At 38.9% G+C, this 117,465-nt stretch overlaps 2 protein-coding genes across 5 annotated transcripts; one reads left to right on the top strand and one right to left on the bottom strand.

The window, feature by feature from the left end:
• Nucleotides 1-4,205: 4,205 nt before the first annotated feature.
• Nucleotides 4,206-107,591, top strand: pitpnm3 (PITPNM family member 3). Of its 4 annotated transcripts, none has more exons than XM_066664370.1 (20): nucleotides 4,206-4,499; nucleotides 26,748-26,843; nucleotides 40,288-40,395; nucleotides 55,270-55,340; nucleotides 55,723-55,943; nucleotides 68,792-68,981; nucleotides 70,609-70,731; nucleotides 71,127-71,311; nucleotides 83,396-83,547; nucleotides 83,891-84,061; nucleotides 91,352-91,558; nucleotides 91,994-92,142; nucleotides 93,320-93,436; nucleotides 100,391-100,507; nucleotides 100,678-100,826; nucleotides 101,137-101,286; nucleotides 103,004-103,187; nucleotides 103,438-103,566; nucleotides 104,583-104,950; nucleotides 106,389-107,591. In XM_066664370.1, the coding sequence occupies exons 1-19, from the start codon at nucleotides 4,475-4,477 to the stop codon at nucleotides 104,901-104,903; spliced, it is 2,865 nt and encodes a 954-aa protein (XP_066520467.1). In that variant the 5' UTR covers nucleotides 4,206-4,474; the 3' UTR covers nucleotides 104,904-104,950; nucleotides 106,389-107,591. The 4 variants fall into 4 exon arrangements, with proteins under 4 accessions (XP_066520467.1, XP_066520457.1, XP_066520482.1 ...); XM_066664360.1 differs by having other exon boundaries at nucleotides 105,891-107,591; XM_066664377.1 differs by lacking the exon at nucleotides 4,206-4,499 and adding an exon at nucleotides 22,915-22,951 and having other exon boundaries at nucleotides 105,891-107,591.
• Nucleotides 107,592-110,475: 2,884 nt separating this feature from the next.
• LOC136667259 (transmembrane and immunoglobulin domain-containing protein 1-like) lies at nucleotides 110,476-114,430 on the bottom strand. The gene is made up of 5 exons (XM_066645011.1): nucleotides 114,361-114,430; nucleotides 113,317-113,586; nucleotides 112,133-112,417; nucleotides 110,686-110,789; nucleotides 110,476-110,595 (listed from the first exon to the last, which is right to left on the bottom strand). Exons 1-5 carry the CDS (start codon nucleotides 114,428-114,430, stop codon nucleotides 110,584-110,586), a joined length of 741 nt encoding a protein of 246 aa, XP_066501108.1. The 3' UTR covers nucleotides 110,476-110,583.
• Nucleotides 114,431-117,465: the final 3,035 nt, after the last annotated feature.

Below are 117,465 nucleotides of genomic sequence, written 5' to 3'. Positions count from 1 at the left end.
GGCACTCCAAAAAAGAATGGCATTTCTGTTGGTGTCTGATATTTTTTAATACCCAATTGGACATTTCCATATCCCAACACCCCTCAGTGCAGAGGAGATTGCTTCTAAAGGAGGGGCAAAAAGTTTAAATTAATTGAATTATCTTTTTCAAGGCACTGTAATCAATGTTATCTGTCTTGCTGTCTGTGTGGCTCCGAGGGGGGTTTCTCTGTTGCTGCCCTTACAAGAATCTCAGCCTCCTTACTGCAGAGGGAAGTGTTTTGTCATTGAACTTCCTGACTGCTACAAATATTCCTACTCCTAGATGGAGTGCACTAAAGCAGCTTCCAGTTCACCGAGACTGCTGGATGAGAGACGGATTTCAGCACATTCTCCTATCACTGTTCATTTACTGCTAATGATCCGCATGGAATCTCATGCTTGGCGTTTTTAGGCTTTTACTGCATGCATCTGTTAACTAATGGAACAGATAATCTGGGCCAGTGTTCTCCAAGTATGTTAAGCTGTCGACTAATGTGTTCGTAGCCACTTGATAAGGGGTGGTGTCTAGCTTGCTTCACGTCTCAGAGGAAGCATTTACTAACCCTCCCCTTCTCAGCTTAATAGCGCTGTGTCACCGCTGCAGTGTGTAGAAATGCCTTGTATGCTGTCATTTCTACTCTTTCGTGAAATTATGATGACGATTTGTTATGATGCAGCCTCAAAGGCAGGTGCTGCTATGATTAATTCTGAATCACAAACACCACTCCAGCTTAGTGCTTCATCAGTCCAGAGAAGGTCACTTCACTGATCCACAAGTCTATACTGGTCGAGTTAATACCATTTTAGATGCTTGGTATTCAGCATAGTGCCCTTAGGCTCGTGCAGCTGCTCCTTTCTGCTTTTCCTTGGAGATTAAATAGAAAATAATCTATTGTCTCACATAGAAAAAATTGCGGATGCACTTTGGACAGTTGTTGACTCCTCATAAATCATGGGGATCATCAGGGACATGGCGGGATATTAGGTGCAAAGCAAGAACATACCCTGGACAGTGTGCCATTCCATCACAGGGAAACACACACACACACACACACACACACCCTGTCACACACAACTGTGGACAATTTTACACATGCATTAATGGAATATGAATTTGGCATTATGCCAGACTCTTTGTACTGTGACATAAACCATCAGTTAGGAAATCATTCTGTGCTTTACTTACAGATTTAGAGGTCCTTATCAACCTTGTAATTTATGAAGACACGTTTACTTTATTCCACCGACAATTTATTTTTGTGTTTCTTGTTGTATATAATACACACTCCATTTCTGGTTAAATTCAGTTAAATTCTTTCATATTTTATGGGCAAGGAGTTGGAGGCTTCCTTGCTGTGATTTATGACATGGTCAGTGAATGTTGATTACAGAGGAGCCACAGATGCCACCATTTGGATGCAAGTGACTGCTGTAAGATTCTTCAGCTTGGCCCATTCCCTCTGGCTCTGGTAAAAGGAGGACACAATCAGCAGTTAGTATTGGTTTCAAATCCTCTTTTGTGAATGCTCACTTTACTATTAGCCCATTTAATCATTGCCCATAGGCTGACATATATTTTCATGAGATAACTCTTAAAGGTTCTGCAGAAATCGCAGTAACATGCTAACAGCTTAGCAACCAAAGAAAAGCCCTGTTGATATACAGTATACAGTACTGGGGTACAGTGCAGCATATTACTCTAATATTATTGGAGTTCTATAGCATTAAAATCTGTGTAAGTGTCCCCAGTGCACTTCTATAATGGGTGGAGCACCAGTTGTCCTCAGCAACACTGGCCCGACATCACCTTCACTCTATAGTAAAGTATACTGGAGTTGTAGATCCACCCTCAACAACAACAACAACAACCTAAGAACCAGTGACACATTAATCCACTCTATAGATACTGTAGCTATAGCTCCACCCATCATAATATTAGAGTCAGTGACTTCACCCCTTACACACCCACCACCAGAGACACACTCATCTAATTTATGGTTACTCTTTATATATATATATATATATATATATATATATATATATATATATATATATATATATATATATAACAATTTATTTTTAACTCATTCATCATTTTCTTTTCATAAAATCAGACGTGCTGTGCTCATGTTGTGGAATTAGAAACAATGTTTTTCCAGCTAGGTTTCAGAGAATTATGGGGATAATTATTATTTTTTAATATGAAAATGTACTATAGATTATGAAGTAAACTCCTGTGAGTAGGAAAATATATGCCTGATAATCAGAAACAGCCAAGCTGCGTAGCTGGAGTCTGATGCATCTGCACATTTCTTATAGACAGATAACACCAGGATGATGGGAACTGAAGTGTGAAGAAGGAAGAAAGAGCAGATGGTTCTAAAACACTACTTTAATGAGCGTAGTGTGATGGTGGAGGCAAGCCTAACTGACTGGAACGGACTCCTTCAAGATTTCTGTTGTTTACCGTAGTGATTTCAAATGAGTACAGAACCATATGTTTTACATTCCAAATACATCCAGACTTTGGAATGGTGTTTTAGTACACAGTAAAATCAACACAAATATGCTTCCACCATGTTGTGGCCTCCACATTTTTATCCAAAGTAAAACAGTACACAGTTTCAAAGTCAGGTTGCTGATTACTGTCTGAAACAACACACATTTCAGACACTGAGAAGGTGACTACAGTCTCAAATCCCTCAACCACAACCAGACCAAATGAAAAAGCAGCTTAAAGACAATAAAGCCTGCTCTAGCTGTTGAATGTAAGACAAATAGCACAGATTACAATGTTTCACACCAGTTTCTGAAATCAGTTAAGCGCTGAATGCATGATTCTTTAAAGAACTCAGTTGAAACCCATACATTGAAAAGATTGTTGGGTGAAAACCGTTCTTGAATGGCACTGCTCTAGAGTGGATTTAGGCCAATATATATTTATTTGCATATTCCTTCTGTACTTCTGTCTTGCTTTCATTCAAAAATTCATTCCTTTTTTTTTACTTTCTTCCAGGTAGGCTCTTTCTGCTAGTTAACCATCAGGCTGGGAGAGTGAGGGCAATCCATGCTTTCTCTGATGCCAGAGTTAGCCAGACTTTGACACAATTCTGTCATTAACACATTACCTTAAATACTCTTTGAAAGATAGGCAGCTGAAACTGTCCTCAAACATGTAATTGTTGCCAGTCTCATGACCAAATGGCATGGGTGTATGGAACAGTCATTGCTTAATTAGACATACTGCACACAGTGTCTCTGGACAACTTAACACTCTTGGAGAAGAGCATTAACTGTTCGGCTCTGTCACAGCTGACACATCACCATGCTGGAGAGCATTGTACTTCTGGAGAGTGGAGAAGGAGGGCCATCCCACCCACTTGGTCTCAAGGACTCCCAGCTTGTCCAGTTTGTAGTCACTGCCAATCATTGTCATTTTAATCATTTCCCCTAGTTGCTAGATGCACATGGAAAGTGAGCAGGTAGAAGACTTGTCTATGGTCTATGTCTCAGGAGAGCAGTGGAAGCTCTAAATCACATCGAGTTAGATATTCTGCAAACACAACCTTGTCCCCCGTTTAATAAACTAATATCTCCACCCTTCGTCCGCTCGTGACCCATATACTTTCTGCCGATTGATCAAACTATCGCACACGTCACTGCTGGAAAACTGCACCCGGGCTTTTGCATTTTGGCGCGTGGCGCGGTCAAAAGCACGGGGCTCGCGCCCAGCCGGTTGCACGGAAGCCACTGGAGGCAGTAAAACATCAGCTCCACACACACACACACACATACACAGCTCCAAGCGCCTCTCTCTCTTTCTCTCTTACACACACACAAACAGCTCCAGCGTTTCTCTCTCTCTCTCTCTCTCTCACACACACACACACACACTCTCTCTCACACACACAGACAGCTCCAGCGTCTCTCTCTCTCACACACACAGAAACAGCTCCAGTATCTCTCTCTCTCTCACACACACACACTCTCTCTCTCACACACACACAGACAGCTCCAGCGTCTCTCTCTCTCTCTCACACACACACACACAGACAGCTCCAGCGTCTCTCTCTCTCACACACACACAGCTTCAACGTCTCTCTCTCTCTCTCACACACACACACACACACACACACAGCTCCAGTGTCTCTTTCTTTCTCTCTCTCTCTCTTTCTCTCCCTCACTCACTCACACAGCTCCAGCATCTCCCTTTCTCTCTCTCACACACACCGGAGTTCAGAGAGAGAGAGAGAGAGAGGGCTGCAGTTCACACACGGCGCATCTACATCACGCGCAGCAATGCTGAAGGCTGGGGCGCCGCGTGCAGGGTTAAACTCTCCCCATTCTCCACTGCACTGAGAAAGAGAACGAGCTCGCGCGTGCTGCCCGAACTCCACTGCCCGCACGCGCTCGCGGCGCTCTGTCGGACTGCGTTTACAGCACGAGCGTCGGCATGGCTAAAGAGGCTCGAGGCAAAGGTAAGTTGACAATGGCAGCGTCCAGTGTCGCTTAATGTTGTAAACAGCGGGAGAGAGAGAGAGCGGAGTGGGCTTGACCTCGCGCCAGTTAGGCGCACGCGACTTTTCTCGCCAGTCTGTTGGAATGCGTGCACGCTGTGGGCAAGAGCGTGCGCGGCGCATCACGCCCACCCGCTCTATTGATTTGTTTATAGCGCCGAGGAGCGTGTTATAGCAACGTGTTCTGTTTACTGAGTGAGCTACTGAGAGTGCTTTAAGCGCAGTTAGTGTTCAACAGGCAAATGTACAAGGTCAGTTTATAGTGGCACACAGACCCTGCGCGTGCAAGGCAAAATGTGTGTTCTCTCTATGTCCAGAACTTCTAACGAGTCTGTTCGTCTACTTTATGGTGCAACCATTAAGGACACAGATGGTGTGCTATTTAGTGTCCACAGCTTTTATGACCTTTATAAAAATCCGAGAAATGAAGTAGCTGCATATAAGCCTGACGTCACCATGCCCAGTGCCAGGAGTGGGCTAGACTGGAGCAGAGGATCTGTTTTCTCTGGAGGGATGGGGCTCTCTGTGTCTGACGTGTCTGGGATGTGATTTTTGTGCAGTTTGATCCAACATCTGTACCATGACTTACTAATATTCTCAAGGCTGAATGCCATTAGGGCCTTGCAGAAATGTTCAAAATCTTGGAAACCTTCCCAGAACTTGAAGTTGCCAATGCAGCAAAGTGTGGCAAACTATCTATAAGGAAATGCTGGATGAGATGTCCAGGTACCTTTGGCCACATTGTGTATATTGCTTGATATATGAATTAACAGTAGGTCTATTTCTGAAATTTCCAGTGTGCTTTCAATATGTTCTGAATGTGGCGTTGTGTGCACAGCAGAGTATTCACTGCACCCTGAAACAGAAAGGTTCCTGAACTGCTTTTGGCCTTTGTGCACTTTTCTAAGAGAAACGCTTTCATCTGGAATGAAACTTTTCCATTATGTGGAGGTGTAACTTTACACGCATGCGTCTCAGCCGCAGAAACAAAATCTGAGGAAGCATTCACAGAGAGGCGCTTTAGGGAAACAACAATGGTCCTACAATCGCATTAGTCCAACATACGCTTTCTGGCATCTTTACTTTGAGGAGTATAGTATCATTTACACTGACAAAGCTGAGCACTCTGCATCATAACCTTCTCATGTTTCTCCAATGGGTGGCACAGTGGTGCTGCAGGCAGTGCCACTGTTACACAGCTCCAGGGTCCTGTGGTTTGGGTCTGGTCTCTGTCTCAGGGCACTTCATGAGAAGAGTTTGGTGTGTTCTCTCTGTGTCTGTGTGGGTTTCGTCCGAGTGCCCTAGTTTCCTGCCACAGTCCAAAGCACATATTCATAGGTGGATTGGCTGTGTGAAAATGTCCATAAGTGTGAGGGTGTGAGTGACTGGGTGAGTGTGTGATGCCCAGAGATGGACTTGCGCCCAATGTTTCAAGGGGGGCTTTGGTACCTGTGCAAATCTGATCAGAATGAAGCCTTTAGAGATGTCACAACAACACAAACCATAGTTGATGATGTAGGTTACAATAAGAATTATAGCTCTTGCATTAACAAGATAGCAATTTGCAAATATTTTATAAAAATTATTCATTGTTCCTCATTACTGTGATATTTCACCAAAGTAATTCAGCAGTGATTTTATGTGTCTGCATCCCACTGATGGTGAAGGTCATTTACTCATTAATGGCTGACATAAAGCATGATAGTAGTACTGTATGTTGGATGGTGTTGTGTAAGTGAGATGACATTCTACAATAAAGTAAACTGTAGCTGAGCTGCTGTGATTAAAGATAAAGTTGCTGTTAACTCATATACTGTTATATACAGTGCATTATCTTTAGTTGTTCACACAGGAAACTGCAAATAGCCTGATCTAGGCATCCAGACTAGAGGTTAATCCTTTCTCACATCCGTGCTATTTAATTATCAGAGCACTCCTCATTTCTCTCTCACATGGACAGCAGAGCAATATTGCTGCTTTTAACAGGGGGACGTGGTATCTTCTAAATTACAGTAGACATGGGGAGAGAAGGGTGAGGAGGGGGCTTTTGTTTTTCATTTACCAGAGTAGTAATGAGATCCTCAGTCACTGATTCCAGGGCCTTGTTTCTGGGCCAATTATGCTTTATTGTTTTTGTCATAATAGGGTCAAGTATGTCACATCACCCACACATCAAAGAGCACGTCAGATTACTGAAAAACTGGAGAGTGTGCACATTTATTGTTTCTTCAACTTATAACGAGAATTCCCATTGGCTTTCAAAGAAATGTATTATTGCTATGACACCTGTTACACCATCCAAGTATAAGGATGCACAAACAGCATGCTCTGAAAAAGCTGCACATGAGCCTAAAGCCATAATTCTGCAGTGGACCGCATTCTCTGGAATGATGACGCATGATGCAGTGGCATCCTCACAGCAATGTTCTAAGATCTAGTGTAATGCCTTCCTGAAGAAGATGAGATGTTACTGTAGGAAAGGGGGACAAACTACCTCTTAAGAGCCTTAATTTCAAAGGATTTTCACACACACTTGGTCATACAGTGTAGATTAATCTTATTATCAGTGAGATTACTGAATGCTGCAGGACTCCAGTGAATGTGGAGTGATTATAAACTGATTAAGCTGTTTTATTTGAGCATAGTTAACATGGGATGAATAGCATGGAATGATTGCTGTAGTGAAATAATTATGCACAAGGAGTATATGGAATGCAAATGACATGACTTCGGGTATCACTAATTTGCAATTCCATATGCACTCCTGGAGAACAGTTCTAAATAACAGTAGCAGCACAGTAGGTTCCTTTTTGTAAATTCATTCATTCATTCATTCATTCTCTGTAACTGCTTATCTAGTTTAGTGTCACGGTGGATGGCCTACACGAAATCACTGGGCGCAAGGCAGGACCACACCCTGGTTTAAAAAATTAAAAAAATGAATAATAATTTGGAGATGAATAATATAATATTAGCTCCGGTTTCATCCCCGGTCCAAAAACACATGTTGTTAGGTGGATTGGTGACTCCAAAGTGTCAATAAGTGTGAGTGAATGTGTGAGTGTGTGTTGCCCTGTGAAGGACTGGTGCCCGCGCTGGGGTGTGTTCCTGTCTTTCAATGGAAGTCGTTGTAAAAAGATTTTATTCCCTGTCATTTTAGAGCATTTCTATTGCTCCATTCAGCATGAAAATTTCACACAATGTCTTCAAATGATGATCCACAAAAATGGAGATACATGTTTGTAATTGGACAGTATTGAGATAATTCTTATGTAATGCGTTCTTGATTTTTAACTCATGCATTCATTCACTAAACTTCACCCTTTAACATTCTGAAGGACATATCATTCATTTAAAAGAGGTTATTTCTTTGCTTTTGACGATCTTCTTTTGATTAGTAGCAGAACATTTCAACAAATTCATTTTATAAATGAATTAAAGCTCTTGCAGATGGTACGATTTAAGGTTATATCTTAAACATTATTGTACGAATTAGAAAAAAAACATGGTTACATATATTGCATAAGCATGCTTCTATATATGTACATTGTTTGAATCGCATGGTCTCTTGAATTACCTTCCAGCCATGGCACTTCAACTTTATCTTCTTGATCTTGGACTGGAACTGAGGAATTATTCATATCTTATCTGACATCCTGAATGGCCTTGAACGGAAGAATGGAGTCCGGATTTTCAGCTCCCTCCAAAATGTTTGTGCTCTGCCTAATTTGCACAGTGATTTGGATAGAGCACAGAGCTAAAAATAGAGCCATACAAGAGGCAATGACAGACAGCCGGTCCAGGCTCACTGCTACTCTGCAGTCCTCCGAGAGATTGAGGAGGAGCCACAGAGAGAGCAAATAATCGCAGTCTTTCATGACTGCTTGGTGCTCTGCAGCTTGGTTTGTGTCCCCCAGAACATAAAGAATCAGTTTGTTTGAGCTCCAACAGCAGCAGAGGCAGAGAGGTGCAAAGATCTGACTTCTGACCAGTGAAAGAGAAATATTCTTGTACAAAATACCGTATGGAGACCCAGTTATGGAAATCAGCAATGTTTCTTCTTAAATTGACAATGTTAATCGAGAGTCCTTCACCCTTTTCTCACCCAGAAGCTTTTACAAAAGATGTTGGAATATTGCTTTGAGAATTTGATGACATTAAACCATGAGAGCTTTAGTGAATTCCGGTACTGATTTTGGACGATTAGGAATTCCAACTCATTCCTGAAGTACAAAATGCAGCACCATCACCAGAGATCAAATTTTGACTGCTAATGTTGAAAAAGTGCGGTTCTATATGAAATGGTTTGTTCTACAGGAATATGCCAGTGTAGGAACATGCGGCATAGTGTGAGGCAGAAATAATCTCCAATGAAAACATATGTTTAACTCTTTTAACGTTACAATTAATTGCTGTCAGAACTAAAACTTGCATCTCTATTTCTGGCTTTTTTCAAAAAGTTGTCATAATCTGAATGTCTGCTCTTTACTTTGTTTTCAAGTTTCATGATGAAATGCCTAGAAGTGTCATTTGCAATTTGAACCTGATTGAGTAAGTGATCGAGTGAGTTACGTTGTTGAAATAGTCGTCCAGTAGGGGTTATCACACCAGGGTTAGCCCGCATCGCAGGCATAGTGAAGTGTATTTGCTCACTTGAACTCATGTAGTGGGCAAGAAAAACTCACTGAATCAAACTTTCTGTGATATTTTAGCTGTGTTCTTGTCCTTTCTGTGTTAACTATTCACCTAATTGTAAATAACAGTGCTTCACCTTTTGAACAGCGTAAATCCAATTAGAAAATGTTATGAATTACCTCATCTAATTATTGAATATAGGTTCCCCCTGTGAATTAAAATCTTTGGTATACATTTTTAGGTCTTTCATTTATTAGGCAGAGTCTTATTATATGTTACATGAAATCCAATAGATGTCACATTGTATGCTTTATTTGCAACGCAGAAAACTACACACAAGAAGGATATATGCTTTGAACTCACATAAACATCTGCCTTCCCATTACCAAAATATCAATGACCATTTTATGTTTTGCAGCCAATGGTAGTCTGGTAAAACTATACTTGCTTTGTCTTGTTCACATTGACTTCCAGTATATGTTAATAATTCATTCATTCATTATCTGTAATGATATCTGTAATCTGTATCCAATTCAGGGTCGCGGGGGGTCCAGAGCCTACCTGGAATCATTGGGCGCTAGGCACCCCTGGAGGGGGCGCCAGTCCTTCACAGGGCAACACAGACACACACACTTTTGAGTCGCCAATCCACCTACCAACGTGTGTTTTTGGACTGTGGGAGGAAACCGGAGCACCCGGAGGAAACCCACGCGGACACAGGGAGAACACACCAACTCCTCACAGACAGTCACCCGAAAGAAACCCACGCGAACACGGGGAGAACACACCAACTCCTCACAGACAGTCACCCGGAGCGGGAATCGAACCCACAACCTCCAGGTCCCTGGAGCTCTGTGACTGCGCCACCGTGCCGCCCTATGTTAATAATGTTCAAATTAATTTATGATTTCTGAGATAAATGCTCTTGCACAGCTGCAATATGAACACTCACAAGTTCAACAGTTAACTGTTTAGACAGTAAATAAAACAGCTGTGTTTGCCTTCTATTCCTCATGACTCAAAGATCCAATCATCACATACAGTATATAAAGATGTGAGCTGGTTTCTTTACCATGAACCATTTTACATCAGACCACTCTGAATGATTTACATCTCTATGACTGAATTATTTAGATTTTACTGGAAAATCAGTGGCATTCCATTTGAAATCTTCTGGTAGAAGGACTGTGATTAGGAGTCATCATTATGACTGGAATGTGGTAAACATAACCTGCAGAGCTTTCAAAGCCTTGTCCAGCCTTGCCAGTAGCTGAGCTCCTTTCAGACACAGAAAGGTGAATCAGAGTAGAATGCTGTCTTCTTAGCCAACTGAAGAGTGAGATGTAAAAGCAGCTAAAGCTGTCAGAAACTGGAGGATGTTTATTTGCCCCAAAATTACACTGAAGAAGATAATGTAAAAAGGAAATTAGGTTATTATATCTCACACGAATTGCATGATTCATAGAAAAGCAGGTTCTTAAAAGATCATGTATAAAGATTATCAGTGCCCTTCCTTAAGCTTTATTGGACATTGCAATAACCCCTTTCAAGGTAATGAAAATATGTGGAAAAACTTCTCTCTCTTAATGAGCTGATGGCCCCTTCCGTGTCCCCCATTACTCCATAGTGGTAGCCAAAATGCATGTCTGTTAGCTGATGTAACAAAATAAGCAGTCGGTGTACTCCTTATAGCATGCCGAGCTGTCCAGTGAAGTAGTGTTAGCAGATATTAGCAGTTTGAAGATATGGTGTCTTGGAAAAACGTCTTGAAAATCTCTTTACATGACACTGAGGAATCGGGCTGATGATGAAAAAGAAAAAAAAAATATAAAGTATACATTTGTCAGTGTAATATATAAGGGGCACTGCAGTCAGAATCAAATCAGAACAGGCCTTAAGGTGTTAAATTTCTCCTTGTGTTGTACCAAGGGATGCTCACAAATTCCTCCTGTGCACACTTAGGTCATCCTTTGGCTAAACCCCAATCAAAGTAGACAAAACACCAGTCTTATATGGAAAATGCAAACTAGCAATCAAAACAAAACCAACAGGCTACATCTTGGGATAGCCAAGACACTATATGAGTTTCCATATTTTATCAAAGTGAAGAATAGGAGTACCACCGGCTTTAGGGATTGGTGGCCTAGAGCATGAATAATTGTGAATTTCAGATTGCCTTTGCACCTAATGGCACCAAAACATCAGCTATTTCTGAAATGAATTCAGCAACATTTTGTTAAGCATGCCATCAAAGTACCACAACAAATGCTCATCTACTACAACACTCTCCCCCTGAGTCCTCCAGCTCTTTTGGTGCAATCATGTTTAGAACTTTGCTGATTTTTCTCCCACAGGTGGAATCTAATCAATTCACTAGTGGATCATTTAAACAAGCCATACATTTTATTGTTTGATTACATTTGTAGAACACTTGTTTGACAGCATTTGTAGTACTGCATACATTCATGTTGTCCTGATACATTTTCAGCAAAATGAACATGACTTTTTGACCACTGATTTCTCATTTTATGCTGCTCACGCTCATTCTGTTTACAGCTAAAGATAATGGAATCAGATTTTCTTGCGCAAAATGATTTATATAATTACCATTTAGGCATGTAATTTCCAGCCCATGTCAGAATGGATGATACTAAAACAAGAAACCTTTTCATATGCAGTGTGGAGATGCATTTTTATGAGCTGTAATTTGTTTCCTAAAATGTTACAGATGCATGTTACAGATGGTTTTGACTTTGGGTAGTTTTATGGAGAATCAAATGGTAAAATGAGAGGGGATATGACAACTATTACAATAGGGACAATGTCAACAAAAAATAGTGCATTAGAATTGTATTGTAATTGGTATAGCATACAGCCTTCCATAAAACAGTCTGGATTTCGCTTCCCTGCTTTGAAAAGAACACCATGCACTATGGATAAAAGTCTTTGGGCAAGAATCCTAATACTAAAATAGCTATTGTTTGTAATGTGATTAAAAGTTGCTCTAGATTGCATCATCTGCCAGTTGGAATCAAATAATATTTTAAGTGGTTCATTTAAATAAGCTTATATTTAAGCTTTTTATTTTTTTTTATTTAACTCAAAGTGTTTCCTTAATTCTTTGATATAAAGGGGTTGGACAGTGAAACTGAAACACCTGTCATTTTAGTGTGGGAGGTTTCATGGCTAAATTGGACCAGCCTGGTGGTCTTCATTAATTGCACATTGCACCAGTAAGAGCAGAGTGTGAAGGTTCAATTAGCAGAGGGTAAGAGCACAGTTTTGCTCAAAATATTGCAATGCACACAACATTATGGGTGACATAGCAGAGTTCAAAAGAGGACAAATTGTTGGTGCACGTCTTGCTGCATCTGTGACTAAGACAGCAAGTCTTTGTGATGTATCAAGAGCCACGGTGTCCTGGGTAATGTCAGCATACCACCAAGAAGGACGAAACACATCCAACAAGATTAACTGTGGACGCAAGAGGAAGCTGTCTGAAAGGGATGTTCGAGTGCTAACCCGGATTGTATCCAAAAAACATAAAACCACGGCTGCCCAAATCACGGCAGAATTAAATGTGCACCTCAACTCTCCTGTTTCCACCAGAACTGTCCGTCAGGAGCTACACAGGGGCAATATACACGGCCGGGCTGCTATAGCCAAACCTTTGGTCAATCATGCCAATACCAAATGTTGGTTTCAATGGTGCAAGGAGTGCAAATCTTGGGCTGTGGACAATGTGAAACATGTATTGTTCTCTGATGAGTCCACCTTTACTGTTTTCTCCACATCCGGGAGAGTTACGGTGTGGAGAAGCACCAAAGAAGCGTACCACCCAGACTGTTGCATGTCCAGAGTGAAGCATGGGGGTGGATCAGTGATGGTTTGGCCATATCATGGCATTCCCTTGGCCCAATACTTGTGCTAGATGGGCGTGTCACTGCCAAGGACTACTGAACCATTCTGCAGGACCATGTGCATCCAATGGTACAAACATTGTATCCTGAAGGCGGTGCCGTGTATCAGGACGACAATGCACCGATACACACAGCAAGACTGGTGAAAGATTGGTTTGATGAACATGAAAGTGAAGTGAACATCTCCCATGGTCTGCACAGTCACCAGATCTAAATATTATTGAGCCACTTTGGGGTGTTTTGGAGGAGAAAGTCAGGAAACGTTTTCCTCCACCAGCATCACGTAGTGACCTGACCACTATCCTGCAAGAAGAATGGCTTAAAATCCCTCTGACCACTGTGCAGGACTTGTAAATGTCATTCCCAAATCGAATTGATGCTGTATTGGCTGCAAACGGAGGCCCTACACTATACTAATAAATTATTGAGGTCTAAAACCAGGTGTTTCAATTTCATTGTCCAACCCCTGTATGTAATAGCAATAATCGAATTATAACTTATATACTCAGTGGTTTAATATAAATGCTGAGTAGTAAAATATTGGATCTGTAATATCCGATAACACTCAAAAGTTTCATAGCGGAAAAATAGACAATGTAATAATCTATAAAGTCACATTTTCACAGCAGATTCACCGCTCTTGAATCAAAACTGATGTAAAATTATCAATGATTGTTTTAAAGGTATTCAGTTTTAATACTCAAAGTTGTAATTTACTGATAAGTGAGCCAGGGTTTGCGGCTGACATCGATTCTGGTAATAAATGCTTTTTCATAGTTTGCATTGTGGTTGTAATGGCCAGAATTACACTTTGTGTCGGTGGAACCCAAGCTTTGTTGATGACAAATAGTTAATTAGGTTTTTGAGATTTACGGATGAACAAGGCGAATAAAGGTAGCGTCTGCTAACTTTAGCCTGTTTAGCTCACTTTTTATCTTTGAACACTTATTCTGGTACTAGGTGCTTTTCTATCCATTACTGTGTGGTTGTAATGGCTAGAGTACCACCAAAGTTACATTTTGTGCTTGTCCAGTGTATATTATGAGCAATATAGCTTTTATCCTCTGTTTTATCCTGTATAGCTTTTATACTCAGCAACAAGTAGTGGGAGCCCAGGAGACAAAAAAAATATAAATTAAAAAAAAAAATAAATAAAAAGCCAGTTCTTACATAGTATTCTTTAAAGGACAATTCCAAAGTAGAGTTTGAAAGTGGACTGACATGGATTTCAGTGATGCAAGTGTACAGTTCATGGCTGTCTGTGGATGTTTTTCGAGTTTGTCTTTGTGCATTTGCTAGCAGTCAGGTTATGACAAAAGTGGTTGTGATAGCACCTGAGGTATTCTGTTAAGTGCGGATACCCCTGTGAAGCAGCTACATCTGAATTCCTTCAGTGCTGTGACCTTGTTCTCTGCTTTTTGTAGCCCTGGCCATGGCCCTGGCTGTGGTGTTTCTTAGTTAAACATTTCCTTGTAAGCTTTGTCTTCAGCGCACTGTGGTCTGTATAGATTGGCCTAGCTCCTGGGCCTGCAATCATCAAAAGTGCAGAACAGCATTGTTTTAGTCTTTTCCATTGAAGTGTGCTTTAACTGTAATGCAAAGTTGTTTATCACATGGGTGTTTTCAGTGTAGCAGGGGCATATGTGCTGTTTCACAGTAGAGAGTGCCGCTCCAAGCAGAGAGCTGCCAAACGGAGGTGTTTACCAGCCGAACAGCACATATGCTGTGGGAACACTCGCTCACCATGGTGACACGATCAGAGGGGCATGCAAGTATTCCACTGAGAGCCTGGCAGTTTAGAGCAATAGCTGATTGAGAGATGGATCTCTCATTTTTTAAAATTTATTTATTTTTTGAAGCATGGTATTCTGGTTCACTGTTATTGTGCTATTTGACTGGGATTTGGCAGAATCTGTGAATGTAAGTGTGAGCCAGAATCAATCCTAATTCTGCTTTATTTAGGGAGAGGATTTTGCTAAAATTTTCTCTCCAATTTTACAAAATACCAGTCTCCATCAGGGGGTTTTTATATCTGAAAGTCCATTGTATACATTTGATACAATAAGTTTGGGTGTCACACTGCAATTAAACATGTAAAAAATTAAGCCAATATTACTAAGAGTAGCACCAACTTCAAGCAGCAAATACATTGTTTAAATATGCAATGTTTACTTATTTATCCACTCCTTATTCACATTTTCATTTCTAACTTATATGTACTTCAACTGGGCTGCCACAGTGGGGCAGCAGGTAGTGTTGCTGTCACACAGCTCCAGGGACCTGGAGGTTGTGGGTTCAAATCCCACTCCAGGTGATTGTCTGTGAGGAGTTTGGTGTTTTCTCCCTGTGTCCGCATGTGTTTCCTCCGGGTGCTCCGGTTGACTGGCCACTCAAAAGTGTCCATAGGGGTGTGTGTGTGTGTATCACCCTGGGGAAGGACTGGCACCCCCTCCAGGGTGTGATCCCGCCTTTCACCCAACAAGGCTCTGGACCTACAGCAACCCTGAATTGGATAAGCAGTTACAGACAATGAATTAATTAATTCCAACTGAACTCATTGCACAAACTGTTTAATGCTGTTTCCAAAACCACACCTGACTGCACTTTAATATTAATACTACTGAGTGCCCTACTAAAAATAATGCAGTACTTTTTAATACCCTATGTATTGTGCTAGTGTGTGGTTTGGGATAAAGCAGAAGTAACACACTGGGATTTGCTGTTGTTTAAATTAGCTATTATTTATGATTCCTACAGTAACAACATGAAAACCAAGATAGTTGATGTGCGAGACAGGAGAAAGGTGTTTTTGTGTTATTTTTATTTCATGTGTACAGTTTTGATCTTTAAAACCTGCTGAACCATTGAAAACACAATGGGAAAGGCACTGTGGTTTGTTTGGTCTATACTTGCAACATATAGTGTTGGCATGCTCACAGATACTTTATTGTCTGCGCTTTTTTTGTTTCACAGTGTTATGCATACTGAGCAAGATCTAATATTCCAAGTGATATCACACCTGTGCTAGAGAAGTGCTGTATCTTCCTTTTTACTCTGCATAAGTAGTGATCCTCAATCTTCCTGGTAGAACTGTGAAATGGCTCCAAAATGCTGACATTTGCTGCTTACTCACACTGTTTTGAGGCATTTGTGTTAGGGGAGCGGAATGAAAAAACACATGAAAAAAAGCTTTTGTAAAATCTGTTTATATTAATATGTATATTATTCCACTATGGATGTTGTAATATTTATATGTGGCTTTAATTGGATTTGCATTGCTTTTTAAAGAGTAATCCAGTGATTTTCAGAGTTTTTCTGTCAACTATACAATGAAGACAAATAAAAAGTAAAAGAAAAAGCATATTTCCTAAGGGTAAAATAAGTACGAAGGCTGGTTTACAATACTGTTTACTTAACCATAAATATGTTTTACCTTGGTGAAGTTAGTTTGTCTGATATCTTAGTGTCCTTGGAGGAAAGGGCCTACTTTTAATTTCTGTCCTTGTTCAATCTCAGATGGCCTCAGTTTGCCAGCACTGTTATTAGACATGAAGCCATATAAAACCTTCAGTATTATCACAGTATTGTTAACTTTTGATGAAAAGTTAAAGAAAAATGACTAATACATAAACCCAAATAAATTCACCAATTTTTGTATTGAACCACACCTGAAAATTAGCAGCACTATATAATAATTTAAATAAAGTTTAAGTATAAATAGCCCCAAATGAACAATAAATGTCATGTCATTTTAATGATTTAATGTTTAACTGTTATGAATTTACTTTCCACCTAACTGAAATATGGCTACTGCTAGATTACGTTATAGAAGCTTTATCTCATGTTAATGCAACATCCAATATGATCAGAAGGTTACATAAAACCAACTTCTAACTAATATATAAAAAACATTAGCATTTAAAAAAACATGTTCAATATATAGTGCATTTCCAAAGGTGGCCCTAACTTATGGACATCTGACATGGACATCATGTTTTGGAAGGTTTCTGAGCTGCTTAGCAACTTAGAATTGATAATCATGCAACAGAGGTAGGCTAATGCTGAGTTAGGAGTCTAGCCCCAAGAACTCTTGGTCAAATGTGATGGTGAGCTGGAAATTGAACCCTAGTCTGCTGTATAAAGGTCACTGGAATTAACCTTCACATACAGATATATTTTACAATGAATGTCCAATATAGCCCCCTCCAGGGTGTATTCCCGCCTTGCGCCCAATGATTCCAGGTAGGCTCTGGACCCACCGCGACCCTGAACTAGATAAGCAGTTACAGATAATGAATGGAAGAATGAATGAATGTCCAATATATTTAAATTACAAGAGTAAGTCAATGCAGTGCCATGGTCAAACACTATACTGCATCACTGTAACCAAATATATATATTAATTTCTGGATCTTGTAGATAACTCCATTTTTCATACCTGTCCCTCTAATATGGGACATGTGCGGTTGATAAGAAACTTATCGACACCTAATAAGACATTTAGCAACTGGTCAGAAGACTCATGTATATATTTCATCCTTATGTCATACTATTTGTATTCTACAACCCCAGTGGACATCTGCCCAATCAATACATCATGCAAAGAATGAGAGAGGTTGACCTAACTCTGCAGCCCCTGCTGAGCTACTTCACTCAGTGTGTCCCTGAATCATATTCTAGCGTAAACCCACACAGATTCCACTGCAATTTCCTGCCCAACTCTCCATGCTATTAGCAGGCAAGAGGTGGCCTTCATAAGCTGCTGGCCCTCAGGGTGCTCTAATGCTCTTTAACTCAGCGCCTCTCTCCACAGGGAGATTTAACATATGGCTGATGTGCTGATGAGGGATGTGGCAGTGCAGCCACCTGCACTGCTTGGATAACCAGCAGCTTGAGAGAGAGAATGGGAATAATGGGGGGAAAAGCAAGAGAAAAAGTGTTAGAGGGTGAGAGAGAGAGAGGGAGAGCAGAAGTGGGACGGAGAAAGTATGAGCGATGGAGGATAAAATATAGGACGATGGAAGGGGCAAAGAAGCAAGTGTCAGATAGTGAGAGCAGGGAGATTGCTGAAGGAAAGCGGCTCCTATCTGGAGGAGATAATGTTTTTGATTAAGCTGCAACCTGTCAGAGTGCTCTAGTGAAGATGCTGACACTCAGCCTGTGGTGAATGGCAGCATCACAGAAGAAAGCATTCCCACACCTCAGAGAAAGCCTAAGAAAGCCAGTGCAGATATACACAAATTTAATTTAAAAGAGCATTTTACAAGCATCAATTAGCAAATCATATTTATGAAAAAGATTTTTTTCATGAAGTGCAATGCACATGCAATCCAGTTGCTTTATCCTTAAATGAGGAAGTTAATGATCAATAGAGTGGGTCTTCCACATGGGTGTGGCCATGTTAAAATGTGTTTAGCATAGAATCACTCATCCAGGTCACTAGGTGTAGGTATAATGCCTAATTCATTACATGAAGAAAAATCATTTTAAATTATTATAATTATATATATTATAAATTACTGATTGCTCATTTTATTTGGTAGTAGGACATTTGAGGTGGAGCAACATACACCAAATTCAGAGTATTTTAATCACATTAATTTTAGAGTTAAATGCATATGATATTCTGTACATTTGCCTTTTTATCCCCTTTTTTTTAGATTGTGGATTCATTTCATTTTTGAGAATCCTTCACTCCTGGTGACATTCCATTCCACCAGACATGCAATGCTTACAAATGAGGACATCTGTCTGTTTTGTATGCACTGAATACTATTAGTTCCCCTCTAGTAGATAAAGATAAAGCAGTTGTATTGAAATGAAACACACATATAGCTCTGCTAAGGGATTCTTTATTAAAAAGTAATGGCCTAAACATATGTGTGCCTTTAGCATAAACATATCCTTCATGTGACAGTGCTAATTTCATGGTTGAGGTAAGCCCACCATCTGGGAAAGCTGTAGCTCTATTGCTGTTATGTGGCAAATATATCATCTGTTTGCTGCCACACCTTTGAGCAAATGAGGGCCATCATATTTCACATAACTTTCACCTTGGCCCAAATAACTCATGCATAAATCCATCAGCCATAACCTATAGGCCATCTCCTTATTTCTACACTCACTGTCCATTCTCTCAGCTTCATTGACTGTACACAACTAATTCATAGTTCTACAATTACAGACTATATTTTGCCTGTTGCCCTGCATGCTGTATTTGCATCCTTTTCTACTTCTTCTTTCATGGTCTGGGCCCCTAAAAGACCACAACAGAGCAGTGGTGATTTGATGGTGTATAATGTTCTGCGCTGCAGTAACACTGACATGTCACAGCAGTGGTGTGTTAGTGTATCTTGCTCTGACACAATTTGATCAGACACAGCAGTGCTGCTGGATTAATATATTTTTTTAACACTCTCAACTCACTGTTCACACTATTAGAGACACACACTTTGTGGGCTTACTTTGTAGATGTAAAGTCAGAGAAAGTATCTCATCTGTTGCAGTTTGTTTTTGTCATCCCCTAGTCCTTCATTAGTGGTCAGTGGATGCTGTTATGTTGGCTGGATGTTTATTGATTTTTGGTCTAGTCTCAGTCTAACAGTGACACTGTATTTAGTGATGCATGCATTTCCCTTTGCTCAAATGAAAATGCTTTATTAGTATTTTAAATCACTAAATAACTTCCTTCATTAGTAGATTTATATCAAACTTCACATTCAGTGACAAAATGCTTCTGTGTCTGGCTTTATCTGATGCCCTAGAGTGTCCCCCTTAAATCTTTCTGGCCTATTCTTTTCCTCTTCACCTCTGCATTTATTCTGGGCTGCATTATGCAGGAATATGATTAAGAGTGTGAGAGATGAATGGACTCGATCAGAAGCGCTTTGCTCTGAGGGGCGGCTAGGAGAAGCTTCTCTGGCCTCAAACACTTTGACACTCCTGATCTGCATCTATCTGCATCTAGTCCATCTTTAATTCTGTTTACAAGGCTTTCAGAGCCTAGCCCAACATTTAAAAACAGCTTGTACTCATTAAACCGTGACATTTTTGAAGTGGAAACACTTTTAAGCAAAATATCTGGTAATATTTCTTATCAATTCTGTATTCATAATGCATTATAAATGCATTTATAGGCTTACATAATACTTTATAATGACTGCTATAGGTCTGTATAAATACTCATAAATAGATAGAGCTACATACATAACTCTTTACCGTGACCCTGAATTGGATAAGCGGTTACAGATAATGAATGAATGAATGAATGAATGAACATAACTCTTTATTAGGGCAGTTGATATAATGCTCTAAAACATTCATTTATAAGAACATAGTACATACTGTAACAGCTCCGGAATCTGGGCAGGGCTGGGGTCTTACCAGGAAACTCCCAGCATGCACTGTGCCCCCCACCCATGTTTGTTGTTTTGGGGTTTTGTGTCATTGTTGCATTAGGAGGGTGGGGGATGTGATACCTGACAAGGCAGATAATATCATATATTAGGAGCCTTTTTGACAGATTTATTAAAAATAATGTTGATGTTAGGGCTTAGAGTTGGGATGGGGGAATCATTTTAATTATTTATTTTATTTACATTTCTAATGAGTTGCAGAGGGTGGCACAGTGGCACAACAGTGTTGCTGTCGCACAGCTCCAGGGTCCTGAGGTTGTGTGTTTAAGCCATGCTTCGGGTGACAAATACATTAGGTATGTGTATTGGCTGCTCAAAAGAGTCCATAAATGTGAGTGAGTGTCGCCCCGGAGAAGAACTGGTGCCCCCTCCAGTGTGTGTCCCCCACCTTCTGCATAGTGATTCTGGGTAGGCTTTGGACCCTGAACTGGATAAGCGGTTACAGATAGTGAATGAATTAATGATTTGTGGCCCCGCACTTTAGCAAAACTATGTCAGAATTCATATTTTTGCACCTTTACAGCACTAAGTCACCCCCAACAAATGCCTACTACCACCCCCGGGACAACTGCATGTGGAAGGATAGAAAGCCAGCATAGAAATCACTGAATGTGAAAGGATCATGCTGATTGATAAGTGTAGGGATTGTACCAGATTTTAGACAAATATGATGCTTCAGTTTTATAATAGCAACGTAACAATATGAATGAGCATAACATAATGACAAATTATTTATATTAATACTGATTCTGTTTTCAATCATTTAGGAGTCATTGTGGAACATGGAGAATTGGTGGGGATGAACAATCTGCTGTCAGATTTTCTTTATTTGCAAACATTGCATCAAGGTGTCTGGCTAGTGGCTACAGATCTGTTGAAGTGGGCCTAAGATAACTTTAGCAAAGCAAAACATCAAGCAAGTGCAACAAAGTAATTTATTACTTATTTGTCTAACAAGAAGAAGGCCAAATTGGCACCTGTCTTACATCTTTTTATCTTTTTAAACTTGTGCAGATGAGTAAAACCAATCCATTGTAGGTCATAAAAATGTCTGCCCTCAAGTTGTACAGTGTATGTCGGAGTACAAAACAATTTATATTCAGCTATAATCTTCTCATTTCCCATCTTCACATGCTTCTTATGCTACTGCTGAAACCTATTGAACCAAAAAAAGGTACAAGACATAATATCAGTGCTATGTTTTCTGTATTGGCTGATCTTTTTTGAGAGACTGGTTCCTGCTGCTGTCTGAAGCCTGTGGCTGTGTTTCGTCTTGATTAAGGCTTGGGGAAGGTAAATGCTACCGCGGATGCTGCTGTCAAGCACATCATGATTTTATTGGAAAAGTGTAAAAGGTTGAGGCAAGCAGCCATCTCAGTAGGGGAGCATTAATAGAGGCGATGTTTGACCTGGCGTGGTGGTGAGGGAGAGATGAAAAGCTCATTAAAAGTCATGTAGTGATGCGGATCAGAGTGACGCCCGAGCAGGGGGTGCAATAATGGAAGGTGTGACCTCATTGTTTCAGCAGACTGCATGCTGCTGTGTACATGGCTGCTTTGGGAGATGAGTGAGAGAGAGAGGTGAGACCAGAGATCACACACATCACATCTGGTGTTCTGGTAACTGTGGAAAATGCTTGAAAATCTGGCAGAATGTGCAAAAACCTGGAACAGGTTGTGTCAGCCTTAGTGTAATAATTGTTCTTTAGTTTTGAAGTTATGGATATCTACTAACAGTAGTAGCAGCCTCTTTGAAACTATAGGGTAGGTGATGTCAAAAATCTAGTATATTTCATAAAATGTATTTTTCCTTGACTCCTGAAAAACACACACACTAATTTATGAATTATCATTGCCTTTAGTTCCTGTCAGAAATATCATAAACGATGAGAGCACATGAATGCCACTGAAATGTCATATTTAGAGGGAGCCCTGACTTTCCCATTTGGGGGCAGGTCAATAATGAATCCAGACTGACCAAAAGAAACCATGTGGCTGTGAGGAAATTGTAAAGAAATTATATGCATTTATTTTAGTGTTTGGTCAGGGGAAAATGGACACCACAGTTTACTTCTATTTTTATGTCATCAGATAAAGGAAGTTGATCATGCCTCATTGAAAGAAAATGAAGTGAATAGGACATTAATATTTTGAGTAATGTTTTGATCCCATTAGAATGATTGAATCATGAGTAATTTGGAGCTTATAAATGGACTTGGATCAGTAAAACTCTCAGAGATTGAGGGGATTGAAATGCAGTACATTATGTGCTTAAATAGTTAAATAACGTTTGCATTAAAAAAAGTACCCTAGAGTCAGGTTTACATTCCTAATATATTTCTAACCTTTATGATTTTTACTGTCCTCCACAAGTTACCTAGTGAAGTTTCTGCAAAGCTGAACTGAGGATAGCATTGACAGAGGCTCCTTTCTCCCTATTACAGGTCAGTGAAGCCTCACCATTGTTTTTGAAGCTGTAATTTTAAAGTAGTGTTGTACTATATAATACATAATTCAAAGGGACACTGTGAAGTGTTTTGTCCCCTAAAATTACAGCTTCAATATAACCTTTGACGTGTAAAGGGGAGAATAGCGCCCCTCTTACTGCTCTGCAGGGCTCCTACCCTCAAAACTAGACTGTGCAACTTGAGAATCGTGGAGCAGAGAATTGTGTAATACTTTATGGCTTATATCTCATGGGTGTTTAGCTCGCTACAAGAAGAGTCTATCTCAGTTTTCCCAATACGTACATTATGGCAGAGGCAGCAAAGAGAGAGAGAGAGAGAGAGAGAGAGAGAGAGAGAGAGAGAGAGAGAGAGACCATACAAGAGTTAATGTTGGACTGACTTTACTAAGTGGAGGGAGCTGAGAGAGTAATGACACCCGACAGATGCATTTTTCTTGGTTGGACTATTAAGTAATAACATTTTCTTGCATTTTCTTGATGTGTTGCTGTGTTAGTTAGTGATACATTTTGTTGATTAAAGTGTTATAATCAGAGTTATGAGGTTTAGTGATAAGTGAGCCAGGGTCAGAGAAAGAGAGAGAGATGGGTGTGTATGACCTGTCTTCACGACAGTATTATAAAGGTGAATTTCACTCAGCAACAGGTAGTGGGGAGGTCATGAGACAAAAAAGCCACTTCTTACGTAGTATTCCTTTAAGGTGGAATGTAAACTTGAATAAGAGTCATTTTTAAGAAACTTTCTTATTCTGATCAAACTTTGCTATTTAATTTGGGACAGAAAACTTGAAAATGATGGATACTTGGAAAACAACACAAACTTTGTACGTTTTCTATTTAAAGGGAACATCTATGATTGAGGAGAACTGCAGTACACTCTGGTTTGTTTACATTTAGAAGCTCTGTGTCTTTTAAGGTGGAATGGTATGATTGAGGAAATAAATGGTTGAAGTTTAACTTTTCTGTTTTTATTCATTGCTTGAATTACTACAGAAGGTCGTTTGTAACTCGATTTGTTAAGTTTTATATCAATTTCAGTCTTTGCTTTTATGTAATTAGCAGTCTCCCAAATTTATGGTAGGTTCTTACCTAATAAATCAGAAACAGCAAAATAAGTCTGTATTTCACTTCTGTGGAGCAAGGATAAAGCAATATTCTCATCACTTTTCATGATTTTAAACATTTGAAAGGCTCTTTGCTGTTTTTCTGCCGAGAGGAAGCTTTGCATGTCTGACAGGATCACTTTTTTTTTCTTTTTTTCTTTTTTTTTTTTTAATACTCGTTTACTCGAAACATCATCTGGAATTTATAAAAAGTGTTTTTTGATTGCAATAGTAAATGTTTCCTTTAAGGTGAAACCGAAAAACTAAATGTAGAGTTAAAAAAGAAGCTTCAGATGAGTAATTTGTGACCCTAATTTAAACTCTATTGTTAAAACTAAAGTAAATGGTTTATTTTAAAAGCATTTTTAAAAATATTTGAAAAAATTATATTCTTCATAAGCCACCCACGTGCATGCTCTGTAGTTTGCATGTATCCTCATTTCTACCTTTGTGTGCTTCCTCATAATACTCAATACACATTGATGAAAGCTACTGAGCAAAAATGAGTGTTACACTCACCTAAAACAGCTTGAACAGCTAAACTAATAAAGAAAACCAAGACAGAATTAGAGAATGACACACTGTGCTTATTTCTCTTACACTTTTTCTTGAGGTCTCCTCCTGTTGTGTTCAGGCACTGCATGTTATTTGATGAAGAGGTTTTAAAATGAGGGCTGAAAATTACCTATTTAAATTTTTTAATGTGCTCTGTTGTTTTGTTTACACACAAACACTTTTAGTAGTTTTTTAGATAAACATATTACCTAAAAGTATTTGTATTTTACAGTTTATTGCAGCATATTAGCGGCATGTTGGCGCAGCAGGTAGTGTTGCAGTCACACAGCTCCAGGGACCTGGAGGTTGTGGGTTCAATTCCCGCTCCGGGTGACTGTCTGTGAGGAGTTGGTGTGTTCTCCCCGTGTCTGCGTGGGTTTCCTCCGGGTGCTCCGGTTTCCTCCCACAGTCCAAAATCACACGTTGGTAGGTGGATTGGCGACTCAAAAGTGTCCGTGTGTGTGCTGCCCTGTGAAGGACTGGCGCCCCCTCCAGGGTGTATTCCCGCCTTGTGCCCAATGATTCCAAGTAAGCTCTGGACCCACCGCGACCCTGAACTGGATAAGCGCTTACAGATAATGAATGAATGAATGCAGCATATTATGTTTTTTATTACATAAATAATTAAAGCAATATCTGATTATACTGGCATTAATTTACAGGGATGCTAATATTTAATAATAATTGAGCATTAAATATCTGTACATTTTCAGGCCCCTTTTAACAATTTCTGTATGACATGTGAATAGGAGTCTTGAAAAAATGAACACAGACAACAATGAATGTAGCTCTCCAATAGCCCACATTTGGCCTTGAATGGCAGCGCTGACTCAGGGTGAGTCTAGTTGCCTCAACTCTTATGCATACGCATCACCTTATATGGGCCACATGTCAGGTGTGTTGTGGAACAAATCTGGGCCAAGTAGATATTTGGTCCACATCTGGACCATGCAACACGTGCTGGTAACACAAGTCAAACCTGGCTCATGGCATTTGGTCCATGTCTGGTCCACATTAGACTTGCCAGTGCTGTAACTGAGTTGTTAGTGCCTAATGTGAGACAGATTCGGCCCAAATGTGTCTGCTGTCTTGGAAAGATTTTAAACTGCGGAAGCTATGGGCTGTCAAACTAATTTCCGCTTTCTATATAGATGTCCTTAGTGACTCAAATCAAATTATAGGATAGCAAAGAGATGATTGTGGTGTGACTTATAGTCATTTTTTAATTAACATTATTGCCGCTATCTGTCATTATATTATAAAGCTATTAACATTGATTTGAGTGGGCTAGAACACCAGGAATCTCTGATGTGTGTTGTTCAGAGATTTCTAACACCAATGTTAAGCTTGAGGCTTGGCTGGTACTTGAAGGAACATGAATTGACTGGAATTAATCTGGTGTCCTATTGACTTTATGCTCAGTGAAAAGTCATGTGATGTGCATTGCCTAAATATACTTTACTTGGATGTGTGGTTCTAGGAAAAAACTTATTTAGAGTAGAACCATGTCAAAGGCAGCAATATTATCCACTATAATTGTTTAACTAAGGGTAAACAATATGTGAGTATTAATTATTACTCAACTAAATTGTTACATTACCCCACAATGTGTTTTTCAATAATGTCATGGATGTTATACATAATTAAACCACACTATAACTACATTCTTAATGTACGGAGTGCCTAATTTACCCTGTTTAATTTATTTGGCACACCTCATTTTGTGAAGTCTTGAATAAATGTCATTGCGCTGTTATAGCATTTGATAGAATATCTTAATGATAGTGTTTCTGATCCAATAATGTGAGCTGTTATTTCTAATTTTGTGTGGCATTTTTTTGAGTTTAAAATTTCAATAAATATTTTTGCTATATTACTCAAATATGCTTTCATTTTACAGCTCAAGTGTTAGCCTGCCCTACGTCTCACCTTTTTTATAGAAAAATTTTTTCAATAAGTAAATAATAGCCAGATGACATTTTTGTATTGTGTTGAATAATAGTACACAGGATAACGTCATCATGCCATGTCAAATCAGTTAGTCATACAATGTTGATTAATTGCAGGGACACATTTGATATGAGGCTTTAATCACTTCTCTCTGTCTCTCCCCTGTAGTGACTTTACGCAAGCACGGCCCTTCCCAATGGCGCATGCAGAACATCGCCCAAGAATCTGTGGACAGCTCAGATGATGAGTTTTTTGATGCTCGAGGTTAGTGCCACACTCTTTTTCTTTTGTAGTAACCCGGTGTCCTCAGTACCTCTCTTCAGTGTCTGTGTCTGTCCCTTCAAACCCCCCTGCCTTGCTCTCTTTTTGCCTTCTATTTTATTAGGTGCCACTCAATAACCCTGACACATCAGAGTCAGTCTGGTGTACACAGACACTGCTGAAAGAATGTCACACAGAATGAATATGTTAGTTTTTCTCAGCAATGCAATGGAAACTTGCCTTTTATTCTGCAGTACATATTGTGCCATGATAAGAATAATGCCATAATCACAGTGGTCAACTATAATTAAGAGAATGTTCTTGATGTATTCTGTGATTATGTTCATGAATCATCCATGCTGCAGACACACTGTGTAACTGTCAGAGAGTTTTGCTTTGTTTTGTCGCACGGCATGGCCAACTACTGCCTATTCTGACTGGAAGGGGACACTGAGGTGCATTGTGACCAACCACAAACTGTTATTTTAGCATAACAAGCAGTGGGTCACTGTTTCCCACCGGCCTTTTTTTGCTGTAGCACCAAACCTATACATAAATATATGTATATATTTTCTCATTTGCTAACTTCTGACTGCTTCAAGCAAATCTTTCTGATATATTTTTAGAAAAAAAGATTTTTGCTGTAGATTGCTGCTGAGGCATTAGTTTGCCACTGGAAAGTAGTAAGTACTTAGGTTCTAATAAAAAAAAAATATCTTGGTTTGGTAAAACACAGGTAAGAGAAATGAGTACACATGGCACTGCAGATCACCGTTCCTGAGACTAAATCTAATCTGCTGCTGTCCAAGAACATCCTTTGTTCACTTGGGCAACTGTGGGCATATTTTTTGCCACTGAAGCTTCCCTAAATTGTGCCCACTTTAGCTAAAACACTGCAGCCTGTGCAAAAAAAAACACTTTTACTTGCTGTTGCCAGTGAGAATATGCTCTGAAAAATAAGGTTTAACTGATGAAAGCTGTGCTCAGAAGGCCATAAAGAAGGCCATACTGAATTGTTCAATATTTGAGGTGCAATGTTAAAATCGTGTGAAACATTCCAACTCATCTTCATTCAGCTGCGCTCACTGATGCAAGTCTCCAGCCATTGTTACATCTGCAGTGACTTCCTGAAATGGCACATTTACTCCGGAAATCCCTCAAATTCAGATGAAACATAATAGCTATTGTGTAGGTGATTATAGGAAACCATTTGTGTTACAGCAGTTTTATTCTGTTGCTTTTAAAATGTATTTGTTGTTATTGGATGTTCATAAACCTTGTTTGATGGTTCAATGAACTGAACAATGTTACCATATAATGTTGCATGGGCAGAATATAATATTACAGTTATGTTGCAAAGATATTTTATGACTGCAGTATGTGTACAAGCAAATTTGTGCTGTGGTGAAATATATATTTTGCAGTCCTATTTCATTCAGCTAATAAGAAAAGAGGAATCATTAATAAAGCGTATAAGTCATGGACCATCATTTTATCTATGAGCCGCTTAATATAAAGATGAACTGCACATCTGCTCATTTAACCACATTTAAAGAAATATATGTATGGTGATATGAAATTAGCGGATTAGTGATAAGAGAGTTTGAAATGTATGTAAATGTTGGGCCTCAAGTGTACTGTTGTGTAAAGTTAAACACAGATATGATGTTAGATTGATTTCATTACTATTTTTTTTAATATGCATTAGGCCTATGGCCCTACATGTGCCCTGCAGATCTTTAGTTACTTAGTTACTTGGGTGGTTAAATTACATTAATTTACACATAAATTACATGTGTTTGAGTATTGCTAGATGTGCAGTAGATGTTGACTGGTCATGCACTAATGTGTGGTGCACAGATTCAGAGTAGAATAAAAAAAGAACAGAGACTCAGAGGAAGTCCCAGAGAATGCCACTGCTTAGCTAGCTGTGTGTGTGTAGTGGTGTAATTAAAAAGGCAATTCTTCATTAGAGGTGAAAGCAGCTCCGCAAGCCTCTCTTGAGGTTTCCAGGGAAATCAGCAAGTCACGTATTTTTATAAATGCATGCACACACTTTTAATTATGGACTTTGTGAAGCTGTCTGTTTTTCTAAAATTAGCCATTAGCCATGACCTTATTATTGTTTATTAAGGTTCTGTGTTTTTTTTTGGTGCTCTAGAGCTTTAGTAATTAATATTAGCTTAGAGTGTAAGTATCCTTTTTTGAACCAAATTTATGCATGCAACAATAAATTAAGGCTCCATTTTTTAATTGTGGTTGTCTACTCACAGGCTCCTCTAAGCATTGGCATAAAGTTATGGTGGGTGAATGTTTTATTGGCAAGAATGTCTAGTAGCATGATTTCCACATTCATTCTATGAATTTCTTATTCATACTTCAAGAGAATCCCCTGGCCTGTCATGTAACACAGCTGTTTAATTACAGTCCAGATGTTACCTGCAGATAAAAACCAAGGCTCTTTTCAAATCTCCACTGTTTTCATGCATTTTTATTAATTTTTATTCTCAGTTAAGTTCCTTGAAAAAAAAATGCATGAACAGACAGAGATGATTGTCTTATCTTGTTTCTTAAATGTGGGAACCGTAATCAGAAACAAAATTGAGAAACACATTGTTAAAAAACATCACTGCATAATGTACTGTTCATTAATCATTATTGCAGTGTTGACCTTCACACGGTTATAATAGAAGTGTGCAATATACCAGTGAGGCTCTATCTAGTCACATAGATGATGCTCTATCCAAATGAATGTTTTTCTTGTGTTCTGAAGATGCTGACTTCATATTCACTTATGATTTTGGGTTTTTGAATCGCCTTCACCAAATATATATAAGCATTTGACAATGTAAATATTGATCAGAAATAAAGCAGCTCAGTCCTATAATACTATATTATAGCTTGTAATGAAATTATATAGCATTTGTAATTTTTTACAATGGCTGAAATCTTTAAGTCATCTAATCATAGGGGGATTTTGTGCTTTTAAAATCTGGAAAATCTCACCGTAGATTGCCAATATACATATGGAAAACAGATATAGCAATGGTTAAATCAAATAATTTTTTTCTTTTATTTCCCCTTCTAAACTACTTTTTTGTTACATAATAATTAGCTTTGTGTGAGAATAGTTTGTCTGGGTTGATCTCTCCAGTTTATGTTTTGATTATTGCATTGTTTTTTCTCCAAATCAGTCAGTGCAAATTATTCAAGAGAATGAACAAAACACATTTGGTAAATTGGGTTTAAAGATCATGGCAAAATATGGTAATTGAATTAGTATTTTCCTCTTCAACAATATTTGCATAACTGCACCGACTGTTCCCACTGGCAGAGATATGCTTAAGGAAAGAGATATGGAAGTGTTCTGAGGAAAAGATACTGAAAGAGAGAGTGAGAGACATAGTCAGGGTGTGATTTCTCTGGGCCAATGACAATGAACCTCGAGGATATTTATTTATTTCCCTTTGACTAGTGCCATCATCCCCCCATCCCCCCATTGCTATACGGCAGCTGCAGGAATAAAGCCGTGAGAAATGTATTACACTGTCAGAATTTATTACCAGGAAATACTAAAGACATAAGCTGCAGTAGCTACAGCCAAGGCACAGAGGAGCTCCCTATACATTACACTGCTGGATACCGAATAAGTACTTTGCCTGCTTTCCATGGTGCTGTGACACAGAGTAGATATTTGTACATTTTTGAAAAGCAGAGGTAAAAGCTGTAAAATGTTCAAATGTTAAAAAGCTTTGAAAGTGCTGCAGTATTTAGAATAAAGATATCTGTCATCTTGTCACGTGCCCTGGTTTCCTAGAAATGTGCCTAGTCTTTTTTAATGAAGCTCACAGGTGCTCCCTGTTTATATGTGTATATAAACCATGTTCTGTTGTCTCAGTTTGTCTGTCATTGGTTTAACTGCTCTGCTAGATCAGTGGTGTCTTGTGTGAATCTAATCTTTATATTGCTCATATACACCGATCAACCATAACGTTATGACGACCTCCTTGTTTCTACGCTCACTGTCTGACTCCACGTTTCTCACGCGCCCCCCTGTGAGAAAGTCCAAACCAAGAACCATTATACATCATTTGTATTTACAGTTTTATACAATTGCTAACAAGCATTTACCAATACCTAAGACACTTTTTCTAAATTCTTATCACAGCAACACAGCTACATCACATGAGCATAATACATAATCATCACATGCCATGGTGTGATAAGTTAATTGAACAACAATGTTAGCATTAGCGTTCATTGTTTAGTTCTATGAATGAAATGGTTCTTTTTTTTCCCCCACAGAGTTCTAGATATTCTGACAATTTATCTGAACTGAAGGCTTTGTAACTCTGACCACTTCCTGCAGAGAGTGGATGTTTCACTAAAGCTGTTTGTAACATGTTGAACCGTAGGAGACGTGATGACGTGGGAAACAGTTTAACCACATTATGTTGTTTTTCTCTCGCTGTCCATGTGTTTTGGACATGAGCTTAGATGAAATAAAATGTGTGTGCGCGTGTATATGTGGAGGTGGAGATGTGTGTGTGTGTGTGCGTGCATGCATGCAAGTGTGTTTAGAGGGGATTCACGGATGTGAGTCAGCAGAGGCAACAGCAGGAATTTTAAACCCTTCTTTATTTCACAGATACCTTTCATCATTTCATTTAATTTAGCAGAACCTGTCAAAACATTCAAATATAAACACAAATAAATGCTAATATCCCAACTAATTTTGTCTAGTACGAACATATTTACTCTCTACTCTTATTGTGAATAAATAAGGAACCTGCATATACTCTATGCAACTATCCAAATCTATACTTTTTACAATTGCTATATAGTATCGAGTACAATAATAGTATCGAGCAGGTAGTGTCACAGTCACACAGCTCCAGGGACCTGGAGGTTGTGGGTTCAAATCCTGCTCCTGGTGACTGTCTGTGAGGAGTTTGGTGTGTTCTCCCTGTGTCTGCATGGGTTTCCTCCCACAGTCCAAAGATGCATGTTGATAGGTGGATTGGTGACTCAAACGTGTCAATAGGTGTGAATGTGTGAGTTTGTGTCACCCTGTGAAAGACTGGCACCCCCTTCAGGGTGTGGACCCACCACCACCCTGATTTGGAAAAGTGATTACAGGCATTAAATGAATGAAATATTAATAATAGTATCACATCTTCATCATTTAAAACCAATTCATTCTTCAGTTTATTTCACTACATTTACTTATCAAGCAGATCATTAATTTCAGTCGCAGGAAACCAGAGGTAAACCTTACTAAATGGGTTAAACAGAGGGCATGCTGTCCTACTGATTTAAAAATACTTTTAAACAGCGCTGTACTTTCCGTTAAACTACTGCAGTTAATTTAGCAAAGCTTATATTCTAACTAAAATTTTTTTGTGATATATTTTGTGGACCCCTCTATATTTAGTGCCTTTGGATTGGCATAAATATTATTGCCCAACCCTCAAAACACATAGGAGGTTATGACACACATTTTCTGAGAAAAATACTGTCAAGGTGTGTATCAACGTGTGTGTGTGTGTGTGTGTGTGTGTGTGTGTGTGTGGGCAAACTTTCACCCTGTCTCAAATGCATGTTTTATACTGAGGTGGGGTGTGGAGGTGTGTTGTCTGTAGGTGGTCTGTAAGCTCCCCTTGGTGTGTGTGTGTGTGTGTGTGCCCTCTGTGCTCAGTGTGCAGTAGACATGATCATATTGTGCTGAGAGATGAAGTGAGTGGTCAAAATCACAGCTCCCTGCCAACACTGCCTTCACCTGTCTGACACTGTGACACCAGCACTCAGCCACGCACACGCCTTCATCTCCAGCACAGTGAATGCAGCTCACATACCCACTCTGTCTCCACTTCCTCAGCACTGAGATAGGAACAAGTCTTCATCTAAAAGTCATAAGACATGCTCTTCAGTGAGAAATATAGTATATTAAGAGATAACTTACATTTGAGATGCTTCCAGAGTGGGTAATTCACTGAAATACTGAATGGTCAATGTGGCGTATGAAGGCACTCTATAGGAATAAAAATGGGAATAAAAACCCAGTATATTATGTGCTCATTCTTGTTCAATATTAAATTCATTTGATTTCCAAAGCACGCCCATCACTTTGGTATATATTTTTGACTGAGAAGTCTGGAGTAGCATTTTTTTTCAGAAAACTCTCACTTTGATGGTACCATTTGCTGTCACTGGTGGTACCTTAAAGGATTAATATTCTGTATCTTTAATTGGGGAACATAATTGTACATTATTCTATTTTAATTCTAGATTTTAAAACTGTGTTGATTTCATAGGCCACATTTCATCTCCAAGATGTATATTATGTTCTTTTATATAAGAACAGTTCTATAATGAAAGTTTACCACTATTCACCTTTCCTGGCGAAGGGAATGTAATGTACCTTTAGTGACGAATAATGTGCCTACACCGTACAAACAAACTGAATAGAACTATCTCACATACACAATGATAAGATTTTTTTGTAATAAATAATTAACATACAGGGCGGCATGGTGGTGCAGCAGGTAGTGTCGCAGTCACACAGCTCCAGGGACCTGAAGGTTGTGGGTTCGAGTCCCACTCCAGGTGACTGTCTGTGAGGAGTTTGGTGTGTTCTCCCTGTGTCTGTGTGGGTTTCCTCCAGGTGCTCCAGTTTCCTCCCACAGTCCAAAGATACATGTGGATTGGCCTCTCAAAAGTGTCCGTAGGTGTGAATGTGTGTTGCCCTGTGAAGGACTGGCGCCCCCTCCAGGGTGTATTCCCACCTTTCACCCAATGATTCCAAGTAGACTCTGGATCCACCGCAACCCTGAACTGGATAAGCACTTACAGATAATGAATGAATAATTAACATTCAGATATCAATTTGAATATTAGAATATCAACATTTTTCAGAATCCAAAGTTCCAGTGATTCTGGGTAGGCTCTGTGGACCTGTACTGGATAAGCATTTACAGACAATGAATGAATGTTAGTAGTTATGTAGCATGAATATGGCAGCTGTAACTGTGCCAAACTCTTTACCAGATCTTGTTTGCAGTGAAACTAGATTGTGAAATGTGATTTGGTAAAAGAAGCATGAAAAGTTCACACTCTTCCTGATATTTGAATACTCAGGACGTCAGTAACAACTCTAAACTCACAGCATGCTCGGCTCCTGATGTAGCTATAGCCTCTGCCTCCATATTAATTCAGTATATGTCTCGCCCTATGTCACAGTGCCACCAATCCGACCCCATTAAGAGGGTGAGAGCCAGTGAATCACAGAGATTATTTCAAATTAATAGGACTACTGTAAAAGACTTTTGATAGAATACCATTAAGCCCTGTGTGCCTTGGCTTGGACTCAATCGCCAACCTAATATTTTAGGGAATACTTTGTCATGAGTGGACAACAAGGAGTGCATTCATTTCTCATTCAGAATCATGCCTACTCTGCTCTCAGCACTTTTATTGACATGTTGAAAAATCTCCATGGCTGCTAATCCAAATCTGTTACTGGGGCACCCCTGCATGAGTAATGAGAAAGATTTGTCTGAGTGTGTCTAACCACACCATATTTACAGTGGGATATCAGCACCGGCCTCTGATTTAAAGCAGTTGTAAATTGTTACCGGAGGCAATGTGTGTTCACCATTTATTATGTTACTACTGCAGTCTGTTGTGCTGCCATTACTAATTCATTAGCATGACACCGTGCTACATGACACTGAAAGCACTGAAATTTGTCTAAGCTTATTTTCCACTATTGATTATACAGCGGCTCCTGCGTGTGACTGACTGCCCAAGTGCTCGGATGACCTGCTGGTTCTGCCCCTGCTATAAACCTATGTTAATTACACTAATCAGAATTCACTTGAGGGCATTTTTGACTTCTGTAAGACTAAAGGGTGAGGTGTAATGTCCTCACCCTTCATTTATAAGGCCAGTGGTTCTGCAAAACCTGTTGTACAGGGCCTTCCTTTCCTGTATCAGGTGTTTTTTGTTTGGTTTGGATCATGGAGCGTATGATTATGATTACAGGCTGATGACAGCTGCTCCCCTGGCACACAGATTGTCTGAGCAAACAGGCAAACTAATCACACCTCAGAGAAAATATCTCAATGTGCATAGGGAATGGAGTGTGAACAGTGGCATTATGATTAAATTGCATGACTCTCACCAAAACTAGGTTTGTTAGACCGTATGAATGTATGTTTTATTAGATGATGTTAAATAATAAATATGAATATATTATATGAATATAATGCAAATTATCATATACTTTTCTGGAAAAAACAATGACAACATGCAGAATTATGATATTAAACCATTTTATGATCATTTAAAGTGATACCTCTGCTTCCCAATACTGGATGCCTTTTATAGACAACTTGCCAACACTTGGCAGGTTCATATGCAGCTACTTTGTAGCATCCTCTTCTACTGGTAATATTTTTTCTACGGAGAAACCTTAGATATGTGCAGTCCATTGTCTGTGAAGTCATAAGGTTTGTTTCAGTTCATACTAATTTTGGAACAAGGCATATTGAATCACAAAGTGCAAACAACCAGATCAAAAGCTACATGTATCAGTCAAGCACACTAAAAGCCTGTTTAATTCTAAGGGGTGCAGAGAGCTTGTTTTTTGATACAATATAGCACAGAAATGCCAAGTGCACCAGAAAGGAAAACAAGTAGAATATTATGTCATCTAATAATGCTTGTGGCGTACATGACTGTGACCAGATAGGACTACACAGTTTCTCTCATTTTCTAGAAACCCTGTTTGTTTATTGCTGCTGTGGTAACCAGGAGCTGATTTACTATCCCATTTCTAAAAGGCTGGGACATTTACTAATAGGAAAAAAATGAAATCAGTAATTTGTTTATTCACCTGAAAAATTACATTGTCTCTTCACATTATCTCTTTTAATTGTACCTTTTAATCATTGGGGAATTGAAGATACTGACTGTTGCATTTTTGCAAGTGGAAATTTTGCCCATTCTTGCTGTATACGAGACTTGAGCAGCTCAACAATATGTGGTTGTCATTGTCTGATACTACATGGACACTGACGCTCTCCCATGCCATCACAGATGTTGGTTTGTTGGCAACAGTCTGGATGGACTTTTTCATCTTTGGTACTAATAATTTCCCCAACACAAGCTGAAATATGGGCTCGTCTGACCACAGAATCTGTTTCCACTATCTTTCGGTCCACCTCAGATGACTATGGCCCACTCGCTGGTGTTTCTGTGCAAATTTAATATATGGTTTTCTCTTTGCAAAGTACAATTTCAGATGCATTTTTGATGCAGTGGCAGACACATGTAGCTGTGTCCATCACTCACATTCAAGATTTCCACTGACTCCCTGAATCTTTTTATGATATTATGAAACATTTTTTGGGCTGCCTGAAAATTGCCTCATGAAGTTTGGCATAAACATATGAAACTCAAACAACCAGTTCGGTCAATTTAACAAATTATTGATTTCAGTTTTAATTGTATTTTTATAAGGGGGAATTTTTGGGAATGGGATTTGTAGATGCACCAGATATGCAATCTTTATTGTTACGTAATCCTACCATTTTGTGTTCAGAGTACAGTGGTAGAAATGAAGGTATGCTTTTACTTTCACTGAATATGTTTGAGCTTTTAGTGAGTTAATCTGGTTAGGGCTCAGTGTTATTATTATTATTTTTAATCTTCTCCAGTTTTGTTCACTAATGATTTTTAATGTCCAGCCTGAATTAGACACAGTACACCTTGCAAACCCTGCTAATGTGCAGGATGAGACACTGACAGCGCGTGTAAATAAGCCACTGCAGGTGTTATTTTTCCGAGACTGCTATTGTAGATAACAGTATGACATCTCGGCTAATGACACTCAGCTCTGCTTTGCTCAATGTATTTCCATTTTTAGGATTCAGCTCATATTACATTTGTTTTGGTGCTTTTCTTGATGCATTTTGAATCATCTTTTTTTTACCTTGTGGTTTTTCGCAAGGACACTCTTTAAGAAACATAGTATTTGAAAAATGAAAGGTTTGTTCAGAGGAGTGTGTTGACAGACTGAGTTTTCAAGCATTAGCTATTCATATATTCATGGCCCTTCTAGTGGATCATCTGCTGTAATCTAAAAGTGAAGCCAAAAAAAAAAAAACCCTAAAATAAGAGAAATCACCAGTAGCATGGTATCATTTTGCAGTCTCAGTACTATTTCAGGACTCATTCACATGATATATTTTTTATAGTCTCAGTAATTATAAATCGTATGTAAACAAATTTGTATTAAGGACACATTCTACCACAAGCTCATTAATTCCAAATCTTTTCAAGCATTTAACAACGTGATAAGAGTCGAGAATTCAGATTTGTTGTACATTGCTTCCATTCTGGGTATTATTATGTTTCCTTTTATTAAAGCTTTGTTTTTCCTCTTTCCAGAGATAAGAACCCTATGCCTTTTTAGATTTTCAGCATTTCCTTCTGTGAATTAATTCACTATGCTCTTGTGCCTCAGAGAGACACTTTAAGAGTGCAAAGAGATTTTCCCATGCCATGGCAAATCAAAAATGGTGCTGGTGATCACTTAAAAGGTTCTTCACTCTGTAATTGCAGTCATGAGACTTTAGGTTAACTGTTTGTTATTGAGATCATTTGGTGTATTCATGTGTTTGTGTAATAACCAGCCTCCTTTATTCTGGTCATCAAGGAGAAACTCTCACACACTCAAAAGCAACTTGAGACAACAGGTTTTCTGTTGTTTTCGTAATAATAATAATGTGCAATCATTTGTACTATGTACAACAGAATGAGACATTAACAGCAGTGAACACACATGCACTAGTGCGGTAGGGACTGTGAACACACACCCAGAGCAGCAGGCAGCCATCCTCGGAGCGTTTGGGGGTTCAGTGCCTAGTTCAAAGGCACTTCAGCCATAGATGTTCCTGCCGTTCCTGGGGATAGAACCTGATCCTCTAAGCTTTAGACCAAGGCTTCCCCATAGGCTGCCCAAGGCTGCCCCATTTTTTATAACAGCAGGGGAGTCATTGTCCATGGTAATTAGCTATATGGTAAAGATGTAGTAGATTGTGACCGGGTTTTTATTTCACTCTTTTGTGTATTTTTAATTTTGGAAAGCTGTACACTGATATTTTTTAGGGCATGGAAAAGGCCTCTCACTCTGGATTCTCTTCATGTGCTGACACAGTTTCTGTCCTTTATTTATCCTCCCCGTTTGCCTTCTTTTCCTTCAGGCACTAAGACAGCTCCTTGTTTTCCTTCTTTGTGTTAAATGCATTTCACACCTCAGAAAAGACTGTTTCCATCTCTCTCTCTCTCTCTCTCTTGTCTTGCGCTGTTTCCCTGTCTCCTGTTTTGCTCTCTTGCTCTATGCCTCACTCACTATCTCATCTTGCTGAGTTGTTTTCTCTCCCCATTTCTCCGTCCTTCACTTTCACCTTTTGCTCTCTTATTCTCATAGTATATATTCAGTATTTTAAATTCCCATCTTATCAGCTAGTGCCTGCATGGACAGCTGTCTTATGCCCCTTACCACATGCATGGTAGCATACTAATGGAAATCTGGCTTGAAATAGACATGCATTATGAGAGATTTTTGTGATAATTTATTTCACATACTGCCCCAGAATTTTTTAATTGCATGGGGTAATATGCCAAAACTAAAAAGGGCTACTCTCTTAAATTGAGTTGCTCTGAGGTAAAAGTGTCCTTTAGAACAATTGAGGGGAAATACATGTTTTGGACAAAATATAAGCTGTGATTCCTCAGTGGCTGAGGAATCATCTGATACCCCTTAAAATGACATCATAAGGTAGAGTGGGTAAAATAAACAACTACCTCCTAGGGCATTGTTTTTTTCACTAAGAGATGAATTGTATTGATTTAGAGTTGTAAAATACAGCCTTGAATAAAATATAGCCTTGCCTGAAACATTTCCATTGTGGTCAGTTCCATCTCTGCAGCTTCCCTCAGTTTTTGCTGTGACAGATGACCAAGGTTCGATGACATGTCATACTATGCAAATTAGTAACCAAATGTTCCCGCCCCCTGTTACCACCCCTGATGACACCACATTGATCTCCTCACAGCTAGGCTGTATTTTCTCTGTTGTTGGAGAATGAAATAAACAATGCCGTAGCACTCCACCCCTTCTGCTGTGCAGTAGGATTTAGCTTGGGGTGTAGTTACCCTTTAACATTTAACAGTCAGCATGGCTTTCTTCTTGATAATGTGCAATTGTGACATAAAACGCTGTCTATGCAGCTTTTTAGACAGGCCCTTTATCTCTCTATGTCTCTCTGGCTCTGACTTTTTTCACTTTTTCTATCTTGCAGTCTCGTTCTCATTCTTTCTCATTCTCTCTGTCGGCTCTTGCTCTCTTTCTCGCACTCGCTCACAAATGTTGCCCCCACACTATGTCTGAACCTCACATACACTTTTGTTCTGTCTCTTCTCCTTTTTTGTTCCTTTTTCTGTCCCCTTTAGCTCATTCTCCCTTGCTCTTTCCCTCTGTCTAAAACATTTAGCTCTGTCTCTGTCTTACTCTCACTTTGTCTCTTTTCCACATTGCAGTTCCTTTCCCTTCTTTGTCCTATTTCATTCAGCCTCAACTCTTTCTTTCTCATCCTTCCTTGCTCCCCATCATGTTTTATGTTCTCTCTCTCTCTCTCTCTCTCTCTCTCTCTCTCTCTGTCTCTCTCTCTCCCTCCCTCTCTCTCTCATATCCCTTTGTATATTAATTCAGCGTTTTGTTTATACCTTAAAAGCCTACGTCTTCCAGCTTTCACTCATTGCCACTCTCTGGAGACTTGTCTCCCCATGTTTTTCTGAGCATGTGCGCTTGTCCGCTCGTGTCTCTACAGGATCCAAATAGCATGGAAGTGACAGGTTGGCAGACAGCATGAGGCAGAGAGTGGCCAAATGAGTGGAGAGTTTGATTGAGATGAGCATGCCTGACAGAGGCCTGTCACACGCACTCTCCAACACTGGCATTCAACAAACCTCGCAGAGACCGTGGCAAACACTGTCACGCCAAACAGACTTAAAAACCCCCCACCTGTTAAAAAAATAACAACACACCACAGCTATTTCCATCCAATTATTCCAACCACCTGCGGAATGCTTGATAATTCCAGACATGCTCATCAATATCCCACCAATTTGAAAGAGAATTCACTGAATATAAATGATCTTTAATATACTGCCTAATTCCATGCTTGACTCCGGGATCTGATGCAGGCGAAGCACAGAAGGCAGTAATGCAGAAATGGATCAGTCAGAATTAACTCGGATGACATTTGCCTGATAATCCCGAAGATGAATAAAATGATCCTCTCTTCTTCTTTATCCTGCCCTACTGCTGTTCCCCTCATGTTGCTTTCTTGGCTCTGTGTGTGTGTGTTTTTCCTTGCAGAGGTTCTGGAGGGGAAGACTGCTATGCTTTTGGGGATGAGTCAGTGGAATTCCAACGACCTGGTTGAGCAGATTGAAACCTTGGGCCACATTGAAGAACAGACACAGGGTAAGGGCAAGCTGTCAGTCCAATGTGTGTAGCATGGCTTGCACCTGCAGTGGGTCTTCGTAAATCATTCAGCATCTATCAGCACCTGAACTGAAGCTTATTCTCTTCTTTTGATGAGCTCTTGTTCTTAAACATATATTAAACCCCACAATTCCATTAATCAGGAAATTGCAAAAGTTAAGTAAATGTGAAAGTATTATCTTTTTAATGATGAATACCTTCTATTCAATGCCTGTCTTGTTACCAAACTGACCTAAGCAGCTGGTTTTGTAACATGACTGCTTTGGAAAATACAAACTTGACACAGCTTTACCTCTGAGCTGTATCTGTGGATTTGTGTGCTCTCTCTGCCAGTCAAGGTTATTCTGATATTGTCGAGTTATGAGTCACAACATGAAGTGAATACAGACCTGCAGCTGGAGATTAATTTGGGCCATTTGTGTTGTTTTGTGTATTTAAAAATGATTAATATAGCTGTGTTTTCATTTGGTACAGTGTCTCGGTTTGGGTGCTCGGACTTTATTATGCTTAATCAATCTTTCCCTTTCTGTCTTCTCCTTGCAGCATCTGTGTTCCTCTGACAAAAGCATTGTTAGATAACTCTTTTTTTTTTTAGTTTGTTGTTGTGGGAAGAATGTGGATCAGACCTCAAGTACCTCTGAGGGAGCATTAGCAGCCTTTGCCCTGCTCTGATTAGAGTACTAATTACTGATACAGACTCATGAGGCTGGGGAAGGCAACAAAAACTGTTTGAAAAGCAGAACATAGGAAAGGTTAAAGTGTTTGAGTGTGCCTGATTAATTTGGTGAGTGGATTTTGATGGCCATCGTACACCCACAAAGTAAAAGATTGTTAGCTTAAAGGTTATAAATGCTGCTCTGGGTTTCAACTAATGTATTACTTGACAGTTAATCAGTTAGTAATGGAAGCACAATGACTGTGAAATAGTCGAGAGCTCAGATAGAACGTGTTTAAAAGGTTTATTTAGTTACTGCTATAATTATAGACATGCTGACACATTCAACAATAATGTGAGACGAGGTAAAATCCATTCTTTATACCTGTATTTCTTATAAGCACTGTATATTATTACTCTAAATCTCTATCACATGGTGATATCAGTTACTGCTGTTCATGATGAAAGATGGTAGAGTTTAATGTGAATAATTTCTCACACATACATCACTGATACAAGTGGAGAAATATAGTACAAAAATATATTCTTAATCTTTTTGAATGTAAAATATGTGTGAAATTCAGTGAATGGATTTTATATTCAGAAACTTTTGTTAAAAAAAGTTATTTCATAATTACACATACTTAGCATATAGATTATTATTTAAATCTGAAAAACCAGTTTAACTCCTATAGAATCTGTCACGGATGGGGTGTAAGGTCAGAAAGACAAGGTATGGCGGGATGGAGGTCAGTGCAGGAGATTTTAATAAAAGAGAACTAAACACAAAGTCTAGGGAGCTAAATACAAAGGCTATGGTAAATGCTAAACAAGAAAGCTAAACACTAAACAAGGCTAAACACTAAAAAATGACTATACAGAACAAAGGGGCTAAACACTAAACAAGAGGCTTTAAACATAGAACAAGATATAACACAGCAATACTATGAAATAGAGACATGAGGCACAGACAATGAAGATACAATGACCCACAACCAGGAACCACTGACAAGGACTATATCAAGACAACACAAACAAGAAACACATGGGAACTGATTAAGACATGTGACACTAGAAACACAAGGGAAGGGTATCACATTACCTGGGAACAAGCAAGAAGCAGACACAAGACGGGGAACAGTCACATGACAAGGGGAGCACAAACAAGAAACATTACAAAACAGAACACAAAACTAGGCATGTTACAGTACTTGTAAATCAGACTCAGAGATTAAAATGTATTATTGGTGTATTCCTAAACTGTAATTAAGCATGTAGCCAACATTTAATATTTAATATATAGTTCGTCAAAATGAAAGCAATTCCTCTTGAATACTAAGTACTAAGACATAATCTTGGCCAAAGACCTGTGTTGCTAGAGTTTTATAAAAATGGATCATACATAAAAAAATGAATCAGAAACCATTCTCTCACTGTATTGCTACGACAAGTCATTTTTATAATTCTGTTTCTACAGATAATATTTATTAGTCATCTCAATCTATAGGCTAGCGGCATGGTGGCGCAGCAGGTAGTGTCTCAATCACACAGCTCCAGGGACCTGGAGGTTGTGGGTTTGAGTCCTGCTTTGGGTGACTGTCTGTGAGGAGTGTGGTGTGTTCTTCCTGTGTCCGCGTGGGATTCCTCTGGGTGCTCCGGTTTCCTCCCACGCTCCGAAAACACAAAAAGTGTCCACTTGTGTTGTCCTGTGAAGGACTGGTGCCTCCTCCTGTCTTGCGTCCAATGATTACAGGTAGGCTCCGGACCCTTCGCAACCCTGAACTGGGTAAGCAGTTACAGATAGTGAATTAATTAATCTATAGGCACTAGGACCACTCACTACCGTGGTTATGCATCTGACCTATTGTGATTTTTGTTGATGTGCTAATGTTGAGCTTGCTTTAGACGTTAAAATGAAAGAAATATAAGTATGGATCCCTGACCATTTTTCTGTGTTCGTAAACTGAGCTCTGTTCACCTCTGTCAGTTAGAAAAGGATCTTGGGCTGCATCTCAAAATACCACCATAATTCTTACATAGTGCACATCACAGATAATACAGACCATAATTAGATGCTAATATGACAGGGAAATTTACAACTTATAGTTCACTCAAAATGATCTGTGACTTACAATGGACTGAGGGCACAAACTGTTCATTTATGACAGACACTGTGCCCTACGGAGGGTGTAGAGAGACATTTGTGATTTGATCATGGCTTCTCTGCAGCATGTACACCTCTCTCACTGATCACTTTTAGATGAGGAGAACAGTTTTATTAACTTTTGAGCCAATCACCAGGAATAATTTAGGCAGATATGATAAAATATTAAGAACATTAACCATTATATTTGTTCTACTTTCAGAGGATCAGCAGTATCACACTGTTTACCCTGTGGTAACAGGGGGAAGAGAATGATACAAAAGGATATGTTGCTTGTGTCTGTAGTCTCTAACACACTAAAACAACACACGAGTGAAATACGACAATTACTGAAGCTTGTATATGATCTGTGTCGGGATAACTAACTTTTCCATTAGATCCTATAATGAAAATGATAATGAGCTAACAGATTTTAACAGTCTTTTCTCCTTATTGTGCTGATCATTTATGCCCCCTGATGCAAAAAGGCAGTGGCCGTCTATGCTTTTGAATGTTACTAGACTCTCCAAAGCAGGCAGAGGACCTGTATATGGGATGAATTTATGCATCTTTCCCATCCATTTATATTAGTGCTGTGCTCTGAAACCCATACCAGAATAAGCATATGACTTCAACCCATGGATACATACATGGGAAAGATTGAAATAAACTTTCAAACAGCAGGGGTTTTGCATAGATTCAGAGAGGAGAGTATGGAACTGGAATTTTTGTTAGTATAGAGATCATCGGATTGAGTTCTTTTTTTTTTGCAAAAACCTATTAAAAAGAATTGTGCTCCTTTTGTGAAACTGCATTAAACACCTGCCTCCCTGGCCAGGGGTACTGTACATACATTCTTTACTCATTCATTAATTGTAGTTAAATGATTTTCAGAAGATAATCCTTGATTGATTATTCCAAGTGTATTTACTCTTGTGCTGAGTGAAAAGACGAAGTATCCAGGGCAGATGAATGTCTGTAGTTCTGCAGAGGTGCCGAATTAATCAGACTTTCAAAGGTATGGATTCTTACCTGATGTGCTGAAGGCGGAAATGGTGGACAAATGGCTTTACAATGCCACTGGTGGGAATTCTAGTGATAGTAGACAGAAGAACTTAGATATGCCAAGCCATTAACAAGCAACTGGAGTTACCTGCCTTTGACAATTATTCTATATATTATTCTATCCTATAGATTTTAGATCCTGTCTGCTCTAGTCCATTCCTTCATTATCTTTATAATCTGCAATGTGGATCGGCTTGGTGGCGCAGCAGGTAGTGTCGCCTGGAGGGACACTGGAGGTTGTGGGTTCGAATCCTGCTCCGGGTGACTGTCTTTGAGGAGTTTGGTGTGTTCTCCCTGTGTCCGCGTGGGTTTCCTCCGGGTGCTTTGGTTTCCTCCCACGGTCCAAAAACACACGTTGGTAGGTGGATTGGTGACTCAAAAGTGTCCGTAGGTGTGAGTGAATGTATGTGTTGAAATGTGATGAAAACAGAAGCTGTTTTGATAGCTGATTTGTCTTTATAGCTTTCACTTCTACATGTCTCAGGTAGAGATTTTTGAAGGCATGCATTTAGACTGAGGATACAAGTCAAAATCCATCTCTTAGGAATTCTTAGTTGATGTTGGGTGTCATATTGTCTGTTATGGGAGTTGCACATTATGCCTGACAGCCAGACAGCAGCAGATAGTGGAGGTGTTTCAGCACTGTTATGGCTCACTCCCCTCTGCCTCTAAATGCACTGTCTCTAGGGGCTCTGCTGTGGATGTTTATGATGCTCCCTCTTTGACACATGGCTGAGGATCTGTTTTCGCTTGTTTACTCATTCTGTTAATTACTTTTCAATTACTGCCTTCGCCTAATCTTCTTGATTACACATGGATTAGCATGGGCGAAGATGTACGCCCATACACTATTGTGATGACGGAGTTGTCTATAGGAGCACAATCAGAGATTCCCTATGGAGCTGACTGTGCTGTGTGTTAAAGATGGAGCCTGGGCTCAGCTCCCCTGTAGACCTTGGCCTCTGTGTCTGGTCTGCACTGATCTGGTGCCCACTGGCAATAGCTTGTGTGTACTGACTGCTGCTGGGCTACTGCTACTGGCAGAGTAACAGCCTCTGTCTTGCTGTGAAACAAAACCTTGTATTTTGTTCCAAATTATTGTGGAGAAAATATATAATGGTCTGTTGAATATGACTTTTTTTTATTATAAAATGTGAAAGGCAGTTGGTATTTTATAGCATGTCAAAAAATGAGAATAGACATAAATTGAAATATTTTGTATTCACAGCAAGAGCTCTCTCTCCTTCTCTTTCTCTCTCCATCTCCTCAAACCCTTTTGCTCTTCCCATTTTTCTCTTTCTTTTTTATGATCATTTTATGTATGTTCCTATCAGGGTCCCTAATCAATAAAATTATAAGTTATTGTCGGATCTCTTACTAGAGACTCTGAGTGGTTAAGCAGACATTGAGGAACATTTGTGGTCTAAATTGTGTGACATTACTTCAACCTTTGAACATTTCACTTAACTTTTTCAAATGTTAATTGCCTAGTCAATAGCCCTATTAAAAATCCAAATTCCTTGTCGCCTATGAGCAATCCAAGGGCTGATTAGGTCACAAGCTCGGAATGAATAAATTAGAATGGAAAACTAATTAGTCCAGAAGGCTTTTGTAGAAAGTAAAGGTACCTTCCTCTGGTTGCTGATACTATCGCACATTTTATCCACCCTGCCCATCTAAAGGCTGTGACTCTCAGGCTTTCAGGCCCGATGGCACACACACACACGCACACACACACACCCTCACTCGCATTCTCTCTCTCTCTCTCTCTCTCTCTCTCTCTCTCTCTCTCTCTCTGCTGCTCATTTGTATTCTTTCTTACATCAGCTTACGTCAATTCATTTTTACATACACTGCTTGTAGGCATAGTCTCCTTCACATGCTAATTCACATTTAATTACATTTTCCTTATTTCTCCTGCCTGTCTCCCTGTTTTAAACGCAGGGTTCCTTGAGTACAAGGGGGAATGGGAGAAGGAGAATGAAAGTGATCAAAGTCACTGAAAGACTGTGTGTAGGTATTGGACAATATGTTTGCAGTTGTGGTGAACACTGTACTTCACTCATTATTTTGTTTCACTGTGAGTTTATTTTGTGGAATGATTTTTTAATGGGGGATTTTAACTCAATACAAGTGATAATTCTCTTTGCGTTTAAATATTATGGGACATAGTATATCATTGAAATGTCTTTAAATATCATGGATATACTACATTTTCCATGTCACCCATTCCTAACTGAGTGGGGTTTTCCTAACTTAAACGGTTCATATGCCACATTTGGCACAGCTTATTACAATGCAGAAGATGTCTGTTATAACATATTTCCACTGAGGACTGGACAGTGATGTCATGGAAATTGCACGGACACAGATAAGCTTGGTGAGCTTAAATAAAATCTTTTATGAATCTGAATGAAAAGAAAAAAGAAAAAAAAAAAAGAAGATAAACGGCGTTTGGTAACCTGGATGTAGGCGCAAGAATCGTAGCGTAATAAGTGTGTTTGCTCAGTGTAATACTGTTGAGTGGAACAGTGGTGTGTGTGTGTGTGTACATATATAGCAGTGTGTATAGCAGTGACAGGCCTTGGGCAAACGCACCCCAGGCGTAGAGTCATCAACCCTGTAGGGAGACTGTCAAGACATTTCCGCTTTCAATACACGCACAAAACCCAGGGCATGAAGCATCTGCTCCAATCCCATAAATCCGTCTCTCTCACTCCATCTCTGTCGCCTTTTATTATTTTCTTTTTTTTTACCATTTCTCACACTTACAACACACACACACACATGCAGAAATCAGAAGATACATGCTTTCATTCACAGGTCACTGACCATCAGACTGAATGTACTGCTGGAAATCTTTGCATAAAAGTGTGCTTCGGGAATAGGGCAGGGTGATAAAACAGTATCAATAATTATCTAAATAAATTTTTTAAAAATATTTATGTTGCACATAGGAGATATTGTTATATATATAGTGCCATACTTTTCTTTTGCTTTAGATCAGTAATTCAGTGTGAATATTAAGGATATATCTGCCCTTCTGCCACCAATTCCAGACTCTATGTAACAGCAACACCAGGACCTGCACTCTCCTCACACACACTGATTTGCAGTTCACTGCTACACAGATCTAGGATTGTTGGAAAGAAACTGCCCTATGCTCTGCTCTGTTCCTTTTGTTGTCTGTCTCCTGGTTCTGTTTCTCTTTGCTTCTTTTTTCTGTTTTAATTCCCACATATATTCTGTGTTTGTGTAGCCATGTGCTCATTATGCCATTCTCTTCTCTTTTTATTTTTTGCCATGCCCCTGACTCATGTCTTAGGTTTTCTCTATAGGTTTTCTCTGTTTAGTAGTGGTTTCATCCCAATACAAATTAAGACGTTCTGCAGGACACCAAAACTCTGAGAAAACCGGTATTTTTTAAATCAGATTAAAGGTGATCAAAATGATCATAAACTGCAACTGTTATGTTGTGCTCAGGTACATGATAAACTATGAATATGAATATGATATGAATCATTACATTATAGAAGCATACAGATATGTTAGTAAAATTATTAATAAGGCAATACTAGGATTTTCTTGAGGTAATTGTTTGATCGTATCTACAGGGGTTGGACAATGAAACTGAACCACCTGTCATTTTAGTGTGGGACGTTTCGTGGCTAAATTGGATCAGCCTGGTGGCCAGTCTTCATTAATTGCACATTGCACCAGTAAGACCATTTGCATCCAATGGCTCAAACATTGTATCCTGAAGGTGGTGCTGTGTATCAGGATGACAATGCACCAATACACACAGCAAGACTGGTGAAACATTGGTTTGATGAACATGAAAGTGAAGTTGAACATCTCCCATGGCTTGCACAGTCACCAGATCTAAACATTATTGAGCCACTTTGGGGTGTTTTGGAGGAGTGAGTCAGGGAACGTTTTCCTCCACCAGCATCACATAGTGACCTGACCACTATCCTGCAAGAAGAATGGCTTAAAATCCCTCTGACCACTGTGCAGGACTTGTAAATGTCATTCCCAAGACGAATTGACGCTGAATTGGCTGCAAAAGGAGGCCCTACACTATACTAATAAATTATTGTGGTTTAAAACCAGGTGTTTCAGTTTCATTGTCCAACCCCTGTATATACAAAAAGAAAACTGGTTTTATTGATGGGATATTTTGCTGTGCTGTTAGTGGCATGGTGTTATTGGCATGTGTGTGCAGGGGGCTGGGATCAGTTACCTTCAGCATACAGGTTAGGTCCCAGTGGAACTGAATCATACTATAGCGTGTTCATGCCAGGTGTGAGCACTTGAGAACAGATGGTGGTGATTCTGTGTGCAGCTCTTTTGTTCCTGAGGTCACACAGTTCAACGTATTACGATGACCGAAGGCATCTTTGAATTACGCTTTATAATGTCTGGCTGTTGAGAGCTTTTTGTGGCTGGAACTTTTAGTCTTGATGCTCTGGCCGTTTATGAATTTGGTATAGTGCAATGGATAACACTGCTGCCCTCCACACAGCAAACTTGGGTTTGATTACCAGCTCAGGGAATAACACCATGATATACCAGTAAGAGTGAGTAAGAGGCTCCATTTGCCTAAATTAGTAGCATGATTATAAGAGCATCTGCCAGATGCAAGTGCTTTCCAGTGGTTAATTAGATTAATGATGTTGAAAATGTTTTCTTTTGCTGTTCCTCAGCTGAACTTTTTTTTTTTTAAACAAACTGCCACTCTTTTTTTCAGTCATGAAATGAGCCTCCAGCTTATTGTTTCCACTAACCCATAATAATGAAAGGTTTCAGTTTATTTGCAAATAACACATGAATTGCCCTTATACTGTGTCCTTTTTTCTCATTTTGGAGGGAGGGAAGAATGTTTAAGATGCAAGTTGTTCACTTTATTCTTGCATAGTAAATCACCCCATGCAACATGATGGAGTTGGGTTTACAGCTTCCTACCAGCACTTGCAACCAATCTGAGTCGTTCCACTCAATTGAACCATGAAATTGTATTGGACCCAGATAACCTAATATGGCTGAAATCTAAACTACTGGACCTCCAGCCAAAATTTGTCCTCCTATGGCTAGGCACATATCTTTCTGTGATGTTTATCTGGTTCAAAGTAGTTATTAGCTTTGGTCAGAGCAATTGACTTCCACTTTCAGATCAGTCAGGGCTATAATTATTGCAGAGAATCCGGTTTATTTAATTGATTGTGATATGTGAGCACTGTGTAGGCACACTGGGTCTTTGGCTTGATTTCAGTAAATATATCTCTCCGAGGTCAAAAAGGATTCCAATATTTTCCTCACCTAAATTAATCTCTTGATCTTGTTTCTGTCTTCTGTTCCATATGTAAAAAAAATGCTCTGTAATTTCCTACATGTACCCTGTTTGAAACATTACAATCTTGTAAATATTCAATCAGTCTGATTGACATGAAGTTAATGAATACATACTCTCTCACTCACACACACACACACACACACACACACACACAGTGCCCCCCTCCTGCTCTGGAGTAGTTCTTGTTCTCTATCCTTTATTATGTTGTATTGCCATTAAACTTAGAAAATAAGAGATTCATGCACTTACATTCTCTGCTCAGTCATTTTTTTCTGCTTGTTTCTTTTGTGCTGCTCTATAAAGTTGAAAAATAGAACAGCTGAAACTGGGCAAAGTATTACATATGGAGCTGAAGCACTACCAGTTCTCTGCTGTATATACAATAAATGCTATTAAAAATTGCAGAGTTAGCAACAAAACAAAACTAATAATGTGCTCTGTATATGACAGCACCTTGATTTATTACACTCTAGCACTCTACATTCTATTTTTAAAATTAAACCAGATCTTCCAGTTCTTCTTGGTTATAAAAACAGGACAGGACATTATGTTATTACAAATGAATGCAATTTAGGCCAGGCACCACTGTGGCGCAACAGAGTCACGGTCACACAGCTCCAAACCTCACCTCTGGTCACTCTCTGTGCTCCAGTTTCCCCTACAGTCCAAAAGCACATGTTGTTAAGTTGATTGTCTGTAAATGTGTGGTTCCAAGTGATGGACTGGAACCCCATTGAGTGTGTGTCCCTGCGAGGGTAGGCTCTGGACACACTGCAGCCCTCAATTGGATACAGTGGTTACAGAAATGAATAAAATGCCATTTAAGTTTCAAACTTGGTCAGGAAATTACAGTTACATGTCACATTGTTACATTACACTTAATTATTAAACAAGAAATGTGTATCTCAGGACAATTCAGGGTCGTGGTGGGTCTAGAGCCTACCTGGAATCACTGGGCGCAAGGCAGGAACACACCCTGGAGGGGGCGCTAGTCCTTCACAGGGAGACACACACTCACACATTCACTCACACACTCACACCTACGGACACTTTTGAGTTGCCAATCCACCTACCAACGTGTGTTGGTGTGACACAGGGAGAACACACCAAACTGCGACACTAGCTGCCGCGCCACCATGCCACCCCAGGAAATACCAGTGCTTACAAAAAAAATAAATAAATACAACAACGAAACAATGAAATAAATTTTTTTAAAATGTAAATATTGCTAGTTAATTAGATAGTGACCAGAGCTATGGTGGGAGATGATGATTTTCTTAACAGACTCCAATTCTGCCCCTTACCACATCCCCAATATTTGCTGAATATTATGGCTGAGGCACTAAAGCCCTAGAAATGAAACTGAATGGTATAGTATGAAGTAGGTTCTCTGGCATCAAAGTCAAAAGTAATTTTGGTATCAAGACAAGTCTACTGCCGTCAGCTTGTTCTCTAGATAAACAAACCAAGGACACTATGCTAATATTAGCTGCTGGTGCCACTGGCCTTGCATGCATGAAAAACCCTCTGTGTAGGACGTAATTTGGACTAGACTCACCCAGTGCATGTCCTTACAGGCAAAATCTGCTTCTCTCTTTATATATTTGCCTTGCTTTCCCCAGAATGCAGTCAGTCAGTTTGCTAAGTGGTAGTGGTTGTGACTGTGCTACAAAGGGGAATGAGAGCATGAGCACGGGCCAGAGAGGATACCTGTTAGCTTGTTATATGTGGAGGAAAGAGGATGCACAACAAAAGGTTTTTATTGAATTTACGGATAAGTGGCATTCTAGAGCAGACTGTCTGATGCAAGAGAATGCAGTTGAAAATGCCTCTGGATCAATACTTCATCTTTCCTTCAGTTCTGCGCCCACATTGTCTTTCCAGTGTCCTTTGGCTTATTGTGTTTGATCCTCTTCTTTCTGCTCTCATGTTCCTAATCTAGCAGCCAATGAGTGCCCTTTGTTTCTTTTGTGCTCATTTGGCACAGAAAAGTTCAAGCTGGGGCTGGACAATCGGTATCAAATGTTTGGTATGTCTTTTTGTAAAGAAAATGTATGAAATTAGCAATAGTTTGGTGATCTTGTCATTTCACATGCACAGGTAGAGTATCAAAATATAAATGCAGTATAAATAATGCAATATAAAGAAGGCATTTAAAATTAAATTTACACCAAGCCTACAGTTTATTCTGATTTTCTCCTGATTACAAAAAAGGCACTTCTTAAATAATGCCAGAGAAAATACTAAAATACCAAACACATTAGTTTCTTTGTAGAATGATATATACATCACCCAGATCTAGTTCGAACAATCATTAATACATTTTTCAGTACTAACTAGTCACCCATGAGTAATTTTCATTTTTATTTATATATCTGTGGATCATATTGCTGTATAGTGCTTCATACTGATTATGCTATGATGGAAATATGAAAGAATCTGTAACTTATGACTCAAGAGGCGAGGAAGCATATCCAAGTGAATTTATTTGAACACATTTGAAGTACAAAACAGAAACAAGAGCAACAGCAGTTACAGCTCTACACAGTAAGAGCCAATGATGAACACAAACAAAATTAACAGATGAACGTATTAAACACCACAGAGGTACATACCGGTGACAAGGATAACAAGAGGGCGAGAGAAAAGCAGGAGCAAAGGAGAAACACAACTCATGTGAGGAATGACAAAGCAGAAGGGCTGAGTTGCGTGTTAATGAACTGAAATTTAAAAAATAAATAAATAAGATAGAAAATGGGTAATGTGAATTACAAGAAAGCACAGAACATGCACACCCATGAACAAGCATGCATGCACACACCTCAGAATTTAAAGTAAGATGCCAAGCACACTGGACTAAAATAAAGACAACAAAGAAACAAAACTGTAAACAGAGTCCAGGATACTACAGAGACTGAAACTAAAATGGGGACAGAGAAAAAGGCAAAAAAAAAACACAGATAGAGACAGAGGGAAACAGGCTAAAATGTTAAACTGATAAGGGAGACTAAACTAAACTATAAATATAACATAAAACGAACTAAAACAAACATGGAAACTACAGAGAACACTAGAAACAGGGAGAGAGAGAAACCAGTAAACTGTGGTGGCCATCACAACCATGAAACTGAGACAGAGAAGGCCAGAAACATCAACTTTTTTTTTAACTAAGATTTTATCAAATTTGATGATGCATTTGTTGTCTTCCAAAATTTTCCCAACATGAGCTTATATAGTTGCTCATATATTTTGGGTCTTTAAAAGCACTATTGTGTAACAGGATTAAAGATGAGGGAACAATGCAAATGTCTGTACTTTTTTAAAGGACAACTTCCTGCATCAGTTTTCAGTATTAGTATTATAAAAGACTATAGTGAGGTAATGATAAAATACAATATATTTTCAGGTCCAATTAGCACTTATTTCAGAGTAATTATGTGTGGTGTAGCTATAGGGGTGTCTCATAAGGCAGAATTTCTCTCTTACCTTTAACCTATAAATTCTTTTTTGTGAAATACCCCCAGGTAGAGTGAGCAGCAATATTGGAGTCTGTCGACACCCCGCCTGAATGAACACACACACACACACACACACACACACATCTGAGGGCTAAACCTTGATTGGTTCTTAAGTTTAGTAGACACAGGCAACGTGGTAGGCAGCAGTCTTAAGTGCTTTCAAGCAGGGCTGATTGACGCTTGCTTATTCTCTGCAGCATTAAGCACTGTAGAAAACAGTTCGGCTCCTCTAGTACTTCGCCCCTGTGTGTGCCGTTGTGAATAGGAGTCTGCAGCTGGGCTGCCACAGAGACCCTTCAAATCAGGCAGGCAGGGCCGCTCTGAGCTTGAGCAGCGGCTTTCATTCAGCACAATCACTCCTCAGAGAACCAGCGATTTGGAAATGAAAGCATATGCTATTTAAAGAGCTGCTGCAGTCTGTGCCTGTCTTTCTGATCTCCGTTCAGTTCAGGGTTGTCATGACACCCTCACTGAGGAACACACAAGCCTAGCTGCAGACTGCACAGCTAGACTGGGGGAATGAGGCAGGGATGGATTAAAGCCAATCCACTGTTTGTTTGCACAAGAGATTATGTGCTGCTATTTTTTAAATGGTGTGTTCTCAGTCCAATATGTAATTACAATTTGCCTCAGCCGCGCAAGAGAAATGAGAAATAGATTACTAACGAGTGTTGAGGCATATGTTTAAAAAAGTAATAGCAAATCAATAAATGTGTTGTGCTATGTGTTAAATACATATGTTTATGTTACAATTCCACTGCTGCAAAAAGTGTAAAAGAGCTAAAAGTGTGTTTTGTGCATGTTTTGTTGGGTCTGGAAGATAAACTATGTGAATAAAAATTGGCATCATCAGAAATCACTAACGTTCATCATTTCCAGGTCAAAATGAAGAACTATAGCTAAACATTGGGATGAATAAATAAAGAGAGCAAGGATATGTGGAACTGATAGCTACAGAAATTATGAGACAAATAAAGGCTTAAGCCTAGACATGGTGGATACAGAACAAGGAGGAATGATGGGGCGGAGCCAAAACAAAGTGGATTCAAGACAAGGTGAAGACTGGGTTCTTATGTAAATGCAAATTTGGCATTGTGAACATTAGCCACAACATTGTGGAGAGAAGGTCTGCAGAGATGTACCTCTGCTAATCAGAGAAATGACGCTGTCTGTACCAAATGCCTTTTGGCAACATGGCTTACTGCCTACTCTAATTGCAAGTCTGCAGGAACAGCTCTAGGCAACTAATACCTGTGCAGCATTTTCTTTTTTACTCTGAATCTGTCTTTTACCGCCATAAAAGAATTTTATTATCTTTTTCATTTGGAGCTCTTTAATTCATAACACTTGACTCTCCGCCTTTGGAATGGTCTGGCTTTTGTAGCTTAATGGACAAAATAACCTAAAACATTCCTTTCAGCCATTCTCACACTGCAATGCCCTCTCTTCCATCAGCTTTTACATTGTGACAGCAAAGGAGGCTAAGGTTACCATTTTCCATTGAGGGTTTAGATCTAGGGAAGCAGTCAGAAGAAGTCTCATCAGCGCCAAGCTAACACACTGATTGGGAAACATCCTGAGAAAGAGCTGTGGACACTGAGAAAATGAGGAGTGGGCCAATGTGAGAATGACTTTGGAGTAGAAAGTGAGAGAGTGAGAAAACTACAAATGAACAGATTAAAGAGGAGAGAGTGAGGTGTAATGACTTTGGCTGGGGACATCCTAATAATGTGGACTTGATGGAGAAACAAGTAGCACACTCACATGCTTGTCTTGTTTGCATAAAGATTTATTTAACAGTTTGTGTCACTTTGTTGTGGATGAAACCACTGATGGGAGAATTAATGGTTTAGTAGTAATAGTTACCCTCTTCTGTGCACTTTTATACTGACATGTTTTGCTCTGTCAAAAATAATAGCAGGCGTTTCAGTGGTGCTGCCCCATTTGGTTTACAGTCTTACAAAAGTGAAGCTTTAAAATTCAATAGAAAACTGTTTATGTCAATAGAGTTAGCCGTGTGTGTGACGTGTGTGAAGTGAATTTTCTTATGTGTCTTTATTCTCTCTCTCTCTCTCTCTCTCTCTCTCTCTCTCTCTGTGTGTGTCTGGCATATACTCAGAGAGCTTGTACAGAATTGGCCGACCTAGATGTGTACCACAAACCAGCATTGATGGCCTAGAAGACACCGAGGTATTATCAACACAATTTTACAGTATGAGGAATTTGGTTATATTTGTTAATATAATGTTCCTCTAAGCTTTTACAGTCATCATTATGAATTCTCAGACCTTTTTTTAGTATTTTTTGCAATGATACTACAAATAATGGAAGCATATAGCCACAAATTTGTGCATTGTGTTCAATATGAAATAAATCTCACTTTGTTCTGTTTTATATAAAATGACAAAGTTAAAAAAATATATATTAGCAACATATTGAAATAGACTGTTGTCTAGTTTCAGCCTGTTTCAAGAGCTGCTGTTTCTAAAAGTCACATTCTTTGTGGTTTCTAAATATAGTATCTTCTTATTGCCAAAGTAATCTCATTTATTTGTCTCTCTCTCCCTTTCAGACAAAGTGTCAGACACAGGTGCTGGTACTGGTGGTGCATGGAGGGAATATTCTAGATCCGGCAGGTGGTGACCCAGGTGCAAAAGCTGCAGATGTGAGGACTCTGTCTTCAGTACTAGAGAAGGTGGCACAGGCACACTTCCAGGCTGCCACCAAGCACGTGCTCATCAAACTGGTGCCATGCCCTGCTGTATGCGCAGAAGCCTTCTCCCTGGTCTCCAAGTGAGTGTCTTATGTGCTGTTTAAATATGTATGAATTTTCCCAGACACATTTTTAGAGTGGTAAAATGCTGTGACAGGATGTCTGTAATGTTTGAAAGGAGTGATCTCTATATAAATGACAGAGATGGAAGTGTCTAATCAGTTTATACCTTGTGTTACCAAAAAGTGAACAAAGTGTTGAATCCACATAGTGTAGGGTCTACACATTTAGAAAACACTTATGCAGAGAGACCTTAAGGTCATAAGGCAAAAGTAATCAATGTTTTGACCTAGGACAGTGGGATTTCTGTCTTGATTGGGAACTTGAACCTCCGATTTTGTTTATTTTATTTTTTTATTTTTTATTACTGTGTGGTGTAATCCAAGTGCTTTATGCCTAACAATATCTTGAGAGGGTGCCATGTTGTTAATGAGACTTAATTCTCTTGGGCTTGCAAGACAACTGTCACAGTGTTTAGGAAGCCTGGCTCATCACATTAAAACAGTTATGTGCCAAGATGCTTAATTTCCCCAAAATTTATTATATTACAGTAATCATCCTTAATACTTAATGTTAGAATGAAATAGCATCATCGGAGGTGTGCAGTTTGTTAAAAGGTAATTATGATGAAGACAGAGAGACATTTTACTTTACTATACATCCCCATGTATTGCATGTTCTTTTCAAATGGTATTTCAGATTGGAAAAAAATAAGAAAATAGACTAACATTAGCTTGAGTTGATGAGTTTAATGGTGGACTAGATTTGAACTGATATTTTATTACAGCTCTGTTATTATCCTCCTGGACATTCAATGTAGATGACCATTCATTGATATGCCATGTAACATAGAAAGTTTATGGGATAATTCATTGTTCTTTAACACATAACAGAGAGCGCAGTAACATTTAAAGCAAGCATTTATTTTTTACTGTATAAGAATTTATCAACAATAATCTTATAAACGTTAACAAACCAGCTGTAGTTTTAGTGTGCTACCTTTTACTTTGCTGGCGGCTGTTTTTTTACAATCAAAGGCAACTTTCAGAGGGCAGCTTGAATCTTTTTCCGTATTCTGGTCATTGAAAATTCTGCATGGTGTATTTTCATTGTGCTTCTTTGTAGTTCAGTAAACCCAGTTTCAAGTGAGCCCCTCCTGATGAGGTTTCTGTAAGTTGTCTGCAAACAAAATGTTAAGGACAAGCTGTTTGTGAAGGCTCAACATGACTGCATTATAGAAGATAAGCTCAGCCCTCTTCAGATTGGGTTTAAATCATAACCTGAGTTCTCAATAAAGACCGGCTCCAGTTTGGCTGAGTGGGATGTCCAATCTTGCATCATTTAGGCGTTAGATTAAAGTGCATTTTTAAGAAGGTTTTGGAGCTGAACACCAGTTGCATGTCATATGCTAATTTGAATTCATCTGATTTTTAAAGACCTACCATAGTGCACAGAATATTAAATAAATACCACTAGCTGCTTAGTTGTAAATTTCACACTGCAATGCCCTATAAACAATGTCACAGTAAGCAGAGATTAAAGAGAATTCATGAGTAATGTATTAATCATGGTGCTGGACGTGATGTGGCTCTCTGAGGAAAACAAAACATAAAGCATGCTGACTCTGTGGGATGTGCTTGGTGAATAAAATATAATTACAGTTATCATTCTTGTTAGCTGTGTATTGTTTTAGAAGGGTAGGATAAGTAAACAGAATGAGTAAACAGTAGAGGAAATGGCTCAAAACAGCCAAGTAATGTTAATACCTTTGGAGAGAAATAGCACTAATAATGGAGTTTGTCAAAGCCCTGAAAGCGGATCAGTCTCAAGAGCTCATAAGCCTTTAGATGATCTTTGATGTAATTTTAAATTCCTGAACTTCAACATCCATTTTTTCTATTTTCCATCACCTCAGCTGAGTAATGGAAGAAGAGGCAGCGAAGTGCGGAGGATAGAACTCACACAGGATGATGAGAGGAGCTACTTTGCTCACATGATCATTTCTTCTTTCCTTTTCTACAGCAGCTCATTGTGTGAAGTGTGTTTGATCATGTGTGGTGTATTTGTTATTTCTAAGCTTACTAGGCTTGTGTGCTTCCAGTCAATAGTTTTTTTTCTATTTTGTATATAAAATTAATATTCAGCCGACAATGTGTTTTTGAAAGGAAGTACAAAAAAGAAAGGAATTTACTTAACATTAAATATTAACATTAAATACAAGTAGTGTCACAGTCACACAGATCCAGGGACCTGGTTACTGTCTGTGAGGAGTTTGGTGTGTTCTCACCGTGTCCGGGTGGGTTTCCTCCCACTGTCCAAAAACACACTCTGGTAGTTGGATTGGCTGCTCAAAATGTCAATAGGTGTGAGTGTGTGAGTGAATGTATGAGTGTGTGTCACCCTTTGAAGGACTGGCGTCCCCTCCAGGGTGTGTTCCTGCCTTGCGCCCAGTGATTCAGGGTAGGTTCCAGAGCCACTGTGACCCAGAACTGGATAAGCGGTTACAGACAATGAATGAATGAATGAATGTTTTGAATGTGATATATAGGTGTTTTTATTTTCATTTTACTATAAAGTTGATGTTCAAAATTTTAATCAAAATTTCCCACTATACAAACGGGATTCCAAAAAAGTTGGGACACTAAGCAAATTGTGAATAAAAACTGAATGCAATGATGTGGAGATGGCAAACGTCAATATTTTATTTGTAATAGAACATAGATGACAGATCAAAAGTTTAATCTGAGTAAATGTAACATTTTAAAGGAGAAATGTGTTGATTCAGGACGGTGGCACAGCAGGTAGTGTCGCAGTCACACAGCTCCAGGGGCCTGGAGGTTGTGGGTTCGATTCCCACTCCGGGTGACTGTCTGTGAGGAGTTGGTGTGTTCTCCCCGTGTCCGCGTGGGTTTCCTTCGGGTGCTCCGGTTTCCTCCCACAGTCCAAAAACACATGTTGGTTGGTGGATTGGCGACTCAAAAAAAAAATTGTCCGTGTGAGTGAATGTGTGTGTATGTCTGTGTTGCCCTATGAAGGACTGGCACCCCCTCCAGTATTCCTGCCTTGCGCCCAATGATTCCAGGTAGACTCTGGACCCTCCGCGACCCTGAACTGGATAAGCGGTTTCAGATAATGAATGAATGAATGAATGTGTTGATTCAAAATTTCACAGTGTCAACAAACAAATCCCAAAAAAGTTGGGACAAGTAGCAATAAGTGGCTGGAAAAAGGAAATTGAACATATAACGAACAGCTGGAAGACCAATTAACACTAATTAGGTCAACTGACAACATGATTGGGTATAAAAAGAGCTTCTCAGAGTGTCAGTGTCTCTCTGAAGCCAAGATGGTAAGAGGATCTCCAATTCCACCATTGTTGCGCAGAAAGATAGTGCAGCAATACCAGAATGGTGTTACCCAGCATAAAATAGCAAAGTTATCATCAGCAACCGTGCGTAACATCATCAAAAGATTCAGAGAATCTGGAACAATTGCTGTGCGTAAGGGTCAAGGCCATAAAACTCTACTGGATGCTCGTGATCTCCGGGCCCTTAAACGTCACTGCACCTCAAACAGGAATGCCACTGTCAAGGAAATAACAGAATGGGCTCAGGAATAGTTCCAGAAAGCATTGTCAGTGAACACAATCCACCGTGCCATCTGCCGTTGCCAGCTGAAACTCTACAGTGCAAAGAGGAAGTCATGTCTAAGCAAGCTCCACAAGCTCAGACATTTGCACTGGGCCAGGGGTCTTTTAAAATGGAGTGTGGCAAAATGGAAGACTGAAGACGATTGAACAGTTAGAGGCCTTTATTAGACATGAATGGGAGAGCATTTCTATTTCTAAACTTGAGAAACTGGTCTCCTCTGTCCCCAGACGTCTGTTGAGTGTTGTAAGAAGAAGGGGGGATGCCACACAGTGGTAAAAAATGGCCTTGTCCCAACTTATTTGGGATTTGTTGACGCCATGAAATTTTGAAACATTCTCTCAGTTTAAACTTTTGATCTGTGATTTGTGTTCTATTCTGAATAAAATATTAGATGTTGGCACCTCCACATCATTGCATTCAGTTTTTATTCACAATTTGTTTAGTGTCCCAACATTTTTGGAATCCGGTTTGTATGTTAGATCCTCAGTCTTTTTGCATGCTCGAAACCTGTCTAATTTATGAGGCCTGGTCTCTGTAAATGGGCTAAGAAAATATAATAATATACTAGGCTGTCTCTCTCTTTGCTCTTGGCAGAACAAAGGCATCTAGTTTAAGACAACAGATAGTTTTTAGACAACTTTAACATTAAAAAAACATGTACCAAAATGAGGATATTGCTCTATACCTGCTCCATAGGTGCATAATATTGACTTTTTTTGCTATTTCGGATTACTTAATGTGGAATGTTGCAAAATATATTTAGAAGCACTGTGTCTTTTAACCTTAAACAATGTGTGTGAGGGGGAAATAAACCAGTTTTGTTCATACGTGGCTGAAGTGTAACTTGTCTATAAGTTTTCAATCACTGTTTGAATAGCCACCAAAACCCATTTGTAACTCAAGATGTTTAGTTTTGTAGTAATTTTGGTAAACTAGTTAGCCGTCTCCTGAATTTGGAGACATTTCCACCTTAAGCAATGTTTTTTACAGTTTACACAGGAGCTTTGTAAACACATTAGGTCAGTTTTGAGCATGCAGACTGGAGAGCAGCAAATTGTGTGAAAATATTCTCAGAATTTTATAAAAAGTGTTTTTGCTTTTTTTAATTACAATTGTGAACATCGCCCTTAATAACTTAATAACCAAAATACTTCTTGTGATCATATGATCAGTCAGACTTCTGTAGTAAATACTGCATATAATGCAAATGCTACCATTATGTATAATGCAGCTGTACATAACATATCTTTCACATATTGTTCACAAAGCATGTGTATGTTTTGTTAATACAAAAGTGTCAAATTCATCTACAAAGCAAATAGATGTACACTTCACTGTACGTTTATTTGTATTTACAGATTACAGAGACATGTAGAGATTCAAATATGGATTTCAAAAGGCAGTTGGTGCAGTTTGTAACAGAATATAATTGGACTCTTATCTTTGGATGGGCATTGCTAGTTCCTGAAATGGAGGGAGGAAAGAGTGTGTAAAATAAATAAACATGAGGGCCAGGGCCTCAGTAGCTTCCTGTCTATCTGCCTGCATCAGTCTAGCATCTGGAGATGAAATATTGAACAGAACAACCTATGGAAGGCTCCAGAGTTATTGTCACATCCCTCAGCCTCTTCTTACCAAATGCCAAGTAAACAACCCAAACAACACACAAAAAATCAACACACCCCATAACAGATTTGCTCCCATGAAAGTCATTGTCCTGTGGACTAATGAAGTGGTAGACAGGTGGGTCTGTTCTCCTCAGTCTAACTGCATGCCAATATCAGACAAAACAACACGGCCAGTGGCCTGGGTCAGCTCTGGCTGGGCTAGCTTGCTGCTGGGAGGCTAATTTAATGTCCTGCTGAACTCCATCAAGCTGCTGGAGAATGGCAGTGGGGAGTGAATAGCCGCAGCTCTCTGAGCACCTGGCAGACAAACAGGGTTCATATACAAACGGACTATTGTGTGGCTCAGAGCCTTCTGCTCACCGTACAGGCTGAGTAGTTCATGCATGTGCATGTATTTCATTATTGCTGAAATAATAGTGGACAGAATTACTTCATTAATATCATTACATTATCTTTTAAACACATTTACATTCACATACATTATGAATATTTATATTTTTGCAAATATAAGATTTGGTTACAAAGACAGTTATATACATTGTCCTCCAGAACAATTCATTCATTCATTATCTTTAACTGCTTTTCCAGTTCAGGGTCGCGGTGTGTCCGAAGCCTACCTGGAATCATTGGGCACCGGAACAAACCCTGGAGAGAGCACCAGACTTTCGCAGGGCAACACACACTTACACATTTACTCTCACATACACACACCTAGGGACACTTTAGAGTCACCAATCAACATACCAACATTTGTTTTGGACCGTGGGAGAAGACCGGAGCACCCAGAAAAAATCCACAGCAACACGACATTTCCATCTTAAGTGATCAGAAACAACAAAAATAAGTAAATATTACCCATCTATGGAGCAAAAATAGAGCAATCCTCATTCGGTTCATGCTTTTCAATGTTCAATGCTGTTCTCTCTGTTTTCTAAGAGAGAGAGAGAGAGAGAGAGAGAGAGAGAGAGAGAGAGAGAGCATACCAGACAGAGAGAGTTTTTTTTTTCTTTTTTTTTACCTATTTACCGATACTTGAGCTTTGTAAACACATTAGACCAGTTTCGAGAACACAAACAGGCAGGAGAGCTATCAAATGATGAGATAACTTTTTATTTTATTTTTTTCACAAAAAGTCTTTTTTGATTACAATTGTAAACTTTTTTCCTTTAAGACCTTCCTTGGCGCAAAATGTACTCTTCTTATTAGAGGCATTTTATTTGCAGCTTGTTGCTTTGTTTGAACACTTTACCTTGTTTCCCATCATTTTGTTTTCTTGTTTCTTCCTTCTATGTAATTTTGGAGTCCTAAAATGTTTCTATGGTAGCCTCTGTCAGACCTGTGCAGCATCTAGTTGCTTTCCCAAATGAAGCGGGCTGAAAGCTTCTAGGTTGTGTGTGTATGCGCACATGCATGCATGTGTGTGGAGAAGAGGGCTCACACATGTTCAAACTGTGTAGGAAAGCACAAAACAGGAAAAGAACTGAATGATGCATTTATTCCAGAAGCATGCATTTATTCCGGTAGGTCGATAGCAACCAATTAAGTATTCAGGCAAATAAGCTTCTCCATTGATTTTCCCTCACTGATGCACAGCTGGAGACTGACCCCCTGTGTGGGGCCTAGAGCAGTAATGGATAATCTCAGGTGTGCATCAATTAGGGTTTTGGCTCTGAGAGGTGAAGTGCTGCATGGTTATTTAGGCTAGACCTGCATTTGTGTATGGCTTGTGGTTGAGTTTTCACAGTACCATCTTGATACCAAGTACATCATTACAGTGATCCACAACAAAACAACAAACCATTGTAAGCATTTTATTGTTGTTGTTATTGTTATTGCTATCAATGTGTTAGAATATATAGCATATTTTGATTGTACTAGTATATGATTACATTATTTAAGTATGAGATTTGTTAATGAATCCATTGGTTAGAACTGTTAGAAATCATTTGCAACAGATGGCCAACAGTAATGGACACATTTTCACAAAAAAAGACACAGCTTTTATCATACTTATTATAAATTATTTCCACATCTACTTACACATCTCCTACTTACAAACACTTATGGGTTTTCAAATGTTTTGCATATTTACATTAAACATAATGACAATCTGTAGTGTGAAATTGTGCCTTGTTGCATTACTGGAAAAACACTGGACTCTTGATACATTGTTTAACAATAACAGCTGGCAAAGTTTAGCATTGGTTCTAAGGCAGAAGGTCTGTCCCCAGGCCACATTTGCTGGAGCTTTAGCCTCTTTCAGTTATTCAGGAAAAATATTTGGACTGTAAGGCTTGCCATCATAATTAGAATGTAACCATTAAGCAGGAATATGATAGACTGGCTGTTTGCTGCTTCACACTGGGTTGGACTCTCTGGTTGGAAAACTGAGCATATTCACTACGTTTCAAGGTTATGCTTGGTTGTGTTTGGCCCAGACGGACGAGGATGGGGCTTATCGGTTTTATCTGTTTTATCGACTCCTTGGTGCCCTAATGGAGGGAGAAGGCTTCGTTAACAAAAAAAATAAGGCCAGCATAGCAGGGAAGCAAGGAAGGAAGGAATTAAAAGGATGAATAAATATGCAAGCAAGTGCAAAAACAACTGCCACCTTTTTACTAGAAGAAATCGCCATTAGGTCTCTATTTCTGGTCATTTCACCAGTGTTCTGGGATCTAGGCCTTTTGTCTGTGCTGCTTAGTTTGTACATTTTTTTTTGCCGTCTAAAGGTGTTATTGATTGAACATCCTCTCACTCACCCACACACAGCAGGAGCTGGGCTATTTTGAGACCCGGCAGCCATCACCTGTGGAGCAAGCTGGCAGAGAGGACAGGGTGCTGCATTTCTGAAGCCAGGCTTTGAAGGATTTTGTCTTTTGAAAAGCAAAGGGGCCACCGAATCCACGTCCAAGCATGAGTCATATGTACATAGTGCTAATGAGGGCAAGGGAATGGAGGTCGGGTCAGCCTTGTGTCTGTTTTTTTTTGTGTGTGTGTGTGTGTGTGTGTGAAAGAGAGAGAGAGAGAGAGAGAGAGAGAGAGAGACTGAGAAGAGAACAGTGAAAGTCAATTAAACTCGATAAAGTGGCTTCCTCATTAGTTGATGTGTTCAAACTTTCCTCGGTCAGGGTTCTTTCACTCCTCTCTGGTCCAGCAGCTTTGTGTGGGCTGTGGAGCCGCAGTCATAAGATAATGATGTCCTTCAAGAGGAAGGGAAAGAAAAAAACACTGCTGAAAATCATTAGAGCTACTGTGTGGGGGAAAAACAACTCATTGTGCTAGTGTCATTATGCTGCCATGTTCCAGCATGTATTTATTCCACAAAGTTGATAGGAGCCTAGTTTGTATGTTCTGTCTACGATACCAAGGAGACTGTTAGGACACTGTAAGCAGTATTCCTCAAAATAATCTACTGCATTAATTTTATAGTTATTAGGAGTAGGCCAGATTTATTTATAAAGGGATAGTTCAGTAAAGGTTCAACCTAGTCAGAGTACATCCAGCTCCTTATAATGATGGTAGAGAATTTTCAGAGTATCTCAGGGGTCAGGAGACACTCCACCATGATATATTGGTGGAGGAAAGTAGTATAGAAGGAATAGGGATACATATACCTTGTATCTCCAGTACTAAACTAAAGCAGCAACTTTTTCTGCACTGTAAAAAATATCTGTGAATTTTACAGTGGAAAACTGTAAAACCATTACATTAAATCACTGTAAACTCTACAAAGGTTGAAAACAGTTTCTGTAACAGTAAAATACCGTAAATACTTGTATCATCCAAAATTCACATTTTTACATCTCTTTACTGTAAAAAATACATTATTCCACTGTTAACCACAAATACCATCAGGGGGCGATACAAGTGTCCAAGGACTGGGAGGAGCTGAGACTCATTAGGGAGCTCCCAGCATGCCTTGCTTCTTCATAGTTTCTGTGATTTTCAGAGTTTCTTTGTTGTTTTTCTGTCTTTGAGACTTTCTGATGTTTGGTTGCAATAAAAGTAATTATTTTGTGTGTGTGTGTGTGTTTCTGTGCATGTTGTGACGAGATGTTTGTTGGTCAGTAATGTTCACCATCAGCCTGTGTTCCAAGTGCTGGAGTGCGGCACCCAGATACCGCACATTTCTTTGGTCCTTTCAGCAAAATCTCCTTTTAAGGGCTGAATATAGCATGCAGTTTGGCTCTATCTAAATACAGCTATATCTCACTCTCCATACTCACATTTGTCACACAACTTACATGTAAATTTTTTGGCAAAACAATAGTTTCTTTGTTATTTTTATGTAAATACTATAGATACGGTGTATCTGGGTTTTTTTTTTTTACAGAAAAGTACTGTAAACAAAACAGTTCTTTAAAATTTATGATTGCCAAAACTACAACCACACCTGCCAGTATTTTACCGTAAATTTTACTGATTTTTTTTTACAGTGTGTACATTCAAGTATTTGATGACTTGAGCATTTAAAATTATACTGGTAAAATTTTAGGCAAACAGTGGACAAACTTAAACATCCCTGGATAATATGATGATAAGCAGTCACAGACAATGAATGTATCTAATGAGAACGCTGCACAAAACTGATGCTCCTTTGGGTGCCAGTTTTCAGAATACTGAGCACTAATATTTGATTTGTGATTGAATCATTGTTTAGAACCATTTTTTCATTGATTCTGTGATTGATTAACAAATCCAGTTGAATCAAACATTCCAGTATTTTTATTAATGTGTGTAATTATTATTATTATTATTATTATTTACAAGCAAATGACATTAACTATAAGTAAATTACTCTAAAGGACTTCCTCATATGAAGGATGTATTTTTTTTTAACCCACAAGAATGACTGTCGCACCTTTACTGAAATATCAGTGTCTATGTAGCTAATTGTGGTCCAGCACAATTCGCTTGGCCTTATTTTTTTATTATTTTTGTTAATTATAACCTGAACCTAACTCCTACAGAACAGTTAGTGTTTATTTTTATAGTTTTGGTTAATAGTAAGAAATTAATTTAATCTTAATATGGCTGACAATAACTAAAATTCATGCTGCTGTTAAGAGTTCCTGTTTGCCAAACTTTTGAAGGGCAGATGACCTTGAGGAGAGAGAGAGAGAGAGAGAGAGAGAGAGAGAGAGAGAGGCTCTCATGAACACAGGCTCTGTCTTCATGTTAATAAAATCGAGCTGAATTTATCACCATTGCCAGTTCCCCTGCCAATCATATCGTTTCATCTCATCATGCAAAGTAAGACTGTGCCACCACACTGGCACTGCCAGCTGTTTGCGTATACTTCAAATTAATTAGACAGCTCTGTAAATAAATAATGAATCCATGGGGGGTGAGGGGTGGCAGCTTAGTGACAAAGAGTTACTTTTTGAACCTGGTGCAGAGTGAGTGTATTGCAGACCCACTCCTACTTTCCAGGCCTTGTTACAGTAATGGATATGATCTGATCTAGCTAGGAGAACTCATGTAAACATGACAGGAGCACATGTCCACATCAGGTCATTCCACTCAGGTCGCGCCCTCTCCATGGTCAGCTAGCCAAATCTGCCTAGACTGAAGGCTCAGGAAGCCATCTGTGTTGTTGGGAAAAGAAAGTAAAACAGAGAGAGAGGGTGGCATTAGTGAAGCCACTTCAGAGTTAATCCAGGCAAAAATAGTGATTATTGATCTCCTAAACCACATTCATCCCTCTTGCATTAATGTTTTAAATTCTCTTTTTATTCCTCCCCAAAAATGCGGCACCAGCTGTGGCTGCATTATCCAAACTCCTTCTGTTATTTCAACATTTCAAAAGGGGGTCGATACAAGAGCAGACAAAGAGCTGAACCTCTATTGACAAAGATTCAGTTTGCTCATTGCACTTTTCGCCAGCAACAGTGACACAAGCTGCAAACAAGTAATAAAGTGGATCGGAATACTGTTGAACAAGGCAAGTAAGGATCAATGGTGAAGTAGGTTTCTGTGTATAAAAAAGAGGGAAAAATATGTTCCCGTGGCAATACACAAGTGAATACAACACTGAAGCTTCTGTCAAGCATGAAACGTTAAATTCTGTCAAAACAGATGCCACATTTGAGTCTGAGTAAAATCATTAAAGCAAAGATATTTATCTGGCCTTTACAGAGAGAGTTTGCTGTGAGTTGCCTGAAGTCTAATCCTGAACTGGCTTCTGTTAGACATGTTAAAGGAGGAGAAGGTAAAGGTGCCATGTAGTGAAAACTGAAAATGAAAGTCCACCGGCACTTACCTTTGGCGATGGCTGAGAGTTAGAGCTCATCACAGAAATGAGATGGGGATTGAGCTTGGTTTTTAGAACCTAAACAAAGTTTTGTGCTAAGGATAAAATATCTGTGAAATTTCCCAAAAAGATTCTAAACATCCCAGATCAAGACTTCATAACCCAGACAAATGTGTTCATTAATATTACCATTAAACAGGTTTAAACAAGATGACTCCCAGTTAATAGGCATAGCATTAGTCTATTAATGGGTTTATTAAGCTTTCCACCAATGTCACCATAAAGACATGGCTCTATAGGACATGAGGGATTGGTGGGAGAACACCTCCTTCTCCTAACCTCTTCTGGAACTTGAGGAACACAGTATCCTAGCCCTGTCATGGCCACTAACTCAGTGTTGGACAGCTGCTGTATCTCTAATCTCTGCAGTTGATTGATGGCTTCAGGATTGGCACAGCTGTTCAAGGAGACACCATAAGGATGAGACAATCCTTCAATTTGCTCTCATACTTGACATGCATAGGATTGCTCACTGCCTCATATACACACAGTGATGTCTGACAGAATGTTGGGGTCTCTCTGAGACATTGTCACCCTTCTGCTTCTTTGTCATCTCTCTGACCTGAGTCACACTGCTAATCATATCCATCTGTCTCTCTGCTGAGGAGAGTCCCTCAAACACACACATACACACACCTCAGTCATAAAGAGACAGCCTAATATCTGCGATGGCTGGCCTTGCATGTGTGTGCTCAGTACCCCTAGAGCCCAAGTGTATGTTCACTGTCAAGGATGGGTTAAATATGAAGGAAAACTGTTGTTGTAACTGACAAAAGCACAGTTAATTGCTTTATTTAGGACACTGACATAGTTAGCCTTTGCTTGCCTCTGCCAGCCATCTGCCTCTGCAGTGTCAGCAAGGGGAGATGACTGAGAGACTGCAGACAGAGCTCTGCTGATGAAGTGTTTTGTTTACTTTCACCTTATTGAGTCTAGGCATGAGACAAAACACAATTAGTCTGTGATAGATGTATGCTGATGTCAGTATCTATAGGTCTTGTTCTTTAAAAATTACGTACAAATATATGTAGATCCAGGCTTAAATAGCACTAAATAACATTTCGATTTGTTACTGAGGTTTTAAGTAAAAATCAAGACTAATGTCAGTAGAATAAGTCAATGGACTCTAGTTAACAACAGCAATTTTTGTCAGTTCACATATACTGTACATGCTTTTACATGCTTTTTAAGGTAATTTAATTAATACCTTAATTCAAGGATAAAATGTGTTCCTTTTGTTCCTTACTGGACTTACTGTTGTGTCACTTTTATTGCAGCTTAAACCCGTATAGTTATGATGAGAGCTGTGTATCTAGCAGTGTGGACCACCTGCCCTTGGCAGCTCTCCCCCTCCTTGCCATTGCTGCACCACAATACCAAGATGCCGTGGCAACCGTCATTGCCCGGGCCAACCAGATCTACAGTAGTTTCCTGCAGTCCCCTGAAGGGCAGGGTTTCACTGGACAGGTTGGTTTTCTCTATTGCCCTGTTTTCATAGCTTTTATTATTATTATTATTAAAGATTTTTCCAATGCAGCTATTCACAATAATTTACACCATACATTAATATTTGCTCTACACAGCAGAAATCATACTATTTTAGTCCGTAAAAGTAATTATGTGCAGTGAAGCTGAATGAAGGTGTTGGAATGACCCAGTCAAGATGCACCTGAAGCTGTCATTCCAATCACAGGTTAATTCATTAATTATTGTTTGCAGTCATGTTATCCCAATGATAAGTGAAATTCAGATGGAGGGCAGGAAGTGGAAAAAGAATGGATGAGGTTGAGTCAAGCTTGTGCTCTGCTTGTTTATATGATATTACCAGAGAAAGGTATAAACAGAAAATCATAACATATGTTTGCTGTGACCCTTGTACTAAGGAGATTTTTCAGCGGAAAGACTTCCCTGCTATCGATTAAATCACAGTCAATATACTGTTAAGAAATATATTATTAAGTACTTATTTCCTCCATAATATTATGTATATTTTCCAGCGTATTTAAATCATGTTTTATTGCAATCATGTTTTAGTAAATTGTATTTGTCACAGGCCAATATTTTGTATTGATCATTTAAACTTTGGGATGTTTAAAAAATGTATTGAATTGACTTGATGTGTACTTTGTCTTCACATAAGAGAAGTGCTTTGAGACAGTAATTGTAAAAGATGGTCGGGGGTGGGGTGAAGGGTGCAGTTTGTGTCCATGTAATGTATTTTAATCATTTGTAAATTGAACCAAATGCATTACTGTTGTTCAGTTTAGCCAAGCTACAATTATGAAGATGCAAAATAAACTGTCCTCATTTGCTTTGTATCTCACAGTAGACCAGTAAATTGAGGTTTGGACTGCTAAGGTGGTCCTAGGGACAACTTTAAGAGTCAGCCACCACCAGAGCAGTAGTGAGAAGCATAACGGGGGCTGTCTGAGTCATCAGTGATGAGTCATTCCGAACAGAGGGAGATTGGTCTCTCTTTCTCTCTCTCTCTCTCTGAACTCCTCCTGCTCCCTAATCTCACATGATTAATCCAATAATACACTCTTGTCAATTTACTACGCACAAATGATTTCCAGAAGAAGTGGCCACTGTTTGTAATCCGCGCGCAGTGCGTCAGCTCCTGAGGGTGTCAACGCGACAGACATGAGAGAGAGAGAGGGGGAAACGTTGCATGAGTAACACATTAACCCTCTAATCCTGGAAAAAAATCATGTACGTCCGTGATAAGGCCTTGAGATGCTGATTAATTTGGCACAGGCTTTCCAGCATTTCTGTTTTCAGGAGATAGCAGGAAGAAGGTGTTTTCTTTTGAAAAGTGCAAATTCTGACATCCAAACACAGCTAGAACTCATTGTTAGACATTTATCTACACCAAACAAGTGATTAAGAAGCTACAACAGCGGCATTTCAGATGTGCTGCTTCCCTGCTCTAATTAAGAGCGTTATTGACAGCCAGATCGAGCACTGGATTTAGCTGCCACCAAGCCCTCCTACTGCTGAGCTTTGGCAGACAGCACTGACTGTTTCCAGAAGGAGAATCTCTGACTTGTGTATATTTGTATGTCTGTGTGTTTTGGTGTGTACTGGTGGCCAGGTGTGTCTGTTGGGTGACTGCGTGGGTGGCGTGCTGTGTTTCGATGCTCTATGTTTCAGCAACAGCCCTCAGCATGGCAGTCCTAGCCAAAGAAGCAGACACAACAGTACAGAGAGCTTAAAGGTATGTATTCAAAGTTGTTACTTTTGCTGCCCTGCCAGCATGACCTATTTTCCGACCGGTCTTTGAGTGACTTGGATCATTTCCAGACCCATTTTGGAAATTCACTCTTGGGTCCTCTCACTATCCATTGTCTAGTGTTGTTGGGTGTTTTTCTACCACTTTCAGTATAGGTTTGCTTTCAGTCCACGTTAGCCTGCTAGAACCACAGCACTTCAGTCCTGCCAAGCACTCTGTCCTGATATTTCAGACTCCATTAGTCACTGCACTTCAGCGCTCTTCAGATACATCCTGTGCAACTACCACTGTATAAAAGCAGAGTTTTCTCATTTTTTTTCATGTTTATGTAATGGTGATTCTATTGACCTGGCTATGTCCCACGCTTCAATCCCACGCAGGAGAACCGGGGGCTTCTGGGGGAGGCTAGCTCGGGCCTGAGCTCCAGCAAGCGCCTCAGCAAGAGCAACATTGATATCTCAGCCCCTAGTGAGAACCGCACAAGGAGGGGGCCTCTCAGCCGCAAACAGAGCGACTCCTGTGACGCTGATTCATCCAACAGCCAGCATCACCCGTTTATCAGCAGGTACTCCTTACACAAAATCACACACAGACCACAGGCAGTGCACCCGCTCACACTTCAAAAAGAAAAAAAATATGAACTTTTTTTTATTATGTACTTAACCATTGAAGTCCATATGAAATGGAGCAGACAACAGTTTCCTTTCACAATCCAGAAAGTGCAAAGGTAGAGACAGTCTTTGGCAAACTGAAAGGTTTCAGTTAAACAGCTTTTACTGACTGTTTTATTTAACCAATACAGCGCAACAGCAAGAATGTTATTTTACATAACTACATGGTTTGGATTAGGTCACCCATCACACTCACTGAGATGGAAAGAGAAAAAAATGTCATATATTGATCAGCATTCGGGCAAAGTTAAATTTGGCCATTTTTTTCAATAATTCCCTATTTGAATTTGCTGTTCCACCTTGCAACAGAAGTGAAATGAAAAACTCAAGAAGTTGATGATTAAAAAAAACAAAACCCAGTGTCTTATCTTTATAAATACTTTCACTGACCAGCTTGATTTTTTTTATGAAAATATCAAGAGATTCAAAATTTGTCTTCAACACTTCTCAATAAAGTTGGAACAGATGCATATTTACCACTGTGTTATATCAACGTTCCTTTTAATTTACACTTATTAATCATTTGGGAACTGAGGATACAAATTGTTGAAGTTTAGGAAATACACTCTTTGTCCATTGTACTATTATATAAGACTTCAGCTTCTCTTCTTCATGATGTAATATAGATGATAGATCAGGACAGCATGCAGACCAGGCAAGCACACATGCGGCTGTAGCATGTGCAGAGGCCTGGTGTTTTTTTTCCTGATATAACCATATAATTCCCAGGAAACAATGTCATTTTGATGGCAGCCGATGTCTCTCTGAAATTGCAATATACGCTACCACATCAATGGTACCTTCACACACAAGTCATCCCTACCACCGGGCACTGATGCAACCCCAAGCCATGACAGGTGCTCGCTTTTACATGTACTTCTGGATCTCGCTTTTCATATTTGAAGACAAGTAGACATCTGACAAGCTGAAATGTTTTTCACTTTTTAGACCATCCAAGATGGGTTGGACCCAAAGGACTCTGCAGGGTTTTTTGGATTTCTGGTGCTTCCCTTGAATAACAGAGTTTCAGGTTTCATTTCTTGAAACAGTGCATTAAGTGTTAAGTGAAGAATTTCTGAAGAATTCATGAGCCTGTGTGGCTCAATTTATCACAGTATCAAGACAATTTCTTACCCAGTGCTGTCTGAAGGCTCAAACATCACAATCATTCAGCAGAGTTGTCCAGCCATGTCCTACAAGGACTGAGATTTCCCCAGATTTCTTGAACGCTTTTAAAGTATTAGGTACGGTGGTGAAAGACCAAAATTCCTTGTAATCTTGTATTGAGAAATGTTAGAAAACTGTCTCAATATAATCAAAATTTTGAGCCAAGACCCATCTGTATTGGGAGCAATTGAGCTTTGGGTGAATCCTTCTGTTATAGTTTTCATATTAATCAACTTATTACAGAATGTTTCAAAAGGTTGGTTCTTGAACCTTCTACACATCTTTCAATTGTATTTTGCTTCTATCTCATTTTTTTAGAGTGATACAGGTATTAGATATATTTTTTTAATATAATTATTATATAATATTAATATATAATTTAATATACAAAATACAATCAAGTTGGTAACTGAAAAATTTCTTTTTACTTCTGATCAAATAAAGGTTAAAGAGATCAAACAACTGAAAGATTCTTTTAATGGCATTTTACAAAATTTCCCAGCTTTTCCGGAGATGTTTTGTAAGCTTTTTTTCTTAGTTTTAAAGTTATATGAGGTTTATGACAGTAACAATATATAATCTTGATATGAATGTATTGTCCCATAAAGGTAGAGATGTCTTATTTCTATATACATATAACATCTTGGCCTACTGGTTCTACGTGTGCTGCAATCAATACAAGAAAAAAATAGTTTTACTTGACCTTTACATCCTCATGATTAATTGGTTTAATTTTGATCTAAATGTAACCAACAAGTTCACACTTTGCAAGCATTGACAGACTTTGTTTATTCTGAGTGACTTGGACAAAACAAAAGAAGATATCCACATAAAAAACTGATTTTTTTCAAGTGAAATTACCAGAGGTTTGTGCACTGATGCCTATAAAAATGGAAGCAAAAATGCACCGAGAGCATTGAGCTTCCTTCACCAGTTTCCACTTCACTGTTATTATCAAGATGACACAAATCTGAAACAATAGTTTTCATATAAAATCTTCCAGATTTTACCTTGTGAATTTGATCGAGCGTATGCTTTTATTTATTGTGATAGACTGTGCATGTGTGTGTTGCTGGCCCTTCGCCATGCTATCACGGAAAGTGTCAGTCTTCTTCACCCTGCCATTTATCAATATTTGCAACATGATGGCATGGACTGTCTGCCTCCTGCAGTCTTCTATAAATAGTCCACGACTGTATGCATGTGCAGGTGGAGAGGGAGGAAATTTCCCTACCTTACTCCTGTTTTGACATTTCTCCCCCAGCCTTGGAGCTGTACCTTTTTTCATCATCATACAAGTTAAACTCATATCACAGTAATTCGATATGGTTATTATGCAATCTACTCCACTGATGGCTAGCTTGGGTAAAATATAGCACCATCATCTATCTGCAGGAAATATTAAGTGTTGTATTTCTACAAATTCTCTCTGGGGAGAAAATGTAAGCTAACCTCTTTGTTTATGTCAGATAATCATACTGACCTCTGCCATGAGTCTAAAATATTTACTCTAAGAAATACAATCCCAACCCCAATACCTTTGAACTAAAACACTGGAGTTACAGGAGTCAGTGCTAAATTATAAAGAGAGAGATACAAAATAGAAGAAATACAAAAAGTGTAGTATCATGCCATAGTAAAATCTCATGCCTGGAAAAGGGAAATAAATCAATACAGAGGGTTCAATAAGTTCAGGATTAGTGCTCATTAGGTACTGCACAATGAGATGAGTCTTCTGTTTGCGTTTGCAGACAGGGAATCTGCGGTTCGGACAGCCAATTACTTTCGAAGTCTTGGAGCCAGGACAGAGGAGATCTTGATGCTTTTCTTGTGCTGAAGAATGATGAGTACTAGAAACTTGGAGCTATGGAGGCATGGAACGGCTTCTGACCATTGTTGTCATGTAGACAGTGTCAGGTTCCCATTTCCCACCCCGTTCCTTGTGCTTTTTTATTTTTGCTTTTACTCCCTTTACTCTTTTTTGATTTCTTATTCTTCATCCCGTGAAACTTCTGCTTCTTTTTAGTTCAGTTCTCACACCTGTAGATTGTTAGTTGATAGGAGAAAATAGTCAGATAGTTAGTAGTCAGTTAGTACAGTCTACACATATTTATTAAACCTTGGTCCTTGTTCTTCAGTTTGTGAGTAATGACTTTCTTGTTCTCTTGGTTAGTTTAATTATTCCTCCTTTCAGTTTCCAGTTTTTCTGTTTTCTAGTCTGTTTTTTCTGAGACTAAATTTTGCTTACTTTAGAGTTAATTTAAATTCCTGTCATTGTTTTTCCCTTCGTCTTTATTTATTGATAACCCACCTCTCCACTTGTTACTTACTTTCACTCTCTTGTGTGAACTGTGACACAGCTTTTTAACTCTGACAAAGTTAGTGAAAATAAAGGTGAGTTTACTTAGCAATAAATGTTGTTATTGTAAACAAGATGTGCAGGAGCACAAATGTCCCCGTGGGTTTCCTCCGGGTGCTCCGGTTTCCTCCCATGGTCCAAAATCACATGCTGGTAGTTTGATTGGCTACTAAAAATGTCCATAGGTGTGAGTGAATGTCACCCTGTGAAGGACTGGCGCCCCCTCCAAGGTTTGTTCCTGCCTTGCACCCGGTGATTACGGGTAGGATCTGAACCCACCGCGACCCAGAACTTGATAAACTGTTTCAGACAATGAATGAATGAAATTTCCTAGAACCCCACAAGCCAAGTACTGTTTTAGGAACAATTATAGTGCGATGGTTCATGGAGATTTATGGAAATGATTTGTGGAAATTATGTTCAATGATGTGGTGGTCGCAGTGGAGAGGCTTTCATCTTTCAGTTCCACTGGATGAGAGCAAAGCCTAACATTTATGTTGAGGCATATGTATAAGCATGAGACATACTCACATGTTGGTTGAGATGGAATACTACTCTTTCTCAGAAAGACATCATTGCCGTGGCAACATGACTTGAGCTAACAGCTGCTCTTTGTCTAAATCCCTGCCTCTTGAGAAGCTTTACACCAGCAGAGAGGCTTCTCAGCCAGCACTGTGTACCAGCAGTCAGTAGGCACTAAAGCACTCAGCTAAAGCACTCCAAACAGCCTCTCGGTAAAGACCTCTCTTAGTTGTCCTTGCTGGAAGACTTGCCCACAGCCCTGGCCTCTCCTTGGCTTCTCCATTGCCCCACAGGGGTTTTTTAAGTGGAGGTTTTTGTGTAAATGTGCCAATTCACTGTTGACACAGCTGATGGTGTTTGTCCTGAGGGAAACACCTCCCTCTGACCAGTACTCGGATTTCTCATCTTGTCTACATCTCGCGCCAATTCATCTGTCTCTGGGGCTTTGTATCACAGCTAACCTTTTCACATATCCTCTGAGAGCAGTGCCATGTGGAACCATTAGCAGCATTTTAGAGCATTTCTTTAATGTTACATTTTCTGTGTTTGTATGATGTGACTCTTGCAGAGCTGGTTTGTATACATGCTTTTATTCAGTAGGTCAAGACACCTTAGAGCTTAGGTGACTTGATACTGTTAGGTTTCAGATCTGATAATGGGGTCAGCTCTTTAGATTGCAAGACAAATTTTAATGATAAGTGTGAACCAAATATGGACCAGTTATTTTTGCATTCAGTATATACACAAGTAACAAGACAAAGTGTGGCAGGATGACAGGTGACCGACAGAAGGATCTAAATAATTGGCTCTTTTTCTTTGCCTGCATTGCAGACAAGGGAGTCTGAAAAGTGCCAGAGATGAAATGGGGTGTATGAAATCAACATTTCAAAATCTAAAATTAATATAGAACACGGCACAATTATCGTCCCTAAATTAAAGTACTGAATATGTACCCTTGAGTGTGCCACCAATGTGACAGATTTTCTGAGAGTTTACAGAGGATCTACTGATTCAGTGAAACTCACCCCAAAATAAAATGTCAGTGAATAACCCCAGATATTCACTGACAGGTGTGAAGACAGGTGATATACAGGGACATGTCTTGTCACTGAGGTAAAACACTGAAAAGTGCACCTTGTGAAGCATGAGTGTGTGAGTGATGGAGCAATGGAGCACATTTTATATTGAGATCACATTGGGGGCTAACTAATTAAAAAAATTGTAAACAATGTCCTTTTAAGGAATGAAAAATATGAGAATTAGTAATATTGGCCCCATTATTTTTGAGTTTCTTGAGTACAATTAAGCAACAAAAGCATTGCAGTTTGCAGTGAGGAACTTCATGAAGTAATTAGCTGTTTGGTGGTCTCTGTAAATTAACTATTATAGGGGTGGGGAATTTCATTGAATCAGTAGATCCTCTGTAAACTCTCAGAAACTGTGGTGGTACAAGGGCATCTTTCAGTGCTTTAAGTTAGGGAACATAATTGTACCATGTTCTATATTAATTACAGATTTTGATATGTTGATTTCATGTGCCCTATTTCATCTCAGGCACTTATATATATGTTATACTATTAGTTTTATACTGAAAATGTATAAATATCTCTCCTTCTGGAGAAAAGAATGTAACGTACCTTTAGAGAGCACAACTAGACTTTAAAATCATTGTTGTACCTTTTAAAAGTATATCATCCCTGTTTCAACCTTTAGTGACAATAATGTATCACTACATTTACTTTTTTACTTACAGTGTATCAGCCATTATCAACAAACTGGTTTATGGTTTGGGAGCTAGACTGAAGTTAATCCTGACAGTGCACACAGTGCTAATAGCAATTTTAGGTCTTTCAGTAAAGAGAACGTTGGACATTTGATTCATGCTGTTTGTATCAAGGACACCCAGAAAAAGATGTATATCTTTAAAAATGTTGACAAAAGGAAAGGACAGGCAAAGAAGTGTGCGGCTGCACGCCGATTGATTCTAGCTGTAATCCTCTGGGCCAAGGCAGAAATTTGGAGGTGCCTGGAGAAGTGGGTAGAGGGATGAGAAAGCTGTTGTTCAAACAGGGGAAAGCTCCATCTATCACTGAGCAGAGACACAGAGTGAGAATAGCTGTTAACTCTGAGCCTCGCAGGCTCACAGATTTAAAAGATATCACCTGAATCTGTCTAGACAGTTCACTTTACTATTTCTTCTTTCGGCCTTCATTGTCTTTACGTGTGTCTAGTACTCCAAAGCACAGAATAAATGCTATGTATTGTCATCATCAGGTAACATTTAAAAAAAAGGGGAAATATAGTGTAAATGGGAATATCCTGCGTATATTTCTAATGCTTACGTAGTCCTACACTCCCCTCCAAAAAGTATTGGAACATTCATTGTCTGTACACACTAATCCAATTTAGGGTCTCGGTGAGTCACATATTCACACCTAGGGACACTCATGAGTCACCAATCCTCCTATGTTTGTTTTTGGACTGTGGGAGGAATCTGGAGCACGTGGAGGAAACCCACGCAGACACGGGGAGAACACACCAAACTTCTCACAGACAGTCACCCAGAGTGGGACTCGAAGCAACAACTTCCAGGTCCCTGAAGCTGTGTATTGGAACAGTGAAGCCAATCCCTTTATTTTTGCTGTACACTAAAACATGCTAAAACAAGACTAGATGTAAAACATTTTGGTTTGATATTTAAATATGAATATGAGACAAAATTTCAATATTTCAGCATTTGTTTCCAGGTATTTACATCTGGATCTTAACTCACCCATTTTTTTTGCAAGCAAAATGTTGAAACAGATAAACTTAAAATAGATTTAAGTGAATAAGACTTGATAATTATGTGTAAATCCTTCGCTTGCAATAACTGCATAAAGCCTGTGACCCATTCTCATCTCTAAACTTTTGCATTCTTCTTTAGTGATGTTCACTGCAGTCTCTTTCAGTTGGGGTTTGTTTTGGGAGTTACTCGATACAGCACAAATAAAGGGATTGGCTTTTCACTGTTACAGTACTTTTAGAGGGGAGTGTATATCCCTTTGTGATATTTGTTCTGATATCGTCACCTGCTAATGATGGGTTACATTATATTTCTCTAACCCCTTAACTGTATGAGCCAGTCTGTCCAAAGCAGGGATTAAATGAGTCATTTGTATTAACGTCTGGGCTGACAAAAGGGATCAAGGAATACACATTAAGAGAAACACTGGTTTAAAAATATTAGACAAAAACTAGCAAATACATAAAAAGGGATATAACAGAATAGAAATGAAATGAATGAGCAAAAGCAAAAAAGATGAACAAAGCCAGTAATGCTTGGAACAAGTGGAAACAAAAATCAAAATATGTACAAGGACACAAACGACACAGCTGGGAATAATGATTATGAGGGTTACAAACAAAATGCAGGTGGCTGAGATAACAATGAGGCAGAACAGTGGAAACAAGAACAGAGCTGCATTCCATTCCACAGAGTCCCTGAGCAGTGCCTCTTATATTCTCTACAAACTGATCATAAGGTGTAAGTTTAGGGCAATGCAATTTACTTGGAATTCCCTATAAATTTATCATCAAAGGCTTTTGCAGTGACTGCTGGCTTACCATAGGGGAAAAGATCCACAGACCGAGCTACCTGGAGATATAGGGAAAAAAAATTAAGCACAAATTAATATAATATAAAGATATTAGTGGTAATAACAGATGGGTGCAAATGTGTAAGATGTGTACTGTATTTACAATCACTCAGTATCATTTTGTCATAAAGGTATTTATTATGGTGAGAACACACTTTGTTGTGTTCTGCCCATGTCTACTTGGGTTTCCTCCAGGTTGGGTTTCTTCCCACAGTAATTCTGTAACGGCTTCATTTTGCTCAAAGTCCTGGAATCACCCTGGGTACAGGGCAGGAAAAACACACACCGGACAGGTCACCAGTTCATCACAGGGCATCACATTTAGAATCACTGGTTGTAAGGAGGGAACACACCCTGGATGGAACACAAGTCCATCACACATTCTCTCATTCACCCACATCTCATACACACACACACAGCCCACAAACCAATATAGTGTTTTTTGGAAACTGGAACACCTGGAGGAAACCCACACAGACACAGGGAGAACACAGCAGTCTCTCCAAGGTGGACTTTAAACCCACAACCTCAGAACTCTTGGAGCTCTTAGAGAACAACATTATCTGTTGTACTGCACCAATTGTTTATATATTCATTAATAAAATATATTATTTTAAATGATAAAATCACCACACTTCACTGGAAAGAATGTCACACAAACTCCTCTTAATGTATTATTGTTTTCTGTATTTGGTTGTCAGGTACGCGCAGACTAACAGAGGTGGACACACTTGCTAAAACACAATGACTAACTTTATTTACAACACAAGATAACAATACAGAGACAGATTAAGGTAACTAGACAGAATACTTAAAGAAAGACGTAGACAGAGAGACTTAGAGTGACCTAGACTGGGAGACAGATACTTAAGAGAAAGACAGAGAGCTTAAAAAAACAAAGACAGCAAGACCTAGACAGAAAGCTAAAACAGACAAACCAAATGAGAACTCAAAGCACATGGAAGAAACAGACAGACCAGACAGATACACAGGGAGGTGAACCAAATCAAGGAACAGACAAGACAGACCAGCAAACATGGACCAAATCCAAGAACTAACAAGACAGACATGCAAACATGGAATGTCCAACAAACACACACAGAGACAAGGGAACTTAAATGCACACCACAGACAAGAAACACCTGGGACAGCTAATGAGAGGGCAGGGTAACAAATGAGACACAGATGAGGAGGAGGAACAAAGGCGGGACTAGGGCGGAGACATGAACAATAACATACAGAGCCATGTGCTAAGTGAGCACATGGCAGGGACAACAGACAAGACAGAACAAGGGCGTGACATTAGTATTTGCACAGCAAATTGTCTCAATGCATTAATAGTTTTTATGTTAACCAACAATTGCAAGAACACAACACCAAAAAAAATGTTTTTATAAAATCCTGTCACCCAGGTTATCTGAATCCACCCATTTCCCTCTGACATATTGTACAACTAATGATATATGCAACATGGAAGATATATTACATTTGGGCAAACTGCTTTAGTGAAATGAAGACATTCCGATTAGAATTGGCATTTAAATAGACAAACCATTTGATTTAGCAGTTGAGTTAGCAGTGAAATTTATTCTCTGATTGCCTGGTCTGTTATGGATTTTTGTTTACATTAGGTTAATAAATGGATGCACTATACCTGCTGCTTTGACAAATTTGCCAAAATTTGTTTTTGTACTGCAGAATTTCAAAGATCCCATTTCCACAGATATGTTTGCTGAGGATGATGAATGGGGATGTTCTCTATTAAGGATGACCAGATGATATAAAGAAAGAATGAAGGATTTGCTGGCTACCACAAATAAAGGTTAATGGCTCTGCAATGAATGGGCTTGTCCAGTGCAAGCAAGCTTCAAGGAACTTAGGCCATACTGTTTAGTCTGATGACATATTCTGATTTTATTTCTTGGTTTCAAGTAAGATGCACAGCTCAGACATCTACACTATTATTATACACATGGCTGGCCTTAGCTGTGTGGAACATTTATAAGTTGATTCTTAACACTGCACAGTTGCATTTGACGTAACTATAGTGTGTGTAATTTAAATGGTAGATTTTAACCTTAACGTCCAGTTTAAACCAATGATTCACAAAAAATGGTTGCAGAATGTAGTAAAGACATTGCAGTGGTGTAATCTGGATTTTTATTATTGTCTTAAATTCACTTCCACAGTCACATACTAGAGTCAATATGACATCCATTCAAGTCACAAATAATATTGATCATACATGGTCTTATAGGGAACATATGAAAATATCTGGATCTGGAACCTACCACCACACAAACTGTGGAATAAAACAATGCAGTCAGTTTTTTAGTCTGCCTAAATCCACTACAGGACAAAATAAATTTGAGCAAACTGTGTTAACTTGTGGAGTATAATATGTCCCATTATGTGGGACATATATGTGGAGTATAATATGTCCAAGGTAGATTTTGTTGTGTAACAAACTCTGCATTACAACATTATTGGGTCATTATTGCTCATTATTGCTGGCTGTGTTGGAGTAAACACCATAGTTGCAATTATTTTGTGTTTCTGTTAAAATTATTGCAGCTTGCATTTTCTTGTTACTTAAATTGGACATTGGGTATGATTTTATGATTATATATATATATATATATATATATATATAATGTATGTATGTATGCATTTTTTTTTCTTGCTTGTCATAAACTAGTTTTTTCTAAATTAATCCATTTTAGGTTGGTGGGTGTCCATAGCTGTGACTGTGTGATTGACTGTGAGTGTGTAATGTCTTGTGATGGACTGGTGCCCAGGGTATGTTTCTTGTGTCCAGTGATTCTGGGTAGAGGTGCCTGGAAGGTCCATTTTATGAATTGCAACTTCATTGCATATAGTCTTTGTCCAATTAAAAACATGTATCTCCCAGAATAGTAACTTTACTGGAGAAGGGAAATACTTCTTAACTTTCAATGGAAGTGAATGAAATTTTTGAGCATTTCTATTGTTAGATCCTCTTTTGTAAGTCGCTTTAGATCATTCTATTGGTTCCAATCATCAAAATGGAAATACATATTTGTAATCAGACAGCGAAGATATAAAAGTGGAGACCAGAAGTTCCTAGATCAGTCATAACCTGTTTGTTGGAATGTGGATCAATATGTCTGTATTCACACTGCATAATGTTTCACAAATCAGTGTTAGCTTTTGTCTTAATGTATTTATTTTCCACTGCTGCCTGGAATTAACCCTGCAAGATGGTAAAATGTTCTCATATGCATTGTGCTTCGAAATACTGATTGCATTGTGACATTTGGAAATGCCAAGTACATACCTCTATCAATTTTTAAAGACTTTTTAAAAAATGAATGTCTAACTGTTACTGTACTATATTTGAATGAAAAATACCAGGGAGAACAAAATGCACCCAGCTTTTTAAATTCACATACTTTACTCCCCAGTGCATACAGGTCAATGTATGGACATGTAACTGAAAAAAAAACCTTTGATTGTATTGTTTTTGAGAGAAAAAATAAGAAGTACTGCAAATTAAATTCACTTGCTCCACACTGCTCTTCATGTTAGGCATTTTAAAAATTATTTTGCCTTTTAAATGATAAAATCTATTGAAGCCCGCTTGCACACAAAGTATTAATTTAAAAAAATTCATCAATTTTTAAAATTAATATGGAAGTTTCTATCTCATAATTTGGTGGTACTAAGTCAATATATAATATCTCAGTACGTCGACTGATTATCTCAAAATAATGAAATACAATCTCAAAATAATGAGACACAATCTCAGAATGCTGATTTTGTATCTCATAGTAAGTTAATCTACTGAGATACCTCATTATTTAAAATTCTGGGACAATATATTGAATTTATATCTCATTAATTATAAATACTAAGTCAGTATATAATATCTCAATATTTTGACTTAGTATCTCAAAATAATGAGGCACTATCTTAATATATCGACTTACCATCTCAAAATAATGAGATAGTATCTCAATATATTGCCTTAGAATGTCAAATTAATGAGTTACTATCTCAAAATTGTTATATTGTTTCACAATATATTGATTTACCATGTCAAAATATTGACATAGCAACTTAATAAATTATTATTATTTTATGTGGTGGAAATGGGCCTCCACAGAAATTGAGCTTCTGTAACATTTTGAATTAAATTAAGCATGAGCATGTTTCAAAAATTGTATATAACTATAATTGCAATATTAACATATTGTTTTCCTTTTGTTCATTGTCTTTTTTGTGCCTCATTGTGTGTGTGTGTATGTGTGTAGTCTGATACAGGATGGTGTAGACCAGTCAACAGGCAGCAGTCCAATGTTGAATCCTGGCCGTTTTGAATTTGAGGTGTCAGAAACTTTTCTGCTTGGCTGTCCACTTGGACTAGTGTTAGCCATGAGACAGACTGTGCTTCCCTCTGTACAGGGTGAGAGTCAAACACTAAAGTGCACACACACACACACACACACACACACACACACACACATGAGCATGAGCATGGACGTTCCCCAGCACATTAGTCCTGACACATTGTCCTCTGGATGCACTGTTAGTTTCCGCCTGGCAAGTAGACCAATTATTTTCAAATTTCCAGCCTTGCTCGAAGTGCAGAAGAGTCAACTGCAGTGCTGTCACCACAGTAACCTTCAGTAGTACAGAATTTCCCACCTCTGTCATCTATAGAAAGCAACCTATTTATTATGAACCCTGTACTCTGTGTGTGCATTGTGATTCATCTTCACATTTCTGCTGGCTTCTTTTTGCTGCAGTGACTCAGCTACGGCCTGCCTGTTCTCAGATATTCAACCTCTTCTTCCCCTCGGACCCTTCAGCCTCAAGACTGGAGCCACTCCTGCACTCTCAGTTCCACCGACTCCCCCCATTCTCTGTGCCACGTTACCAGCGCTACCCGCTGGGTGATGGGCGCTCAACCCTCATTGGTAAGCATGAAATTACCCACAAAATATCCAAAATATAGTTATAGTGTACACTGTTCAAAATAAATATTCCTGCATGATTCCTGCCCTTGGCTTGGGCGTTATAATTGGTGTCAAAACTTTTTATTACATGAAGGTCTTTTATTCTCCTCAGAATCACATGTTCAAACCCTCAGCAATAACACAACCATCTGTGAGAGAGCATAAGTATGTCTTAGTGAAATAAGTCTAACCTCATTCTAATTCTATTTATACCTCTCTCTTTCTAGCATTAGAATTGAGTCCTGTATCTAGCAGTATCTTAGTTCAAGGGAATTACTGGCTAGGATGCATTTCATGAGTGAAAAATAAAGCATACATAAGTCACTCTGGATAAGAGCATTTGCTTTAAATATAAATTGCTTGTCACAGTGCTAGCCACCGTGGGTGTATATTAGCTGACACAGCAGAATTGGCCATTAGTATTTTCCTTCAAGCATCTTTTCCAACGATGTTGCATTAGCAGTAATTTGAAAAGGTACTGATGGCTTCAAGCGAGTAGCATATGCTAGACCTCATCCTTAAATATTCAGTTTGAAGCGCATGATGATAGGTGAGATCTAGCTAGCAGGTGAAATTAAAAGTGACTTAATTGGGGAAAATATGTATAGCTATCAATTTGCATTTTGCAAATACAAGCCACTATTTTAGACAAATTGATTAACAGATTTATGTTAGTATACAGTGTATGGTGGAGTTTTCTTTTCTTTATCGGGTACCACACCTGCATCTAAAAACTTTCTCTTGTTGTTATGAGATTCTGAAAGACAGTCAAAACACAGCCTCAGTAAACACATGCACCTGACCAATAATAACACACATGTTGACACATAATTACACACACGCACGCATTTCTTCCTAACTGTTTCCATAAGAGTGGCTTTGGAGAAAAGAGCTATTTCTCCAAAGCCATGGTTTTAAATCTAATTACAGTTCACCCCCCTCCTTTCTTCCCTGACTCCCACATTCTCCCTTAGGATCAGAGCTAACCTGAACATCTGCACGCCTCACACTCTCTCGCACTGTGTCAGTCTAGCCACAGTAATCCCCAGAGCAGCAGGCTGCCTTTCTCTATAATGAGATGCTGGTTTATTTAGAGAACATTACAGCCTAGTTTTAGGACACAACGACATATTTAACCAATTTGCCTGCCACTTCTGCTTTACCCTATCTTTTAAAACTAGGCTTCCAGTGAGAAATAATAACTAGGACAGTTTTCTCTCTGCTTCTGGTGTATTGAGCACAAAATTTCATAAGAGAAAATGTTATTTTAAAGAAAGGCATAACCCATTTTCCAAAATTTAAGGCAAATAAGTTTTAGGAAGAATACATCATGATTCACATAAATAAGCCTCCTGACCTTACAGGAGAAGGAAAGGTACGTTTTTATCCATTACTTTAATGTTTGTTGGTAATAAATATCAACATGAATAAAAATATTAGCATTATCTCCACACTCTGACACATTTCTGAGTGAAAAGATTTGGAACAGTTAGCTTTGAGTTCTCACATGTTGATTGGTCGAGTGTTGGGAGAGGGAGGGAAAACTTCACACTATTATTATCATTAAGGGTTTTTTTCACCTATTGGTACATGGTTATCTAATGAAGACTTACAAGATCTTCAAAGTGGACAAAATTAATAATAATTTGTTGGAAAATAATACAAAAAAAGGAAATATTCTCTGCAAATTATAGGCTTTGATATGATGTATCATGTTAATTATAATCAGAAAAACAATAAAATGAATGAAAAAGGCCAAATTATATTTCAGTTTGACTTAAATGTAATAGGTTTGTGGCTGTTTTTGGGCCATATCGACTGGTCCCTTATTATTATTATATCATATCTCATATATTATATCTTATAATATTCCAAAGATTTTCAAAAACATACCTTTACAGGAAAAATGAAAAAAAAAACATTCCTAACTTGGTTATTATTTTTATTTATTCTTATTATAAAGGACAGCTTCCATATCCATTTATTCATTCATTTATTGTCTGTAACCACTTATCCAGTTCAGGGTGGCAGTGGGTCCAAAGCCTCCCTAGAATCACTGGGCACAAGGCAGGAACACACCCTGGAGGGGGCACCAGTCACTCACAGAGTGATAAACACTCACACATTCACCAATGGACAATTTTGAGTCGCCAATCCACCTAACAACGTGTGTTTTTGGACCGTGGGAGGAAACCCACGTGGACACCGAGAGAACACACCAAACTCCTCACAGACAGTCACCCAGAGCAGCACTTGAACCCACAACCTCCAGGTCCCTGGAGCTGTGTGACTGTTTATTTATTCATGTATTTATTTTGCTTTTTGTATTAATCTGTTGTAATAAGTAAGTCCTGCACAGGAAACACCACACATACTCTATCACTTTAGCTGTGCGTAGTGATCCAGAGAGGGAAGCATGATGCATAGCCTCTAAGGAAATTAAACACTGATGTTCAGTTATGTGACTTCACTCTATTTACCCTAAAGAACGGTCGTCAAAATATTTGTTAGGTAGAAAATATTTAGAGTTAGATATAAACACATTTAGAAACACACTCAACAGTACACACACACAAACACGCAGACTTACATCCACAGGCTTGTTTAATGCAGTAATTAATTACTGCTGCCACATGGAGTGGCTCTGGAGCGGCCTCCCATGTGTAAGGTAGTTCCATCATTACAGCCATCACAGATCCGCTCTGCAGGCCTTTTAATGTGATTAATGTTTTTAATATCCAGGAATAGCCCGGCTGTTTGCTTGTTTATGGTTTTTCTGGCCACTCGGATTGACTTCATTTATGGACTGATTGAAAATCAGAGCCATTCTTCCGCAAGACTGAATTATGGGACAGGGCTGGAAACTATTGTTGTTGCAGCCAGGCATTGTGGAGTTTTTTTCTCATTTATTTTCTTTATCCTTTCTGGTTTTATCGTCCCTTGGGCTCCAAGCTCATATCCCCCTTTCTCTTGCCTGTCAGAAATCACCCAGCTTGAGTCCAGCAGCTCTGTAGAGCTCTATATGCCCCGTCTGGCCTACATATCATCTCTTCAAACCAATATTTTCAAGGTCTTCTGGAACTCCTTTAGCTAGACAGCGCCAGGCTAGACCATGCCTGTATTTCATATTATGTATGACCCATTCATTTTTTTGTCTGATTACCCCCCAAGGGTGTTTCATCCGAGTGGGTTATTTCATACAAAGAAACGGGCTGCTTTTTTGGTCTCTAGGCTCTCTCTCCAGTGTTCAAAGAGAGGCCCTGTCTTGCTTCAGGCTGACTGGCTGTCTCTCTGCCAGTGTCTGTCTCTTTCCGTCTTTATCTTGCTCTATCCTGTCCTCTCTCTCCTCCCCAATCTCCCTCTCTCTGTCTCTGTCAGTCATTGTTACACACACAAGCAAAAATCAGGCCTTAAATGGGGTTGTTCTGTACCAATGTGAGTGTGTATGGGCTAGTTGCCCCTTTGTCTATGCTTATGTGTAATTGCTTGCTTGTTGACAAATGGCTATTTGTCAAAGAATTTGCCTCATAAATGATTCTGTCAATAATAAGAAATGCTTCCAAGTAAAGGTTCTACATATTCTACATACTAAGCAATAAAATAAACATTTTCATCAGTCATAGTTCACTCATAGTCCTCATAAGCCTACAAATGTACTAATGAGTTATGAATCTGTATGCGTTTCATTAATACACACAATATGCTTAAAGTTTAAAGTATTAAAGTATGCTCCACCAGGAATAAAATATTAAATTTTTTAAACAAGCACTGTAAAAATATTCTTAATGACATGCAAGGCATTTTTCCAAAAACCACCAAAAATTGTGGCCCAATGCAATATTAAGTTCATTACACAGCTAACGTGATGCAAGCAAACACCATAGGAATGCTTCAGATGTCTATGGTCTAAAGTACAAGAGATAATGCATTTATAAATTGCAAGTATAAATTGCTTTTCTCTGCCTGGGTGGGTAGGATGGCCATGAGTTTGATCTTATCGCTAAGCATAACACAACAGTGTTCCCTTCCAAATCCATTTATCTGACCAATGGTGCTGCATTGTTTGAAACTGAAAAACAGTCTACATATTGATGTGATGTCCTGGAATACAACTGATCTGTTGTCTTTAATGGTAATGCCAGCAAATACAATGATTGGTCAGGTAGTTCATGTCACATTGTTGTGGCTTTTTTGGCTTTGTTGACCGGTCTCTTACAGTAACCAATTTTGAATTATTATAATCATTCAGTTCATTGAGTCTTAGAAAAGCTTCTGAATGTACAGAGAAGGTAGATATGATTAGATTAGATAAGAGCTGCAATAAATCTTTGCTGGATAATCACCAGAAACAAAATGAAAAGCAACAGGGTTCTGGCCCCGTACTGTGCCTGGACTTCTAATAAGGAATCAGTTAGTTGTGCACTGTTTACTCAGACATTAAATAAAAGCCATTGGTTCTATGTTAATCAACATACTGCTGTTTGTTATCCCTTTTATTGTTAAATTTAACATTTGTATTGATAAAATTAGTCTTGATAGACTCTTTTTGACAATAATGTTTAAATAATAGTCATCTTCTGCAGCTTTTCTTCATCTGTTACATATTTAAGAGCAGAACGCCTTATGTTCTTGTTAAGTCCTGTAACTAATGTACTAATGAAATGTGGCAATGGCTCTCTCAGAACATACATCATGTCTATATAAGGAGTGGTGTGATTTTCTGTGTTCCCTCAGTCCTTGTTGGATATTAGTCCGGGTTGATTCCTGATCACGCACGTGTAGAAGTGTTGTGATGCATTTGTATTCTGATAGTGCTTCCTGGCTCTGTAGTGACAGGAGAAATTAGACGGACCTGTGATGCCTCCTAGGTCTGATGAAAAGCCTGTGGAAAAGGTCACATTTCTACAGCCGAGAGGTTAACCTGCCAAAACCGTATGCATTAAGCAAAACAACCCAGCAGGCAACCACCGTGGGTTTTTGAAACATCAGACCACTGTGTGACATATACAATAGACTGCAGAAACATTCCACATGTTCCTGTTGTTCAGAGATAGTCACAGCACAAAATTCAGGCCCTATGTGTGATATAATGCTCTGAGAAGGATGCTCATTTAAAATCTCTTTTAATTTCTCTGGATCTTACCTCTCCACCTAATTTTGAGTGAGCACAATGGCACAATGCTCAGTAGTTTTTGTCAAATGCAAATTAGCCTTCATCTTCTGGACGTTTGCACGAAAGCCTTGACCACTTAAAATACAATACGCATCGCATATCAATGAGAAAACATAATTTTAGTAGATATTTGGATAGTAGATCATAATTATGGAATGCTAAGTTAGAAAGTTAGAAATTTTCTCGTTAAAATGACATTAATTCACTTCCTTTTTTTAAGTCTTGGAAATATGCTTCCATAGGCTTGAAAGAAATGTTAGAATTATAAATATGTGGCAGCTAATTACACTAAATATAATTACCTAAATGAATGGCTAGAGAGGATACAAACCCATTCACATTCATTCTTCATTGCTCACCAGCAGCTCAACACCAAGTAATTTTATAGACAGAGCCAACAATATTGTAGTTAATCTGCCAGCATAGTGACACTGGAAAATGTTTTATTTCATTCTATTGATTCAAGATATTCAAATTGAATTTTATTCCACTGCACGATTTGTCCTGCACTAATGTTTTTTTTTCTATGACCCAGAAATTTTTTTTTTGCCAGCTTTGTTTCTCATTGTTCTAAATGTGCCTTTTTTGCACAATTACTCTTGAAGAACTGCACAAACAAACAAGCATCCTCAACAAAGGGTTCATAAAGAGCTTTTTTGTAAAGGGTCATAAATACAGAGCTTTTTTTGTGTTTAAAAAAAAAATATATATATATATATATATATATATATATATGTGTGTGTGTGTGTGTGTGTGTTTGTGTGTATATATATATATATACATATGTGTATATATATATGTATTGCTGCTCATATGCCACAATGATAGAAATCCTACATTTTTTCCCTTATTCTATAGCCTGCTCCAATCACTTCTAGTCATGAACGCCCAATGGTTTGCCACTCAAGAGTCCATTGTGGTGGCATATGAGAAGAACCAATTGTTGAAATGACACCAGACCAGAAAGGTGCACCTCTGCCACCTATAGTATCTCTGATTCACAATGGAACAGGTCACTGCACACTCACACACACAAATGCACAGTGTCTAGCAGGCTGTGGCTGAAGCTGTTACGCAGCCTTGCCTAATGGGATGTTTTCCACACAGTCGCCCAGTGTAATGAAAACACATTCGATCTGGCTCTATCAGGAACAGCAGGCTGTGTGGAAGACGCTCAGCTATAAAGGAGTGATTAGCCGTGGTTAACACTCAGGGAATTTACGAGAGTGGAAAATGCGAGTACTCGACTAACATTAGGAAACTTTTAACACTTTTTTACAAACAGTAAGAGCTGGAGGCTTAGGTAATGTTTGGGATAACTGGAAATAAGCCTTGGTTTTAGTGTCTTGAGTAAAAGGCAGTAAAAAAAACTATTATTACTTCTTCAGTCAATGGAGCAAATTTGTGGTTTTATATATATATATATATATATATATATATATATATATATATATATATATATATATATATATATATATATATATATATATATATATATAGAGAGAGAGAGAGAGAGAGAGAGAGAGAGAGAGAGACAGATAGGTGATTTAGAGCATACCAGGCAATAAGGTAAACCGAAAGCCTTTTTGTCTATCTATAGCTAAATGAGAGATTGTTGACTTTGGAGTGTGAATAGCTACTCTTTAAAGTTGTTAGTCATCACAGTGCCTCAATGCAGAATGCTGTTAAACCTACAGGTAGTAAAACAATACAAAACCACAACTTAGACCTTGCTTGTAAATCACTTAATGCAAATCCTTAACTTGTACAAACAGGGGTACACCCCGTCCCGAGTGACTGTCTGTGAGGAGTTTGGAGTGTTTTCCCCGTGGCCGCATGGGTTTCCTCCTGGTGTGTGAGTGTGTGTCAAACTGCGAAGGACTGGCGCCCCCTCTATGGTGTGTTCCCACCTTGCGCCCAGTGATTCTGGGTAGGCTCCAGACCCACCGCGACCCTGAACTTGATAAGAGGTTACAGACAATGAATGAATGAATTAATGAATATCTAGAAGCACAGATTTATTTTATAGGATGTATGATCTCTCTCTCTCTCTCTCTCTCTCTCTCTCTCTCTATAAGCTGATGAAATCCACATCCACTCTGATGTGTTCCTGGATGGGGGTCCTGCTCCAGGAGCTGTTGCTCCCCCCTCTTCACCAAAGGCAGATGAGGCAGAGAGGGCAGTGAAGCAGGTGGGTGGCGGGGGACGCAGGGCCAGCCTGACCAGCATGGACAGCCAGTCGTCCGGCTGCTGGGAGAGCAAGCTCAACTGCACCATTGCCAACAGTGAGTGGGCTGTTTTAGTAGGCACACATTCCATTCAGTAACCTAAACACACCCACACCAGCTCAGCAGCGCAGTATTCCATTAGTCATGTTCTTTCATCTGAGAAGTTAAGCCTATTATACATCATTCTAGATGAGATTGAAGTTCTGGAGCTGTCTATATCCTGACTGAACTGCATGCAAACCCAGCAGAACACCCAGCTGCAGCCTTTATTTCCTTAAAAGCTTTGATGTGCTATCCATTAGCCCAAAGCAGGACAGATTTAATGACACTTTTGTTTGTGTCTGACAAGTGGTGCCTGTGTATAACTGTACTAATCTTCATTGTGAGGCAGAATCCCTCATGCTAGAGATCATTAGGAGTTTTTATTAGTCTATTACATAACACTCTTTCTCTCTTTCTCTTTCTCTCTCTGTGTTTGTATTTGTGTTTCAGTCTCCAGTAGTTGGTGGGGCTCCAAACGCCTGGACTATGCACTGTATTGTCCTGATGTCCTCACTTCATTCCCCACAGTTGCTCTGCCTCACCTTTTCCATGCTTCATATTGGGAGTCTACTGATGTAGTGGCCTTTCTGCTCAGACAGGTAGTGTATAATTTTCAAGTGTTCTTTGTGTAGGATTAGTTTTACAGCAGGGAGGAGGGTAATTTAATTGATCAAAGAACATCTTGTGTTTATGGCCATTACCGGATAAGCAGTCTCATATAAATTAAAGAGATTTGAGTGGCTACTTGATTTAAGCTCTGTTGTGACAGCAAGAAATTTCATATGCCACATATTCAGCTGCACTAAAGTGCAATTTGAAGTATTTCCTCTGACTCATTTCATTTACCCCGACCTACTACTTAGCTGTCTTAACTAAAGCAAGTTGTCTGTCAAAATTGCAAAGATATTTCGTATTATAATACTTGGAGAAAAAAATAACACAAAAATAAAATTTCAATGTAGGCCACTGAGAATACAAATATTTTTGTAGTACTCTTGCTAATGTTGATGCTGATTTTGTACAAGATTTTTATAACATGGAGCTATTTCTAGGAATCTTTTTATAGTAGGATCAAAGTAGCAATTGGAAAAAAAAGTATGAGATTTAAATGTTATGATTCAAATGGTAATAATTCATCTTTAAGCATGAAAAAATTCTGTACACTTAACAATTTTTAAGACAACAAATACAAACATGGCACCAGTGCCATTGCTTGTGAGATTAACAATATCTTTTTGTGTTGGCTACCATTTGATTATGAATTGTTTCCTTTAATATAGATGACATCACAATTAGATAAAAGCACCCTGAAAAGATAAATTGCTCACTCCCTGAGAGATCACAAACTTGGCCAGTGAGATAGACAGTTTAACTTTAAATCAAATACTGCTTATTATATTATAATTTTAGTTTTATGTCTGTGTGGTGTTTATATGGTAGAAGGTGTATTGTGACAGAAATAAATTAAAAGCCAGGACTGATCATTTCTGCTTTGAAATGGCAGTGTTCCAATACAATTCTCAAAAAAACATGGATTTAGACAGCCAGGGTTTCATATGTGACAAACATAAGGAATTACATAACTCTTTCTCCCTCTCTTTCCCTCCACTCCTGGGAAGCTGAAAGAATCCTAAAGTTTCTTTTTGTGATAGGTAATGAAAGAGGCTGTTTCGTCTTTTTATTCTGTTTTGACTGAGTGATGTGTTCTCACCCTGCTGGGGGAGAGTGATCATGGGTTGTCTATGCATCAGTCTGTGTGCTCTGTGTGATTGACAGGTGATGAGGTGTGACAGCGTGAAGGCTCAGGAGGCAGACAGCTCAGACCCCACTTCCTTCTCCCCTTCCAGTCCCAGAGAGAAGTGGTTACGGAGACGCACACATGTGAAACTAAGGGTGAGCCCCTTTTGCACCTATATTGTTTATGACAATCTTATATAAAGTAGTCTCTATAAATCATTAAGCAGAGTGATCCCTAATCACTAATAAAGCTAAACAACTTAAATGTTGCTTTGTAAAAAGTGGTAGCAACATTCAAAGTCTAAATATTGATTGTATTTTCGTCCCTTTTTATAAAGAAAAATATGACAGTGTAAGAAATACACATAAGCAAGTACACTTGAGGATAATCTATTCAAAGATTCTAGTGTATAATGCATTAATGCATGCAGCATAAATCCATGGTGCTAAATGCTGGAGTACAAGCTTCAATTACATGTTATAAAACAGTTCTGTTTAGAAAGTGTAACAACTCATTGTTACTACAGCTCGCTCCTGTCGGATCCTGTCGGCCACAGAGTGCAGCAGCATGAGTAAACTTTAGTCTTCTAAAGCTCACTTGTGTCACTTTACTGCTATATTACCTTCACTGGATTCCTGTAGTGGCTGCCTGCATTAGATTTAATCCCTGATGTTTGTCTTCAAAGCCCAAAAATGCACCTTGGGCCCCTAAAGCTTCAGATACAACTTAGCTTGACCCACCACCCCAGAAATCTGGCACTCAGGAGGGGAAATCAATGTCCCCTGACTGGTCCAAAAGCCAAGAGTCCAATATGCCAGAGTTCAATGTCTTCAAACCTGGACTAAAAACCTGAGTATTTTCTTTATAAATGTATTATAGAGCCTAAATCATATATTTTGTTGTAATTTATTATTCGCCTGAGGTCCACTTATGATGATTGCATAGTTTTTTTGTACCAAACTCTTTTTCCTTATCCTACTTTTATAACTGTTCCTTTTAGGATGATGAATGTTAATGATATTATTGTTGGTTCCTCAGGCTCAACCTGAACATGAATGGGCCATGGTTAGAATCAGTGCATACAAGGCAGGAACACACACTTCAGGGGGCGCCATCATTGGGCATCACACCTGATTCTAGACTTGATCTGATGTTTATTTTAACACTCCAGGCCTTTTTTCCATTTTCTACCTGAAATTACATACCCAAACCTAGAGGCTACCTGCTCTAGAGGCATTGAAGAAACTAGAGGCATTGTCAGTTGTTTGGCTTATTAAAAAAAAGTTAGTGACTATAAACTGAAGATTTCATGAGTCCCAGGACTTTTTTCTTCTTAAACTTGTGTCTCCAGGGGTCTACTTTCATCAGGTAAAATTTGGAGTTGATACCTCATACTGATCTGAAGTTATTGAAGCTGGAGCAGACAGTGGACAGATGGCCTCTCCAAGTGTCTCTTTAGACCCCAAGCTCTCCATAAGGAAAATCATTACTTTTACTGCAAAAATACAGTGCATATATCTTGACTAGACCTAACATCTTACAGTGTTTTTCTTTACTTTCCATGAGAAACTAGTCTCCTGTACCTCTCAAAGTGGCCATTTACCCCTCACCAAACAGGAAAAACCCTTTATTCTGATGTACTTTTTTATTCTGAGTTTATTTCTGATGCTTACACTTGTTTCTCAACACAGTACAGTGTCCCTTTAAATGTCTGACATGTTAAAAGGCGAGAGCTGCACTCTGATTGGCTGTAGAGCGAGGCAACCCCCCCCCCCCCCTAGATGTAGTAAAATACATCTAAGCTTTTGAAACATGTTTATTGACTTGATTACTGTTTGTGGAGCTTGTGGCAGAACCGTTTGAGTCTCTCTCGCTGTGTCTGGGTCCGTTTCAGGCGCTGAAAACATATGCGCTCTGCTGCGTGTTTGTCCCTCCTCCTTGGGTGCACATCGTCTGCCCCTGATTGGTCTACAGATTGATTGACATGTCGTTGGAAAGCTGAAAGCAGATCATATTTTTGATTATCTTTTGAAAATGTATCCTTTTTGGGGGGGATTTTTTTTGGCCAGTGCTCTTGAAACAAATATGAGGATTAATCACTAATGGTTTGACAGAGAGATTCAAATTTGATCTCGTTTTGAAGGGGACAACCTAAGGTAAGCGCAGCTATGCTGACTTTGTGTGTGAGCCGCTTGTGGGCTCTTCGGGACACAGCGGATTTGTCATTGGTGAAGGAAGAAACCTGAAGTTTGGAATATCTTTTTCTTTCAGCTTTAATTCATTAGTCCTAGAGTTTAGAGTATAATATCCTCGTGAGAGTCTGCCTGTTCGATTGGTGTATGATATGTACGCATTGACTCAAATATTGCGCAGTGAAAAATCTGAATACCTGTACTGCCACAATTTTTTTCATAACAATTTCATGGCAAAGTACATTTCTATATATTTCTAGCAAAAATACTTTTTTTATCTAGTGGGTTTATTATTTATATAAAATTATTTAATCAATGAAAAGCATAGACTTTAAGCTTTAATTTGGTACCTTGACTGTCCATTTTGGACCTGTAATACTTCAGAGGTTAAGGTTTTGCTCACATTTGTTCCAGTGCTTCTTTTCAAGCATAAAGAGTAACAGCGAAACAAGCATTCTACTCTTGAAATATCTGTGTATTTATGTATTTATTTATCAGCACTGACTCCTAACTGAGTCTTATCTTGATGGTATCTTTAGACTCTGGCATATTTGCATTAGCATAAAAATGTTTTCCAAGCAGGCAGCACAGCAGTTGTTTAAATGGCTGTGGATAAGGGCATCTGTCAAATAATTTGTGCAAATATAAATTTGCTCAAACTACAGATTCCCTGTTTCTACTGGTAACCATTTCCTTGTACACACTCTTATTCTCTAGTACACATGCACTATTGAGTTGTGCTAACACTAGAAGCCTGCTAGAATAATTAAACTTCATGTTTTCACCATTCTGGCAACGTGTTGAGGTTTGTCTTTGTACCGTTCAAAGCTCGTGCTTGATAAACTCCCAGTGTAATTAATTGTAACACTTTGAGGCCGATGTGCTGAGTAATGTTCCATTTTGTTCTCAGTGTGAGGCAGCAAGCAAGGCTCTGTGAAACTGCTCCCCCCAAACACAAGTACACACTCACACACACACACAATCCCACATCACTCAGGTGACAGCAAGCAGGTATCAGCATAGACCTGGCATTGTGGAAAATGAGTTAAAAATATCCTCACTGATTCCAAGATGCTATGCTCATCAAATAACCCACAACAGCCTTATGTGTTTGGGCAAGGCTTTGCTGATAACAAAAATAAGCTTTGTGCCTCACCTTGAGACTAAGTACAGGTTTCAGCAGCAGAAATACCCAGCATGGCTCCACTGAAAACTGCTTTGTGCAAGGTCGTTCTGCTATATCAGTTCCATCTTTCATAAAAAGCTGTCTCTGTAGCCTTTCATTTTGTTTAAATATAGAATCCTGGAACATTTCACCATACTAAACACGTCTTTTCAGGGGAGTGTTTTGATCAGCAGGACCTTGATGTGAAATTTCAGCCCTATTCCCTGCAGCCCACACCAAAGCGCTGATTTTTACTCAAGGCACTTGAAAAAAGGGGATTGATCAGAAGGTTTTCAGTGGCATAGAGCCAGTGAGGTTTTATTGAAGCTGCCCTTTCTTTCCCTGAATACTTCATGCTTTGTATATTGTAAGGGCACCACAGCTCTGCTTAGCCTGAGAGTGTACGCATGTGATTGGTGAGATTGTTTGCATACTCCCTTGTGTATGCACCTACAGAGCTAGCTGGATACCACTGCTTTCCATACGTTACTCTCTGTGCTCTAACAGTTCCACTAGAGGGCAGCTGGGTTAGGTATCTCACTGCCTGTTTCTGAAATCAGGATTTGAGATATTAATATAGCATCACGGTACTCAAAAGAACTTCAAGAAATGTCACAAGACTTTTTCACATAGAGGACAAAACCACAGTATAAATTGAGCCTGCTCAAATAATTTGTGCTTCTTCTTGCCACTTACAAGTTAGTCCACTTTCTCTCTGACACATGGCTTAATAAGATGTGGCATCCCAAGAATAGTTCAGACACTTTAGGGCTGTAAAAGCTTTTCTGTGTTTAAGGAGGAGTGAAAAGCTACATTTTGTGGGAGCAGAGTGACCCTGTCTGCCCTGTCTCAGACAGATCATTGTCTGTACTTGAAATTAAAAAAGTTACTTGCACTAAATTAAATCAAATAAAACAGTTTGTTTGTACTTGCTGTCCACATTTTCATGGCGACACATGGCTGCTGGAATGTAAGTTCCAGTCCTTGTGATTCCGTGTCTGTTGTCAGGGATTTAACAGATGAAAGCATTAAAGCCAAACTTGCAGATGAAAATATATGATAGTATATAAGAACTGATTTTACATTTATAGCATTTAGCAGACGCTCTAATCCAGAGCAACTCACAAAAGTGCTTAGTGTTCAGACAGAATGTGTATCCTACCTAGTATGAATAGGTTCAAGTCCAAACTCCCCCTGAGCTCAGACACTGCCAGAACAAGGGCCAGTGCTGATACATAGAAAGAACATGATGTCTCTGAATGTTTGACTTTAGAATGTCTGTCCATATGGTTTTTGTCTGTGTCCATGAGCATGTTTAGGTTAAGTTTCTTGAGAGGACAGGAAGTCTTCTCTCTCTCAGTCCTGGAGCAGGAGATAATGTAAATAATAGCCTTAACATTACCATATATAGATATAAACCAACCTATATAAGTCAGCAGTTTTGGACTGGAGAGAGAGAGAGAGAGAGAGAGAGAGAGAGAGAGAGAGAGAGAGAGAGAGAGAGAGAGAGAGAGAGAGAGAGACATAGGATTGGTAGTCTCTCTCACGGGATCCTTAAGAACCTGTAAGACACTGTTTTGTATTTAAAAAAATGTATTTACAACTTTAAAAAAGTGTCTGTGGGGAATCTTCCTCATGCATCATCATCCACACCACACCACCCCAGGAGAAATACACAACATTGTCCTTCAATTATATTGTTTATGCAGTTGTGATACATAAATAGTTGTTTAAAGACTCTATAATAGAAGTTACTGATCATTCTCATCTTGTGCTGCTTGGAATCTGATTGTAAACTCATAAGGATAATTAAATAGCCCAATCCCTGCTCTACTTTAAAAGAGCATTTGCCAGTACCCATGTGTATCTGTGTCTGCTGGCATATGTTTTTGCATGTCTGAGAGTGTATGTCTCATGGTATGGCATGCTCACACAAGCACAGACAAGAACAAATTATTGACCAGTTTAATTAATATGCAAATCCCTCGAAAGCCTGACAATGTTTAACTGCTTCATTAGAGAACAAATCTGTTCAATCAGACTCATTAGCTTCATGGACTAAAAACTGATAGAGCAGTGCACCAGATTCTGTGCTTATATCTACGCTGTCATGTTAACAACAATTTGGAGCATTGCATTGGGGTTTATGTCAGTTGTGTGTGACTGAAATGAAAAAAATCTTAATTTGTCCTTTGTGTGTAGATTTTTAAATGAGGTGCACTAGCATTTCTTTCCTTTTTAGAGCCGTCATATTTAAAGCAATGTATAAAGTATTGTCACAGTAATGTTCTGATGGGATTGGGCCCGATGCTTAAAATTCATTACAATGCCTAGTATATTGCACGTCATCTCAATTCAGGCATATATGGAAAGCAATGTCACATCCTGACACTATGATTTTCTGCCTGAGTTAGACAGCATAGGGAATCTGCATATATATTTATATTTCAAAAGCAGTCAGCTATATTTCTTGCTTGGAGGCTGCTGTAGCCAGTGGTCGTTACAATCTGCATGTGTCAGTGTTCTGGCTGCTTTCATTTTTGCAGTCTGACTACCTCAGCAAAGGCTGTGGAATTTATCTTCTGCACACTTGCCTTGGTTCAGGCTAGTTGAAATGAGATTTATTGGAGAAGTGCAGAATTATTGGGGACAGATGTAGGGAGCACTGCAAAAATGATATGAATATGAAAGCATTAGAAATGTAAGCAATATTCACAGTTTGACCAAAGGTTTCTGGAAGTTCATTTTAAATTCCTTCTGAAATTAAGGGTGTTAAATGGGAGTTGTTCCTTCTTCTTTGCACTAACAACACAGGAAGGTTTACACACAGTTTTGGAACTTCTGATGGCATTCAGTCATGAGAGCATGAGTGAGGTTATGTAGATAATGTAAGATTAATTCTGGATTTCAAACTTTTGTTGAACACACGTCTAATAGCTTACTGTACTGGCAGGTAATTATTTCAAGCATTATGTATTGGAAAAATCTAAATTGTCCAGCAAACACTTGTATAGCGTCATTTCTTGGATATTAATTATATTTGAATCATTTTAAAGGGTGACAATTTGGTGCCACAGGTAGTGTCGCTGCCAAACAGCTCTAGAGTTCTGGAGCTGTGGGTTCAAGCCCACTCTTGGGTCACTTTCTGTTAAGAGCTTGGTGTGTTCTCCCTGTGTTTGCATGGGTTTCCTCCCACAGTCCTAAAACAAATGTTGGTTAGTGGACTGGCTATTCAAAATGTCCATAGGTGTGAGTGACTCTGTAAGTGTGCTCCTGCCTTGTGCCCAGTGATCCCAGGTAGCCTCCCGACCAACTGCGACCCTGAAAAGGATACAGTGGGTACAGAAAATGAATAATTTTACTATTTTAAAGATAACTGATTCAGGAATTTCCACATTCACATATTTTTAAGGTAAGAACAGGTTTTTAGGGTGTAATATTATTAAACATCAAATGATTAACAATTTTAATATTTCACACATATTGCCAACATCAAGATGCTTTCACTTGGCAATTTTGTTGCAAAGAGATGCAACACCCTCTTTTGGAAAGACTCTGCACTGCATACTTAAACAGCAGCTTGTGTTTTTCTGTCAGACGAGAGGGAGAAGCATGTCCGTGTGTTCTCTTCTCATGACATCTCATGACATCTTGTTCTGTTTCACTGCCTCACATTGACAGATTTTATAGCAAGAGTCAAAAAAATAATAAAAAAAAGAGGTGAACCAGTAGTTCTGTTTCTCTCCCTGCAGAATGTCACCTCCAACCACAGAGTGAATGATGTCATCTCAACAGAGGACGGGCCGCAGACACTGGTCGGGCGCTTCATGTACGGCCCTTTGGACATGGTCACTCTGACTGGGGAGAAGGTAGGAGAAGTGCATGACGTGGTCTACCAGGTCTTGCGTTATTTATAAAGTGGTTCAGCTTGTCAAAACTTGTGTGACCACTGTAGAAATGCACTGAACTGGCGTCTAGAAATATTGTTTATGTGAAACCTTATTTAGCAAATGAACTGTTCTGATTCCTTTTCTCTTAGGTGGACATATATCTGATGACTCAGCCTCAGTCGGGACGCTGGGTGCACTTTGACACGGAGGTGACCAACAGCAGTGGCAGAGTTTCGTATACCATCCCTGATAGCAAGAAGCTGCCTGTGGGGGTTTACCCTATTAAAATGGTCGTCAAGTAAGTCCATGCCAAGCTCCTGTCTGTCCAAAGGACACTTGCAGGTTATTTGTGTTGTTTCTGTCATTTATAGTTAATTGCTGTTTAATTCACCATTGTGTTGTATGTCAAATGGCCTTTTCCTTCAAAGGCCGCCCCTGTAGGCTTCAGTTTGAATGAGAATTGTTAAGCCCCTCAACTCATGGCTGGTGCACAGTAGCTTCCTAGCCCGTGCTACAATCGATTTCAAGACCTCTGATGAAGTCTGTGGTAAAGGTTACCCCTCTTTTCTTGTTTTCTTTTTCTCTTCTCTCTCACACCTGGCATTCAGGGGAGACCAGACAAGTGCAGAAGCCTTCTTGACAGTGCTGCCTAGGGGAATGGAATGTGTGGTGTTTAGCATCGATGGCTCCTTTGCTGCTAGCGTCTCCATCATGGGCAGTGACCCTAAAGTGCGGCCTGGAGCTGTGGATGTGGTCAGGTAAGTAGCTTATATTTGAAAGAAAAATGATAAAGGAGGAGATCATGGGCTTTTGAAGCTCTGGAGCTTTTCCAGACGCACATTAAACTCCTTCCTGAACTAATTGTAAATGTTAGTCATTTCATCTGATGAGTCTGCGCAGTGTTTTTATGATGACAAGGACTCTTGAGTTTGTTAATGTCCTTAAAAGCATGGAATATATTAATGTTTTCTAATGTCACAATGTGCTGTGTCATGCCAGAGGTTTGAAAACTGTAAATGTGTACCAGGCATATTATGTTGTACAGAGAGAAATTCTCTCAGGTTTTTCTCACTTCTCCTCCTTCTTTATAATATAATATATATAATATATACATATAATATATAATATAACGGAGCAACAGGTAGTGTCACAGTCACACAGTTCCAGGGACCTGGAGCCCCACTCCAGGTGACTGTCTGTGAGGAGTTTGGTGTGTTCTCCCTGTGTCTGTGTCGGTTTCCTCTGGGTGCTCCAGTTTCCTCCCAAGGTCCAAAAACACATGTGGGTAGGTGAATGGGTGACTCAGAGTCCATGTGTGTGTGAGTGAATGTGTGAGTGTGTGTCACTCTGTGAAGGACTGGGGCCCACTACAGGGTGTGTTCCTGCCTTGCGCCCAGTGTTTCCGGGTAGGCTTCCTGAACTGGATAAGCGGTTACAGACAATGAATGAATGAAAATGAATAATATAATATAATTAGTATTTAAATATATAATTTCTAAAATTATTAGTAGTTATTATATCTTCTTTTACAGCAAAAACAAATTTATCCAACCCTGGTTTATTTTAAATACCTTTGCTGGGCTTACCCATTCTAATTCTGTCACATGAGAACTTATTTTCTAATAGCCTTATTCTCTAGCCTCTCATTCAAATTTTTAATTTCACCTTATAAGGCAGTTTAAAGGCCCCCCAGTGACCCCTGAATAAGCTTAAGCTCATGAACTCTGGGAGACTTTTATAGACTCTGAAATAAATATGCCACTTTACCCAGTTTTACCCATATGACAAATGTGTTTTCGTTAATACACAAATATTTCAGTTGCTTATGTAATGTTGCATCCAGAAAATGAAAAACACAATACTAAAACAATTCAGGGGTGACATTAAATAAATAAAAAAAGGTATTTAAAAATAGCAACATACCAAAACGTATTCATGAGCAGAGTCTAAACTTCCAGTTACAGTAGATTTGAGTTCTGACCAAAGTCTCTAGATATACTGTAGTTGTATTGTGAGAAGAGATCAACTGTAAGTGGGAGAGCAGTTCTGAGTGGCTTCTGCTGTAAGTTAGAATGCCAGACCAACCTTTGATGCACAGGGAAGAGATGAGGTGGGGGTGAAAGTGAAAAAAATCTTCAAAGGAATAATTCTGTGCAGAAAGCTATTTATAAAGATGTAGAGAGGAGTGAGGAAGAGCCTCAGGCATGGGCCTTCTCCCCAACTTCCCTTGTTTAACTTTATGGTACAGGGTACTGATGAACAGTATTATTTTGAGTCACAATAAGTGTAATTCTGTTTATGTCACACATAAACTCTATGTTAAATTTAAGGTATTTAATATTAACAATGTGTTTTATAATTGGCAGCTTTTATAGCACTGATAAATGTGCACATTGCTGTGTGTATGTCATGTGAATATTACCACTGTTGTTGCTCTCTTGCTTACATTGTGTTGGTGGATTCTGCTCTGTTCAGACACTGGCAGGACCTGGGCTATCTGATCATCTACATCACTGGGCGCCCAGACATGCAGAAACAGAGAGTGGTGTCATGGCTTTCACAGCACAATTTCCCCCAGGGGATGATCTTCTTCTCCGAGGGTCTGGTTCATGACCCCCTGCGCCAGAAAACCATCTTCCTCAGGAACCTGGTCCAAGAGGTAGAACACTTGGCTGATGCTACACTGTCTGTTATCTACATTAAATCTAATTTATTCCACATTTTCTATTTTCTATCTTTTTAATCTCTAATCTTTTTGAATACCATTCAAACCACACACACACACACACACACACACACACACGCACACACACACACACACACACACACACACACAATGAAACCCCTTAGTAGCATGACCTGAGGCAATCTGTCAGAAAGTCACACCTCATCTTTTCTCATGTTGCTAGTGTCACATTAAGATCAACTCGGCCTATGGCTCCATGAAGGATATCTCCGTCTACAGCATGCTGGGCCTCAGCCCCTGTCAGATCTATATAGTGGGCAGACCATCTAAGAAGTACCAAAATCAGTGCCAGGTGAGGCAGATTATGCTTCAATTTATAAATGAATTTGGTTGATGTTTAAACCGAGCTCAGTGTTGTTCATATTTATGTAAGGGTTAATATATTCATTAAAAAATGTGACATTTGCTGATTTAACTTGATCTACGTTGAAATGTGGTGTGCATGTTAATAATATAATTTGTTCCAGTTACTTTGAGGAGATTCAAGGATATTAATTTAAATATATTTTTGGTTAATTTGGAAAAAACAGGCTTTTTCTCTCCTGCTTTAGCATTCTGTAACTCCTGTTGTTTAATATACATTAATATACATTTATTATAACATTCTTCTGATATAGCATAATGCATGACAGTGACATTTATTTGGAATCAGCCTGCTTATATTCATATAGTATAATAAATGTTTTATACCCATGGCCTTGTTCTCTCTATTGCTTCAAAATTAACATTGTTCACCTACAAAAGTGTTGAGCTAGCTGGTGGCATTTGTTAGTATATAGCCATTTACTGTGTAAAGCCTTGTTTCAACATAAGTGGTTTTGCGTCGTAAACGTCGTAATGCGAACTTCGTGTTTGGTGTGCGTGGCAGAAGAATACACGGTTACGCGATTCAGGACCGAGGAGGATGGCGTAACCACAATCGCATTGTATGCTATTTTTGCTTGCTGCTACGTCGTACTGCTCTCACAGTATGTTATTTACGTACAGTATGTACGTATGTTCCGACTTACACCGAAAATCGGTTTACGACGCGACGTAAGAATGGATCAACGTCGTAAGTCGAGGACCCCCTCTATTTAGAAGGTCTGGCCCGCCTTGTGCCCAATGATTCTGGGTAGGCTCTGGACCCACCGCGACCCTGAACTGGATACGCGGTTACAGATAATGAATGAATATATATATTTAAAAATATGTTTTTATTTTTAAAAATGTGTTTCCATTTCAGTACTGATTGGTATTTTTTACTCTGTTCTATTTTTCTTTTTGTTCCCCCCTCCTGTTTTTTTTTTAAACAAATTTTTTTTGTAGTTTTTGAGCGAGGGATATGCAGTGCACCTGTCCTCTCTGCAGTTTGGTCACCGGGCTCGGCCTAAGAAGAGCTCCTCTGTGCGCATGGTGCTGAGGAAGGGCTCATTCGGCCTTTCTGCAAAGCCAGACTTTCTGTGTAAGCGCACACACTTACGCCGAACAATGTCTGTACAGCAGCCTGAACCACCCATGACACCCAACCCCAAACCAGAGCGTGCCCAGAGCCAGCCTGAATCTGACAAAGATCACGGGGGTGGAGGTGGAGGAGGACACAGTGTGTGGGCGCGAGGGGCCATGCACCGAGGTGACACCACTCCCTGACCACAGAAACACAGGAAGAGAGAGGGGAACGAGAGGAGAAGCTCCAGGTAGGTCTATAGAAAGCTGGGAATTATAGTGCGTCTAATAAAGAAAATATACTGTCAGTCAGAATTTGAGTATGTTCCATGACTTTTATTTTCTTTAGACAATTATACAAGCCGTTTGTGCACAAGTGAACATCTGTGTCCATATTTAGAACACTTTAAAGTTGTTAAATTCACTAGTTATGAGAACTCTATTGAACTGTGTATATGAGCATGCATAGAATTAGCTAAATATGCCTATGTTTTTCAAGATGAGAAAGACTTACTGGTAAAATATATAGTGTTCTGCTTCTTTGTAGACACATAGCTGCGGTCGAACTTTGTTGGATTGATATATCATTGCAGAGTCCTTGAAGCTGTGAATCATTCAAGTCATCATTTCAAATTTATATTCATCAGATCAGTAAATAAAAAGATCTCACATATGAATAGAAGCTACGTTGCGTATACTGCATTTTTATGTTCCACTTGGCTGTGTTTTAACCAGTCATACATGCAGATCATTAGAGTATACAGAAATAGTCAACATCCTTCTGATTTCCTTCGCTGAGCTGGGCTTCCCTCCCACCAGCCGAGCCTTATTTATATTCACAACCAAACCCGAGGTAGAGCTATTATTAGGAGCTGCTCTTTTATTGTCTGAGCTCACTGCACCTCCCACTCTCATTTCTCTGTACTGCCGCTGAAATCCAATGCAAATGTCCAATCGGGAGCTGCTCTGCTGGCTCTGATGATCTGAAAAGGGAATGCTCAGGCATGCTCCAAATCCAGCAGTTACTTAATGGTAAATTATATTTGCTATATGAGCTGGATTGGGACCTGGATTGTGTGCCTCTGTAAATAGCCTTCGAATGATCTTGAGAACAAACGCAGACGGGTGTTCTTTTGAGCCATAATGCGCTGTGAATTTGTCCTTCAAGGTTTTTTCTTCTATTCCCTGCAGCTCCTTCACCTCCTCTCAACCCTTTGCTGTTGTTGCACCACGTTCTAGGACAAATCTCTCCTCTGCTGCAATCTCCATCATAAAGAGCTTGCCACATGTCTGTTGGAATTGACACATCATATACAACACCCCCTGCAAGAGCTGTCCGGCTTAAGCTAGAGGAACAGAACGGGGTTGCATTTTTGCTTTCAAATCCAGTTCTGTATGTGGGATTTCTGAATAGATTTTTATGTCCTGGGAGGCCGTGATGCAGGGATGCACTGATGTGGTGGTTCCCTTGCTCAGCTTTATGTGGATTTGTCTGGTGATCCACATGCCCTTTTCTTCAGAAGACCTGAACATAGGAGGGCCATGCACTGAAGTCCTAAAGGCAAGAAGGACATCTGATAAGAGCCCCAGCACTAATGTTAAGATATTAAAGAGGAAAGCTCATAACCTGCTGCTTGGAGAAGTCTTGGTGCTGGCTCCTGCAATAATCTTTCTTTGTAAATTTCGCAGGTTTTACCCTGCTGTCTGGGCAGCTGTCTGCAGGCATTCTGCAGAGATGGGGCTAGGCTTAGCATATGCTAGCATGCTGTTCTGAGTTGGACTGCCAACCTCTCATCCAGAAGAGTGCATCTGATGGTACGGGCCACTGCTCAACTTGTTCCTGTCCTCTCAACTGGGTCACGTCTTTCCTCTCAACTATAAGCAGCTATGGGAGCAACTGTCAGATGAGATTTTTAACCATGAGCGGTTTCTTTGTGCCTGACCTTCTCCCATTTGTGTGCCAGTTATAAATGTGGCGCTCTGTCAAACCGAGTAAGTCACTATGAGTGTAGATGCTTGTGGCAATAGTTAAATACACCAATCTTTACCATAGGTCAAATGATGACTTCGTAATTATATTGCAGTGGTCACCATAGTTCTTCACAAGATTGTATCTGTACTGCCACATTATTGAGACAGCACTAGCATAATGACTTAATCTGATGTTCTTACTGTTTACAAATAAATGATACACAAATATATTAACAGTATATAAATGGAGATATTACCCATTCCGAGAGATGTTGATTGTCTCCTCGTGTCCTACTTGTAATGTTGCTTTTGTAGTAACGAAATAATGTCTTTTTTTCATGAATGGAACAGAGAATTGCAATGTATTTATTATTGTAAACTTGCCTAACCAAAGTATGTTACACTTTCTTGTACATTTAGGTGTAGACTGCAGTTTGTATAGGCTGTGTAGTGTGAAAGTGTGTGTGGATGTGTTTGTTGGTGTGCACACAAGTACCTGTTGATTTGGATATTTTCGTATCACATGTACATACGTGGAATGAAGAGCTGTCATGATGCATCATGATATACAAGGTCTTAAACTGAGCCGGCATCTTGAGCCTAGGAGATGATGGGTATTTCAAAGACGCACTGTATTTATATGATCTTTTGTGTGTGATGTTCTGAACTGAATCGTGATCACTGTTGTTACTGATGAACTATTGCTGAGTATATTGCAGTATACACTGTATATGAATGTATTTTGAGCCTTATGAACATTTTGTGTACATTTATTTGTCTTACAGAGAAATAGACCTAGCTATTTATTCCAATTATGTGCTATAAGAGAGTATATTTGTATTTTTATTTAAGTTATTCGTTAAGATCTATTATTTATGACAGAATGACTATATGATGGTTTAAAAATCAACTGTCCTAACTGCAGCCAATAAATGTTCTTTTGGCACTGAACTCTGGTACCTTCCATCTTTGAAGTAGTATCACAAACTCTTAACCAAACCTGCTCACTGCTATATTTAAGGCAAATTCTATGAACACTGCTGAGGGATCAGTGAAACAAAGTTTTGAAAACGGTTCACCATTACATCTCTTTAAACACTCACTATAAGCAGGAAATACAAAGCAATTTCTCCTTCAATGCTTCTATAAACCATTTAAGTGAAGTCTCTGAAGAGAAACCCAGCAGAAAGCTCACGTCAAGGTTAATTCCAGTGCAGCTCTCAGGAAGTCTCAACAGTCAGGATGTGAAGCCAAGGCTCTTCCACGGGCCTCGCTCTGAGGTGAGCTCCTCATTCTTTATTCTCCTTCCCCCCCTCCCATAAGCAATCAGACACAGGGGCTCCATTTTATTCTAATTTTATTCTAATTGCTCTGTCAGGTTCATATCACATGGCTTTAGATGGAATTTCCTTTAATATGTATGCAAATCTGGTGAACGGTTTGCCCCATGTAGTAGATTACTGCTAATGCAAATAATGCCTCAGTAGAGAATGCCTTTTTAATACCATGCAGTTAATGCAGTCTCATATAGTGTCATTGTAAAATAACAAGGGCATAAACCACTATTTATGTATTTGTTTGTGATATGAACAATATTGTGCAGAAGTCAGAGACCATCTTCCTATTTGTAATTCCTTAGTAATAATTAATTTATTAGTTTCCAAGTAATCCCAAATACAGTTGAGATCTGGGCTCAGTGGTAGGAAGCAGTCCATCTAATAACACCAGCAGCTTCTTCTGCTTCTTTTTCTCAGCAACAGCTTCATTATCAGCTACTCCCAGCAAATTCACACTGACAATTAACACTGAGTGTGTTGACGATTGTTACATTTTTTACACTCAGTGTTAATTTAACACTAATAATGGTGATTTAACACTGGTGAACTTGCTGTGCACATCATTTTAGACCCATAATATTCAGTATTCACACAGTGAACCTCCAGGGGAAGGTTTTGAATTTCTCCTGTCCTTTAAAGAAAATTTTAATTTCTGTTTACCTTTTGATGCCAGGTTATTTGTTTATTTATTTTTAACAAGTCTTGTATGAAGGCGGCATGGTGGTGCAGCAGGTAGTGTTGCAGTCACACACCTCCAGGGACCTGGAGGTTGTGCTTCGAGTCCTGCTCCGGGTGACTGTCTGTGAGGAGTTTGGTGTGTTCTCCCTGTGTCTGCGTGGGTTTCCTCCCACAGTCCAAAAGCACACGTTGGTAGGTGGATTGGTGACTCAAAAGTGTCCGAAGGAGTGTGTGTGAGTGTGTATGTTGCCCTGTGAAGGACTGGCATCCCCCCCAGGGTGTGTTTCCTCCTTGCGCCCAGTGATTCCGGGTAGGCTCCGGACCCACTGCGACCCTGAATTGGATAAGCGGTTTCAGACCGCTTATCCATTTTTTAACAGTTTTTTTATTGTGAGAGCAAACCGGAGCACCCGGGGGAATGATTGTTAGAAGTCCCATTTTTAAATATGAGTTTATTCTCTTGTTTTTCACTGTAGTTTCCTGTTTGTCCTATGTAGCATGGTTGTGGTTTATTCTCGCTTAGGTATTTTTATTGCAAATATAAGAATCTTCTGTTTATTTGTCATCTTGGGGACCTTGAACTCTGGTAAACCCATACAATAATACAGTCCTGGCCATGGCATTAGTGAGCATTGAGTTCTTTCCAGTCATGATAATGTAGTCTCCATATTTTTCAGCTCTTTTATGGGTGTTAATGAAAAGCTTGGAAACTTAAAAATGCAATTCCACTGATAATGGTTGTTAAAGTTCGTGCCAACATTAAAGTGAGGTCAGTGCCCTGAAGGGCTTGGTTTGGGTTATTAAAGTTTGGTTCAACTTTAGAATATCCTTCACAGTCTGAGAGCAGTAGCAGCTCTTGTAGCAGTAAAGGATGATTCTCAGCCATGGAGCTAGAATCCAATTTTATTTCTATGCTCTCTGTGGCGTCAGCGCTTTTGGGAGAATTTGAGGAAAGATGCAAGATAAGCAGCACTGTGAGGTTCTGAAGAGGGGATTCAATCTGCTCTCTCTCTCTCTCTCTCTCTCTCTCTCTCTCTCTATCACACACACACCACCTTACATAAGAACTGTTCTGTCCAAAGACATATCCTCCCCTGCTGTACACATTCATCAGCTGCAGGGTCAACACAGCAGGCTCATGGGCATTAAATTCCCAGTGTCTGTTTTTAGTGGGAGAATTCTGCTCTGCTCCTACCATTGCATTGTTAATTTAGTTACTTGATGGTTTTAATGTTTTACAGCTTTTGATTCCTCCCGACACCTCTTTAAAGTTTCAATCCTCACTAAATTTAGTAAAGAAAAACTTTTTACTGAAGCTTCTTTTCTTGCTCTTGACCAAAATGAGCTTATTGTAAATATATTGCTGTACTGTTTTGAAAAATATATCAGCTTCATAATATCTTACTTAATTCAACTCTTCTTCTAAAGTGTCGTAGTTAAAATAAACATTAGAAATTATGCACAATGCACAGCTATATGGTTCAAATGCGTCGTTCCATACTTCTGTATTTAATATGTCTTTCCCTGACAGGCATTTCTCTGTCAGTGACCCCACTTCCGAATTTGACCCAAAGCATCAATATTTAACTTAGAGTAATGGCTTTATTCTCTCAGCAAAGTAATAGAAGGTGATTTGACCTAGTGATAATATGTTACTTATTCTCTTTAGACAGTGAAAACTGAGGATGAATGATTCATATTTTTCTGCAAGCTGGAACTTTGGACTTTTGGCCTGAACTGCAGCTTTTCTTCTTCTCCCAAATTTGGCTATGAGTGTTATTTTAAACCAAAATCAAAAAGAAACAGTACATTTCATTATTATTGCATATTAGTGAGTAGTTTTGTTAAAGCAGTTGATTTGTCTTCTGTTAAGTTTGTGTCTTGGTGTCTTTTGTTTTTTACTTGCAGCACTGTGAAAAGAGTAAAACACAGCTGCAGTGAGCATTCATGCAAGTCTTGGTATCACATGAGTCACCCGTATCAATGTAAATGGTAAATACCTGTCTAATTTGGCTCCATCTGGATAAAACAGCGAGGGCAGCAGTGCACAAGACAACAACACAGCCAGCAATCACAGCACCCAGAGGGAAAGCCATTGTCTTTTCTAAATAAAGAGAAGGTAAATGGGCGTGTTTTGATTATTTCACTATATCCATTGTATTTATGTTGGGATTGATCTCTCTGGATCAATTTGCAGCATTGTACCACTACTTTAATTCACTATGAACTATTTCTAATCATTAATAACATAATTACTGTAACGTTATAACCAACACTAAACATGTAAAACCTGTCTATAAATCATCTGTAAAAAGAAAAATAATAGCAAAAAAGCATAGTAAAATAATCCTACTATTACAGTAAAAAGCCACATATTATACAGTGTAGGCCTCTAATAATTCTTTTCAAAATCCATAAATTGGATTGGGTGTTTGTGTTCTGAAAAGGGAACAATGCATAAATATTATTAGAGAACAACTTACATTTTCCTATATTTCAGTCATTGTTCATCTCAATTTAGTTTATACTAGATATATTTAGTTTAACTATAAATAAAGATGTAGGTGAATTGTGCTTTATATTTTAAATACACACAAGAAAAATGTGAAATTTGAATGAAACAAAAAGCTGTTCAGAATTAGAGAACACTGACCTATTTAAGAGTTTTTGGTGTTAATCTTGCACCTGGTGCTGATTTTATGAATAAACCCTATTTAATCTGCAACACTCATGATCATTTTGCCATGTGATAAGCCCCAGTAAAGTGACTGATACACATTGGCAGATGGTTGTTCTGATGAAGACTAGAGGAATGACCCATTTGGCCACTGCAGGAGAAGGTGGTCATTCCAAGAATGTAATTTCTATAATATTGAAGCTTTATAATGAATCCAGTTTCTTTTAAGTCCACATAAATGCTGGTCGTCCACATATATGCTTAAGAACAGGAAGAAGATAAAGGGACTCAGGATAGGGAATCAGTTCAATACTGCAGCTGGAATTGTTCATTTGTTCGATGTTGAACGGGCTAGCTTCAGTCTCGATATAATGTTTCACCATCTGAGAGAATTCCCACTGAAAGCCAACACTGCATTATCCAAACCTCTCATTAAAAGGTGAGACTAACCTTTGATCAGGAATATTCGTGAACAGAGAACTGATCTAACATTCACTTTAATTTAATTTAGTTTGATCAGATGGAAACGCTTATGCTTTGCATCAAACTAGGGAATGACGGTACGAAAGTGTGAAAAAACGTCTGGAAGAGAGAGCTTCATGGTTTGGGGGATGTTTTCTCCAGCAGGAGTTGGGATTTTTATATACTTATATAGCAACGTGAATACTCGTTTATCAGAAACTTCTTTGGTGACACGTGACCCATTAGACCTGATAGTGTTTTAATTACAAATACTTTTTTTTTCTTTTGAATTAAAAAGGTGTCTGTACCTGTGACAGTGACATGAAGTACCTTGGACCTCTCTCCAAATTCTAAGGACGTTGTGAGGCAGGTGTATGTGCCCTGGTGCAGTTTTCGATTCGGTTTGTTGATGATGAGTTTGGCCATCCAACTGTCCTGGTAGAGAGTGTATCCATCCTTCAGCAGATCCACTACAGTACCTTCCCTCAGCCACGAGATGGTGACTGGTGGATTTGCATTCACTGAGCAGGACAGAAAAGCCTCAGTGCTCTCCTCCACTGCTACATTTTCCTCTCCAGACAGATCTGGAGGAACTGGGGACATACAGATGTCAAATTCATTCATCATTAAACTAATATTAATCCAATATCAGTATAATTGTTTAGCAACACCTCCCTGTAATGCTTGAGGTTTAACGTGCTTTGACACTATAAGCGGTCTTTTGACTGCTGTGATGCCTTCTTAGAAGTGCCGCAACTGGTTTTCCTACGTTTGCCTAAAAGTGCGGATCACCATTTATTTCAATGATCATTTATAAAAATAATTCTTTGAACTGGATGGAATTCCAGAGCCCAGCGTTCACACCATGTCCTAGAACGTTCCTTTTTATAACTTCTGACATTTACTTTTTTTTTTTTTGTATTCCTGCAAAGGCTGGTTTTAACTGATTTCACTTCAATTTGTGGGAAATTGCCAGCACCCCATTGTTCTGTTCATTTAATGACAAATTAACCAGTAGAAAGGAAGCTAGAGTAAAATAGTTTTACATATACTTCCTTTATAAATTAAGCTGTTTTTATGGATTTGCCCCATCTGTGCAGATATAGTTTTTGTAGTAGATTTTATGTGTGTAAAAATGTAGCCACATTATTTAAACTGATTACCATACCCTAGATAATTTGATGCACAATTAAGTTTCAGTTTACACCACTTACATTTTATTATTCTGCTGCAATTAATTACACTCTAAATACACTCTAATATAAAATCATGTTTTAATTTAAAAATAATAAAAATTTGTTAAATATTATTAAAATAGATTTAAAGATCTATTATTTTCTATAATATTTAAGTAATAGAAAAACTCCCCCCTGATAAAATTGATTCATTTATTCCACCTTTGGTTGATATAGACACATTTTTAGTGGTTAAATAATGCTAATTTATGGATTCTTAAGTTTTAATGTTGTTGACTGATTAAGTGGTGACTCACACAGCACATTGAGCTTGACTGAGGCAGATACACTGCTGTTTCTCTTCAGTCCACAGGTGAATTTGACTTGGTGGTCATCTTGTGTCAGATTCTGTAAACACAGATGGCTCTGGCTGAGACGGTTCTCCTCCTTTAGTTCAATCAGAGCACTGTTCCTGCTCCACTGCAGCTCCTCCTCGGTGTCCGAACCCGCTGCCTGACAGCTCAAAGTGACTGTGTCTCCCAGATGGACAATGGCCTCCTCTTGCGGACTCACTGTCACCTTCACACCTGAAAGATGGTCAGTACAGAGAAAAACAGTGCATAGGCAGGACACTCAATGAGACATGCATTCCACTGTGCTTACTGCAGAAAGCACTGAAATACCTTTACTGCCCAGTGAAAAGAGTTAGTTTATGCAACTTATGCAACATTTTTCAAAAAACAAATTGTCCTGAGACAGGTGAATATTCCTGAAGGAGAACACTACAATGATAGTGCAAACACCTACACTATAGAGTCTATGAGGGAAAAAAAAACTCATTCCTTTATTATTTTATTTTAAAATGCCAGTTGTCCTCAATGTTTCTTCTTCGTCTTGTTATTATAACTTAGTGGTCAACACTACTCAGGTATTTCCTTTAACATATTATTGCATTGCAGAGCCATTTATTGTCAGTTTCCCTGACCCACTGTGAGCCTGAATCTAGACAGATACAATGCAGAACCAGCATTAATACTGAATCAGGTCAATTTAAGACATGTCTAAAATAAACATCACCGGGACACTGGCCTTTATTTATTGAAAATACTACATTGCAACTTGCATGACTGGCAAGTGATTGTTTATTAAGGATCAATGGATTTTAAAATGCAAACTGCTCCAGGGCTTTTATTGTTTCAGTTCTTCTGAAGTCTACAAATGTTACTTTAAAGTAATATATCTCATTGCACTGTAATAAACCAAGACATTGACATTGCCTGTTAGATGAAATGGAAAATGCATGTCCCCAAAATTGTTGCAGTGATTTTGTTGTAGTGTAAAGACTGTTGTTGTTTTCTTACCTTCTGCCAGCTGCAACAGACAGCACAGGAGGAGTGGGGGAAGAGCTCCCTTCATCTGCAGTGTGTTCATTACCAGCAACTAAAAACTAAACATACATTTTAGATTACTACATTTATATATGTAATTATTCCTGCAGGGAAGATAATATTTAGTTAGCAAAACTTTAATCATAAGACTTGATACTTGCATAAGTCTTTCATGCAAAGTGACATTTACCTGCAAACAAACCGCATTCCAGGAAAGTAGGGACGTTGTGTAAAATTGAATAAAAACATGAATACATCTGTTGAATGAACAAGTGTACAAAGTGTAAATTCTGCTAACAAAATTGCAACAATTAAAAAGTGTAATGAAAAGCAAAGTGATGTGGCCTAGTGGTGAACATACCTCTGTCCCAGCTTTACCTGAATGAGTTGTGGGCATCAATTTCTAAATTAGTTTTTATTCAACATATACAATTATGTTCACTGAAAGCACTGAAAATGTATCTTTGTCCTTCATTCTGATGATTAATAATAATGTTTAGAGTTTATTTACTAATTACAAAATCCAGCTTTTATTGCATTTTGGTTTAGTGTCCTAAACTTTCTGGAAATGTGGTTTGAAAACACCCATAAAGGCTTATCTACAAAAGAATCGGTTCTCATAAAAATATCAAGTGGGAAATGACTAAAGCCAATTTGGTAACAACTGACAGCTGTTGGGAAAATCATTTATAGATGATAATGTAGATTTATGTAAGTTATTGTGAAAGGCTCATGTAGGTCTCATATTATTAGGGACTATCACTTAAATAGATTTAGTTAATTTTCAATTTAAATTATTACAGCAAGATCATTTTAGGACCATTCCTATTGGTTCATGACATTTTCCAACAGATATTTGAAAGTAAACAAAATAGAACAATGTAAATTTATGCACTGCAAAGAACAATGTAAATTTATCATATAAGTTTATATACAGGACAAATGTGTTATCCACTGTGCTTTACCAACCACAAGGTTTAGTTACAAACAGCAATAATATATACTGAGCACTGTATTCCACCTGACATGATAGCAAACAATAGACTCTGCAGGAAAATATCTCCCACATCTGGCGCAGCTGTGGCTGAGGACAGAACATGGTATTGATTAAGGGCAGAATGCTCAGAACCTCTGAAGCTGTAAGGAGGTTACACTTTGTCATTTTGTGTACTCCTTCGTTCTTCTCCAGAGCAATCTGCTCAAGTTGATCTGGGTATCTGAGGGCCTCTGTGCAGGGAATACTGAGAAGCTCTGTCACCTCAAAATCCCTAGAAACCCTTACTAAAAAAATAATAACAGCACAGTTCACCAAATACAAAAACACGGCTGGTAGTAGTCAGTTATCACCTTCAGACTGTTAAAATATACCACACGTAGGAAGCCTTAAGGAGGTTTAAGTTTCAACAAGTGCCTTTTGTAAATCATTAATTTACAACATATATTAAATGTTTCAGATGTCCAGTGAACTACATTAATCTGACCTTTTCCACAGAGGCTCTTAATCTCCAACCAACACACAACACTTGTTTTAATTAACATATCCCCATTTTGAATTTGATCCCTATGTGAATAATTCAGTTCCATTAAATTAAGATCTTATGAGCGACTAATGCAAAATGTAAAAAATCCATCTACAGACCTTCTGTTTCTGACGGCTGATCTGGCACTTTGTGAATAAATCCAAGACTATGTCAAACTGCTAGTGGAAAGCTATTCATGGCTGATATTTACTTTTATGGCAGGTTTATTGCATTAAAAATGCAATAGAGATAAACAATGCTTGAGTTTCCAAGGTCAGTCATGAGATTCAATCTGATAACACTCTTTAGATGATTATCTCAATGGTTTAATCTTTCAGGCGACAAGCCTCATGTACTTTCATGTACATGTACAACATCCAAACAATCCAGAAATGGGATGAGCTTAAGGACACTATGCCCGAGATGTTAACACCCAGCATATTAGGGGCTGTGGAGCAGGAAAGAGCATTCTCTGGCCTTTGGAAGCTCCATCTAGTGCTTTGGGATATGCTGGAGTGGAGTTTGTGAGCAGTACCTGACCTCAGTAATGCCCCTGAAGCTGAGTATCAAAATCCTCATAGAATTGTTTGAGCATGTAGTGTCAAGCCTTCACACAACAGTAGAAGCCGTTAATGCAGCAAAAACCCTTTTGATTTCAGAAGAAATATTGTATGAAGAGCTCCTCGAATATTTGGTCAGAAAGAGTACACAGAAAGAGTTACTATGAGTTACTGTTAGAAAGTGCTCATAACAGCTGCATCATATGATAAACATAGAACCTCAGGGGAGAGGAGTACTTGTGTTTATTTTTTCATGTTGCAGATGGGCAGAGTTTAAGTTATAGACATAACTCTGCTGCCCCCTTTTGAGTAAAATGCTGCTGCTTTCTTCTGACGTGCAACTAATACAGTATAATCATTATTAAATATGATTTATGTTGATTTTGTTTTATACTTGTATGTACTGATACAGGAACACCTACATCAACACTGTCCACACCCCCACCCATGTCCAAAGCCCCTACAGAAAAATCAATAGAAAACAGCATCTTTGCTTCCACACTGCTCTGAAAGGTTTTCATTCAAAACAAGTTTGTATTGATTTGCATTGACTACCATACCAACAAATGCCACCCAAAGCACCTCACAGGCAAGAGCCACTTAACCCCACCACTAGGGTGATGGAGGCAGGCCTGCATTATTCTCAATCGTGCAATTTCCAACTTCAGCTTATCTGAAATATTGCTCTTTTCTACATCTCTGTAGATCAGGAACTATGCTTTCAGTAACACTATACTTGTAAATGTTTATGTCTTTTTAATGAGGATGAGGTTTATATATTTAAACTTGGCTTAATTATTTTTCTCTCTCTATGTATTCGTGGACATACTGTTTTTGCAGCATCATGTCTGTTGTTCTGCAAAAGAATGTATTGAACCAAACATCCTGACTAGACCAGTGTTGTTTTATAACATTTTGAAAACCAAAGCTAATCTCCTGTGCTATGTCAGATTAATATCATGTGTTTTCAGATCAGTTTTCTGTTAATATTATTCATA

This window comes from Hoplias malabaricus, chromosome 1 (genome assembly GCF_029633855.1).
Source record: "Hoplias malabaricus isolate fHopMal1 chromosome 1, fHopMal1.hap1, whole genome shotgun sequence".
NCBI lineage: Eukaryota > Metazoa > Chordata > Actinopteri > Characiformes > Erythrinidae > Hoplias > Hoplias malabaricus.
This window is presented reverse-complemented; position numbering and strand designations above follow the sequence as displayed.

Bases quoted from the DNA above. Each gene is read 5' to 3' on its own strand.
- pitpnm3 (XM_066664370.1), top strand. From the start codon at position 4,475: ATGGCTAAAGAGGCTCGAGGCAAAG. The intron at 55,944-68,791 runs GTGAGTGTCTTA...CTTTTATTGCAG, and splicing joins GCCTTCTCCCTGGTCTCCAA to CTTAAACCCGTATAGTTATG. The intron at 103,188-103,437 runs GTAGAACACTTG...TCATGTTGCTAG, and splicing joins TCAGGAACCTGGTCCAAGAG to TGTCACATTAAGATCAACTC.
- LOC136667259 (XM_066645011.1), bottom strand. From the start codon at position 114,430: ATGAACACACTGCAGATGAAGGGAGCTCTTCCCCCACTCCTCCTGTGC. The intron at 112,418-113,316 runs GTGAGTCACCAC...GTATGTCCCCAG, and splicing joins AGTCAAGCTCAATGTGCTGT to TTCCTCCAGATCTGTCTGGA. The intron at 110,790-112,132 runs GTACAGACACCT...CTCTTTATTTAG, and splicing joins ACTTCATGTCACTGTCACAG to AAAAGACAATGGCTTTCCCT.